Source organism: Solea senegalensis, linkage group LG10 (genome assembly GCF_019176455.1).
Source record: "Solea senegalensis isolate Sse05_10M linkage group LG10, IFAPA_SoseM_1, whole genome shotgun sequence".
In the NCBI taxonomy this organism is placed as follows: Eukaryota; Metazoa; Chordata; class Actinopteri; order Pleuronectiformes; family Soleidae; genus Solea; species Solea senegalensis.
In genome coordinates this window covers 14110727-14250631 of record NC_058030.1, presented here as the reverse complement: position 1 = coordinate 14250631, position 139905 = coordinate 14110727, and the positions used below count along the sequence as shown (strand labels likewise).

Sequence of the window (139905 nt, the reverse complement as noted above, 5' to 3'; positions counted from 1 at the left end):
ACTGTATGAGATCTCTTGTCCAGTTTGGGCTAAAATAGAACGCACGGGGGATGAGGTGAACTCTGACCTCTTGAGGGAAACCTATGTGCTGTTTTGACCTAGACATTGATTTGTTCTTTATAACAGAGGTGACCAAATTAGCAGCCCAGTCTGTGCAGTCCACACCCACCATCTACATATCTTACCCCAGCAACAGTGAAAAAGGCCTGTTATCTCTCAGATGAGAGCAAACAACATCTTGTTTGAACTTCTAACCAACACCTCTCACGATTCTCACCAGATCTGCAGGTGTTTTACCACTAGGATTCAGTTAGGCCTGAATGATATCTAATTGACATATATATATTGTGATTTGATTAATGATCAATTTCAGTTCAGTGTTTACTATTAGATTTAAAACAAGATGGAGAGGTAAAATCAAAATGAGAATATGAAGCTATGAATTGTTTCTAACATTGAAGTACCGCATTTATCAAAATGGCATAGAACAGTTTTTGCGATTCTCTGATTAAAATACTTCAAATTGTGTTTTCGATTTGAAGATAATTAATTGTTCAGCCCTACATTTGGTTGTCATGCTTTACCCCTAAACCAAAACTTACTGCAACTGTTGCCTGTGGTATAGCCTAACCACCCAACATGCTTTACATAAACAGGGTAACTGGTGGTGCACATGTGTAATATTGATGAGATTGGCTCTCAAATTAAAGGATTGCTCTTTAATTTGGAAACCCCTAAAGCCCAGGATTTAAAAGTGGAGTTTCAGTGGGAGAACAGGCTATTGATTTTCTTTAACATGATATTGACTTCCTTCCTGTGAGTGAGGGGGAGGGAGAGAGAGTTATCACCTTAATGAATGAAGGTCACTGTTCATATCTTACAGAGTGTACTCTTCACTAATGCAGATGAATGGTTTCTAATTTGTGATCATTGAAAGACTTATTTAATGCACACAAACAGAGTGTAACTTAGCTGTTTTAGTTATTGCGAAACAAGCACTTAACAAAATAGATAGATGATAGATGGATAGATGGATAGATGGATAGATAGATAGATAGATAGATAGACAGATAGATAGATACTTAGATAGATAGTGTTATTGCACTATGAGACATTACATTAGAATCAAATAATACATAAAGATAAAGGCCAGTCAGTATAGAGAACAACATCAGTGTACATTGCACTTGTCCTGGAGCGATATAATACTCGAGGGATTATGGGTTTAGCAGTATGTCTACAGTTCTAGGGAAAAATCTCATGTCTTGAAGTCTTGAATAAAAACATACAGTATATAACTTTAAAATGTGTCATCAGTGTGACATGATACTGACCAAATCCAATTTGGACAACTTTTGCAACACACAAGTTTACTTTTGTGCTACAAAGTTGTTTCTAGATATTTTCAGCTCCTAGTTGTTCCTAATAATCCCTCTTATGCAAAGGAGATTGATTAATTTTCATCTATAACAATGCATCATTCAGTGTCATTCTTGCATTGATTGGATTGATTGGCCCAGCTGGTCAGTGTGGGGCTGATAGCTCATCTGCACAAAAGCAAGATCATGGAGCTTTACACAGATCAATTCCTTTCATAGAAGCAGTTAACATCCATCACAGTCATTGTTTTGCATGCATAATGTATGATGTTTTAACAGAAGTGAAAGAAAATGCTATATTTAGTGTGTGACCATAAAGTTAAACTTTTAAAGCAACAACTTCAGTGATCCTCTACTAAAACAAGTAGCCATTAAGTCAAAGATTGCTGATCATTAATAAATGTTTCCACAGGTATCTCAGAGTTTGTCTTGCATCCTGTGCCTGTGGCGGTGACTGAGGGGTCAGTAGCACGATTCTCCTGTGCAGTCACCGCCAACCCTCCTGCCACCATCACCTGGGAGCTCAACCAAAGCACATTACCACTACAGACAGACAGGTACCTGCAGTAGCCTGATCCTATTAATGGTCTGCCTAATTCTGTTTCTGCTGTCTGGTCTAACAAGTGTTGCCTTTGTGTGTTTGTAGAATCACAGTTTTGCCCAATGGAGTTTTGCAAATTCACAATGTGCAGTTGGAAGATGCCGGACAATATCGATGTGTGGCAACTAACATTGGAAGCCGCTTGAAGAGCAGAGAAGCCACGTTGACCGTCAACCAAGGTGAAGAGAGCACATCTACGACTAAACAGTTTCATATTAAGTGTGTTCTATTCTGGCATTGAGTTTATTATAATATGTAATTGTTTAATAGGGAAAATATATAGAGTGCATGGCATATAGTATATTGGCTAATTATATACATATAAATATATAGTAATAATATAATAAGTATTATAAGTAATATAATATGTATATTTCATTTCTTGGCAGCTGGATTTGCAAATAAAGGAGAAATTAAGTTGGACTTTAGAACCGTCCTGTCGTGACTTTGGCAATGAGTTTACCTGCGTGATATTTTAATCCCATAAAACCCATAGCCTAGAGATGCTGCCCTATCCAGACCCCAGGTTACAATACTATTAAGACCACCTTTGTTTATTTTATTCTTAATATATTGTCCTTTCCTATGAAGGTACAGGCCCTAAACCACGTCAGAGGCCTCGAATCATTGCTGGACCTCAGAATGTCACAGTCTCTCGTCACCAAACTGTGGTTCTGGAGTGTGTGGCCACAGGAAACCCCTGCCCCATAATCTCCTGGAGCCGCGCCGACAGCAAACCCATTGATGTGTACAAAGCTAAAGTGCTGGGTAATGGGAACCTGGTTATTGCTGACGTCAATTCCAAGCACAGTGGAATTTACCTCTGCAGAGCCACCACTCCTGGAACCCGCAACTACACCATCTCTGCAGCCAACATCACAGTTCTAGGTACTGTAAACACTTGTATAGTTAAACTACGTAGATCTTTACACCACATCTTCTCCCAAATTCGAAGTCCTCATTCCACAGCACATCTAAATCTATTGTTGACTCTGTACTATTGTTGTAGCCGTTCACATCCAGTCTGTTGCATCAATAGTTACAAAACAACTAAAACCACAGAGCTGCAGAGATGACTAAAGTAACTGCAACTTCACTGATGAATTAATGCATTAAACTAAGAAAACAAAGTATAAACAAAGAAAATTGATTACCCCAGCAGCTTTCCTTCACCCCGGCTTTGCTTTGCTCGATACATTAGAGAAAGAAAGAAACTTTGACTGTCTGGGGTAATCCTATAATTCACCAACCAATTCTGGAGCTTCATCTGGATCTTTGAAATCAGTCACTGCATTCAAAAAGTTTACATATCAGCACAGATGCACCTAGAAAAACACAACTAATACATGTTGCAACCATTTGGGCGTTCATCTGACATGGTGACAGATTAAGTGTACAACATGCGACACAGTAAATGTTTAAGCATAAGTACACGGTAAGAAATAGTGTTCTCATTACTTTTCTCTTGCACCTCATTTTCAGAGCCACCAAACATTGTGGAGAGGCCTGAGAGCCAGACTCGTCCAAGAGCAGGTACGGCTAGGTTTATGTGCCAAGCAGAGGGAGTTCCCTCACCACACATCAGCTGGCTAAAAAATGGAGAAGAGGTTCACTTAAATGGAAGGATTAAAATGTATAACAGGTATTGTCCACAATCAAATACTTAATACTCGTAGTATATTATAGTCTATTTATTAAAATCTTATGTACTAAAGTTGCTGTTTATGTCTTGTGCTGATTTTTCTTTTATGTTTTTATTGGTTCACAGTAAACTGGTTATTACCCAGATCATTCCTGAGGATGATGCCATCTATCAGTGCATGGCAGAGAGTGAACAGGGCTCTGTGCTGTCCTTGGCTCGCCTTATTGTTGTCATGTCTGAGGACAGGCCCAGTGCACCAAGAAATGTCCACGCTGAGACCATCTCGAGCTCTGCTATCTTACTGGCCTGGGAGAGACCACTCTACAATGCAGACAAAGTCATTGCCTACTCCATACATTACATGAAAGCAGAAGGTGAGGCTGAGAGGAGTGAACGGTCAAACATGTTTCAGGTTTTGCAAATTTGTTGAGAATGGATGAGGATTAATGTGTCAGGAGGTGCAAGATGAGCACACTGAGCAACCTCACTCTGTCACATGTGATCAGCTCAGCTTTGTGGAGGACATCTGTTGATGCTGCACAGAGCACGGGGTCAAGGAGGACTGCGAATGGCAACTTCTGAAATAACAATGGGCTTAGCCAACCCATTGTCCACCCCCAACTCATTCTTCTTGCAGTTAAAGGGACATAGTCGCTTTTAAAGGTCCTGCAAACTAGTAATGTGAAGAGATATTTAACTTACAGCAGATCAATGAAATGGCAGACCTCTGCCTTTTGTATTATAGACATTATTAGATGTTTAGTTGAGTTTTAAGAGGCTCGGAAGCAGTTATGATGATATGAGTGCCATTCTGAAACGACACTGACACATCTTTCTTTGCATAATCTCGACCTACTTCTGAACGTGTTTTCTGATGTGTTGCATGTCAGGGCTAAACAACGAAGAATACCAAGTTGTTATTGGCAATGACACAACCAGTTATATCATCGATGACCTTGAATCAGCTCGAAACTACAGCTTCTACATTGTGGCTTATATGCCAATGGGAGCCAGTCGTATGTCGGACCAAGTCAGTCAACATACCCTGGAGGATGGTAAGTACGGAACACTGAGACTTGCAGCATTCCTTGCAGTAAATCACTTTGGTAGTTAAGCTAACATGCATGCAAGGGATGTGTGCACAGAAGACATTTTAAGTGGAAATAAGGGGGGTACCACATTCTTTCCTGTATAATCTTCTCTCTAACATTAGTTTTGTGTAGTTTATAGATAGAAGTATGACAGTCAAGGTCCAACACCACATTAGTGTCAAGCACGTTTGTGACGCTCTCCTCTGTCTGCAGTGCCTTTACGAACCCCAGAGCTGACTCTTACCAGCCACAGCCCAACTGATATCCAGGTGAGCTGGCAGCCACTGCCAGCCAAGGTGAGCCGTGGTCAGGTGTCTGCATACAGACTATCATATCGTTCAGCTGCAGACAACAGCGTCATCTCTGTGGAGCTACTGCAGAACAGCACCAAATATCTGCTGGAGAGCCTGCAGCCTGACACCATCTACCTACTGCGTATGGCTGCAGCCACCCGTGTGGGCTGGTGTGAGCCTTCAGCCTGGACCTCACATCGCACACCCAAGGCCTCCAGCAACAAAGGTAAACCTGCAGAGGACTTATTTAACTTGTTTGCATGTCTTTATGTGGTGATAGAGATTTCCTCTTATTTTTCTCATTTTGTAGATTTGAATTCATTTCTCAAATGCAGAATGTGCTATAGAGTAACAGAATTGTATGGTGGCTGATTTGCTTTTGCTTTTGTCACATCAGTGCTTTCCTGCTCTTAGAATACCAAGTAGATGACTAGAGCTCACGCAGAGTGGCCAGCTTATGACTCCAGTTTGCTCTTGTTGCATTGTCCCACAGTCTTTGTGTTGGTTACCCAGGAACCTTTGCCCTTTGCTGTCAGTGATGTTAGAGCGGCCTCAGTCATGGGTCATAAAGAGAGGGCCTCAGGCATCTATGGAGGACACAGAATAGCCTTATTTCATGGCCTGGTGTGTTGGGGGAGGCTGTATGTCCTCCAAAGCTGTATTTCTTGTTTTTAGGAGTTAAGCTGTAGGTTTAGTAGAACATGTAGATCCCAGAGTATTACATTGATGATTCATGATTTGAGGATAATGTGTATAATGGCAATTGTTACTACATGCCCAGGTGCAAATGTAAAGTTTTTTTTTTTTCATTAAGGCAGCTGAAACTTTCAGTGTTCCATCTATCCATCTTGTTCTATCCCTAGTGTCCTGCAGTGTTTTGTATTGTTGGGAGGTTTGGTCTGTCTTTGTTGCTCAGCAATATTATAAATGCGTGTGTTTATTGATCCCATGCATGCTGTCTCCCCTCCTCCATCATAGTGCCTTCAGCCCCTGTTCTTCAACTTGAGCCGCTTAACTGCAACTCCATTGTGGCTCGCTGGCAAACCTCTGCAGACTCTGTGGTTGTCCAGGGTTACCGGCTGTGTTACCATGAAGAGGGTCAACCAGAGCAGCCCAACATTCAACTGCAGGCTCAAATCAACACCTACACCATCAGTGGCCTTGGTGAGTGATCCTCTCCTGTCTTATCTAGTCCTCTAACCCTCTGACCAAATTGGTTGGATTTGCATCGTCCAGTGGGCAGTTGGATGCTGCATTTGCATTTTCACTCTCTGTCCTGGCTGACCCTTCTTGCCTAACCAGAAGCCCACTCCGGTCTGGTTGCAGTATTGTGTGAGATCAGGGTTAGAGGTCAGGGTCCAGATGTCCCTCCCACCACAGTTTCCCATCATGCAGTTTGCATAATTACCCTATCGGCCATTGTGTTGTATCCAGGGCCAGGCCTGCCCTGTGAGACTCTGGTCAATGCCCCCCTTAAGCTGGACCCTGGAACACACAAAGAAGACTCTTGGGATTGGCCAAAGCTGGACCAGGCAACTGACCTTTAGCTATGTGACAGCAGTCTTGGACGTGACCCCAACCCAATCTGGTTCTCTTTGCTGTCCATGCAAATAACCTACAGCAATACTTAGTAGTAGATTTATTATAAACCACACTGTGCAAAAATGACAATATTTAGTTGTGAGCTTAAAAAGCCCTGTTTGTTTTGAGCCCAGATTGAACTAAAACAGAAATGGTGGATTGTAAGTAAGTGATTTTAACTTTTTTATTTAAGTGTTTATGTAGTAAATGCTTGCTTGTGGAATGCCAATTCAGCATCCATATTGACAGTAACAATTGGCATCACTATTACAGCCATATTCTACAATATCAAGTTTTATTCTCATCATTATAGTCTCTGATTTGGAGCCATGTTTGCTCCAAGTTGAAGGCTAAAGCACAAGGCCACTAGGAAGAATGTGAAAGGGGAAACAAAAGGGGCCCCGGCTCCTCCAACACAGTCCTGCACCCAGATTCTTTCTGTTCTATCTTGGCTTGACCTGGTGACCCCAGTCAAACCCCCCAGTCCCATGGGCGTAGAAACCCAGCAGCTGAAAGCTCCTCCTGGCCCAACCCCCACAACAGGCCTGGACACACCACCTTCACTGGTCAATACCCACACGCTGACCTTTCACACGGGACACATAAAACAAATCTTAACACTCACTAAAATGTGCTGATTTAAGGGCTGAGGCAGTTGTAGTGTTTGAAGGGAAAAACACAAAATGTGATGCACATATTTAGCAAAAGGCTTCCAACCTATTCCCCCTTATTGATCTTTCCAAAGTATTTAAGCCAGTCCTTAATGCAGTGTGTGCATAATTACTATATGTACAAAGAAACACTTTACCTCACCTATATGCTCCTTATAGTGTGTTTAAAGCCAACATTGTGCCAGCAGCAGGTTTTTATACCTGTAACAACTTCATTGGAAAAAAGCACACATCACATTTTGTGATCAACTTAATAGGGCTTATTGATCATGTTACTGTCTTTACTGAGCTGCTTTGTCTTTCTCATGCTCCTTACAAAGATACACATGATAAATGAGAGCTTATTATGATTCAGTAGACTATGTGTTGTCCATGCAGGAGAGGTTGCCAGTTACAACCTAAAAACTCACCCTCAGATTGTCTCTTTGCCTTTTTACAAATAAAAGCTCCTTTATTTGATATTTTTCACTTGGGTGTTTTAATGATGATGACGATCTTTCAGCTTTTAGTATAATTACTCATCGTATTTAGAGCCTCTGGGATTATTTATTTGGAGGAAGCTGTGCTGTTACTGGAATGGTATTTGGAGCCATCTCTGTTTGTTGTTTTAGCTGAAAACCATTTGTTTTTGTTTCAGATCCAAGGAGAAAATATCACATCAAGATTCTGGCTGTCAGTCAAGCTGGAGATGGATATCAGACAGACCAAACAGTTAGCACTCCAGGATGTGTGTGTAAGTGCATTGTATACGTGTGATAAATTCATTAAAAATTCAATAGATTTTCTAATTCTGAGAAATATAATGAAAATATACATTTTGTTGGTATCATTTCAGCGGCTAGAGATCAACTGGCAGCTGCTCTTCCACCTCCAGATCAAGTGACTGTCTTGGCGAACAATTCGTCTGCAGTATCCCTGCGATGGAGCCGTCCTGCTTTCCTCTCAGGAAAGGCTGTTAGCTATACAGTCCGCTGTACACCTGTGGGCACACACAACTCCTCCGCTATACGCTACATACAAACGTAAGCTGAGAAGCAAAACCAAAAATGTAGTGTTTTACATCTGGAATAACAAATAAAGCCTCCAAAACATAATTCTGATTTGGTTGCTACTCTGCATGGCTGTAAATAACATGTGCATATGGCTCATTGTTGGCTGTTTTTGATGGTGATATGAACATTTGAGTTTACCTCAGAGTTGACCAGTTTATACTGTCAGTAGCTGTGGGTTATTCTCTGTTCATGATCTAAGAATGTTGTTTGTTCACAGGACCAAACAGAGTGTGGTGGTTCAGAATTTGGATTCAAACACTCGCTATGAGTTTGTCGTGCGTCTCCATGTCGACCAGATGTCGAGTCCCTGGAGTTCAGTTGTTTACCATCGAACCCTGCCTGCAGGTAACAAGTTAAATCATTCAGTATCCCTCTGTTTCCTCTATGACAAAGACATTTCTCACTCAATTGTACTCTACATGTTTGTGATGAATGTGATTACTTTGTGTACAGCACCAAGCCAACCACCTGCAGGAGTGCGAGTAACGCTGATCGAGGATGACACTGCTCTGGTGTCCTGGAGGGAGCCCACAGAGCCCAATGTGATTGTTACACATTACACCATCATGTATGCTTCCCAGAAAGCCTGGATGGCAGGACACTGGCAAATACTGCAGAGGGAGGGTGAGTAGTACATTTTCGCTGTAGGAATTGTGAAGCCCAGGAAGTTAATGGAAATGTGTTAGAACTAGTACTGACACAAGGTAACATAGCTTCCGTTGTTCTTGTTGTTAACTACTTATAGAGATATAAATGTGCTGAATATTTCACAGATATGTGGTATAATACTGAATAAAGGTTTCACTCTCACCACTAGTAATTGTGCGTTGTTTATCACATAAACTCAGCTTCAGGTGATACTGTTATAGGAAGATATGGCATATCTTGTCTTCTGTTAGTTAATGTGCATCAGTGTCTAATCCTTGCTGTCTGATCCTGCTGACACTCACAGGGAGCCACACAATGGCCTTGCTGGAGAAGCTGGAGCCAGGTAACGTCTACCTGGTGAAGATCTCTGCCTCCAATCAGGTTGGTGTCGGGCCTTTCTCTAACATTGTCGAGCTGCCACTGAAGTGGGGAAACAATCACCGCAGCAAGAACCCCCGCCACTCTGACAGCTTCCCAGACACAACAGGTAAATGTCACCAAGCACTCAAACAAACCCACATTTTACTTTCTTTAGATTTTATATTAGGAATATAGATATATTCTTAAGTATTTTGTTTAAGTACTTCTACTCCTGCACACAGTGCTCCTCTAATAATGACAAAGTGAACAGCATTACTGCCCCACAAAGGCAATGAGCAGTTACTACAGATGCAGGGAGAGGAGGAAAAGAGATTTTAAGATTTCTATCAAAGTTGGTGAAATTGAAATGTCAGAATATAATGTGTTCTCTGTTATACACATTTGGCTACAAAATGTGTTAAACCTTCACAAAAACCTGAAAATAATGAAAATACCACTGACTTTTGACATTGTTCACAAAATATTTTGAGAATCTACAGTGTTAAGCAAACACTGTCTTTTTAGCCTGTGTTTCAAATAAACTTTAATTTGTTTATTTAAAGTTTTAGACAATTTGATTCTCTGTTCCACTGTGTCTGTTATTATTAATATTTATTCTTGAATCAGTATAATTAGTTTACGTCTGTATCATTTACACAGTAAGTATGATGGGAAATTACATTAACTACACAGTCGAGAGAGACAGGAACAGCCGCTCTTTGCAGTTACTGCACGTTCAATTTAACAGTAATATATTTTCTATTTTAATGCCATAATAACTTAAGAAATACTAAGTGTTGTCAAGACATTGGATTCTGGTATTTCCTCAATTTTGCCTAAATATGTCATCACTCAATTTTGGAGCAGAATACACAAATATTTTGCAGTCTCTCCTTTGTCTTGTAACGTTATCTCATAAATGCGTCTCCAATTCTGTGTTGTTTATCCTCCAGTGCTCTCTGACGGTCTCTACAACTTAGACCAGCGATCAATGACGGGAATCATTGTTGGTGTGAGCATAGCCTTGGCCTGTATTATTATGTGTGCCTTGATCCTAATCAGCAAGGGCAGACCAAGGTACTGGTTATGATCACATTAAACATTTGAAAAACATTTCATAATTGTGTTTTGAATCATGAACAATGGTATATTTCTGACTTTTGTCAACAGAAAGTCCCCTGGTCACAAAGTGATGGCTGTAGGAGCTGGTGGAGGTCCACATGCTGGTGTTTCCCTGCCCAGTGAACTCCGCACAGAGAACGTGGAGGCGCTTATACCCATGATGAGTGCTCACTTCTTTGATGCCAGGGTGAGTGAAACAAAACATGTGCATGAGTAAAGGTCTGTGTAGATTCTTATTCAAAACACATTGAGTTGGTAGCAACTGGACCTAAAGTTGAGTAATTTAACTTTTGAAGACAACTGAATTTTTACATATTCCACACGTGATATATTCCTATATCGTATATAAATAACAAGTAGTTTAAGGGATTACAATTTCCAAAACAGTAAAAATATTGCAATTACTAAGTAAACTAAAGCTGCGTTACCAGATTTTTTGCTTTGAGAAGCTGCTGTTTGCAGCTCTGCAGTTTGACTGCAAACCTCTGTTTCAATTCATTGTATTCAGTTCTAAAAGAAACTTGATGTACTTACCAAGTAGAAATAATTTTTTTTTTTTAAAGACGTAATATAGTAACTTATTGCTCTGTTCAAAGAGCACAGAACCATTAAAAACATTTGTCCCTCTCACACAAATTTGTTCTAGGGTGGATCTAATATAATCATAAATAGTGCCGGTCCAGTCAGCAACAAGAATCTAAGCAAGAGGTGGCTGCTGTTCAAGAGGGAAACACAAAACCCAGCTGAAAGTGATGTAAGAGATGTGACTTATTATCCTCAATCAATCAGCATTATTTTTCATTTAGATTTCTCTTTATCTTAATTTCTGTCTTCGTTTTATCTTCTTAGTTGGAGACGAGAGCCAGTCTGTATGAGCCAGGCAAAACCGTTCTCAGGTATGATGAGAAACTAGCCTCAGCGCCCCTGCAGCCTTCATCACGGGAGATCATCTTTGGACCACTTCATTCAGAGAGTTCCCACAGCAGTGAGAGCAGTCAGGAGACAGGAGACTCTGGAAATTACTCCAACGAAGAGATGAGCAATCCATCCACAAGCCGAAGCTCCAGACCAGAATCTTTTGGGTCAGATGATGGTGTCACTGTAACTGAGCTAAAGCAGTCTTTTGAAGTGGAAAATGAAAAGATGCCGAGTCATACCTTCCATCACTCCGCCGCTGATGCTTCTCAGTTCAGTGGCTCCTTGGATGGCTCTAATCCTTCTCTGCACGTGACCCAAGCAGCGGAATCCTGACCTTACCAGGCCTGTGTCTGCTCTGCAGCAGCTGGGACTACACCACCTCTACCTCGTTTGCTTCCTGAAGTTCAAGCCTTGATTATTTCCTGAGACACAAAGGGATCTGCAAACCTGCTGCTGAGGTGGAGGCAATGTGCTCTTGCTTCAGCTCGACCTCAGGATATTGTATGAATGATCGTTAAAGCATTTTATTTCCATTTATTTTACAACTTTCTACCTGTTTGACTGTGTTAGGTGTCGTCTGTCCTTAACCAAAGCTCACCCACGATGAATGTTAAAAAGAATGTCAGAAATGTACTGTGTTACATTTTCGTTATATTTAATTACTTTCCACTGGAGTGAAGGCTGTAGTAGAGCCCTTTTGACTGATTATCTACCTCAGTGCTCTGTTCTTGTACATACATTACTACCTCCTTTTCATGTTGTGCAGTATTATGATCTCACACTCAGGGGACAAGGTGAAAACCTGTCATTTCCACGTCTTGTATCCTCTGTTAGGACATTTCTATCATGAAGTCCTCTTTTTTTTTAATTCTCTCTCTTTTGTTTCATGGTTGAAAGAGATTTTGTTTCATATAGTATGTTTATGAATGGTGTAGGTGTGGAAAGAACAAGTGCATTAGATACTGTCATACTATTTTGAGCTTTACTTAACATATATCGTTTGACATGTTTGGTGCACTGAACTCAAAGCTTTAATATGGCCTTAATATGGAAAGGGCTTTGCAAACAAAGATAATGAGGTCCAAAGAGGAGAAATTATACCCAAAGAGTTTTTGAAAATACAGAAGATATTCTAAGGCAACCAAAAATATAGTGGATGTATATTGAAGGTGTGTTTGCCAAAAAATATAGTTCTTGCCAATGATGTAAATTTCTCTCAGAATAATGGTTCGAATGCTTTTCTCAGTGTATATTTCCACAATGCTTTATTCTGGTGAAAGCTTTAGCGCAAGTCTCCTGGACTTGTGTCCCATTTGCCTTCTAGGCCATTGCTAAATGCAGCGGTGACGCCGGTGCTATTATCCAAAGAGTTGTCTGCTTCCTCAGATGGGTATAGCTTCTAATTCAGTTGATCCTTGGTGTGATGAGGTGGAGATTATTCACAGACCAAAGATGCAGTGTTTCCTCCCAGTGTCAGATGATGATGATGTTTATTCTTGGGATGGAGAAATCATCTGTCACGGTTCAATATTACTGTATAGGGAAGAATTCATCACCCTATAATATTTGCTGTCCAGGTGTGACAGTGAAGGATTCTGACTATCATAAATGAAACCCTATGTGTGAACAGCAACATAATCATTTTTTATATCTTTGTAATACAAATAATCCTAACCAAAGAAACTTGAAGTCTCTGTTATTTAGTGATTTTCTTTGGTTATCATTTACATTATTTGAAATTAAATAGATTTCCCATGGTTTTGATTGCTAGAAAAGCATTTTTCATAGTTATTTTTTTTGAAAAGCTTGATATGTCAAAAATCATTCAGTCTTCTTTTTATCAACCTGAAAATTCACCTGAATTGAACTTAGATTACATTGGAAATTTAAAATTTAGATTCTCTTTACTACCACTGTTGAATGTGACATTGTGCTAAATTAATTAAGCAGAAGTCCGGTTCAAAGTTTGTCAGTTTGATACATAAACAACAATAATAATTTGAAAGCCACATGTAATTTTTGCTGACTCAATTCAAGTGTTAAATGTAGTTTTAGAGTGTAGACTTTCATGTTATTATTTAAGTTATGGGTTTTTGAAATGTCTGCTTTTGAATACCAAAGTACATCTTTTTAATTCAAGTGCGCAACAAAACAAAGTATTTTATGTGTTGAAATGTTGCAGAAGGTGTTTTGATACTCTCAAGATGATCACAAATACTAGATAATAAAATTGTTCTTGGAAAAATACATTATGAGTGTTTCATGAATTCTTTATTGATAAAGAAATTTTATTGTATGATTGCTGGAAGCCCAATTTTCTGTTCAGATTTTTTTTCAGATTTTTTTTAAAAGTCTAAGTCTGACTCTGTTTGCTTTTCGGAGCCCTTGTATACATTACATGTCATTTAGCACATGCTTTTATCCTAGGGAATTGAGTACAACCTGCCAGTGGTGGAGTTTAACTTGCGACCATAAAGTCTTTTGCACACAGGGTACTGGTATACAGGTCTAGTGAAGGGCTACATCTGGTGAGTAATAATGTCAGTTTTGTATAGTGGATTTGTATTTCTTTAAAAAAGACATGCAATATTATTTTGTTTAAAAAACAAACAAACAAAAAAACATACATTATACACAGCAAACAACTAAATATGACTCACAATTGTAATTGTAATTGCGCAATATACAGTACCAAACAAAGCAATACCTCCCTGAAATAAAAAGTGTTCAAGCTAAATTAAATGTGAATTAAATGTCCACAACTCTACCTCCCGTAGCTTCAGTCAACCACACTTACAGTACATACACACAGGATAAGAAAAGGGAAAAAAAACAACAGAAAACAAATAGACTTTCACATCATATGGTTTCATGTTGTTTTAATTTGTTATTTACCGTTGCCATTGTTCAACTATGAGTGCACACGTTTCAAATGTTCAGATGAACAAATTATGAATTGTATGGTTGGTAACTGGCTGGAGATGACGTGGAACAGAATGTCCAGCAGGGGGCAGTACGCGAGGATCACAGAAGAGGACGAAGAAGAAGACGGGACGGTCTTGTTTTTGACGGTGTCCACGCGCACCAGTTGTGCTGTGAAAAATGCGCATCGAAAAATGTTATTTCTGCTCGGGGCCGGTGTACCCTGGGCATGGGGTGATGTTTGTACGGAACGACTGTAAGGTATGTTTCTGTCTCCGTGTCTGAATAATCCTGTTTCTTTAGCAGAAGTTGTCTTTTTGCTGTCGGTGTTCGGTCATTAGCAGGCTAGCAGAACGTGCTGGACTTTCTCACTCACGTGGGCCAACATAGACTTTTTAACAGTTGACAGACGGCGATAATCTCGGTCGTAATCACAAATTACAAGATGGGATTGAAGTTTTCTATCGTTGTCTTTATTCTGTATTAAACGTTAGGTCCATGCAGCATTAGTAACAGAGCGAACAATAATGGAGGACATTTAACTAACAAGGCCTGAGTTTTGTTCAATGGTAATAGTTCGCCCCCTAATGGCTCGACGTGGGAACTGAAGATTGGAGCTATATTTTGTTGACAAATAATCACATCCTCAGTAACTGTTACTATTTACTAGTTAATGTTTGACACCGCACTGTTTTTTCACTTTGACACAGTGTTAAGTAATATTAACCAAACAATGTAACTGATGTTATTTCCCTGTTTGCTGCTACTCGTCTGTTTAGGTGAAAGTTGAGGAAAAATTATATACACTGCTGGTTCTCTGATGTTTGCTGCTTTTACTGCTGTTAAGAATTGTATTACATTGACTAAAGCACTGCAACTGTCTTGAATACAATTCGAAACATGTGTAAACTCAAAATCACTATTAAAACTTCTATTTCTAGACCTGTCAAATCTTGGCTTTCTTATCACAGAAGCCTCAAAATTACTTTATAAACATGGCCTTGATGTGTTAAAACGGGTTCAAATTTCAGTGAGGCCGAAAATATAATGTTGATGATCTGTTATACAGTATACAGGTGTTTACATCATGTCTTTTGTATTTTTTTGTTTTTTTAAGAAAGCATTTATGCCACTACCACTGTGTGCTAGAATATATGAAGTGTTTCATATTTATCAAATCTTAATTTCTAAATTTCTAAATTCCCTTTAAAATTCAACTCTCTTGTACTCAAAACTGTATACAAGTCCATATGATCATCTAATTGAGTTAATTGTGTATCTCTCTCTTTCTCATTAAATAAATGTAGAACTTCAGGTTCTGCAAATCAAAATGTCACAGGAATTTCAAGAGGAAGCGTAATCCAAGAAAAACTAGGTGGACCAAAGCATTCAGAAAGGCATCAGGAAAGGAGCTGACAGTGGTGAGCTGGTTATTTGTAAAACACTACCTCAGTGCCATTTATATGTACATGTATTACTGAGACTCAGCTACCAAACACGCTGTCTTCTAGGATAATTCTCTGGAGTTCGAGAAACGCAGAAACATACCTGTTAAATATAACAGACAACTCTGGGACAAAACAGGTAAATGATGTGGCTTCACAGAAACACACATTTTAAAATTTGATGGATGTTTTATTTTTGATCAGAGCATTTATGTTTCATTGTTTATATTCACAGTGGAAGCCATGAAGAGGGTGGAGGAAATAAAGCTGAAGCGACAGGCCAAATTTATCATGAACAGGTGAGTTATATTGTTGTATGATACATCTTCTGTAGTTTATTTTTCAGTTCTTACAGTTTTATGTCATGGAGGTGATTTAAATAGTAGTAGTAGTAGTAGTAGTGACATACTATGAATGTGGTTTTTACATGTTTTACAAGATAACATTTTTTGCCTTGCATTCACTATTTCTTTGTCTCTGTTTTACAGATTAAAGAAGGGCAAACAGTTGGAGAAGGAAGAGGCCATCCGCGAAGTGAAGAAAAATATTCACCTTATCAAAGCACCACATGCAGGTAAAATCAGAGTCAGTTTATGAGCTTGATAATTCGAAAGAATCATTAGCATAAATTAGCATTAATTAAAACCAATTAGCATATACAAGTAGTTTAATTTGATAACATTGATTTTAAATGTGTAGCAATGTATATTCTTATATATTACTTCTTAAATGATACAAAGAAAAAAATATGTCTAGCTGTTTTTAAGATGAGTCTGTGTTTCAGTGTTGTTGAAATGCTATCCTTTTTCTTTTTTACAGGAAAGGCCAAAAAGTTGGAAGAGAAAATGGTGCAGAAGTTACAAGAGGATGTCGACATGGCAGATGGCGATATTTAATCTTGAGCCCATGGTGTTTGTTCTTTTTGGGCACAGGTTGATCTTGTATAATATTATACTGTTATTTTCAAATGGTAGATGATGTTTCTTTCAGAAGTTTTTTTTTTAAGTCACCAAAAAGGACACAAAATATTGGCTGAACAGAGACCTGCCTCCAAAATTGCAGCAACTAACCACATCGCTCCCATATTTTTCGTGTGGTAGTTTGGACTGTTTTAAGAATTAACTCAATACTGTTGCTTAGTATGAAGTTTTGATAAATGCAGCTGTTAAAAGGTAACAACAATGATAGACTATCTTATGTGAAATGCTCTTATTTTCTGTGACATGGATTAATGTACAACATAAAATAAAGCCCCAGTTTGTGCTAACATTAGTGGTGGATTGAATATTTTTGAAGCAAGCCATATTTTTAATTACATGGGAATGTTTGATTATAAATAATGGATCACATTTTATAATTCAAGCATTGGAGAATACATCTAATGAAATGCATGTTATCAGGAAAAAAGGCTATATTTGTAACTGTGACTCATTCAACCACAAAATGATGGACACAATTTGCATTGTTTAAAAGTTCATGTTTTAATCATACCATGAAGTACCATCAAATTGTCCAAATGGCTATTTCTTATGTTGCTGTGCATGATTGGTCTTGGTACAACAAATTTGAGAAACACGGTGGAAAACAAAAGTAAAAATGGATGAATGGAAGGAAGGAAGAAAAGAGAAAAATAAGCAGCTGCAGAAATGTGAATTAAAGCTGCAAGCAGCATTGTGTAGACTTGCAGCTGCCGTGCTGCCAGCAGGTGGTGCTATGCACTTGACTTGGTTTTCACATACTGATGTTTTCTGGCCTGGTCTATTGTCTCAAATACAAAGTTTCAAACGGATTGCTCAATGTATGACAAAGTTACTGTTAACTTCCAGCGGTTGCCATGGCCAGACCCTTTTAAATCTGGGAGACCTGGATGCCAGATTCAAAATGGTTGACTTTCTGTTGAGTCGAGGCCATGGTCTCGATAGATTTGTTTGTTTTGTGCTGTGACATCACCAATTTTCGTGAAATTTGGTGCAACTTAGTTTTGGCTTTGTCCTAGCAGGTTCCACCATTGGCGGTGCTACTGAACAATTTTGTACCACTTTAACATGCATTTTTATTCTTGTTTTATAACATTTTTCGGCAGTACTGATTTGCGTGCCAATTTCCGTCCGTTTTCACCAACCAAAATGAGATAATTTCCCTAAATAAATAATGATATAAGAGAAAATCACACAACATGAACACTATGTCTGAATCTGGCTCTCTGGCATCGATTCACTGGCCTGTTGCTGTACAGGCTGCTGCCCTCGCCCGCCTCGTCGCTACATCGGCTGCTGCTGTTGCTATTCATCCTCCTTCATAGCAGCTGGCAACAAGACGAATCATCCACATCTCATTGAGCGGAGCGGCGATTCGGCTCAGATATGTCCGAGGAGGTTGAAGAAACGAGGACGTCAGACGACCAACAGGTAAACTGTGACAACGAAATGTTCATTTTGACGAGTGTCCAGCGACCGTTTCATGTCCTATCTGGTAAAGTAGCATACGGCTAGCAGAAAGCTAGTTAGCTAGTAGCTGCTCTTGGCTAATGTCATCGGCGATGCCACCGCCAAGTAATTAGCTTCCAACGTTTGTTGTCAAAGCAAAGTGAACACCCCGCTGCCTCTGGGCCAACGTGTTGGTTTACATACGTTTATTTGTAAACTGATTGTAACTAAAGTTGTGTATGATGTTTCTAAACGTGCTGCAGTACATAGCTAGTTAGTGTTGGTGCAAACACTAGTTGGGAGTTTCCCTCGTGATGGCGCATGCACAGTGTGATAGATAATAATACCTGTAACTGCTACTGCTGTCAAATATGCTTGGGAGATTTACTCTTTATCAGTTTTGATTGCTCGTGAAGAATTTTAACAATTCATGAGCTAGGTGTAGCCTGTTCCATCTATAGACTCTGTGCTCTTCCAACAGGAAATGGAGGACAAAGTAGTCAGTCCAGAGAAAGCAGAGGAGGCCAAACTGAAGGCCAGGTATCCCACCCTTGGAGCCAAGCCTGGAGGCTCAGACTTTCTCAGGAAAAGACTTCAGAAAGGGGTGTGTTTCTGACATGACCATGGTCATATCCACATAGCAATGAAACTACATGTCTAAATGAATGATGTATAGTAAAGAAAATGGATGATCGCACTTGCAATATCCTTACTTCCTCTATTGTTTTCCCAGCAAAAGTACTTTGACTCTGGGGACTACAACATGGCTAAGGCAAAAATGAAGAATAAACAGTTGCCTTCAGCCCCAACGGAGAAGACGGAGATCACGGGAGACCACATCCCTACACCTCAGGACCTGCCTCAAAGAAAGACTTCAATTGTGGCCAGCAAACTGGCTGGTTGATGCTTTTATATTCACTGAATTATTTACCATTCCAACTCCCATTTCATATCTACCTGCCATTTATGTTTGTTTGTTTTTCACCTTAGTATGTATTCTCTAAGAACAAGTTGTGTATTAAGCCAAATATTTGAGAAAAATTGGAAGGATTTGGAGTTGAGTCCAACAAATCAATAGCAGGAAAATACTTATCAAACTCTTAAAACTGATTTCAGATCAATTTATGAGCTCACGGTATAAATATAAATGGATGTAATCTTATTTTCACTGAACATTTTTAGGATCTATATCTTTGTCCAAATGCCTGTCTAACTAAAGCTGATTAACCTGCGAGGAGCATCTGTCTTCATAACCACAAACAAATCTTTTTGGTCATTATTGAAACAAAAATACTTATGACTTACTACCATAGAAAAGATGTTATCAGCGTTTGCATTGATGTATGTGTGAAATCAAAGTTAAATTTACAGGTAATGCTTTCAGTTTGAAACTTGAACTTTTCACCTGCTCATCTGCAGGCATGGCTAGTTAGTGCAAAGTGAAGTACTTGGGCTGTTTTGTTTTTTCAAATTTGTCTCTTCCTCTTTCCCTTGTGAAGCAGTTTCATTATGTGCCCGCTAAGCACTGAAGATTAGATCACACACGTTTTGTAACCGATGTGTTTTAATTCATTTTAGTAACTTTGGTTTGCCAAGACTTGCTGCTGGTTCCCATCTCATCAGACCTCAAAAAATGGCCTTAAAAGTAACGAACCGTTCCTCTTGAGCAATATTTGCTCCCTCAGTGAGAATCTTAGTTGTGAATCTTGCCTGAAATGTCTGTCACTGTTTGACTGGAATCACTTAGGATTTTATGAAAAGAAACTTCATTGACATGTCTGGAGTGTGCATGTGCATTTACTGTGCATTCACACTGTGCCATTTGTTTTGTAAATAAAATAGTTTTGCATAATAATCTCAGTTGAATGTGGCCTTGTATTTGTCATGCTTGATAGTCACTAAAGAACAGATACATATAATAGAGCATTGGCTACTTAATACTAAGGTAACTTGTGTTTTACGATGCCTTTATTCATGTGTAATGTATAAAATGTAATCTCAAAGTACATGGTGTCTTGCAGCTGACAAGTTTATGTATTAGTGTGTTTTTCTGGCATTTCTGAACCAGAAGTACATTGGGAGTCTTCACCAGAGTTTCTATTCTAAAATGCGTCTCTGGACAACAGAGTAAAATGGTTTGAGACCAATTTTCTTTTTTAACTCCAGTTAAGCTTTTCTAGATGTGTAGATGTTCAAAAGAATTGAGCTAACATGGCTGATGCATTGATCAGTGGTAATATTCTATTCTTCTCCCACTCACTCCTATGGTCAATTTAGAGTGTTCAATTCACCTAATCCCCACATTGCATGTTTTTGGACTGTGGGAGGAAGCCGGAGAACCCGGAGAGAACCCACGCACACAACATGCAAACTCCATGCAGAAAGGCCCTTGCTCCAACCGGGGCTCGAACCCGGGTCTTCTCGCTGCAAGGCGAGAGTGCTAACCACTACACCACCGTGTGGACCTAAGAACAATGTATAATAATGAAAATGACATTATTGTTTCCCCTTTTGTTTGAGGTCAGCATGACACACACACACACACGCACACTGAAACATTTATAAAACCTCTGAGGCCCATGCCCAGATTTGTTGAACCACATTGAACTAAACAAACATGTATGCAAATAATCATAATCATTAATCAGAAATAAGTGTGATTACTCTTCTTGCCGTACATAAGAAGCCTTACCAATGATAAATTAATTAATTTAATTTGATCCCTCGCTGCCTTTGATCGTAGTCGCGTATGCAAAACAGCTCGACTCAACACCCAGGGAAAACAAAAATCGACATGTGACAACACTTGAAAGGTTCAGGCAATCCAGGGAATGACTTGACATACCGCACTGGCCGCTAGATGGCGCAAATGACGCACGAGAGCTAAACGTGTCGGGGCACGCGCAGACCTGACTGATGTTTGAGCAGTTGGAATTTTCTCCGGAGTGAGTTCAGGGGAGAAATTGAAGAAAAGTTTATGTGTTCGTTCCTCTCTGTGACTCGAATGTGGTTCACGTCTCACCACCGCGGCCACAGGAAGTTCACTAGTGTCCACCGAGAGTCTCCACAGACATGGCAGCCGCTGAACTTTACTCTCAGGTTGGTAAATTCACCTTTTCTCTCTCTTGTGTCGCTTGTTGAGCTCATTTAACAGTTTCCTCCGGCCGACATCGCCTGACTCACCGTTTCATATATCCATCAAAAATAATGCTTGACTTGTGACCAGACAGCGTTTAATTTATTGCTTTATAAAAAAAAAGTATGGCTTATTTTTTAGCAATTGACATTTAACTACTCCATTTTGATTGATTTCTGAACAAAATAAAGTCAATTCAGCTTTTAAAATGTTACTCTGACATACTTTTTTTTGATACTCTTCTTAGTTTTGTTTAAAAAAAACAAAAACCACTCATTTGATAAATCAAAAAAATAATTTGCTGATTAATTTATTAAGAAGATAATCTCTAGTTGCACCTCTAATAAATATTGTATGCCTTCTTAAATATCCAGTCTCCATCCACATTATCCTCATGGTCATGGTCACTTTACTGCTGAAGTTTTGAGCACAAAAATGTAGTTCAAAAAATTAAGATCTAATAAAAGATGAATAGAGATCCAAGTGGAGATCCAAGACAGCTGTGCAATAGGCACATGAAGAAGATGAAGTTTTCTTTAAAAAAAAAAAAGAAATAATGAAAAAAGGATGTGTTAATAAAAGTGTAGTGGTTGAATGACTCTGACTCTGGTTTTCCCTCTGCCCATCAGTTTGCCCGTGTTTGGCTTCCAGATGCAGCTGAAGTGTGGAAGCCAGCAGACCTTATCAAGGATTTCACTCCTGGGGACCTGACACTGTCTCTGCAGCTGGAGGATGGCACGGTGAGGGAGGGAACATGCACACACATAGGGATGGGACAATACACAATTATTGTACACTGTATAATATACATGCATTCAATACACAATTATTGCACAACGTGATAGAAAGTACTCACCAAGTTGATTGTGGTGAATTTCTATTATCAAGACAATCTTGATCAATTTTCAATCATTTATATTTCATGTGAGTAACTTGAAGATGCAGCGTAGCTCACCAAATACAGTCCTAGTGATTTACAATGACCCGATTTAGGATTGATGTTTTTCAGTCAAAATCTGTTTTTCTACATTATATTACTACATATTGCAACATTTTTTGGTAACATGATTCTTGGTATGTTAGGTTGTCTTGCATATCTATAAACTTCATCATCTAAAATTGCCGCTATTCTTCTTAGGACACTGTGGTGACTTCCATTTGTTTGGACAGCTTTAACAAAGTGTTATCCCTAAACTTAACCTTACTACAATTCAAATCCTGTCTTTTTAAGAAAACCTGGTCCTAAAGAGGTAACAATTATGTGTACACATATATTGTAGATTCTCAAGCAACACACACACCTTGTGTGCTGCTTTTTGGTATGTGGAACAAAGTGGCTTTAAAAGATGTGGATTGTTGGATAAAAATGTTGAAATATTGCAGTGACATTGCATTTGCCCAGCTCTGTTGCTACCTGCGGCTACAAGGTCGAGTTTGGGCATGCACGTCAGGTAAGTATTATCAGGAGTTTGCAAAAATGAGGGAAGTGCTACTAGTTAGTTTTGACATAATGCTACTATTATGTATTTAATCAACAATTTTTTGTTTGTAAATACAGACCTAAAAACAATGCTTGTTTTTAGGTCTGTATTTACTGCTTGTACAATGTAAGATGACAGGACTAATGCTTTATATACTCAAAACTAACGTGTTGTGTATTTCTAGGAGGTGGAGTTCAAAATAGATGCCAGAACCAACAACCTGCCACCACTAAGAAACCCAAACATCCTGGTGGGAAAGAATGATCTCACTTCTCTTAGCTACCTCCACGAGCCAGCTGTGCTGCACAACCTTAAAGTGCGCTTTATCGTCTCCAAGTTGATTTACACGTACTGTGGTAATAATGAGCTTCATCTCCTTTGACTCTCACTATCACTGTAGACTTTGGAGCCCTGTACACTCTACACTCTGACATCATCTGCAGTACATTAGATGACAAATACTGTGATAATGCCTGCTCTTAAAGCTGTAGTGTGTCACCTTTACATATAAGCAAATGTCATTTTTATTCAAACTCTTGTCAAATGAGTTCATATAATGCTGATTAAGCCTATCAACTCCACGTGACTCTCTCTCTCGCTGTTTCCCAATATATAGGTGTTTTGTTTTCATGTCTGTGGCGACACATAGTGATGCATTTTATGTCATGACTGATGTAGGGAAGGCTGAAGCGCAACAGCTACACTAGTTAAGTGTGACAGCAGTGAACTTAAGTGAATGAACCATGGTTCTCTAAGTCATGGGTGGGGTAGTGAACTAACAAAATGAATGTTGAAAGAGAACAGTTAGAATATGGACCTGGATTTGTCCTTTCAGAAAGCTCTGCAGGGTCACCTGAGGCGTGGGATAAGTCTAGACGTGGTAGTCAACAGAAGTTACACACTGGACTTTTAAAGCAGCTCACGCCAAAATGTATACTTTTACCGAGTTTTTTTTTTTCCTTGTGTTTTTAGGAATTGTCCTGGTTGCCATAAATCCCTATGAGAGCCTGCCTATCTATGAAACTGACATCATCAATGCCTATAGTGGGCAGAACGTGAGGGACATGGACCCCCATATATTTGCAGTGGCAGAGAAAGCCTATAGACAGATGACCAGGTTGTGAAACATTTTAAACCTTTCAAAGCAAGTGAAATGTCCACCCTTGTTCTTCAATGATGCTTCTGCTTTATTTGACCTTTTCATTATTATCATGTTTTAATGCAGGGATGAAAGAAACCAGTCCATCATTGTGAGTGGTGAGTCTGGAGCTGGAAAAACCGTCTCTGCCAAATATGCAATGCGTTACTTTGCCACAGTCAGCTGCTCCTCCGGTGAGACGAGTGTGGAGGAGCGAGTCCTCGCCTCCAACCCCATCATGGAGGTGACATTTCCCATTGCACTGAAATAGGACGAGAAACACGTATTACTTTTACTGATTTGTTTTTTTTACTGTGTTTTTTAGGCCCTTGGGAACGCTAAGACAATAAGGAATGACAACAGCAGTCGCTTTGGGAAGTACATTGAGATCGGGTTTGACAAGCGGTATCGCATAATTGGAGCTAACATGAGGACCTACTTGCTGGAAAAGTCTAGAGTGGTGTTTCAGGTAATTTCATTGGTATGGGTTTAATTTGCATGTCTATATGTGACTAGCTTGTTAAAGACTCTTGTTGGCATGTACCATCTTATATAATGACATGATATAATATATCAGTATAATAATATAATGATAGTGTTCAATGTTACTAAATGCATTTTCAGACCATGTATTATTATTTACCTGGTTCCCATACTTTTAGGCCCATGGAGAAAGAAACTACCACATATTCTACCAGCTGTGTGCCTCTTCACATTTATCAGAGTTCAAAGCTTTCAAGTTGGGTATGTGAATCTCTGAAATATAGTGTTCTGTTTATTATGATATAGACATTATTTGAAAGAATATTTTTTATGTTTTATGCTTATAGGTTGTGCAGATGACTTTCACTGCACTAACCAGGGCCAGAGCCCAGTCTTGGATGGAGTTGATGATGCCAAAGAGATGTGCAGTACCAGGAGGGCTTTCTCTCTGTTAGGTAAGTCTCAGTTACTTCGTTTTCAGTAAAAATGTGCATTTACAGCACATATGTTAAATATTTAAGGTGCTCCACATACTTTATATAACAAATGCCCGCTATATTCAAGCACTTGTCATATGAGTCCACACAATGCTGATTACATCTATCAGCTCCAACCGACTCTTACTGGGACTGATCAGGCGAGGTGGTAGAAGCACACAGCAAAGAGTAACACAGAGTAAAGGGAGACTATAGCTGAAAACATCAAGAAGAGCCCATGAAAAGTTTGAGAAATGGATTGTACTGTTAGAAATGAACCTAGATGTTCAAAAGGACTTTACAGTCGTGTTATAATGTTGGCTTCTCACAAGTAGGATTGGTCAATATTGTTTTGGTAATTCCCTGTAGTTCACAGGGTGCGATATACGCTCCATGCTGGGTCCTTGATTATTATTGATTCTGCCAAGGTTATGTATGTTTATGAGTAGCATAACTCAAAAAGAAAAGGATAGAATAAGATGACATTTTCTGAGGAAGTAAGTTGTGGCCCATGAAAGAATCATTGGACATGGGTCCAGATTCAGGAATTTTCTTTAAAACAACATTTAATCCCGTGAGAAAGGGGAGTGTATTAACACAGAGCCAAACTATGTGGCATTGGTGGAGGTTTGCAGGTCTCTATGTCTCTGAGTGCTTTCTCTATTTGTTTTATTTGGTTTGTTTTCACTGCAGGAATCAGTGAAAGTGTTCAAATGGAAATTTACCAAATTCTGGCAGCACTTCTTCACCTCAGCAACATGGAAGTAAAAGATCAGTCAGGAGACCGAAGCAGCATCTTGGTAAATACCAATTAACCCTGAAGACAACATGAGAGCTCACTATTATCCAATTCATTGTCTATTATATGTGCAAATGCAATAATGAGGTTATGTAGATGAGTATAATTTATGTATTCCCAGCCAGATGACTGCCACCTGATGGTGTTTTGTGAGCTGATGGACGTGCCACGTGATGAAATGGCCCATTGGTTTTGCCACAGGAAACTCAAGACAACCACAGAAACCTACGTGAAATCTGTCGCCAAAATAAATGCTGTCAATGGCCGAGATGCTCTGGCGAAACACATCTATGCCAAACTCTTCAACTGGGTTGTGGACAGTATTAACAGTGCCTTAAAATCTGCAGCAAAACAACACTCATTCATTGGTGTGCTGGACATTTACGGGTACTGTATATTGTGCACCTGATTTTTGGCTTTTTCATTTATCTCTTCTTCCCCCAGCTGATCAAATACTGTATGTCGTTATTTTAACTTTTTCTTCAGGTTTGAAACATTCGACATCAACAGCTTTGAACAGTTTTGCATCAATTATGCCAATGAGAAGCTTCAACAGCATTTCAACCTGGTATGTGCCTTTTGCTGTGCAACGCGTACATTTTCTCGTCAAATTTAAACTAATCCTTTTTTTGCTGTCCCTCCCTACAGCATGTCTTCAAACTGGAGCAAGAGGAGTACATGAAAGAGGAGATCCCTTGGACACTGATTGATTTCTATGACAACCAGCCATGCATTAATCTCATTGAGGCCAAGCTGGGTGTCCTGGACCTTCTTGATGAGGAATGTAAGGTAAAATACCATGCTTTACTTAAGTCATCAAAAGTATGTACGGTTTCCTTCCCCTGCAGCGATCTCCACCACACTGTGTTTGGAGATCATGAGTAATGTCATGACTAAGTGATGTGTCACTTCTTCCTCTTTCCACAGATGCCCAAAGGCTCTGATGACACATGGGCCCAGAAACTGTACAATACCCTCCTGAAGCAAAATGCGCACTTTGATAAACCTAGGTTATCAAATAGAGCGTTCATCATTCACCACTTTGCCGATAAGGTACGTGACTGCCCAGTAAAAGTCATGTTTACAGTGTGAGAGAGATACAGACATGACTTCATTTCAAATTTTGACCGCTGGTTTAACAGGATTAATTTTCAGCCCCCCACAAGGTCACAAAATTGTAGAAAATTATATGCTCTGAGGCTGAATGTAGCTTTCTTTTAAAAGCAAGGAGGAAATTTGCAAGAGAGAGAGATACAGACATGACTAAATTTCAAATTCTGACTGCTGGTTTAATAGGATTCATTTTCAGCCCCCCACAAGGTCACAAAATTGTAGAAAATGATATGCTCTGTGGCTGAATGTAGCATTCATTTAAAAGCAAGGAGGACATTTGCACACCTTTTGGACAAGTCTCAAATACTGAGGTACATTTCAGGTTAAGACATTTCTTTACGCTCTTTAAGTCAGGTAAAACAGAAAGTTGTTTTACTCATCCTATTGCATAGTATGTGCTCCTCTTTAGTAAAAGTGTAGTCTTTGCAAATCGCAGAGTTACCTTCTCATTGGTCTGCATCATAAGTGATATAGATTCTCTGACCGTTAACTACAGATGGACTTCGTTCCTAAGAAGGTTTGAAACATTTGAATGTATTTTAGTGGTTTTTAAACAGTGGGTTTGAACATTTTGGGGGTGTTGTTCTTGTAGAGAGGGATTTTTGTCACAACCCCTCATACTATGGCCTGTCTATCAGTGAGTCTATCTATTTTATCACGATTAAAGTTTGAGGCTTGCTCTTGAAGGAGTGTTGAAAAAACCAGATAATTGTGCTTTAGAAAACAACACATACTTGATAAACACAGAATAATTTCACCAATCTGAGGCAAAACATTCAGAGCAATTATGTGTGACATCTCATGATGTTGATATTTACAGAACCTTTGTTATTATCATATTGAAGTAAATTAAATTGCAATACACTGTATATTGTTATTGACTTATTATTTTCTACTTCTACTTAAAATTGAGATCTAAATCTAAACTGGTATTTCGTCCAGGGTATAACCTGCTCTTTCACAGGCTTGCACTCCTCCCAGCACAGACCAGGATGACTCATGTTTCCTAGTAAAGAGCACAAACAATTTGTCTGCAAAGTCTTAATTCTGTGCTTTCAGCACAAATCTGTGGGACGAATTGGTCTTTTTCAGACGCTGGAGTTGACCTTTTGCTCTTAGCTAAAGAACGCAGTGTGACCTGGTGTTTTGTGCCTAGGTGGAGTACCAGTGTGCAGGCTTCCTGGAGAAAAACAAGGACACAGTCAATGAGGAGCAGATAAATGTGCTCAAAAAGAGCAAGGTGAAAGTCAAAAATGTGTTTACAATATTTAAATGTATTAACTGTCAGTCTTTTTTGTGGTACAAGTTAGAAATGTATTCAGCTTTTGTGTATGCGTCGTAAATCATTCAGCACACGCCCTGGAATTGTTCAGCTAGAACTAATAGAGGAAATACATCCACTGCTGAATGTCAGATTTAAAAACAGTGCCATCTGCTGTACAATGACAACTTTGTTTTAAACCCTGAAAAATGATATTTGCAGTTTGATTTGCTGTTGAAACTGTGTGAGGACGAGGAGAAGGCAGCAAGCTCTACTAACAAACTTACCAGCACCATTGGACGAGCTGGTCAGAGTCAGAGAGACAAGAAGAAGACTGTTGGACTGCAGGTGAGGTCAAGAAACATTACATGTTGTCATTTGAGAGTATTTGGTCATACAGTTCCAGTATTACATTTCATACCTGCACAAAACCAGAGGAAGATGAATTATTAAACACGTTTGCAGAGAAGGATTAAATTATAGATATTTGGATACTGTCCACGTGGTCATAAGACAAATTATTATAGTGGACATTAAAAAAGAAAGATTGCACATTGCTGTAAACATACCAACATTTTGTTGCCGTCTTGTCTTAGTTTCGACAGTCTCTCCATTTGCTGATGGACACTCTGACTGCTACGACTCCTCATTACGTACGCTGCATTAAGCCAAATGACCATAAAACTCCCTTCACGTGAGGATGATTTCCTTTTCTGTTTTTGATCATTTGCACTTTAACAAGCACTGATAAAGAACGAGTGCTGAATAATGTATGTTTATATGTTATTTTTTTATAAAGCTTGGACCCTCAGAGGGCAGTGCAGCAGCTGCGAGCATGTGGAGTCCTTGAGACGATCCGCATCTCAGCAGCAGGCTTTCCATCAAGGTAACATTGAAATAAAAATAAATAATGAACAGTGAGATGAATGAGATAAGTGCACTGCAGGGCTATTGTGCAGATAACAGAGTTGACACCCAGGAAAATGGCAGCTAGTAAGTGACAAAATGCAGGCTTCAGAGGAGATGTGAGCAGGAAATATGAGAATGTCCAACAGAGTAGTCTTGAACTCGAGCTTCATGTTATTAAAATGAATTTTGTAATTTGTGCCATTTGTTTGAATATTACAGGTGGACCTATCAAGAATTCTTTAATCGTTATCGCGTCCTCATGAAGCAAAAAGATATTCTCAGTGATCTAAAACAGACATGCAAAAGTGTCCTTGAAAAACTTGTAAAGGTATGTCTTGATTGTGTGAAAGCAATAACTGCCATAGTGTTGACAACAACATAAATGTAACTTTTGCACTAAAATATGGCATATCACTTGTTCCTAGGACCAGGATAAATATCAGTTTGGCAAAACCAAGATCTTCTTCAGGGCTGGTCAGGTGGCTTACCTGGAGAAGCTGCGTTCTGATAAGCTGCGAATGGCTTGTGTCCGCATCCAGAAGACCATTCGCTGCTGGTTGGCTCGCAAAAAGTACCTGAGGATGAGGGAATCTGCCATCACCATTCAGAGACACGTACGGGGTCACCAGGCACGTTGGTGAGTTGAGACTTTAACAGCAGAATTATTTCAAATACTCTTATATTTCTCATGTGTGATGTTTTTTTCCTGTCAGTTATGTTCAGCATCTGCGAAGAACCAGGGCTGCTGTTGTCATTCAAAAGAACGTGCGTATGTGGATCATGAGGAGACGCTACCAGCAGCAGCGCTCTGCAGCTATCACCATCCAGTGCTTCGTGAGGGCCTCCATTGCTAGAAAGCAGTATTATAAGGTCATTTGCTACTTCCTAAAACTTGTCGAGACCAGTTAAAACTACCACATGAATACTATAAATAGTCTTATGTTCTTGTCTTTGGTTTCACAGTTGATGTTTGAGCAGAAGGCTTTAATCATCCAGAAGTGGGTTAAAGGCTGGCTGGCCAGGCGGCACTACAGACGCACTGTAGCAGCTATCGTTCTGCTGCAGAGCTGTGTACGTCGCATACAGGCCAAGAAGGAATTAAAGAAGCTGAAAGTGGAAGCACGCTCAGTGGAGCACTTTAAGAAGCTCAACACTGGCATGGAGAACAAAATTATGCAGTTGCAGCACAAGATAAATGATCAGGTAAATGTTGTGAGAGGATGGATGTGTAGTTTTTTTCTGCGTTACATAGTTTGTGAATGAACCATTAGAAATAACAGTGTGGAAGAGAGACACAAGGTCACTGGGAGTTGTCGAATCACATGCACGGCATGTGTGTGCATCTTCCCCTGCAGCAAAAAGAAAACAAAGAGCTCCGTGAGAAGCTGAGTGTTGTGGAGAGGACTCTGAGTATGGAGAGAGGGAGACAGAGCAAAGAGATGGAAAACCTACGTAGATCAGAGCACGAGGCCAGAGCGAAGGCAGAAACACTCCCTTCTATACTGGAGCAGCTTTCCTTCCTGCAGCACGAGTTGGAAAACACACGTAAGGCGAAAGAAAACCTGGAGGAGCAGAAAAGGGTCTACATGGAGCAGACACAACAGGTATGTCTGCTATACACTCATTTAGGGTAATCCAAATTGACTGCCTTCATTAGAAATTATTTGAATTATATTTAAAAAAAATTGGGTTATTATTGTTGGAAATATACAAGCAATATCAGTGTCATTTAGTCAGACATACTTTCCAACAGTAAGCTCTCGTTCATAGTTCCCTTTCATGTATTTTTAATCCTTTATTAGTTATTTAATAATTTATTTTACTTTTTCTTGTAAAGGCTGGTTTGCGTTCTCAAATATTTTTGTTGGGTTTTAGACCTGCTTTAATCCGTTGACAAAAGGAGCAGAGTAGCATGTGGCTGCTTATGTTATTTACAGTTTTTGCCTTTAAAAAGCTAAGTTTTTGCCTTCACCTCCCTTTCTGTATGAAGTAAGCAACACAACTCAAAAAGTTACAGAAGGATTTATTAAAGGCGACATAGACCGGACGCTCCAATTAACACTCCTCTCACCACCGTAGCACCTCCTGGTGCGGGCACTAGTCCGGGCACATCCGGTTGCGTACATTCAACCGCAGAAGAAGAAGAACTACTCTCGTTGTAGCTGCTGAGATGCAGAGCATCCACCGTGCCAGAGGGGGAGCTGTGTATCTGAGAGCTGGCCTACCAATTACGTCACTTCCAGGTACCTGGCCAATCACAGGACAGTGGGAAAGCTCTCGTTGGCTGGCCAATCACAACACAGTCCACGTTCTGGGGGTGTGATTTTGGTCTGAAACAGCGCGGCTGACAAGAGTGTCAGTGAGAAGATATTTTGATCGGCTTGTTTGCAGCAACTAGGAGGTTTTTAACCATGAAAACAAGTTAATATATGTAGACCTCCATAACTAAAATATATGTGCGATACAAGCATTCGATGTCACCTTTAAATTTTGATGGTGATCCGGATCACCTGTATTGACAATGTAGGAAACAAGGAGTGGCCTTGGTGGAGGTTTGTTCTATGAGAGGCTTTGTTTCTTTTCACAGAAATAATATGTTTATAATAATTTTTGCATTCAGGTGATCGGGGATCTTAATATGAAGAACAGCTTGTTGAGCAGGGAGAAAGATGAGCTGAACACTCAAATCCTTGAACAAGCCCAGAAGTTAACAGGTACTAAGCAGTTCACCTTGAATCTTTACAGTTGATTGGGAGGAAAAGTTAATTTTCCAATAAATAAAGCACAATTGTTTTGTTTCAGAGGTTACAACCAACACTGAGGACACAAAACAACTGGAGAAAGACTTGAGTGAAGAACGCTCTCGCTACCAAAGTCTGCTGAGTGAGCACCTGCAGCTGGAGGAGCTGCACAGAGATCTGAAAGAAGAGATGAATCCGAGCATTGTGAGGACCTTTAGTTTGGCTTTACTTGGTTTTCACGCTGAACCATTACTTGTCATTTGAAACCTATTTATTCATAGATTTATATAACAAACGTTGTGTGTGCAGAGCTTTTTTACTAAGCCCAAAGAAACTGTTGAAAAAATATATTTTGCATAATAAGTAGACTGAATTTTTCTAAAGGTGGTATACATTTAGGTCAGGCTGTTTATTCTTTCACTCACATTTTTTTCCTATGTGTTTGTTGCACCAGAGTTACCAGAGTTCAAGCAAATGTGATCACAAGAGGAGTGACTCCAACTACAGCAGTAACTCGTCTGATTTTAGCCTGAGCTTAGGTTCCACAGAGGGAGAAGACAGTCCCATACAAACAGAGGTAATGGACTAGACCACATTATATCATAACCATCATAATCATAAACCTTTGCATTGGCAATTTAAAAAAACTACATTAACACATTACTAGAAAATTTGCATGGTGGAATGTTCATGTTTTTATGATCTAAAAAGTGTTACTTATCAACAGACTTGTGCCATAAAGGTTTAACATGCTGTAATTCCCATAGTTGGATAAAAATGTTTATTATTGATAGATTTTTCCTACTAAAGATCATGTGATTCCAATAACATGAGGGTTGTTGTTCAGATGAATACATGCTGCTTTACAAGAAACTTATTTAATTTATTTAAGGTATGGAAAGTAGAGGGATTTCTTGATGTCAGATGGTTTTGTGATGGTAAATTTACAATCTACACCCTGGGAACCGGACAAACATTCCTTGGAACAACTGTGGCCCTGTCTGTTATAATCCAATTAGTGCAGCATTGTGGCAACATTATGGACACATTCATCAGTTTATTCTTGCTGTGTTATGTCAGGATGAGAGCCAGTCGACAGTGGACTTGCCTGTCCTTTTGAAGCTCCAGAGGAAATTGAAGGACTTGGAGCAGGACAAACTGTCACTGTGGCAGCAGCTGGATAAGAAGGAAGAAGTCCAGCAAGAGAAGGCAAAAGTAGGCACTGAAACATCAGTCATGTTTAGACTTCATAGGCTTTTAATTGTTTTTCACCAGTGCTTGTAGTTAAACGGTTGATATGGTTCATATTATGTGTATGTTCTCCAAAAAGGAAGTGGAGGAGCAGACAGCTGTTGCCAGAGCAGAACTGGATTTGGAAATACTGAAGGTACGACTTTGTCAGCTGTACAGTAAAGATTAGAGTGCGGTTTGGGCCATAGTTTTTCTGTCCAAACCTAACCAAGCCCAAGAGAACACTGATCAAACCCAACACATGCCCTGCATGTTTGGTTCAAGCCTGACCTGAACCCAATATAGTCGAAGTAAACTAAATACACACAAATCACATACCAAAGTTATCAAGAAGCACTTCTGAGTATGATAGACTTTGATATGATAGAATTTCAGACTCGCCATTAACCGAACATTAGTTCTTCCTCACTAAATCTTGTTGAACTGTTGTATAAGCCAACCATTGTGGTTTGAGTTGTTGAAGAGGAAATGGATAGCATACTTTATGCACGGCTTCAGTAGCTGTGTAAATGTTGTAAATAGTAAGGGCTGGTTCTAAACAAAAACACTAGATCAATCACTTATTGGTTTCTACTTATTATCACTTATTCTTAATAGTTATACATCTATTTGTTAAATGTCCACACCATCATTTCAATAAAGACAGCATTTTCACCCTTTCAAATTCACCCAAATAACTTGAAATTACCATGTGAGTTGGTGTGACTGAGCCCAGACTGAGCCACACTGTGATTTCAGGGTTTTTGTCCGTTCTTGAATAGAACCAGACATACATTTCTAAATGTCTTCATGCAGCGGCAAGAGTTGGAGTCTGAGAACAAGAAGTTGAAGCAGGATCTAAATGAGCTGCGCAAGTCTCTGACCAATGAAAATAGTGAATTAGCACCTCCCGCTCCTGGATCTTCGCCCTACAACATACTGCTAGAACAACTCAACTCTTCCAATGAGGAGCTGGACGTGCGGAAAGAGGAAGTGTTGCTTCTTCGATCGCACATGGTCCGCCAAGAAGCTCTTAAACATAAGGTGAGGGAGAGTTACTTTTTTATATTTTTAGTTCATAGTAGGAATACTGTGAATTTAATTTGACAAAGTGTACATTTGACATTAATTAGCAATCATGCCATTTTTCTGACCTCTAGGACTCTCCACTGGGAGGAAGTGTAAATTTAGAGCTCAGTGAAATTCCCACATTTCAAGATATTGACAGGTGAGAACACTTCACTGATCTAAATTGTACACGCTTACTACAGGTTGACAGATAATTACTACACTGTCAAATAAAACAGGTATTACATTGCATTCTGTGTGGTGTTAAGAAGTCTAAATTAAAGTTGGACCTGGGGAAACTTAGTAATCCAGGATTAATGTGTCATCATTTTCTGTTGCTCCTCCTAAGATCACTTGACATCAAAAACCTGAATGAAGATGGAGAGCTATGGCTGGCTTATGAAGGCTTGAAAGAGACCAATAGGTAATGAAGTAATAATCTGTTATTGGTTAGTTTTATGTGATATTACTGCCATATGAAAACAAATATTATGTGTCTTCTGTTCCTCCTCCAGGCTTATGGAGAGCCAGATGCAGAAGCAGGAACGTGTTCATGGTGAGAAGTGTAGAGAGTTAACTGAGGAGATGAAGAGGCTGAAGGAAGAAGTTGAGCTGCAGAAGAAGCTGTTGAATCAGAGCCTCTTCTTGCCTGAAGATGCCCGAATCGATGCAAGCTTGAAGCATGAGATCACACGGCTTACCAAAGAGAACCTGGTGCGTCCACCTGTCTCTCATCACATCATTAGATACTCACTGATAAGATTTACATTGCAGTTCCTTGAAAATAAACTGTAACATGACTCTGGCCAGTACACGATTAAACTATTTAATCTGCTTATGTTCTGTTCTGTTTATATTTAAAGCTGTATTTACACTATTGTGCTTGAATAATTTCAGGAACTCATGGATCACCGAGAAAAACAAGAAAAAAACATACGCAAGTTGAAGAAACATCTTAAGTTTTACATAAGAAAAGTAGATGATTTTGAAGGTAATCACACAGTTCTGACTTCATATGCCATTTGTATTTTCTTGATGATAGTTGCACAACATTGTCTCTGTCTTTATTCATGTTGTGGTCTTGCTGTATTTAGAAAACATTCAGCAAATGAACAGTGGTTCCGCAATGAATGCTCCTGTCAAAGCAGTTCATATCACTCGCAAGGAGAAAGAAAAGCAAGGCATCTTGGAGTACAAGGAGGGCGACGAGAGCCGCATACTAAAACATCTGGTTGTAGGTATGTTTCCACTTGACTTGTTCAAGAAAACCAGGAGTCTTTCATCAACAAAGGACACGTTGTTTGTGCCTCACGTTTAATTGTTGTAATTGTCAGATATGAAGCCTCGCGGTGTAGCAGTCAGCTTCATTCCTGGGCTTCCAGCCTACATCATCTTCATGTGCCTACGATATGCAGACATTGTGAACAATGAACAGCGAGTCAGCACTCTGCTCCACTGCACCATCAGCAGCATCAAAGGGGTCATGAAGGTGCAGTGTATCACTTTAGTCTTTAATAAGTAAAGCATATTGATATCTGCAGTTCCTTTTTCAAACATTTTTTTTCTTCCCCCTTTTAAAGAGAAGAGGAGATGATTTTGAAGTGATGTCCTTCTGGTTGGCCAACACATGCCGGCTGATCAACTGTCTGAAGCAGTACAGTGGAGACGAGGTCAGCTGGAGGCTTTAGATGCTAATGTTTTTTTTCCCACAGCTCGATATGTGCCATTATTGACTCTGGATGTCGTCTGCACCACCTGTTTCTACTCTAGGTTTTCACAAAGCACAACACTGCAAAGCAGAATGAGCACTGCTTGTCCAACTTTGATCTGGCAGAGTACCATCAGGTTATTGGTGACCTGGCCATTCAAATCTACTATAAACTCATCAAGTGCATGGAGGACATCATGCAGCCTCTTATAGGTGAGCAGTCACAATTTTGCTTGCACAATGTAAAAACTAACATTGTTGTTGAATAGAATAGAATAAAATTAGTAGTGGATCTTGTTAAAACTAGTGCAATAAAAAGATTCCAACAGAAGACATACACACAATAATAAGTAAAGTACTTATTGGCACCCACAGGACATGTTGCTAAGGAATAGATTAGATTATTTGTGAATTTCTGTTTGAGTTCTGATGTCCCTGGGGAAGAAGCTGTTTAATCTGTACAGTCTAAGTGCTCCTGTGTCGCCTCCCTGATGGCAGCAAACTGAAAGGATCACAGCTCGGAGGATGGGAAGGATTTTTTATTATTTCCTCTGCTCTACTGAGGCACCGAGATGTTATTGTCAATAATAGAATGACATGGATTTTTATCTCCCTTCAATTCATGTGTAGTGGCAAGCATGCTGGAGCACGAGACAATCCAGGGAGTTCTGGGGTCCAAAACAACAGGCCAGAGGAAGAGAACCACAAGTTTTGCCGATGAGGGCGCTATTACATTGGAAGACCTCCTGCAGCGTCTCGGAATCTTCCTCACCACCATGACTCAACATGGCATGGACGAAGACCTCATTAAGCAGGTGGTAAAGCAGCAGTTTTACTCCATCTGTGCAGTCACCCTCAACAACCTTATGCTGCGGAAGGACATGTGCTCCTGGAGTAAAGGCCTACAGATCAGGTACAGCGAGGAAGAGACTCTGCTCATGATATTGTTCTTTGTGTAATTCAATTTGTGGGGGAGGAGAAAAGTGAAGAATTAGATTGTGTTGTTTTCTGACAATATTGGGCAAACTCACTCAGGTGGTATCTTGAGATGTCTACAAAGCCTACCAGTTAAGTCAGTTCAGCATTAATGGATATGGTGAAAGTGCTGTAATCAAATGTCAAAGTGTCACAATTTAAACAAAATGTGTAGTTTTTATTGTTTACTCAGTTTCAACACTTTCATGTCACATTCACAGTGACCGGAAAACATATAAGATACTTCTATATTCATGGCTACATCATCATCACCAAAACAACTTCTAGATACCTTATACACATCATTATATAATAATTATTCACATAAACTAGGAATACTTGCTAGATATATACAGTAGTTTGACTTACCAAACATGTATCTCTTTTAAATATCTTGTTTAGCTATTTAAATAATATTTGGTGCTACAGAATTGACAGTAACAGTAACAACAGGAAATCCATTTAATGCATTTGTCATTTTTTAAAAGTGGGTCCCCATGTAAAAAGTCAAGAAAACACTGATATTGGAAAATTTTAATATCCTCAAAGCAGTGTTCCGTTCTGTGGTACATAACAAGGCTCCCTTTTTAAAATGTGAGTTGTGAAACAGTCCAGTTTTGAATCACCCACACATACTGTAATCCTCTGTTTTGAACTTTTCTTAACCTGTGTTCACTGGCCCAATTGTTTGAGTAAAAAAAGAAAAAAAAAATTAAGTTCCTTAATTCAATCTACATTGTTTCTCACTTCCTCTGGCTTCAGGTACAATGTCTGGCAGTTGGAGGAGTGGCTGGCGGAGCAGAAGATGACTGACTGTGGTGCCAAGGAAACTCTGGAGCCACTTGTACAGGCTGCACAGCTTCTGCAGATCAAGAAGAAGACGGAGGCAGACGCACAAGCTATCTGCAGCATGTGCACTGCCCTCTCCACAGCGCAGGTCCATCATTTAATAAAGCTGTAGCCATTTTAAATGTCAGTATTGTATTTCTCCAGTGTTTGATTGTTGTTTCTTGTCTCTGTAGATTGTGAAAGTGTTGACCTTGTACACCCCAGTGATTGAATTTGAAGAGCAGGTGTCAACCTCTTTCATCACAACTATAAATGTGAGTCAGTGAAGAGATTTGTCAGTGTTTTCAGGAATACACTGGTCTTACCATTCAATGTTGATCCCAGATCTCTTTTTAAACAATATCTCTCTTTTCTTTATTTTAGAACATTTTGAAAGACAGAGCTGAGACATCTACTTTGATGATGGATAGCAAGAAGATCTTCTCTGTCACACTCCCCTTCACACCCTCATCTGTGGCACTGGAGACCATTCAGATTCCTGCGAGCCTGAACCTGAGCTTCATCACCCGTGTCTAGACCAAAGACTGCTGACCCGAACACTGTTCTCTCTGTTCTGTTTACCAAGTAAAAACCAAAATCTTTCTCACCATCACTGATTTTTGCATTAGAGCAGCAGAGAAAAACATTATCATGCATTAATGTTTCAACTTTTCAGCACTGCACAGTCAAACTGTAATAATTGTATGTGATGTTGATCTGCAAAACATCTTTTAAAGGTAATTTCTTGCCGTCAGATGCAGGTGAAGATACTATTTTGTGAAATGAGTTTCATAGTTAAACATTTTCCTACTGGTAACTATCAATTTGAGTGCAGTAAATGAACTAACCTTTTTATAAAAAATTATAACTGCAAGCAATTTTAATAATGTTTAGTACATTTAACAGCTAAATGCACAGATGTATATGTTAAAAAACGTCTCTTATATTATATGGTTGGTATTTTTGTCCTGACTATGCACACAGTAGTTATGTCTCCTATCATTTTGAATGGTCTTGTTATTAAGGAATGATGTATTTGAAAGAACTGGACAAGCCCCCCATTAAGTGTTATTGATCTTATAGATCAGGCTCAGTGTTTGAATGTGGGGTTTATGAACCACCAAGGAGTAGAAAATGTAGACAATTTGTATTTGTGACACACTCACTGTTGTTTGGCACAAACTTGTATTTAACTGGAGATAAACTTGCATGAACAAATATAAGCCAACTCTGGTCTGCACTCTAATCCTCATTTATTAGGTTGTAGACTCTCAGACTTGTCTAGGGCTTGACTCACTAGACCAATAACAGCTTTTTGTGGGTTGTCTCTGATATGAGTTAATATAACTAATATAAGTAAGGTGAATCTTTAATACTTAACACTGCTTCTTCATTGAAAAGTCCACAGACACTGAGAGTCAAGCTGGTGAAACACCTTATTTTATTTATTTGAATCATTTTAACTTGTGGTTTGTGTTAACTGGTCACTCACTGTTAGCTGGCTGACGAGTGACAACTGTGTCCGGTTTCTGTGGTCGTTAAAATCCTTGATCAAACGAGCACACCCACTTTGTCAAGGCAGTCACGAGACAGGTGGGCGGAGTCACAGCAGGTGAGCGATAATCGAACAAGGAAAAGACCCGGAAAATGAGTGGTGAGGATTTCAGAATAAAAGCTTCAGGTAGTCATATCCATGCATGGTAAGATTATGTTTTATAAGATTTAACTTTGTCGATCTCACATGTGGAGATTTATACTACATAGGAATAGAATGAGCAGCAGAAGAAGATTAAAATAGCGATTGGGCACCAAAAATATGATAAGAATCAAATAAGCCACATAAATATATAATGACATGTCATGAAAAAGGCATTAAATATATCTTTTTCCAACTTGTTTGCATATATTTTCAGAATATTTATAACAAAAACAACAACTGACAAAATAGAACGCAACAACATGATAACCATGTGTGTCTTTGTGGCCTTATAAAATACATATAATTTAATACACAAAAACAGATTATTCTATATGTAATGTTGATCTAGTGGAAACATTTACTGGAGCCTAAACGTGTATTTACAAGTTAAAATGACACATTGTTATTTTTTTATATAGTAAAATTCAAACGTTTTCCTCAATTAAAATACATTCACTGAATATTATTTTGAAAATACGCCCGGAAGCAGAACGTCATCTTGTGTTAGTTGATCTAGCTCGAGAAGGAGGATCGTTGGTTACCGAAAAGTATAGTGACACAGAACAGGTGATAAACAATTATAGAGAAAATAGAATTTAAAACAACAACAGCAACACTCATAATATGCAAAAACATGACTCTGTTGGAACTGTACACCAAGGTAAGAGGAAGCTTCCTGTCGCCATTACAGTACACTGTATATTTTCAATCTCACTCAGACATATGGAAACTTTGTTAAAGCTGTATGTAAAGTTGTATGGATGAAGAGGAAGTGGTCCTAAGAGAGTTTAAAAGTTATGCTCAACTGTTTTAGTCAAACCTATTCATGATTCTGTATTATTGAGTATGAAAATATACATGTCCTATCATAATATAATCGTTATTTAAACGTGTAAAATGATAACCTATGTAAAATAAAGATGTGTTGTAGTTTGTCAAACTGTGAAATGAACCAACTGATTCATTACAAATTATACAATGAATGTCTCCAGAACATTTAATATGTGGACACACTAAAGATTATCTAAAAATTAAGTTAATCTTAATGCATTTTCACAGTATAAATAATACAAATTTGTGCAAACATTTTTTTTAACTGCCATTTCTGTAATGCCTAGTGTTATATGAATGCTTAATAAAACACAGCTTTATTTTATTCATATGTGTGAAAGGCTGGGAATTTGTTTGGCAACCCAAAAAATATCTTCTGTAAGTTACTCGTGTGGGTCCTGACTCTGGTTCATCTAGTTCATGTTTGTGGAAACGATGTCTTGTATGTGTAATGTTAAATATTCATATTTCAAAACATACTGTGTATTTACTTTTCCCTCTTAGTACAACAGAGTGTGGATTCCAGATGAAGAACATGTGTGGAAATCAGCTGAGATCGTGAGAGATTTTCACGTCGGAGATAATGTTCTTGAACTGCTCCTTGAAGATTGCACAGTAAGTACAATACATCACATGCAGTTGTAGGTTTATGATGTGAAGGATAAACAACAGCTGACCAGATTCTTTTATACAACCTGTCACTGTCACAGGAGCAACGTTATCCCGTTGACCCTTTGAAACCACAACTCCCTCCTCTGCGCAACCCAGACATCTTGGTTGGGGAGAATGACCTCACTGCTCTCAGTTACCTCCACGAACCTGCCGTGCTGCATAATCTCAAAGTGCGATTTGTCGAGTCCAGAATCATCTATACCTACTGTGGTACAGTTGGCGCTTCTGTTTGCTTAAGTATATCCAAGCACTGAGGTGTTGGCAGTTTGTACTTTGGGCTGAACTTGCATTGTTTGCTCATTTTCAGGTATTATACTGGTGGCAGTAAATCCCTACAAACAGCTCCCTATCTATGGAGATGCAATCATTCATGCCTACTCAGGCCAGAACATGGGAGACATGGACCCTCATATATTTGCAGTGGCAGAAGAGGCTTACAAACAGATGGCTAGGTAAACAAATAAAACTCATAAATGCACATAAAGTAGAATATATAGACTGTGCTCATGACAGTATATTACACTCTCTTTCACAGAAACCACAAGAACCAATCTATAATTGTCAGCGGTGAATCAGGAGCTGGTAAAACGGTGTCTGCTCGATATGCCATGAGGTACTTTGCTGTTGTAAGCAAATCTGGCAGCAAGACCCGAGTCGAAGACAAAGTCCTAGCATCCAATCCAGTAACAGAGGTATGATTCTACTGTGCCAGGACTCCTGTTCACAAGGCCTTCTCCCTTAATTTAAGTTTCCACTTTCATGAACCTCATACTATAAATAAGTAATATCTTCATGGATATTGCAGAGCAGAACTCAAGGGCTTGGTTTTGTCTCAGGCAATAGGAAATGCAAAGACCACCAGGAATGACAACAGCAGCCGATTTGGGAAATTCACAGAGATCAGCTTTGACAGAAAGTACCAGATCATTGGAGCGAACATGAGGACCTACCTCTTAGAGAAATCCAGAGTAGTTTTTCAGGTAGAGTACGAGAACATGATGTTGGTGCGTATTATGTTGCTTATATCAAAATACATGTTAATGAGTTTCCTCTTTTATTTCAGGCTGAAAATGAGAGGAATTATCACATTTTTTACCAGCTGTGTTCTTGTGCTCACCTGCCAGAGTTCAAGAACCTCAGATTGTGTGAGTGTCAGTTCATGGTTTATTGCTGTGGTATTAAACTGTGTGTGGATTATTTTATTGTTAATCCCCTAAATAACGTATTCCTTTCACAAACAGTGAGTGCAGATAACTTCAGGTATACGTCCATGGGTGGTGATGTCACTATTGAAGGTGTAGATGACAAGAAAGACATGGAAGAGACTCGACAGACCTTCTCACTGCTGGGTAAAAAAAAAAGAAAAGATTTTGTTGTACTGTAACTCACTTTTAATGAGACTTTTATTTCAGTTTCCCGTATTCTCTCTGCTCCTCTAGGGCTGAAGGAGGACTTTCAGTCAGATGTCTTCAAAGTTTTGGCCGCAGTTCTTCATTTGGGAAACGTGGAGATTGGAGACTCTGGAAAGGACAAATCATCATCATCAGTTAGTGTGAGTCATTTAATAACTTCTGGTTAGAAGTTTTTCTTTAGAGCGTTAAACATTAACCAGGTTAGATATAAACCTTTTTAAAACGTTTTTATATCTTGCAGCTCAGTGATCCACACCTGGCAGTTGTCTGTGAGTTGCTGGGTGTGAGTGCAGAGGAGTTGGTGCACTGGTTGTGCCACCGGAGGATTGTTCTGTTAGCCGAGACAGTGGTGAAGCCTATGCCCAAGGAGCGGGCAGTAAATGCCAGAGATGCCCTTGCCAAACATATCTATGCACATCTTTTTGACTGTATTATTATCAGAATAAACAAAGCGCTGCAGGTCCCTGGAAAGCAACACGCTTTTTCAGGCGTTCTGGACATTTATGGGTAATACCTCAGCGCAATAATGTCTTCAAGTCTCTTTTGCTGCTCTGTCTGACGTGAACTTGCTTTCTTTTGTCCTCAGCTTTGAAACATTTGACATCAATAGCTTTGAACAGTTTTGTATCAACTATGCAAATGAAAAGCTTCAACAGCAGTTTAACTTGGTATGTGACACAGTCAGTCAAAACCATTGCAGTACACACCTCTTTGTCACCTCAGAGACTCATTCCGCCGTGTCTCCTACTGTCAGCATGTGTTCAAGCTGGAGCAAGAGGAGTACATGAAGGAGGACATCCCATGGACTCTGATAGATTTCTATGACAACCAGCCAGTCATTGACCTGATTGAAGCAAAGATGGGGATTCTTGACTTGCTGAATGAAGAATGTTTGGTGAGATTGACATGACTCGGCCTTGTACAGTTACATTTTTCATTTCATTCCCCTTTCCTTTTCTAACCACCTGTGTCCTTCAATATCTTTGTATGTCTTTACAGTTTCCTCAGGGCACTGATCAAACCTGGCTGCAAAAGTTGGACACCTACCTCATCTCCAGTACTCTGTTTGAGAGGCCACGGTTATACGGCGAGGCTTTCGTAATACAACACTTTGCAGACAAGGTAAACATCTGATGACCCTTTACGATCCAATCCTTGGATATTTGACTGTGTCAAATGTACACTATATTTAAACCTAGTGATGGCTCAATACCACTCTTTTTTGCCGATACTGATACCGATATCTCAACCTTGAGTATTTACTGATATCAGTCCAATACAGTCAGTTTTACATCTTTCTCCACCTACCCGTTTCCAGACATTTCAAATACATAATGTTCAAAACTGCATGACAAATATTCTGTTCCTATAAAGAAGAAATAAATATGCAATGTAATGCGAGTTATGTGAAATTTAGGTCTTTTGGATTGTATCAGATTCTGAGTGGTTCTTTTTCTGATATCTGGTCCAGTGATATGGCCAATATTGGAAAGATACTTTCTATATCATTATCAATATCATTCCTATTTAAAACTCTTTTAAAGTATGCTTAAACCTGTGTCCTGAACAGGTGGAGTATCAGTGCAAAGGGTTTCTTGAAAAGAACAGAGACACTCTGTATGAAGAACTGGTAGACACTATGAGAGTCAGTAAGGTAATCATTTATTTTAATCACTTAAATATGCCACTTTAGTCACAAAAGCAAATGAAAGTTTCCACATTTTTTTAAAATGATCTTAACTTTTTTATATTTTTAACATGTTTTCCTGATTGCATCTGTTATCAGTTTCCATTTCTGGCCAACTTTTTCCAAGAGGAGGAGCCAAGCGCTGTGAGCAGTAAAGGTGTCAAAGTGAGGCCGGCCAGACCTGCAGTTAAACCGACCAATAAACAGCTGAGAACCTCTGTGGGAGATAAGGTGAAAATATTTACTCTGCTCACTTGAGATTATGGTGTTTGCAAGTGTGTATGGAATACAACCAAGTCTGTGTTTTTCCTCATCAACCTAATGGTCAAATGCAGTTTTCCAGCTCCCTCTCCTTACTGATGGAAACACTGAATTCTACCATCCCACACTATGTGCGCTGCATCAAGCCAAACGATGAAAAGATTCCATTTGAGTGAGTATTCATAAAACTATTTCAAAATGAACCACTCACCAAATGATTCTCTAAATTATTTGTTTACATCTTTTGTATCTGTTCATATTTTTAGATATGACTCCAGGAGGGTCGTGCAGCAGCTACGAGCCTGTGGAGTCCTTGAAACAATTCGAATTAGTGCACAAAGCTATCCATCCAGGTGACTTTCTATTACATTACATTATTCAATATTAGCCATATGACAATATTAGCATTGTAGTGTCTTTTTTTGCCAATCCAGAAAGGCCACATCGGTTGCTGCTGACAGGTTCTGACATGTGTAAAAAATGATTCTCCGAAGTTCCAAAGTTAAATCAACCTCAAAACAGTTATTGAGTCAAAATATGACATAATAAACTATTATAACCGCAAAAAAAAACTATGCGTCGCCTCCTGATTGAGCAACAACCAGCGCTCCCATTAACCTGAGGTATATCACCTTTGCCGTCCCCCTGCTAAGTGGTGGGAGGTTCCAAAAACAAAAACAACACAAATGGCGCTTACAAACATATATGCATGGCTGTGTTGTACTAATAATTCCCTTGTTTTTGTGTTTTTGCAGATGGACATACATTGAGTTTTACAGCCGTTACAGTATTCTAATGACACATCAGGAGCCAGATCTCAATGACAAGAAGCAGACCTGCAAAAATGTGCTGCAGAGGTTGATCCAGGTCAACTCTCTCTTTAAATTCTGCCTTTAAATACACACTTTATTGTGCACTACATATTTATGTATCATTTTGTCATCATGATCTCCAGGACTCCAACCAGTACAAGTTTGGACGGACAAAGATCTTCTTTCGAGCCGGACAGGTAGCTTATCTAGAGAAGCTCCGTCTGGACCGACTTCGAGGGGCTTGCATAACCGTCCAGAAACACGTCCGCGGGTGGAGCCAGCGCAGGAAGTACCTGCGCATGAGAGAGGCAGCCATCATCCTCCAACAGTACATCCGTGGAAAGAGGACAATCCGGTCAGAAGCATTCAGTGACAATGTGGTAGTTCTCCCTCTTGTGTCAACCAGGATATGGATGTTTAGATGTGCTTGTTTTTCTTCTTTAAATGTCCAGTAAAATGGTGAGTGCTGCAACACTGAAGCAGGGTTGGGCAGCACTGGTGATCCAAAGACACTGGAAAGGTTACCGCACGAGACAGATCTACCAGTTAGTCCGTCTGGCTTCTGTCACCATCCAGGCTTTCACACGGGGTTGGATGGCCCGAAAACGGTACAAGAAGGTCAGCAAATGTTCATTAATCAGTTCTTTATGTCGTGTTGTACAATGGAAATACAGACTGTCATCACATCCCCTCATTACCTCATCAGATGATGGAAGAGCAAAAAGCCCTGGTTCTCCAGAAGTATGCCAGAGCATGGCTGGCTCGAAGGAGATTTCAAACCATGCGTCGCCTGGTGCTTAATGTTCAGCTTTCATTCCGAGTGCAGCAGCTCAGAAAGAAGATTGAAGATCAGGTAAAGATGTTTCCAAAGTTCTTTTAACTGTGCTTTTTATGGAGAAGACAGACCCTTTAAGAAATCCTGTCACCCTACAGAATAAAGAGAACCGGGGGATGGTAGACAAACTGACCAGCTTGGCCAACACCCACTCTCAAACTGTGGACAGACTTCAGGTCATGGAGGCACAACTGGAAAAATCAAACAGCCAGAGGGCAACTTTAGAGACAAGAGAGAAGAAAGTGAAAGAGGATGCGACTCTGGTCAGTCTTGAAGTGAATTCTAAGTGTTTAATACAGCTTTTTGTTTGCTGATGAGTCATAGTTTGTAATATTGTTGTTCTTTCTCCAGACAGTTGCACAGTATCAAAAGGAGTTAGATTCACTAAAACTTGAAAAGAGGAACTTGGAGAAAAAGTTTGAAGCAGCCATCAAAGAGGCAGAAGGTAACAGGACCAAGAATCCCTATTGTACAACACTTGCCTTTATTTGTACCATAATTATGAAATGCATATTATGATATGCACATAATTATGATATGCACTCTTGCAGAGAGTTTTGAAGTCCTAAGGAGAAATATTCTTGACGAGAAAGAAAATGAAGCAAGGCTAAGAAAGTGAGTGACAAAAAAGTATAGTCTCGAGAAAAAAGTAGTTTGGTTGCTCAGGATTATTAACACGAGGGCTTTGTGGATTAGGATTGCTGAGAACAACAATGAAATCCAGAGACACGACAGTGAGAAGGAGGTGGAAGCTCTGAAAGAGGAAATAAAAAAGTTGAAAGAGGAGAGAGTCATTCTACACAGAAAAGTAGAGGAGGAAGGTCGAGTGAACGCTGACCTCCAGGAGCAAGTCATCCAGCTCACCAAGCACGTCAAGACTATACCGGAGCTACGCAGAGAGATGAATAACCTTCAAAATCAGAGGAATAACATGGACAGAAAGATGAAGCAACAGTCAGAACAAGCAAGAGGTGCAGACTTTTACATATTGAGTGAAAAAGTATACAGCGACGTATTATTATGCTAATGATATTTTATCTCAATGCAGCAAAGATGAACGAGATTACAATACAACTTCTTGGTGGTGTTGTTGAAGAGGAGGTTCTTTTGGGGTAAAACTTTTTTTTTTGTTTTGTTTGTCATGTGTCCACATCTGTGTGTGAATGTGACCTCACAAATTGTCTCTTTGAAGGCTTTCTTCAAATGACTCTGAGAAGATTTATGACATGGAAGATTTGCTGGCAGCCTTTGACGGGTTGCAGAAAGCAACCAGGTATTTATTGTATTACACAAACTATCAACTGTATTATGTGTCGCATCTGTGCAACAGACCTGCTCACGCTTGACCCTGATAACATGGTTCTTCTTTTGATGGCAGAATACTGGAAAAGCACCAGAAGGAGCAGAAGGAAAGTTACGAGACCCAGCTGGAGGGCTTGCTTTTGAAAGTGGACCACCTTCAACATGAGAACGGCAGGCTGCAGAGCCTGTTCCAGGAGAAAAGTAACGTCAATGACAGTATTCGCCAAGAAGTGTCCAGACTCAACAGTGAGAACTTGGTGTGTCATTTGATGGTTCACTCATTCCTTGCTTACTTTCTAAAGAGAAAATGGAAACTGATTTCAATGAATTAAATGTTTCAGCTGATACCAGAGCTGAAAGTGCAGGTTTCAGAGCTGCAGAGACAGAAACAAGAATTGCAGGTCAATGTGGAGGAACGGAACAAAGAGCTAGCAGGTAGATCTATTGAAATCTATTGTTCAATAATTTTGAAAGACCTTAAGTCAGTTTATTCTCCAACTTGTTTTTGTTCTTTCTCTTTCCCATGTCATCTGAAAGAAAAAACTGAGGCGATCACCAGTGTCCATCAAATAAAGATTAAAGAAGAAAGCTCATTGCGCAGGTAACATATTCAGGTTGGAGTTTGTTCCTTGATTGAAGGTGAGATTTCTGAGCCTGTCTGATTTTTGCTGCTTTTTAGACACTTTGAGGACAAAGCTGAGGAGTTGGAGGAGGTGAAGAGGGAACTTCAAGGCCGCGTAGAGGATCTGGAAGAGGAGAACGACCACTTGAAGCAACAGCAGCTGTTGGAGAGTGAAGCCAAGATCAAACTGAGATTTGAAATTTCACAGTTAACTGCAGAGACCATGGTATACACCGATATAAAATGTTGGTTGTTACACTGCTAAGGTGTGAATGCATGTCTTGTCTTTTTTTTTTTTTTATCAGTAACAAGTTCTGTCTTTCCTCCAGGAATTTGAAGAGCAGCTTGACCATAAAGACAGATTCATTAAGAAGCTCCAGAATCAAATTAAGAGCCTTGAGACGTCACAGAAAGGTAGAATTGTGGTTTATATCTGTGGATTGTCAAATTAATTAAGTTAATCTTTTAATTCTTTCACACACAGCCAAGCAAAAGCCTGCACCCATTATTCCTAAAGATTACCTCGGCATGTTGGAGTACAAAAAAGAGGACGAACCCAGGCTCATCCAAAACATCATTTTGGGTATTCTTCTCTTCCTCTTTACTCTATCTAAAGGGTGGTCACATTGATGCTGTGGGTTTCTCTGCATTTCCCACAGTGTTTCCCTACAGTGAAAACAAAACCATTTAAACGGAATAAATTATTGATTACCTATCCTCCCCCTTTAACATGTCACCAACTTCCTTTAGACCTGAAGCCCAAGGGTGTGGTGGTGAATATGATTCCGAGTCTTCCAGCCTACCTCCTCTTCATGTGTGTCCGCTATGCTGACTACCTGAATGATGAGGCCAAACTTAAGGCTTTAATGAATGCAATCATCAGTGCTGTCAAAAAGGTCATCATGGTGAGGTTCATAATACAATCACAAGGCTTCATCTGCACAGTAAACGTCTTATTTATGATCATATCTGATGTTATGATAGTGTAATTTAGTTTGCGTATGTCATTTGATTTTGAGATGGTGTTGTTCTAAGGAATAATACATATATAGAATCTCAAAATAATTAGAGAAACATACAATTGGGTTGCTGAAAATAACTTGAATCAAAACACAACTGTCATTTTTGTGTTTCAGAATCACTACAAAGACTTTGAGTTGCTGTCCTTCTGGCTCTCAAACACGTGTCTCCTGCTCAACTGTCTGAAGCAGTACAGCGGGGAGGAGGTTTGGATCTGTACTCCCTTATGGTCCTATTATTGACATATAATATTGCAGGCATAGTTAAACCTTTTGTTGTTGTTGTTTTTTGTCTGTTTTCTAAAGGAGTTCATGAAGCTAAATACTCCCCGCCAAAAGAAGAACTGCTTGCAGAATTTTGACTTGTCAGAACACAGACAGATTCTCAGTGACCTGGCCATCCACATCTACCATCAGTTTATCACAGTCATGGAAAAGGCCCTCACTCCTGCGATCGGTAACTCTCACTTACTGTCAGTTATTGTCACATGCATTGACCTGGATTGTTGCCCTAAAATGTGCCTCCTTGTTGTCTTGACCCTCAGTGCCAGGCATGTTGGAACATGAGAGTTTACAGGGGATTTCCAGCATGAAGCCGACAGGCTTCAGGAAACGTTCCAACAGCATCTATGAGGACTCAGAGACCTACACCATCTCTTCCATCATTCAGCAGCTCACTCATTTCCACTCCACCATGAACCAACATGGCATGGATCAGGGCCTCATCAAACAGGCTGTCAAGCAACTGTTCTTCCTCGTGGGTGCAACGACCCTCAACAACATCATGCTGCGCAAAGATATGTGTTCCTGCAGGAAGGGAATGCAAATCAGGTCTGCGTTTGCTTTGTTTTTGGATTTGAATGAAATATAATAAAAAATAAAAAAGTTCAGTTTCATTGACTCGTTGTACCCTTAGGTGTAACATCAGTTACCTGGAGGAGTGGCTGAAGGAGAAGGAACTGCAGAACTCTAACGCGATGGATACTCTGAGGCCACTGTCTCAGGCTGCCTGGTTACTGCAAGTCAACAAGTCCACAGATGACGATGCCAAGGAGATCACTGAAAAATGCACTGAGCTCAACTCTGTTCAGGTATTTATTAGGGGTGGGAATCACCGGGCACATGGTCCATGATGCCAATAAATTCACGCTACAACGATGATAATCATATTGATTCATATTGATAATCAATATATTGCAAGACAATCATATAGTGATACATCACGATATCTGTCGAACTGAAGAAAACAAAACATCCGTGAAAAGTGAAAGGATTTCTTTATTTATTCACAACATAGAGAACAAGGTGCATAAAGTCTTTGTGTTGAACGTGGAGGGAGCATCTCTTAGCGTAGCTTTCTCCGCTATTATCCCGCTGTATACTCCCTCTTCTTTGGCCAGGTAACTACCACTGATGTTTCCCTCATTCGTTTGAGCAGCAGTGCCATGAGGAGACATCAAGTAGTGACGCCCGGAATGTGTAGCTGGCAGGGACTGTTTACTTTAGCGCGCCTTAATTTGTTCATTAAAATATCAATATTTGCCCTGCATCAATCATCATATCATATCATGTGATCATATCACACGTGGACGGACAACGATATAACACCGAATCAATATTTTGACCCATCCCTTGCATATATCCAGCAACACGTCATAAGAACTGTGTTATTTACTATATTCCATCATCTTGGCAGAATGAAACCTACACTCAGTTTGTTTCTGCAGGTTGTCAAGATTTTGAACTCATACACACCAATAGATGATTTTGAGAAAAGGGTGACGTCATCGTTTGTCCGGAAAGTTCAGGTGTGTTCTTGTTCATTTTCAAACATGAATGCGGCAAAGTGTGAACTGTTCTTCTCTAAAAATGTCTCCCCCTTTTGTTTGCAGTCATTACTCCAGGATCGTGAAGGGTCCACGCAGCTGATGCTAGACACAGATTATCGTTTCCAGGTCATGTTTCCCTTCTGCCCGTCCTCGCAGGCTCTGGAGCTTCTGCAGGTCCCAAACAGTCTGAATCTGGGCTTTCTGACCAGGATCTGACACAGCCAGCCTCTGACCTTTACCTCCACACCACATCACTGACACATAAAGCGGCCTATGACTACATCTTAATGTGTTTACAAATACGTCAACACTTTAATTAAACAATGTATATGTTTTTTAAAATTACATTCAAAATGTAGAGCTGCAGCTGGGATTTCATAGAAAAGTTTTTCTTTGAAATATTTTTTATCTTCTATTAAAATGGCAATGATCTGTCATTAAGTCATGAAGTGATAACTTACTGATTACTTGGTAGACAAAATTAGACATTTTGGACTTTGGAAAACTGGAATGTTAAAAAAATATATCAATAATGGACAATTTTCCACAATGAGAATCATTATAGGCTATATAGGCCTTATTTACTGTACTGTGAGTTAAATTCAACCCTAAATGAAAGAAAGAAACAACATCATTGCGACTATGGTCCTGAGCTTCAGAGGGTTTAGAGCTCAAGACACTTTTCAAACCCCTCAGAACCAAGACTGAAGTAAACAGAAGCTGTGACCTCAGCTGAGAAGCCTCTGTTGTATTAGCATTTGTGCATTACTTATATTAATAAAATGTTAATAGTAAAGTAAGACATCGGATTTTGTTAAACATTTTTATTATCTTTTTTTTTTTTTTTTTATTTGATTAAGAATTATTATACAAGTTAAAAAATGTTTTTTTTTTTTTTTTTTGCACAAAATAACAAACAACAAATGTGCCCCCCCCACCCACCCACCCTACAACATCTAGTCCATCCCGGTTTAGGAGATCAAATAAATGTGATAAAGAAATAAAGGTATGATGGAATGTTTGGGGGATTTCCAGAGCAGCAAAATCCTTCGGCGGGCCAATAGAGTTGTAAATGCAATAATGTTCTTATGCTTATTGCTAATCTGTTGGTCAGCTGACACTATACCAAAGATGGCAGAGTAGGCGCTAGGTTGCAAATTTAAGGATAGAGCCTTTGAAAGGATTCTGAAGACATCTGACCAATAATCTGAGAGGGAAGAACATGACCAGAACATATGTGTTAGTGTAGCCGAGGCAACATGACATCTACTACAGTTTTCATCCACCTCAGGATAAATTCTGGCCAACCTAGACTTGGAGAGGTGGGAACGGTGCAAGACTTTAAACTGAATTACACCCAGCCTAGCACATGAAGTAGTTCCATTAACTCTCTTCAAAGCTTCGGTCCAGGATTCCTCAGGAATTACATCCCCAAGCTCCTCCTCCCATTCCCCTTTAATTTTATTGAGAGAGGTGTCTCCGAGAGATGATATGTGTGAATAGATTCTCGCAATAAAGCCTTTTAAATTGGACGGAATTTGGAGGATGCCATCCATAGCGGTAGATTGAGGTACATTGGGAAAGTTTAAATCTAGGTTTTGCATAAAGTGTCGGATCTGGAAATATCGGAAACGACTTGAGCCGGGGAGGTTGAATTTTTGAGAGAGATTAGTAAAGGAAGAGAATACGCCTTCGCTGTAGAGATCTTTAAATTTGGAGAGGCCAAGTCTCTTCCACAGGGCAAAGGCGTTGTCTAATCTAGGCGGGACAAATAGATGATTATCACAGATAGGAGCCAGAAGAGAAAAATCTGTTAGACCAAAGTGTCTTCGAAACTGAGACCAAATTCGTAAAGTATTGATAACAACAGGGTTAGAGGTATGAGATGGAGTAGGCAAAGGGAGACTCGAGGTAACCAAGGCAGGGAGGGATGTCAAAATGCATGACTCATTTTCTATTTCACACCACGACAGCTTTGGGGCATGAAGCCAGTATATGATTTTCTGAATATTAGCCGCCCAATGATAGTGAAGCAAATTTGGTAAACCTAATCCGCCCTGGGATCGATGTCGCTGCAAAAACCTTTTCTGTATTTTAGGAACTTTACCCCCCCAAATGAATGATGATATAATTTTATCAACGGACTGAAAAAAGGATTTTGGAAGAAATATAGGGAGACATTGAAAAAGATAGAGGAAACGGGGCAACACATTCATTTTAATACAATTGATCTTTCCAGCCAATGAGAGATTAATGGACCTCCAGTTCTGTAAATCGTTTCTTATTTTATCAACGAGGGGTGTGAAGTTATCTTTGAATAATTTAGGAAAAGTCCGTGTAATATTGATTCCTAAATATCTAAAACCAGATTTAGACAGATGGAATGGCAGGTCCTCTTGTAGAATTTCAAGTGCTAAATTGTTCACTGGGAAGCACTCGCTTTTCATGAGGTTAGTCTTATATCCTGAAAAAACACCAAATCTATGCAACACCTGGACTATGTGGGGAACACACCGCACCGGGTCAGACACGTACAACAGAAGGTCGTCGGCATATAGAGCCACCTTGTGTTCCCTCCCCCATCTAGAGATTCCACTTATTTCCGGGGATGATTTTAGCATGATAGACAGGGGCTCAATGGCAAATGCAAACAGGAGTGGACTTAGTGGGCACCCTTGACGTGTCCCTCTTGATAAAGAAAAAAATTCAGATCGTTTCCCGTTCGTGACCACTGATGCCTTTGGTGAGGCATAAAGGAGTTCAATCCAGGCTATAAAAGTTGGTCCAAAACCAAAGGCCCGCAGACATTCAAATAAATACGCCCACTCCACTCTGTCAAAAGCCTTCTCTGCATCCAGGGAGATAACCACTTCTGGTATCCCCCCGGATGCAGGAGAATATATGATATTAAGAAGGCTCCGGATGTTAGAGAAGGAGTGACGACCAGACATAAAACCGGTCTGATCAGGGGAGATCACCTCACCTGTAACCGATTCCAGACGTCGAGCAAGTATCTTAGCTAAAATTTTAATGTCGCTGTTTAACAATGAGATGGGCCGATATGATCCACATTGTGTTTTGTCCTTCCCGGGCTTTGGTATAAGTGTTATGGATGCTTCAGTTAGCGTCCGTGGCAAGGCCCCAGTACCCACCGAATCATTAAGCATTTCAAGAATAAGTGGCGCTAATTTGGTTGAAAATTTTTTGTAGAATTCAATAGGATATCCATCGGGACCCGGGGCCTTGCCACTCTGCATCGCCGAAATCGCATTTGAGATTTCTGTTAAACGAAAGGGTAGTTCTAGATCTGCTTTATAGGTGGGACTGATAACAGGGGTGTTTAAATTCTTAAAAAAGTTAAGCATATCGGTATTGTCATTAGGTGCTTCCGAGGTATAGAGTTTTGAATAAAATGCCTTGAAGGTATTGTTGATTTCAAGGGGGTCTGTGGTAAGCTCCCCGTTTTCTTTTTGAATTTGTGTGATCAGTTGATCGGAGGACTTGCATTTTAATTGACGCGCTAACAGTCTACCAGCCTTCTCGCCATGTTCATAGACAAAACCTCGCGATTTCAGCAACATACGTTCCGTCTTTTCGGAGGATAATAAATCATATTTGGTTTGAAGATCCAGCTTATTTTTATAGAGTTCCGGAGTAGGAGAGGCAGAGTATTGACGGTCTATGTCAAATATTGAACTGAGAAGTCGCTCTTGTTCTTGCTTCCTAGTTTTATTCACCCTAGAAGTGTAAGAGATAATATCCCCCCTTATTACCACTTTAAGAGTCTGCCACAGCAAGGAGGGGGAGATATTATCTATGTTGTTGGTTTCTAGGAAGTTATCAATGGCTGTTGAAATCATTTGGCAGAATCCTTCGTCTGTCAGTAGTGCAGTATCAAATCTCCATGGAGGCCGGTCAGAGGAGTTAAGTGGAAAGGAGAAATCTAATATTACTGGGGCATGGTCGGATTCAATTATGGTGGAATATTCTATGTTTTTAACAAAGGGGAGTAATACGCTGTCTATGAAAAAATAATCAATTCTGCTATACGAATGGTGAACATGTGAAAAAAAAGAGAATACCTTACTATGAGGAAAGCGAAACCGCCAGGGGTCGAAACATCCAGTTTGGTTCATAAATGATGATAGTGTCTTAGCCATCTTGGAGGGAATTTTAGACTTTGGGCTGGAACGGTCCAGGGAAGGATTAATTGTACAGTTTAAGTCCCCTCCAAAAATTAGGGAGCGTGAGTTTAAGTCAGGTATGGATGAGATTAATTTTTCTATGAATTTGTCATCGTCCCAGTTGGGCGCGTACACGTTTACCAGTAGGACAGGTTTGTGATAGAGGGACCCTGAAACGATAACAAAACGGCCATGTGGGTCAGAAATAATGTTTGTGGCATTAAAGATTGTTTTTTTATGAATTATAATTGCTGCGCCACTTGACCTGGAATTGAAACTTGAATGAAAAATTTGGCCAACCCACGGTTTTTTTAATCTGAAGTGGTCTTTGACCATTAAATGCGTTTCTTGCAGAAAGGCAACTTCACACTTTAAAAGTTTAAGGTGTGCAAATATTCTAGCTCGCTTTACAGGTCCATTCAAACCCTTGACGTTCCATGAAATAAATCTTATATTTGTCCCACCTGTAACCTGGTTACTTTCCTGTGTCCCGTTCATGGTCTACTAGATCGATCAGTAATATTTGTATTTGTATACACGATTCGCCGCACCACAGCCCAGCATCCACTCTGAAGAATAGAGAGAGTGCCTCCACATAAAAGTATATAGTAAAATGATGGAAACAAGCTAATAAAACTGTTGAAATGGATTTGAAATCCAGGGATGCACACACCCAACACCCTTACAACTCTAACAGAACCCCAAATTACCCATGATGACAACAAAACATAATAAAACCAAAAATCAATGCCTATGTTTGCCTCCCCAACTGAGGAAAACTGCAGGCTCGCCAAATCTCCCCTGTTCTTCCGGGAGTGCATCCTAATTAACTCTATTTTCGCTGTAGGTACTCCCGATCATTTTGTGCAAAAGTAATAACATCACTATATGAACTTATGGCTGATGAAGTTGTCAGGGTAAAGAGAAGAAAGGTGAAAAATAATAATAATCATAATGATTATATTAAGCGCACATGACACTTCGAGCAAAAACAAATATAAAAGGGCATTAACCCAGCATCAGGTATTAAATTGCTTACTTTAGGGGGAATTCCTAAGTAATAATATTTACATGCCACATTGAATGTCTCAACACATATGCCTAAAACAACCATAAACAGGCAATAAAAGAGACAGAAAATAAGGAAATTGGAGGGAAAAGGATACCTGAGTCCACCAATGAGAGTGAGTGAAAGTATTGTTTGTGTGAAGTCCAGTTAAGTCCAGTGCCTGTATAGAGGCCATTCTTCTCAATAGTAAGCGCCAACAGTCACGGACGTTTTTATCACTCCTTAATTACTCGGTGGTTGTAGAATTCCTGGGCGTCTTCAGGTGACTCGAAGGTGAACGTCTGCGCCTCAAAGGTTACCACCAGGCGAGCCGGGTACATCATACGGAACCGGACTCCCTTCTGGAAGAGTGCGTGTTTCACACCGTTATAGGCTGCTCGTTTTCTCGCCAGTGCGGGGCTCAGGTCGGGGTAAAACCTCAAAGTTGTCCCTTGATAGTTCACCGCATGGTTCCTGGACCACCGTAGGGCTGTCTCCCTCTGCTGAAAGCGAAGAAAGCACACGACGAATGGTCTTGCTGGTTTCCCCTCTTTCGGTTTTGAACCCAGTGACCGGTGAGCCCTCTCCAGTTCAGGCGGACTGGTAAACACGTCAGGACCCATACACTCCTCCAGGAGCTCAGAAATAAACTTGACCGGGTCCTTACCATTCTCGCTGCCCTCCGGGATGTTCACTATTCTCAGGTTGGATCTGCGTGATCTATTTTCCATGTCGTCAACACGGTCCAACAGAGTTTGATTCTGGGTTTGGAGAGATTGAATTGTGGCTTCGGCTGTTGTCAGTCGCTCAAAGTTTTCTCCGGCGATGGTTTCCGTGGCTGCGAGGCGGGTCTGGAACGAGCCGACCGTATCCCTGAGGGCATCCATGGTTGTCTGAAGTGGCTTTAAGGACTCTTGAATCAGCCCAGAGACATCATTCTTCAAACCAGCTCTCTGCTTCGCCAGCTCGGCCACCAGCTGCGACATGGAGATTGTGTCAGTAGCGTCCCCTCGGACAGGTAGGCCAGCGTCAGCATTAGCGTTAGCACCTTCGCTGGTAACGTTAACAGGGGCTGCGCTAGCGGCCATGGCCGAGAGTTTGCTAGCTATGCTAGTGGTGGCTCGTGTCACAACTGGAGTTTGAGTGCCACTTTTCTTGTGTTTAGAGAAGCTCATTTTAGCGTCAAATGTATCAAAATGACTTTGTAACGCGCCGTGACAGTTTGATAGAAAAAAGTCCGATGACTAAGTAAAAAATGAAGCAAATGTGATCGGGAGATCCGAAGCCGACGTCTGCTCTCTTACATCATTTTTATTATCTTTAAAGAGGGTTTTTTCCTCCTAGAACAAAGAATATATGGTCAGTGACTTTGTTGAATAAAATGTTTTTTTATCCTGGTCTGTGGCCCATCTGCAATATTTAAACAGCCATTTTGTGGAATCACGCTGGTGTAATCAATTCATCTTTACGGTATTGTCTAAATGAATTTCTTTCTAATAAAAAAATAAAACATCCACAGTATATATTATGAATGTTGTTGTATGTTTGAAGTTGTTTGATGTGCAGTTATTTTGTGTTTTAGACATTTTTCAGTTTGATTTGAAGCATGTTTATGTGAAGGCTTATGTTTGTGCTGTGTCCTGTTTCTTGGCTCCATTTATTTTTATTTTAAACCCAACATTTAATTTTTACTTTGCCTGATTATATTGTATTATTGGCAGGGGCAGCACAATGTAGCAGTTAAAAAGAGTCTTGTCTTGCATGTCATGTACCGCTGTGTCATCAAATTTAGGTAAATGTCAGACATTCAATGTGCATTCATTTTGGAAATATGACTGTAATAAGAAGGTTATTGTCTCGAGAAATGTATCATTCATTTTTTTAAAGAAGGAAAAGAAAATCAGTAAAAGAAAATAAACCCTCAATAAATCAAATTTGCAATACAAATCCAAGTATCGTGATACAATTGAATCATGACAGAAGCAAATCACGCACACACACACACACTCCATAGTGTGCTGCTGATGTTGAGGATGCAGCCTCACCAGGATACAGGATCCTCCTCCTACCTCCTCCTGGAAGCTGGAGGAGCATCTTCTACCTGTGACGTCATGACAGCAGCATCAGCTGTTAGCTGTGCTTTAAGCCTTTTCACTGCCGATCGCTGTCTGCTCAAAGGAAATATATGAGATCCCCTCCGATCCCTGAAATGGCGACACAGGAGGTACAACTGAACGAGACTCTGGCGCATCTCAAGACCGAGTCGGATAACCTTAAGTCGAAGCTGGAGGAGGAAAGAGCGAAGCTGCACGATGTCGAGCGTGAGTGCTGCTGAAAATGGAGAGGCCTCCTTCATTCACCCTAATGACACCGAAATAGCGCTGAAATAGCGTCTGTATTTCTCCCGCAAAAGGTCAAATGTAGAGTAGATGTGGTTGAGGGTGTGAATGTGTGCAGTCTGATTGCTGATCTTTGTGGCCTGACTTAACACGGGATTTGACAGGATGTTTGTTTGTCTCCCGATTTTCCAGTCCAGCGCTTCCACCCGAATTTCCTCCGTGCAGTGGTTTTGTCCACTCAAGTCGTAGCGACATCACAATAGTCAGAAAACGAGAGGGGGGAAAATAAGACAGCGGTTTTAGTTGTAATGTTATTGTTGTACAGATGTGGATTAAAAAGGTCCCTGAGGACAAGATAACAATCCTCACATTTAGCAGAGGCCTGCTGTAGTTTAAGTCTCACTGCTGCCAGCAGTGTTAATGGAGGCTGTACACACTGGAAGGTTTAATTCATTTAATGCCATTTAATGTCATTTAATGTAATGTGTGTGTGTGTGCAGGGGTGGAAAGTAATTAATTACATTTACTCGTGTTGCTGTCACTGAGTAGGTTTTTTGTGTACTTGCACTCTACTTTTAAGTCATTTTTTAAAATATGTCGTTTTACTTTTACTGATGTATGTTTTTTGGAAGTACTGTACTTCACTACATTTTAAATCTCATCTGTTACTGAGTAAAAAAAATAAAAATAAAATAAAATTCAGGCCCCGGACACACTGGGTGAATGATGAGGATAGGTGAATGAATGACAGATGAATGAATGACAGGTGAATGATGAGGACAGGTGAATAATGAGGACAGGTGAATGATGAAGACAGGTGAATGAATGACAGATGAATAAATGACAGGTGAATTATGAGGACAGGTGAATGAATGACAGGTGAATGATGAGGACAGGTCATCATCATTCACCTTTAATTAAAAACAACTACATTTTAAACAAACTGAGTAAATTTTTAGACCAGTACTTTTAGTAAAATTGTATCAAAAATAGTGGTACTTTTACTTGAGTACAATATTTCAGTACTTTTTCCACCCTCTCTCTCTCTCTCTCTCTCTCTCTCTCTCTCTCTCTCTCTGTGTGTGTGCAGTACACCAGGTGGCAGAGAAGGTGGAGGGACTGGGTCAGTTTGTCATGAAGACTCGGCGAACTCTGAAGGGACACGGTAACAAAGTGCTGTGTATGGACTGGTGTAAGGACAAAAGGAGGATAGTCAGCTCCTCACAGGTTCTATGCTCTCCGCTCACTCTATATTCATGTTGTTGTTGCATATACTATGTAGCACCGTACATGTTTGACACTGTCTAATTCTTTTGACAGGATGGAAAAGTGATTGTATGGGACGCTTTCACCACCAACAAGGTAAGACTGGATTTTTACAAGCCAGGGTTTTAGCTACACCAAAACCAACTTCATGCAAATGCATGTAGTATGGTGTAATACGTGGTTTTCTATATTGTTAAACCGCTATGTCAGCTGGACACAGCTGTTAGTGAGGTTAGGGCTAAAATAAGACAGGGTTAGGCAGTAAGTTACAGACAATCATATAAAAAAATAGCGTGTCGCATGGTATCATATGTAAAAATCTAACGTGGGAGTCTAACCTGTGTCGATCACCAAAGCAAACTGCCAGTGGAAACCTCAGCGAAGCTACATGATGACGACACTCCCAAGGTACCAGGACAGTCTCCCACATAGAGACAAACAAACATCCACTCTCACACTCACACCTGTGGTCAATTTAGAGTGTCCAATTTGCCTATTCCCCAAAATCTGAAAATCTGCTTGTTTTTGCAATGTGGGAGGAAATAATACATTATTATAATACATCGCCAAATCACAAATAAGACACCAGGAGTCACAATAAATTCTTCTTCTAAGCTTACAAATCAAATGCATGAGCTGTCATGACTATGAATACAGATATTTTACACATGTATGCTGTAGGAGGTAGAACAGCTGCCCCAAGGATCCCAATTTTTTCACCAAAATGGTGGTGGACGGAGAGGCTATGAAAAAAAAGACTGACCATTCCATTAGTTAATTAAAATTCTGTATCACCTCTAATGTTGAACAGCCGTCCGCTCTGCTCTGATTATACAGTCTTATCTGTTTGTGTTTATTAGGAACATGCTGTGACAATGCCTTGCACCTGGGTGATGGCCTGCGCCTATGCTCCCTCTGGATGTGCTGTCGCCTGTGGGTGAGTGTCTGAATTTCCAGTGATGATCTCAGTGTGGTTGATCACATATGTGGTCATCTGTTTGTTTGTTGTTTTTTGTAAACTGTTGTTGTTGTTTATGTCACAGTGGCCTGGACAACAAATGCTCTGTGTATCCTCTGTCCCTGGACAAGAATGAGAACTTGGCTGCGAAGAAGAAGTCTGTGGCCATGCACACAAACTACCTATCTGCCTGTAGCTTCACCAACTCAGATATGCAGGTGAGACCATGTTCAACACTCAATAAATGAATACATAATTACACACAAAAAGAATATATTACATAAAGAAAAAATGTCGTTGTATATTTAACATTGTGCTCGTGTTTTATCACCAATCAAAAAAATCAATTCAATATTAATCAGAAATCACTGTCCTCCATTTTGTAGTTTTCTTATTTTATGAATAATTCTCAGCAGCCATTTTGTTGTGGTCACAATGTCCTGGTCACATGATCTTTCACACTTTAAAGACGATCCACTCCACCTGTTGTGTCAGCTCACATCCACTTTGACTGAGCTCAGCTCAACTACTTCTGCTTCATCATCTACTTTTGTTAAAGATCCTGACGTCCAGTGGGGATGGTACATGTGCATTATGGGATGTTGAGAGTGGGCAGCTGTTGCAGAGTTTCCATGGACACGCAGCAGACGTGCTCTGTCTGGACCTGGCCCCCTCTGAGACGGGAAACACGTTTGTGTCAGGGGTGAGGATGCTTGTTTCTTTAGATTTCACTGCTTCCTGACATTTTTCACCTTTTTTTTTTTAGAAGAAGAATTTAACGAAGTATTTGTCTCGTTCATTTTATGTTACCACAGGGTTGTGATAAGAAGGCAAATGTGTGGGACATGCGTTCAGGACAGTGTATTCAATCCTTTGAAACTCATGAATCAGACATAAATAGTGTGCGGTAAGTGAATCTTTTTGTTGTTGTTACAGTGATGAACAATGTTTTTGTTTTTCATTACAATTCAGATGTATTCAAATCCTACTCATAATAGACTTTAAGAAACTAATTTGTTCACTGCTTCCTTTTTAATAGATATTATCCAAGTGGAGATGCATTTGCATCCGGCTCAGATGACGCTACAGTACGTATTCTGATTGTTTTGATTTCTCTTAAAAGAATAATTCAACATTGTGGGAAATGCTGGTTCATTTCTTATGGAGCTAGAAAGTGTCTTTATTGTAATTATGTAACTACTGTCAGCATAAAGCAGATTCTATGTCACACTTTTAATTTGCAAGGAAATAAAACTGTGAATAATATTCAAACTTTAACATTAAGGTCTTTGTTTCAGTGCCGCTTGTATGACTTAAGGGCAGACAGAGAAGTGGCTATTTATTCCAAAGAGAGCATCATATTTGGAGTCTCTAGTGTTGATTTCTCTCTCAGTGGTAAGATACGTCCACATTTCCCTTCCTTTAAATGTACTCATATTGATAAAAAAAACAAAATGAAGAACAAATATGTTGCTTCTGCAGGTCGGTTGTTGTTTGGTGGCTATAACGACTACACCATAAATGTCTGGGATGTTCTCAAAGGAACAAGGGTGTCAATTCTGTTTGGACACGAGAACCGCGTCAGTACTCTGCGAGTTTCTCCAGATGGCACTGCCTTCTGCACGGGATCCTGGGACCACACTCTGCGGGTATGAGATGTCTCTCAATATCTTCTGGTGGTCTGACAACCTGTCGGTCTCACCTTCACTTTTGTTGTGATAACGTCTAACAGCTTGTGTTTCTCTGTTTCAAGATCTGGGCTTGAGGATGAAGACACAGGCGATTAAATGAACTACCGAAGACTCACCAACCTTTCTGATTGCTAGAGTACAATCACAGAGATAGAGACTCAGTCATGGTTGTACATAGAGCATATCAATAGCATTGTATATAATCCAGTCTCATGGCCATGGTAGATTTGCATATTTCAGAGAATAATTGCTATACCAAATGCCACGCTTGTATTACCGAAGATTGCACAAAAGTACTTATGGTTACAACCTACGGTGTAAAATGTATATTGCAGAAAATATAATTGGTAGAGAATAGCATCAATCTAGGATAGAAGTGACACAGTAAAGTGATGTATTCGATGTTCCCACAATTACTTTCTTATTTTGTATTTGCACAAAAAAATAATTGAGGAAAGCAGTCTGTGAAAGAAAACTGGACATAAGGAAATTGTTGTAGTAGCTGAGGAAAGACAGCACAAGAGGAATATGTGGCTTCTTTGAAAATGAAAAACATTAGCAAGTTAAGGATGACTGGAATGGTTTGCAGAAATTAATTTACAGCAGCTATGAATGACCACTGGCATAAAATATTATAACTAACAATTTAAAATTGGATATATTGATAATTCAGTTTTTTTTTAACTCCACAATTTGTATTTTACAGTAATTCGTGTGCCAGATCTATTTAAAGATAAAGACAACTTTAAGGTAAACCTACAGCCAGTGTTTTAATTTTATATCCCCATGATATTAAAATAGGACTGATCTTTCCCTGCTGTGGAAGCCACTCACTGCTTGCTGTGCACATTCAGTCCTGACCCTGTTGGTCCTCCAATAAAATATCTAAACTTAAATCCTAGAATGTATCCTTTATCATGCGGTTGTCCAGTGACTGTAATTTCATATTTACTGTAATTATTTTATTGTAGTTTAGTGTACAGTTACACAAGGGCCTGTTTATCAAAATATTACAGACATAATAAACTGAGTTTGGAATATCACAGCAGCGTGTCATTATTGTTCTTCACTTTATCTCATACTTTTCTACTTGGATCAATTTGAAGCCAGTAGTCACTGTTTCAAATTTAATTTAAAGTGATGTTAAGACTCCTCAGCTGAAAACAGTGGCAATTTATATTAATGACTTCTTTGATACTAATGGTTAATGCTAAGTTATGAGTCAAGAACTTAATTTTGTTGCTAAATATATTCCTGACAGTCTTTTAAAGGTAATACACTTTATTACAGTCACCCCATGGCCAAGAGGAAAATAATTGGGCTTGTAACCAGAGTGTTGCTGGTTTACATAAATAAATAAATAAATAATTTACACAATACACACCCAACAAGTTAACATACGCAGTGAATTCATTGTATAATTGTAACAATGTTATAATGTAATTTAAGCATGAGAAACGTGGATTTTATTGTCAAAGTACATGGTAAATGTCATATTCAAGTGTATTTGTTTTTAGTTGGAAATGCTCATTCACTGTTTTAACAATGTTTTACCTCTCTGCTCCACTAGATGGAGTACTTTTCTGCTCTGTGTTTTGTGCATTTAAATAAAGTTTATTTAAAAAAAACAATGGCCGACTGAATGACAGTAGCGTTGCGCCGCTTGTCAACAATCTCAACTGTTTTACAGCCGGTGTCCACAGTGTTTGCGTGAGACAGTGTCCCCGGAATGGACAGGTGATTTCATTTGAGTTTTTTCTGAAATAAGGAAGCAGCTGCCAAACCCAAAATGAGCGATGTTGTGGAAAAGACGCTGACAGCTCTGCCTAGCCTCTTGTCTTTGGATTCTCAGCCTGGAGCTGCAAAACTCTCCTCCACCTCCAAACTAGGGAACCTCATCAGAGGAATCACTGAGCTCACCTCCAAACATGTGAGTCTTTAAAACTGGAGCTCAGATGAAATAACAACAGTCACTTTGTCGAGGTGTTTTAGTGTTAGCTTGCCTGTGCTAATTCAAAATGTGTTTTCATCTACATCGTTGTAATGCACACCTAGTGTCCCATAAAATAGTGTAATGCGTTTTACACTGATTTACAGACGGCCATGAGTTTGTGATGTGTTACTGGCGCAGATATTTTAGTGAAATAGAGACTATTTTAAAAGCTAATGAGAAGCAGTGTTACAGGTTCAAGCAGCCAGAAAGATCTATGACTATGAATAAATGTTTTAAACGATATACAACGATGTCCAAAATGCATGTGGTTAAGCCTGGAGGAAAAGTAAACCATCAGACAATTTCCACAAATACATGAAAACAGCACAAGTAGGGTTTCAAACTAACTAACGCTGAATTTTAAAGCCCTCCTTACAAAAGCGTTTACGGTAAAAAAAAAGAAAAAAGAAAAAAGAAAAAGAGCCTGCTATCCAATGACTCAGGCTGATTTGTAAAGATATTAACATCCGGTTTTCAAAATAAAAACACTGAGCGCGCCTTCTCTCTGAGTGCACGTTTGAATGCACATCCTCATAGCAATGTTTTAGAGACCCAAATGACTGGACTTTAAAGAGAAATCTGAATGAAAAAGTTGTGTTTAGCACATTGATATCTACTAGTGTACAGTACAGTTTTAGAGAAATTTAGAGTTAAATGTCCCATATTTCGGCTTTTAATAGAAAAATGATCAAGAAAGACTGTTGTTTACTAACCTTGTGTAAAAGCAGACATGTGGTTTGATGCTTAACTCCTTTACAGAAAAAAACATTGACATCAAGTGTCTTAACCTTCCTGTTCATGCATGTGAGCTACAATGATGTTCACTGTTAATCACCTGATGGAATTGTTTAGAATTCCAGAATCTTCAAAGTCATCCCTGCTGGCTTAGAAACAAAACAGTGCAATATGCTGGTAGTCATAAATGTCCTAAACACAAACCTAGTCAGTCCTGGTCAGAACCTATAGATTTTTTTTTGTTTTTATTACATCTTAAAGTAGAGAATTTTAAGATTTACAAGTATGAATTTGGGACTTCCGTAAAAAAGTAAAAAAAAAAAAAAAAGTGTGTTGAACACAGTTTGTGTATAAAAAGAATAATAAAAAGAAATTAACAAGAGTAAACGGAAAGCTAAGTAAACATAAACATAAACATATGCTCTCTAATGTAAAATGTCAATATGTACAATATATACAGTAGAGATGTACACTATATACAGTATTGAATGGATGAGATGGTTGTAATTTGAACATAAGTTGGTTATTGCACAGATCATTTAGGAAATCGGATCCCAACACATATATCACACATTAAGGGAGGGAGGAGTTGTGAAGTCCGATGGCCACAGGTAGGAATGACTTCCTATGGTGCACTGAGGTACATTTTGGTGGAATCGTTCTTTGAGAACTCTTTGCGAGAACTCTCCTTTTACAGTTGCTCAAAGTCCAGTTATTGATCTCTGAAACCTAGGCTGTTAGGATTTTCATTATTTTTTCCATTCAAAAATGTGATTTCAAATGTGCACTCAGAGACGCTGCGCTCAGCGGTTTATTTTGAAAACCGGATATTAATGTCCTTAAAAATCAGCTTGACGCATTGGATCGCAGGCCTTTTACCGTAAAAGCTTTTGTAATCAGCGCGTTAAAATTCAGCGTCAGCTAGTTTGACCGCTGTGTCATATAACATGGAAGCTAACACTCACAACGTAAAGGCACAAATTAAATTAAAACATGGTTAATCATTTTATTTTATATTTAAAAAAGCATTGGTTTATACTATCCTGTGCGTCTCAGAAAATAGATACTAGTTAAATATGTTTGTATATAAATAGAGTGCACCCTAAAATCCTATACAATGGGACGTGTTCTTTTTGTTTGTCTAAGGTGGGTCACATGACATGGTTGTGCTTGGAAAAACAGTTTGTAGGACAAATATTTGTATCATATGACAGAAGCAACACATCTCCCGTATTCATACTTTTTATATACTTTAGTATTTTATATTCATATATTTTTTTATATCCTTTCATATTTCATAATAAAAGTATAGTGTAGTGGTGTTCCCTGTTTGTGTATGGTTAATCATATATTTTGATTTGGCGTCAGTGGAAGTTATTGAAGAGAATCCACGTCAACCCCATTGTTTACACTCAAACAGTGACTTGTTGATGGTCCCTCAGTAAAAGCCTTGTCATCTGTGAATGTCTGTGGAACATCCAGCCTACTTACTTAACTAACGTTAGTATCAGCTGGTTAGCTCTTACATGCTTCTTAAATGGATAACTTAGACCAACCCATAAAAACTTATTTTTCCCTGAAATATTTCATGCTCACCAGACTGCAGTTGGAAATATGTTCACTAGGTGGCAGTGTGTACCCTCTGACTTCAAAGAATATTCTACAATAGACTATGATTTGTTTACAGATGAGTTATAAATCTGACCAATGCCTCTTAGTTTGGTATATTCCAAACACAATTGTTTGATTTATAACAGCCTATTTAATTTAAATAACTATTTCAATTTTCAAATAACTGCCATCACATAATCTGTTGAAATGTATAAATCAAAACGTTGCATAAAGTTCCCTGTCACCTAAATAAATCGCATAACAAATGATAATACTTAAGTGTAAAAAAAAGTGCATCTACATTAAATTAAATCTAGATGGAGCACCGTGAAGGAAAACGTTTGACGTGGCTGAATTTTGTTTCTTCACCCAAACATAATCAAGTGCAGTAAAATCGCAGTGCAGTTATACCTGAGACTTTGTTTGTCGCAGTCTTAACTTGTGTTTTTCTCTTGTTCAGGAGGAAGAGAAGCTTATTCATCGTGAACTAGCGTCTATCAAAGAGCAGGTGTCGTCACCCAACACCTCCATGGTACAGTGCGCTTCTTCTCACTTGACAACAGTTTGATTGTTTAAATAAATCCACTGATGACTATTTATGTGTCTATGTGTTCTTCTCATGTCATATTCTGATTCAGAGGCAGATGAAGGAGCTAATGGTGCGAGCGATCTACTGTGAAAGTCTGGGCTATGAAGCTTCTTTCAGCTACATTCATGCCATCAAACTGGCTCAGCAAGGCACCGGTCTGGAGAAAAGAGTTGGTATGTTAATTTAAAGTAAAATGTAAATAAAAAAAGTTTACTATTTCCCATTGGTTCTGATTTACTCACAGTTAACGTGATCATACTTTACTTGTCATCATATCCAAATCAATAAAACTGCATCTTCATACACTGACAGTGACAACTAGTGTTCTGTTATTTTGCAGGTTACCTCGCTGTGTCACTATTTCTAAATGAAAATCATGAGTTGCTGCTTCTTCTTGTCAACACTGTATTGAAGGTGCATTTATTAGTTTTTTTTGTTGTCTTTTCCAGCATTTGTCATATTGAGTATAAATAAAATTAAAATACAATTTGTGTTCGCAGGATCTTCAGAGCACAAATCTTATTGAAGTGTGCATGGCTCTGACTGTTGTCAGCCAAATGTTCCCCAAAGATATGATTCCTGCCATCCTTCCTCTGGTGGAGGAAAAGCTTAATCACCCAAAGTATGAAGCGCTTGTTCATTTATTTACCTGTTTCCACAATTTGCATGAATGTTATTGTCTTCAATTGTCTCTCACACTGTGTTTTTAGAGAAATCATTCGGAGAAAAGCAGTCCTGGCACTGTACAAATTCTACCTAATAGCACCAAATCAAGTTCAGCACATCCACAATAAGTTTCGAAAAGCTCTGTGTGACAAGGATCCTGGTGTGATGACAGCTTCGCTACACATCTACTTACAAATGATCCAGGTGCATTGCTTTTCTTGAATCAGCTGATTCAGATATCTTGTATTTTACTTAATCTACTCTTGTTAAAACATTTTTTCTTTTGTTGTAGGAGAATGCAGAAGGTTATAAGGACTTAACAGCAAGTTTTGTCAGCATATTAAAGCAGGTGGTGGGTGGGAAGCTGCCCATAGATTTTAACTATCACAGTGTTCCGGCTCCATGGCTACAAATCCAGCTTATCAGAATACTGTCCTTACTTGGGAAAAATGACCAGAGGTTATTATTACTTCATGTGTTTGGGTAAACAGAATATCTGTGTTGTTGTGTCGGTAATTTGTTTTTCATGTGTCGGTTCTCTGTACACAGAACAAGTGAGATCATGTATGAAGTCCTCGACGAGTCTTTACGAAGAGCTGAGATGAATCATAACATCACCTATGGTATGTCACGTTCCTGATAAATGTGTTTGAAGGTTGAAATCACTCACACTGATCTCTGTTTTATTTCTAGCAATATTGTACGAATGTGTGAAATGTATTTACACAATTCATCCCAAATCGGATCTTTTGGAAAAAGCTGCAAAGTGCATTGGCAACTTTGTCCTGTCACCGAAGATAAATCTCAAATATCTAGGTATGTTTTTAAAAAAAGCAAACATTTAGTATTCATATTTTACCAATATTATAATTTAACTAACATTTCAATCGTATTCATTTGGCGTTGATTTAGGCTTGAAGGCGCTTACTTACGTGATCCAGCAGGATCCTAAACTGGCCCTGCAGCATCAGATGACCATCATCGAGTGTCTGGATCATCCTGACCTCATCATCAAGCGTGAGGTGAGGCAGATTCTGGTGTGGTGTAGACTTGGGCGTCCTAGGCTTTGTAGGTTCACATGAGTGTTTTTCTGTGTTCTCTGTTCTCTTGTAGACGCTGGAGTTGCTGTTTCGGATCACGAACACCCAGAATGTTGTGGTCATTGTCGAGAAGATGCTGGAGTTTCTGCGCATGAGTACAGATGACTACACGACCATTGACCTGGTGGGGAAGGTGGCAGAACTGGCAGAGAAATATCCTTCTGAGTGAGATGCTCATTGTCAAATTGATGGCCAATCAGCACCAGGGGAAACTGGAAACATCTTACGAACATAACCCATTGTCGTAGAGTTATTATGATCTAAATGTTGAGAGCTGATCACAAACATTATTACATTGTAATGCCATCCACTACGTCTTATACATAGTGTGTGTCGGGACATTAATGTTGATAATGTGGTATAACTTCATTCTGATGTTCAAGTGGTCAGTTCTCTGCAGCCTACAATTCCAGATTTAAACACATTTCATTTAAAAGTCTGTGAATTCAAATGGACTTTCTTGTGACACAGATTTAGATGAAGAAAAAGTAAAAATAAATCTAGTAGTAAGCAAGGTTTGCAACTTAGTTTAGAGAAAAGAAGGTTCTTAAAGACAGTTATGACTGGAGTTTCGATATGCTGTACGATATGCTGTTTAATTTTTTTTGTCTTTCCATTAGTTGTGTTTGTTTTTCCTACAAAAATTATACATATGCACCTGATAACGAATGGTTCATTGAGACCATGAACACGGTGTTTTCATTGAGTGGAGACACGATGCAGCCTGACATCCCAAACAGTTTCCTTAAGCTGCTGTCAGAGGGTGAGATAACTGCTGCTGCGTCGGCGGTGCCTCTGTGTTGTGATATTTAATTTCAGCAATTTGATACCACTGTTGATTAGATTTTAATGCCCGGCTTCTCTCTTGAATGGTCCAGGATTTGAAAGTGTGGAGGAGGACAGGAAGCTGAGGCTGTTCGCTGTGGATTCATATGTTACTCTGCTGAAAGGAGAGACTGGAAAGCTGCCACAGTTCTTCCTCCAAGTCATTAGTTGGGTGAGTGCTTATTTTTATAAGGTGTCCTATAAGCACCTTGTATCATTTTTTTTACAATAAGAAGCAAAAAAGGAAATGGAATGAAGTACTTGATTTAGTATACGCTTATAATTATTTGCAATATCAGGATACCAAAAGAAAGCACAGTTACAGAAGGTCAAAACAAGCCCAATGAAGAACAATATCACTAAAGGCATTTACCTACATTCTCATATCGATCATTTAGTAGTTTAGAGACCCGCTTCAGAACATACGCGTATAAAACTTGATTTTACTGCACAATGTAAGTCTTCTTATTTGCCTGATTACTACACTGCCTTGCTCAGGTCCTCGGTGAATATTCTCATCTGAGTGAAGAACTGAAACCGGCCACAGTCCTCGAGCTGCTGCAGAAGCTGTTGGACAGAAAGCAAACCAGCAGTGAAACCAAGAGCTGGGCCCTGATGGCAATGACCAAGCTCTGTGAGGGCAGAGCCGGTGTTTCTGTCGCTCAGCAGGTTTCTGAAACGTACATCAGCTCAATGGACACAGTGCTGAGACAGAGGGCTCAGGAGCTGCAGCATCTCAGCCAAGACTCTGAACTACGAGCCAGAGTGCTACCTCGAGACGCTGACCTGGAACCTCTAGAGGTAAAATACACGAGCGAGATGAAAAACATTGAATTTAATTTTAAATGTCCACTGATGTCAAAACCTTTACAAAACCGTTGAATTGTTTAACTCTTGTAACCGCAGCAGATGATGTCACTTTGTAGTCCGCGCTCTCTGGTAGAGTAAACGCTCATTACATGGTGGTTTGAGTAGGCCTGCATGTGCTTGTCCTTCATGACTCACAGTAGATTAGATTAATGGCAATGGTGGCCAAAATAAAAGTGATTGTGAGTGAAGTTATTATCAGGGCAGCTGTTGAAGCTTGCCCAGAGTATTCTGAATGGTTGAATTTACCATAGAACTGCATTTAGTGTCAGTGAACCTTGTGAAGAGTTTGAATACATTTCAAAATACATATTCATGATGTGTTGCAATCTTCCATCTTTAGTGGCAAGACGGTGACAAGGGATAATGGAATGTTGTTTTCACAAGTACACACGTATAACATCTGTAGTCCTGCAAAACATTTCCAATTACTCTCTTTCCCACAATAAGGGAGAATTTCTCACGTGTGGTTGTTATGATGTTGGTTTCCAGGTGGATTCCTCTCTTTCATTTTTGGACGGATTTGTGTCGGAGGCGTTGGCAGCTGGCGCTGCTCCATATAAGCCTCCCCATCAACGGCAGGAGGAACTTTCTCAGGCAAAAGGTACAATCGGTTTAGACGGGTATATGAGGCACCATGTGCACTGCCTTGTTTTGAAATGTTCTGATTGAGTGGTCTGCTTCAGTGTTGAGCCTGGAGCCATACGGCCTGTCCCTGCCCATCAGCATGTCCTCCTGCAGCATTGCCGACAGACAGTCTCCTACGCTGTTGTCCATGAGCTCCGGTTTGTCAGGAGACAGTACTGACCTCTCCCACAAAGGAGGGTATGTGGACACATTGTGCAAACCTCTGGCCAAGTAGTGCACCTGTTAATTGTTTTTGAGCTCACTGGTCATTCTCCATCTTTGCTTCAGCTCTACGACGCTGAAGTTCGAGGGAGTCAAGCGGGTGTGGGGGAAGGAGGGATATCTGGCACAGAAGGAATCTGTGGAGGAAGCCGTCCAGGTGGAGGCTCCCAGTCCTCTCCGGTCAACCAGTCAGCAGGCAGAGGTTGTTGGCTCGCACAGCCAGACTCCAACTCTGACACCAACACCTGAGCCTGAACAAGAGAAACAGCAGCTGGCTTCTTCTCTATTTTTTGGCATCAGTTCACAAAGCTCTGTGTGTCTGGTGAGCTTCCAAATTATTTTGTATGGATTTACTGTATCTGTTTGCAGTAGAGCTGCACAATATAGAGAAAACACACTGTCCATTACATGAGTTTGTGACACTAACATGACATTTCAGCCCTCAGATGTTTATCAGACAAAAATACATACACACATTCAGATTTGATTTTCTCTGAGGACTGAAACATGTATAAGTTCATGTGGTGTGGAATTCTTGAATATTAAGTTAACGTATGTTATGTATCCAACCTCCTTTTCTGGCAGGTGTGATGTGACATTGATGAATTAGTGCGATTAAGAGTGTCCAAAATGTAAACGACCAGAGGACAGATTTAGGTTGCAACTAATGACTATTTTTCCTTGAACAGATGGGAAAATCTGGGCCGACACCTCAGCGATTCAGAAGAAAAGCAAAAGGTCAGAGCTCATCCTCCGGTGCCACTGAGCAAATGTCCAACTCTGTTGTCTTTACTTCGACCACTGTAGACAACCTGTTGTGTAACAATCCACCGGACTCAACCATCACCTCAGAGGTGGACGTGTCCTCATCCAAACACACGTCCGAACTCCCTCAGGGCCTCACTGCTGCTAACGGCACCTGTGACATAGAAGCTGAGTTAACCGACAGTGACTTAAAGGGAAGTAGCCCCCCCCTCAGTGGAGATAATGGTTTGGAAAATGCCGATCCTGATCCACATGAAAACCTAGACAAACCTCAAGGCGTATGTCTCAGTTCTCACCTGCCAGCTGAGCTTTCTGGACTCTGCCGTTCAGAAATCACACCCCTGTGCACCCTTCAAAATCTGGATCTCTCAGCCTGTCATGTACACAGAGAAGATACCATAGTGTTAGTCGTTTTCATTACCAACTCCTCTGACTCGGCCGTTCAACACATACGGCTAGATCTTGACTCCGAACTACTAGAGGTAATGTACTCTGCTTAAATGACCAACGTTGGCTCATGCTGTCCTTCAGTCTGGCATATTAAAGCAAGCTCTTATTTTTAGGTGTCCTGTGTGTCTGAAAGTCCAGCGAAGGATGTGAGAAGTGTCGCAGTGTACCTGTATTCTCTGACCGTGAGGAGGCCTGCTGTTCATGTTGAATTAGCAGGGACAGTATCTTACCAGGTGCCTGTTGGAACGCCTCAGACTGCGCAGTTCTCATACAAACTCCCCCTCACTGCATTCATCAGGTGACAAAGTCTGCCTTTGTTTAGATGTTGAATGTGCACAGACCTGCATGAGTGGCTGACTGTAATTTCACATTTGCTTGCAGGCCGTTGACGGTGTCCACAGAGGAGTATGGAACAATGTGGCTGGCCTTCTCTCATGATACGAAGCAGAATCTGACTCTGATAAATGATGGTCAAGAACCTCTGGTCGCCACTCTCAATGTGTTGAGGAAGAAACTTCAGCTTCATGTCGTGGAAGTTATAGGTAAACAGACATTTATTTGCTGTGCTCTGGTGCTTGCCTCAACATGTTCAGCATTAGTATACTGTGATTAATTCATTGTGATAACTATAGTAGTTAGAAGGCTTCACCTTAGTTCAGTCACCACCTTAGTAGTTTTAAACACAGGTTCATTTGAACTTGAAGTCATTCATCATTATCCTGCGACCTGAGGAGTTCATTATCATTTTTATTTCATTTCTGCACTACATAACTAGTAATGGCAGTATTAGATATTCATGTGAAGGAAGTTGCCAAAGCTATGTTTTTCATAAAAAAGGTTATTATAGTCTTACAGAACAGGAATGAGACACAAAATGAATGGTGAGCTAGTGGATGATAAACAACAGCCAAAGGAATTTTACACCACAGATTTTAATCAGTGTAATACAATTGTTGTTAACCCATTTTAAGCGTAAAGGTATGTAACAGATACAAGGGTAAGAAGACAATTACTGTTAATAACAAAACTATTTTAGTTCAGGATGTAAGCCTAAAGCTGTAGTGAATAAGTTTGCATTATTTTGCGTCGCACATAGATATTTATGTGACGTTATTCTCTTGCTGTGTCTTCTATCTGAAAACGGGGTCTGTCAAGCAATACTATCAGACCTGACTGAGGGAGCGTTTGTGTGTCTACAGCGGCAGACGAGGCCAAGAAGCATTTATCCAGTCAAACATCTGTTTTTTTTTTGTTATTTACTTTTTAAACATTTCTCACGCCCACTTGTTTGTGTTTTCAGTCTCCAACCTGTTTGCAGCTGTCTCGCATTACTAGCTCTATGTTACTGTTGCCTCCGTCTGTCTTGACATAAAACAAATCACTTCCTGTGTGCAGCCTTGGAATGTAACTGGGCGACACAAGATCGAAAACACTGCTTCACTGAGAATCACAGAGAGTTGTGTGAACTCATTTGATAATATATTTTGTTTTATAAACAAATGAACAAGTATAAATACCTAAACAACTAACCAAAAAAAAAATATAGAAGGTAAAATAGACACAAAAAGGCATCATATTACATTAAGATGTGCTCTTACTCATGGATTATTGCTGCTCTAGAAGTTACTACTATGGATTGTAACCGTTATCGTTTTGCCCTCAGGCGTGGAAGGAATTTTAGCTTGCAAGCTCCTGCAGGATCAGCCTTGTCTGATGCATTTTCGCGTGCACGAGGGTGCACTGGCTGTGTGGCTGCGCTCTCCAGTCCCCGACCTGCCCGACTGCCTCATCTACCACTGCCAGCGAGCTTTACAGGAGCACTGAGCTACGGCTGCACCACTGCAGTGACACCAGTGAGCAACCAGACCCTGAACCACTGAAGAGGAAGTCACACAGAGCTGGAGAGCAAGGACACAAAGGGAAACAGTTGATGTTCGACATTATCATCCCACATCTCTTTCCTCTTCCACTATTAGCTACGCAGCAGGATTTGATTGTCCATCAGTCAGTGGTTTTATTGATAGTCTAATGAACATATCACAGAATCACAACAGTTTTAATCATGGCAGGTCATAATCTCAGCGGGGAAAGAGTTTCATTAACCGTGATAGTAAAACAGTGTTTGTTGTTTCCCAAGAAACACTAATGTCTTTGGATGATGACAGGGCTCCAGAATAACTTGAAACCTTTCATGCCGACAATATTGTTGACTGACATACAGTAAAGACCGAGCATGTAAATGTAAGTATAAAGGATGAAATCATGACATGTCATTAGTGCCTTCGGTATAAATGCTACACAATAAGAGAAATACCATGAAATACCATTAAAAACCACTTGGTTTTTAATGAGAAAAAGGGCATATAGGGTCAATTTTACATTCGGTACTGTTACTGCTGACTAAACCTTTCTTTTTCTTTCTTGTTCTTGTCGAGCAATCCTGTTTAAAATACACTGACACTAAAACTGGATTTATTAGGTTTTAGGAGTAGGAATATCTTGTATTGTACAAATATAGGATAATTTGAAGCAATACACCACCAGTGGCCCTGTGAGGGACTGAATGAATGAACGGACACCATCAGTAATGCAGTTTTGTTTTTAAGGGGATGCTGTTTGCCTCCTTGTTTGTCTTAAAGATGGTGATGACATTAATCCCCAGCTGTAGCCGCTTCACTCATTCATATTTCTTCTTAAACACTGTTCTGAGGATGTCGCTCTATACGATGTCCATATCCTCCATTCATCACTGAGGTGTTTTGTCGATGCTGTCCTCAATTGTGATCGTCTATGCACTCGTGTTTCTAGTTTGTTTCAGTTGTCAGTGAGAGTTGTTTTTATTGTTGTTATCCTTATTATTATTGTTATATTTTTCTATCAATGCAGTATTGCAAACATATTTATCAGATTTATATTCTTACAGAAAATATTTTATATAAATTGATTTGAAAGAAATCGCTGTGCTTCACATACTGTTTTGACTGCGCTGCACCAGTTTTCAGTTTGGATAACATGTCTCATCCTGTTCTATTTCATTTATCCCAAAGGGAAAGTTTACCGTCACCTTTTTTTTTGCGTCTGAAATGCTACTTTAACTGAAGGCCTTATGTTTTAATGCTAATATGGCATGTTTGATTTGTGCCTGTGGTACAGAAAGAAATGGAATTGTTTCTTTGAGTGCCTGACGCTACATTCTAGTAAGCTTTCAATAAACTCAACACATGCAATTCAACTTGATTTTGAGTCGGTGTGTGTGTGTGTGTCCCATACAGTCTGTAAAGTAGTGGACTTTATGGCAAAGAGGTGTCTTTCCTGTCATACTGGTTTTAGTGTTTGCTACATGGAAACATTTTAAGTCAATATGCTATGAGTGCTATAAAGAGACAATTTCCCACTTAAATTGCAGTAGTAACTGCATCTGTTGTTTTGGTCTTTGAAGAGGAAAAACATGTTTATCAACGGTAAATTTGAAGAGAAAGACAGCAAATAATGGTCAACAAAAAAAGAAGTTTGCCTCACCTATAATTCACATTATTGCACATGCTACGTATATACATTTAACTGTGTACTGAAATCACAACACGATATGCTTTGTACTAACACTACTCACTGTGGTTATAGTTAAGACAAAAGTGTGTCTGTGACAAAACATTCTGTATCTACTGTTATCGATCACTGTGACACAGTAACACTAACTTCATCAACTACCGGTGATTAATATGTACATGTTGTTTGTGAAACCAAGACAAGGTGGATTCTTTACACTGAGAGCTTGTTGACTGTCTTTGCTGATTCCTGTATTCACTGTAGTCTTTAAAGCTCACTTCTCTCTTCAAATCTGCTGTAATACATAACTGCTGTTTTCTGGCACAAAGAAAGTAAGGAAAATACGATGGAACAATAACGTTTTTATCAAGCTTGACTGGTTTTCAGGGCTGACTATATTGAGGTTGTGTGTTGCGAGGGATGAAACGCATGGTCAGGCTGTGCTTGTCCTCCACAGGCTGCTGCGAGAGGTTGTTGGTCTGCCTGATGCTGTTGATGGTGCAGCCTTGACGAGGACACACCGTGTAGCGTGACAACAGAGTGACCAAGATGACCTTCATCATCACCATGGCGATGTGTTTACCCACACAGGAACGAGGCCCGCAGCCGAAGGGCTGAAAGAAACGACTGGGCACCTGCCAGGCAGAGAAGGAAGTGGTTTGTTTCTTTGTTTGTTTGTTTGCTTTTTCCAGAATCACATATTGCTGCATGACTTACAGTTTTGTCAAAGTTCAACAGGCTGAACTCTTTGGGTTTAGGGAAGAATTCAGTCTTATGCATCAGGCCAATGTTGAGGATGATGTTTGTTCCCTTCCTGATTTTTGTGCCTTTAATGACGTCATCTTCCAGAGCTTTTCTCATTGTGAAATCGACAACTGGATGAAACCTCATAGACTCATTGATGAAGTTCTCCAGCACATTCAGGCTTTGATAATTAATTTTTTCTGCGCCTTTTTCACCTGGAAACAAGAAAATGACAGCATTTTTTTAGAACAGAGTAGTATTCAGCTGGTGTAATAAAATCACTCATCAGTCATTCACTCACTCCAGACAGTGTTTATCTCCTCCACTATTCTCTGCTCCACATCTGGGTTTTGTTTCAGCAGCATCAGCATGAAGAAGAGACTGATGGAAAGTGTGTCCGGGCCTGCGATCACCATCTCCAGCACACACTGCCTTACGTTATCTGCTGTGAGCTCTCCGTGGTTCTGTTACACGGACAAATGAATGTAAGGAGAACACGACAAACACAGACGTTTTCTGCACAGTAACTCTGTGACACAGTTAGTTCAGACCTGAATACTGACTCACCTGTGCAAAGATGAGTTCCGTCGCAAAGTCGAGATCATCATCCAACTTCTCCGTGTCATGAATCATTTGTCTTTTCATTTCTAGAAGGCTCTCCATGGCGTCTTGCAGTTCTTGGCTGTTAAAGTTCAGAAAGCATCACAGTTCACAGTTGAAGAACTCCCACACCAAATGTTGCTTCACTGGTGAGTGTGAGGATCTTACGCTGCTCTCTTGTGCTTATTGTACAGCCATCCAATCTTGAAGAATATGTCAGGCTTGATAAGAACAGCTTGCCATGTCTCAAAGTAGTTGTGGATTTTCATCAGCAAGTCCTTCTCTGAGACACCATAAATAAAAATATTGTATTGTATTGAAATTCTATCAACATTTTAAAATCACAGGAGGCCCGATGTCTTGATCTATACATATCTTGTTCTACAGACTAAAGAGAACATCTTTGTGTCTCACAGACCTGCACAAATATAATTTTACATATGTGTTTTGAGATTAATGATGTGAAAATGACTATTCCCTCTGATATCGCGAATCATGTCGCAATTTCTGTTAAAAACAATTAAAACATTGTTTCACAGTCATTCCTATAAGAAACTGAATGTGAATATTAACTGGCAGGAAACAATAAGTCTGAGTGAAGATGTTCCAGACACTGCACATGCAGCTGACCGTTAAGTGGCACCCTGAGGAACAGCCTGTTGGAGATGTCCACGACGATGGCTCTCAACAGATTGAGAGCGTCCACGTGACCAGAGGGGTCGGTCATCTCCTGCAGGCTGTCCAGGTGTTTAGCAGTGGAGCTCAGACAGACTGTCACTGTCCTCTGGATGGCGGGGCCTGTCAAGGCTGAGAAACAGCAGGACAACGATTCAGGGATTCAACCGTCCACCAATATGAATGTACATGTTTGCTTTGTTTTGCCACATCTGTAATAATTACTCACCTTTATAGAAATACGTCCTCACTTTTCTCCAGAGTGGGACATCACTGTTGAAGATGACACCCCTCCCTTCCATCCCAACACACCTCAGACCTTTTGTGCTTCCAAATCTGGCAGTGTAGTGAGCACTCTTCAGCACATGATACACCTCTGTAGATCTGTAGGTGAAGCCAGACTGGGACTTTTATTTCATTATAATGAACTATCACGACATGTACAGTACTGTCAGATTCTCCATGTCTGGTATCTCAGTAGAACTTGCCTGCTAAAAATGAGGGTCTCCTCACCATTAATCCACACCCGCACCATGCTGCCATATTTGTTGTTGTAATAGTTGCTTGCTGTTCCAACTCCAGTCCAGATGAATCTGATGTATGAGAGAAAGGGACCCAGTCCTGCCAAGAAGGATGGACCTAGAAGAAAGAAGTAGGTGTATTCAACATAATAGTTCTCTATTATTAGGAAGCATCAGGTTTGTTGACATGACTTTGAATTAGAGTCTGTGCTCTGATGTTGATATGATAGGGGCATCATCACCAGTAGGTCCAATCCAGCCGTCTGGATGAATTTGTGAAAGACTTTATTTTTCAGTTCCAGGTGCCTGTAAATGTTAACTTAATGTACTTAAAGGCATAATGTTGTTGAAATTGCACTTAGTTTCTCAAGAAATTCCAGGTTTTTAATAATATGTTTTTGTAAAAAGATACTTCATTAAACGTAAAACAAAGGGAAATTCTTTTTTATTATGGTTATTATGCTATTATTTTACTGGTCCGGCCCACTTGAGATTAAATTGTGCTGTATGCGGCCCCTGAACTTGCAAAAACCTGCAAAAAATAAGGTGGCAAACACATTCTTCCTGTTTTCTTGTGACATCTGTCTGCTTGCACCTCCATGTCTATCAGTCTTCACAATTTTGTGATAAAGCCAAAGCTTTGGTCTCTCACCTGGTATGTGTGACAACTGGTTTGTGCAGCTCCAAACAGTGTAGAGCAGCAGAAGAACAAGAAGCAGCAAGACCGTGACCTCGGACACCGTGTTCACCTCCATGGGGCCGATGTTAAGCATCTCCAGCGGCAGCATCCCCTTCATAAGTCCTGCCATTGTACAGACACACCTGCACTGGCTCAGTACGTCCTCTAACAACCTGCAGGTCGAGTCTGACTCGTGTTCGTACAGCTTCAAAACGCGAAATTAAATCTCTGGACAACCTTCCTTTTAATCCTAACTGATGCTTTTGTCCTTCAGTGCTCACACGCAACAGATCCCTGGCACACATGGAAACCAAAATACACCCACATAAGGCTTAACGACAAACTGTGTCAGTAACTCGTTACGTTCAACAACGTCAGTAATTTGCTTTTAATTTAACAAAAGTCACTACAGAATTAATGAATTTTAGTGAGTCCATTTCCCCTCCTTACCATGCTAAAAAGGAAGCTATAAAATGTAAGTTAATGCCCAACTACATCAAAATCTGTCAGTTCAAAAAAAACGAGAGGAAAACACTTCCAATATCCACTTCTTCAATAAGTATTTATCAAGTGATCAGTGATACTTACTTTGCTTCACCCACTGGATTTCAGAGATGACATTCTTCCACCAAATAAATCACAGTGTGGTCCAAGTGTTTATAAAGCCTTGGTTTTAAACCTTCACCTCACTGGTTGCTTAGAAACATTGCCACTTTGTGGTCTCAAGTACCTTCACATGGCAGAACACTGCACGGAACCACACACCGATTCAAAAAGAATAAAGTGTTTTTTCTCGATTCATGAGAAATGCAGAACACTTTCATGGTTTTCTTCTTCTTCTTTTTTTTTTTTTTTTGTTAAGATCAGCTTCACATTTTAATTTGCCCAAAAGAAAGAAAAACCCATTCTCCAGCTTGTCAACCATGGAAGCTTTTTAAGAGGAAGTTAATTAGCTGGGTCAGACTGACCTGTGACAAAGGGAGTGGAGAATTACTCTGCAGCTTGAATAAGCCGCTGGTGACAGAGAAATCTTATCTTCATCATCTGAAAAGCTCAGCCTTTATGTGGAAATGGCGTTTACACTTCTTTTTTTTTTGTCAACATCTGAAATCATACATTCAAACTTAATTAGAAAAAAGCAGTTCATGCAGATGGGTATTGTGCGTCTAATGAGCTTCCCTTCAGGCTCAGCACTTCTGAATAGCTGTTATATTGCTAAACAAGATACTGGCCGCACATTTGAGGCTTTAGGGAAGCTGCTTTCATTCTAAATTGGCTGAAAAACTATATTCATTCTAACAATGAAGCTGGAATAATTAGGGAAAATATGCAACATTGATTCTTTATTGGGAAAATTCATTTATTAGTAAGATTATAAACATCAAAATGTTTCATGAAAAGAGATTTCAAAGGATTTACACACACGCACACACACACACATACACACTGAAAGCACACTGAAAGCTCCTTTGTGAATCCAAAGAATGATCTCTTTGTCCACAACTTATTTATTCCACTTCCATATAATTCTGTGTAGAACAGACTGATGACAATAATTGAGAAGAAGAGCACTAGAGAGATGTGGGGCAGTCATTCTGGAAATATGTCCATGAGCTGCTTATAAATCAAGCAAGTGTGCAGGCAGACGTTACTGTAACTGTTTCCCAGATGCTTGTTGTTGTGCAATTCATCATGTGGTTTCCCCAGTATAGTTTCAGACAGATTGTGACATGCCTCTGCAACAGATTGAGCTGAGTTTCCCACTGACGTATCATCTGTTGGCAGGTGTTCAGATATGTGCTTGTGAACTTCAGATCCCATATCACTCCTCAGTAGAGAATTAGGAACCAAGCCACAGACATGACGGAGAGACGTGGATTATTTGCCATGTGGAAAGAGCTGCTGCTGGGATTGTGTGTGCTGCTGCTGCTCCTCACCTCTGCAGGTTTAGTCTTTCTGCTTGTTCAGCAGACAGAGCTGGTGAAGGAGATGGTCAGGTTGGACACTCAGGTGCAGGAGCTGTCACAGAGCTGCAAACTGTCCACAGAACCTGGACATGTGAAGACGCTTCACCGCAGCAGGCGAAACCAGGATGGGGAACCGACCCAAAGTGAGGATCAGACGGACATGCTGATGTTGATGACATACTCCATGGTCCCTGTAAGACAACAACCATCCTCCTTGTAAATGTGCTCTTTTGTGTGTTTGTAAAGATTTGATTGCTTTTGCTGTAAAAAAAGATAAAATAAGAAGAACACAACTTCAGTAGTTCTGATTACTGTTAATATGACAAAGAGCAGGGAAGGAATTCTGTTTTTTCTCATACATACAAATAAATCTTCTCTTTTCCCTCTTGTGATAAGAAACGTTCATGTAATGCAAAGAATTCTGGAGTCTGCTGCAGTGATTAAGAAAGGATCTGTTTTCCATTGACTGTGACCTGCTCCTCCCTCAGCTCTCCTCACATCCTCTGGGAATTGGCTTCTCTTCAGAAGGGATATTAATATTAGCAATGGTGCATAAGTGTTTGACCAAAACAAAACTTTATTTACTCATTGAAAGGGATTGCAACCTATCATTATGAGTTAATATTCCAAGTATGTTATTGATTCATAAATAAATTGTTAAAATGTATAATTTACATAGCACAATGAGGACTGCTCTAAATCCCTAAAAGCAGAAGATAATATAGATCTTTTGAAAGTCTTGATGCTGAGAACAAAATCATTTTAGAGCTGTGTTTTGTTTTTCTTTCTCGGGAGAAATGTATCTGGCATTCAAGACAAGCAGGTCACTGCCAAACATTCAGTAATTAACATTTATCTTTTAATAACAGATAGATTCTGTGGTGGCACTTCACACTGCTGCAGCTGCGAGAACAAGATAGTGGAAATCTGTATTTGAGTTACGCCGTCAAGCTGCGGTGACTATTTCTGCTCAAAGCCACTGATTGAGATATTAAGGTGCTCTCACTCGACTGTAGCTTCCAACTGATTTATTCAACACTTGTATAAATGTGTATTTGCTCTGCATGAACACACAGTCAAGAACGGTGTGTTCATCACCGGCCCTCTCACCTGTACCTGCCCCACTGCTCCCCTGCTCCACCCAGTGTTCAAAATAAATAAACAAAGACTGCATACAAAATGGCTGCAACACAACTTTTCCTTTGTATTGTGTGTGTGTCCGTTTTTTCCTAACTTCAGGTCAAATCCCTCGCTGACCTGTGTAGCAACAACAAAGGAGCTTGTATCACAGGTGCACTTCAATTATATCCTCCACTCCAGCACAATTTTTTATTGGTGCCTCTGCTGTTTTCACTCTATATTTGTTTTTTCCCCCCTTAGGTCCACCTGGACCACCCGGACCGCCAGGTACTGTACATTAAATATTAATGTACATCAATTCTGCTAAATGTGTTCCAATATAACAATGCACTTGTGTCTGTGAGGTTTGCCAGGTAGAGCAGGCTCACCGGGGCCGCAGGGTGTGCCAGGGCCGAAGGGGAAACGAGGAAGAAGAGGTGAGAGACTTATAGTATAGTCTTACACGTCTAATAATCCATCCCTGTAGTTTACCGAGTGGATGTGTGGATTAGAAAGCAATGTCAAGGAATCTTAGAAACACAAACCTGGAGCACGTTTGAAACATCTGTCAAATAGCTGTTCACTGGACTGATAACACCTTTACACTGTGTTCTCACTAAGTCACTTTGTTTATCCATCACTCATTTACTGGGGTATTCCAATCTTCCCAATCTATGAATGTATCCCATATTCATAGTAGCCTGTATTAACTCTTTCCTGTTCGGTTTTGGTTCGCTCGTTGTTGAGGCCTGTTTTTGCATGTCTAAACTATTTGTTTAATATACTTGTAGGTCTCTCTGGCCCAAGGGGTCCACCAGGTCCACCTGGTTTACCTGGTCTAGTCTGTCCGGCCTATAATTGGACTGAAATGAGAAACAAAACCATCTGTGGGCGTCGTCATCAACCCAACACGAGTAAGAGCATATCTACAAAAACTACTAAACTGCTAAAAACCTCTTCACGGACATTATGCACCTTGACGACTGAAGAAATTATTGAACCATTTATGAAGTTAGACCACAAAGTGACCCTAAAGCTGAATGATTGAAGTTTGTAAGTAACATATAGATGCATCGATGGTTGTCTCAGCATTAATGTATGGTTTTAATATAAGCCATTTAGCACATACCTAATGTCCAGAGATAGATGCAGGGTTTTAAAGATACTTTAAAGTCTGGTCTTTAATATAATCATATAATCCTACCTTGTTCAGTATCTTGATATCTTGTGAGGCTTTTCTTTTATTCCACAGCATATTTTAAACTTTCCAGTCTCAGGTCTGGCAGCTTGAGGCATTGTGCAATGTCTCGTAGTCACTATGACAATAAAGATTCTGATTCTGAAGTCAACTAAGATTTCTAATTTTGATTGTATGCTTTAGTCCAGGAACATAATACCAAAGTATCTTATTTTTCAAATGAAAACATATTGGGTCTAAAATTATTAGTCCACAGTAAAGTATAACCATGTCACACTTTCCATTTCTCCTTGTATGTATATGTAGATTCTCTCCCGACCAGAGCGGCTTTCACAGAAAACACTACAAGAATAAACAAGTCTGGTAGGAAATAAGCAACTATTATTCACATTTCTAACCTTGAAGCCTTTGAAGTCCCTATTAAATGCTGTTTGCATTAATGTGTCTTATTTTGTCTTTCTGCAGAATCAACATCACACACAATCACGTCATATGTTGCTGACTTGAGGAAACTTTTCAACACGACAGTGAAACCTGGTAAACAACTGTTTAAGAAAGCCTGTGGAAAAAAAACACACCATCTTAAAAAATGGGATCACACCCAACCTATTACAACACTACGACATTATTACATGCTCACAAAATTGCCTCTGGGGTATTTCCTATCACAATATGATGTGTCATCAACCCCCCACAACGCACACACACAATGCTTATTACTCAATGTTTTTTTTATTTTCCAGCATTGGTATCATTTAATCTGAGCTACAGCAGCAACAACACCTTGAATGATACCAACACAGTGGCAACAGGTGAGATTTAATGTGTTTTGTAAATAAAACAGGCTTTGCATAGTAACTCAGTTAGTTGATAAATCTCATCTCTTTCTAAATATTCAGGTCGTCATACTAACACCTTAAATGGCAGAGGAAATGTCACCTATACTCCAGTGACTAATGGTAAGAAACTGTCATGTGACATGTGAGATTTTGGTTTTTATATATAGCTGTAGAGTTTGAGTGTACTTCATGGTTTTAATAAACATAATTTTAGTTATTCTAATTCTGTGTTTGTTTGTTTTTACGGAGTCAGTTTCTCTTCATCCAGACAACAGATATGACACCAACACAGGGAATGTTACAGAGGCACCAGGAAAACTGCTAACAGGTAGGTGATGCTGGAAATCATTCATGAAATACTTTTCCCACACACATGATCAATCTTAAAAGTACATGCCGTGCTTGTGTCTCTTCCTACAGTGTTACCGACGCCACATTCAACAGATCGAGCCAGTGGTAGCTTTAGTTTTACTCCCTCGCAGAGACAGACAAACAATGACATGGAAACTGGTGAGAGAAAGTCACACAACTCAGTGTCAGATTCCTCAGAGAAAGAGAGAGAGAGAGAGAGAGAGAGCGAGAGAGAGAGAGAGAGAGAGAGAGAGAGAGAGAGAGCTTAACTCATGAAGCAGATCAACAGGAAAAACACACTCATGCTCAGAGTGTAGTTGTGATATATAATCACACATGCATTATTACTTTTATAAGAGTGTGTACAGTCGAAACCTTCCTCACAGATGACATGTGTTATTTATGTCAAGTTTCAAACATCTGTGGTGAAAAAAGTACCCTAGTACTGGTATAAATATAGTAGTCCATCATAAGTAAATGTCCTGTCAGAAAGAGTATTATTAGTATTTTCTGCAAAATATACTAATACGCTACTAGTATCTAAAGTGTAAACCGTTTTGATTGTATAAAACGCCCTGTTAAACACAATTCACCTTTATTTTCTTGAGTCAGTGTCGTCTTATAAACACTACAACCGTGTAAACGTCTCCAACACTGAGAACACTACAGGGACACCAACACAGTCAACAACAGGTGGGAAATACTGTTTCATATATCATGCATATGTGAGTGATTATGACTTGAATACACAAGATATATACTAATAATCATATTCATATCATATACATATACATGTATATGTATATACATACATATAATGTAGTGTATTCTACAGCTTCACCCATTGTGGACCAATTCAGAGATGTCGTCACTGACAACAAAACCACAATTGATTTGGCTGTGCAACATGGTAAGAAACCTAAATTTATATACTGTACAAATGTATTTATATTTAATACTCTGTGACTCTTCTGAACACAGACAGGGAGCCTGGTAAATAGCAATTGCAGGGAAACACACTTAACTTTGACAATATGAAAAAAGAATGTTCTTCATACTGTTTTATTTTCCAGAGTCTGAGTTATTTCATCAAAACAATAGCCATGACCGTTTGACTGACACCATGAGTGAGAATGTTACAGAGGCACCAGTGAACTTACTGACAAGTAGGATAATCTCTTTTTAGTCTTATGTAAATGTTTTACAGTAAGATTATAGAGTTTAAGAATGTTCTTAATACTGTTCTATTTTCTAGAGTCGGTGTCATTTCATCAAAACAACAGCAATGTCCACTTGACCAATACCACAAGTGAGAATGTTACAGAGGCACCAGTGAACTTGACAAGTAGGATAAGCCCTTACATTCTTTTTGTAAAATTAACAATAACATAAGGCTGCAGTGTAACTACCATTAATGTGGTATATTCTGCTCATGTTTTATTTCATTTCACAGCTTCAGTTTCTGCAGAATTGACTCCAAGGAGCAACACTAGCAGTGGAAACATTATCAATACAACTATGGAAAGAGGTAAATCATTGTGTTGAATAATATACACATGAATTCCAGCTGCTCTTCTCTTCAGTCAACAATAAAATTATTACAGGAAATGCTGCTTCTATTGAACTAACTTTAACTTCAACACATTCCCCTTTGTCCCGCGACCCTCTGGTGGAGGATAAAGCAGTAGATGATGGATGGATGAACATTCCCCTTTGTCTCTTGTTTTTCAATGAAAAGTACAAAGACAATTTGAAAAAAATAAAACTGAATGTGTAATTTCACCCCGTCATAATCCAGGTCTGCTGTCTGAAAACCAAACCAGTGACGCCTTCAATGTTAGTGGAACCATGAATGAAACACTCATGCAAAGTGGTAAGAAACTCTCACGCTACTGTATCAAACTGTATCAGTGTCATTCACAGGAAATCATAACAACGTCTAATTATTGATTTGAACATCTTTTAATCCCATTTTATATGATATGTGCTTTAAGGGATGTATTATAGTTATATTTTAATGTTAAATTGTAATACTGGCTTCACTGGTAACAATGTTGCAGCCACTTTATTCCTAACAAAATGTTCATTTGCGGGCTGTAAATAACATATGTGTTTTGGTTGGTGTGCTGCACCCATACCTACCTTATAACGCAGCTAGCAGCACTTCAACACAGCGGATGTCAGCAGAGCAAACATAGAGCAACTAGTCTCTAGTCTCTAGATATCTCTATTTTAACTCTAGATGAGTTAAAATAGAGATATCTGAAAGTGGAGAGGAAGTAAAGGCAGACTCATGTGAATGATTTTTTCCTGGACAGGGAAGCAACATATGTAATTTCAGCCTCAGTTAGCAAATGTTCTTTCTCCCTCTTCCATACACTCTGTTGATGGATATTTAATGTATATAACCTATTTATGATTTGTTAGTGTCACCTGTTGTCAGACACTAACATATACACTACATATACCATATTTAAGTCTTTATCAGTCAAGGGTAAGTCCTTACCATGGAGTATGATTTAATCTAGTTATAGTACTCTATAAGTATTTTTATATGACAATTTATGACATATTTTTCACTCTAGGCTCAAGGAACAACAAGCTAAATTCAACTGAGAGATGGACAAACACTGGTGAGTAAACACAGGTTCCTTTACTATAGAGCAATATGTTATGTTATTGACATTGATATTTAATGTTTGTATAATTAAAAAATAAATAAATCTTATGTATTTTTCGACAGAATCACCAACACCATATTCACCTGACCACATGAACGTTACTAAGCCTATGAACTTTCTGAACACAACCATGGAGCCTGGTAAACAATATACCTTAACTGTTATGACCTTGATGACAATAATTCTGTAAGTAAAAATCAAGTGATATGGATTTATTTCTGTATGTCATAAATATGTTTTTTTGCAAACCATACATTGTTCCATATCAAAACAAATGCTTTTATTTAAATATCATCACCAATATTGTCATTTTAAGTTCATATCGCCTACCTGTACTGAACAAAAAGCTGAACTGTAGTTCACATGTCTGGCCCCATCCTGACCAGACTAGATACTCAGTGGCCCCCAGGTCATTTTTTGGTCTTTGAGACCCCCGATCTTAAGCATAAACAGTTTTGATTGTATAATGAAATGTGTTTGACATCATTAACTTATTAATTAACTTAACACTATTTTCTCCGGTGTCATTTTATAAAGACCACAACAACAACAGCGTGAATGTCTCCAACACTGAGAACATTACAGAGACACCTACACGGTTAACAACAGGTGGGAAATACTGTTTCAGAAAATGATGCTTAAATGTGCGTGACTATAAATTTGAAATCTCAATGTATGTATACTCTATAGCTCCACTCATAGTGGACCGTAACATGTATGCCAGCAGCGACAACAGAACCACTACCTATTTACCCGTGAAACATGGTAAGAAACTATATTTGTATACATACACTATATGCTGTTCATGTTTAGGTATGTTTGCTCGCTCCAAACCTGTTTATCCTCCTACAGCAGAATCACCAACACCACATCCACCTGACAACATGAACGTCACTGACTCTGGGACTCTTCTGAACACTGACATGGAGCCTGGTAAATAACAATTGCAGGAAAACACACCTAACTTTGACAATATGAAAAAAGAATGTTCTTAATACTGTTTTTATTTTCTAGAGTTGGTGTCATATCATCAAAACAACAGCCATGACCGTTTGACTGATACCACAAGTGAGAATGTTACAGAGGCACCAGAGAACTTACTGACAAGTAGGATAATCTCTTTTAAATGATATGTTAGAGTAATAGAGAGAGAGAAAGACTTAAACGTTTCATTTCATTTTACAGCCTCACTTGTGACTCAAAAGGAGAACATTACCAATCAGAACACTATTGAAAGTGGTAAGAAAGTGTCACATGTATTATATTTGCTTTCAATGTTGACTTGTTTTACATCAAACTCATATTCTAAACTGATTTTAAGATTTTTCTCGAGACTCTTTATATCCAATCCATAACACCAGGATCACAGGGACAGCCAATGAGGGGTGGACAAGAAATGGTGAGAATGGATGGATCGATCGATCTATCTATCTATCTATCTATCTATCTATCTATCTATCTATCTATATATCTATCTATCTATCTATATATCTATCTATCTATCTATCTATCTGTCTATCATGTCTATCATGTCTATATGTCTGTCTTTATTCATTCCTTAGAGTGCGTTATCAAAGCCATTAAATGTTCAGAGAAAACACAAAAAATGAAAAGCACCTTTGGAGCATGGATGTCAGATGCATCGCTGCAGGATGATGGTCGATATTGGCTGGCCGATCACTTTTCAGGTGATTGATACAGCAATTCATTCTTTCATCATTGCAAATGCTGCAAATCATCTTGGGTCTTAAAGAACACTGACATTTCTTCACCAGGTCGAATTTTGGCCGAATTTCAGAACATTTCAACCTTTCAGAGCACAAGCAACAAAACTATAGATGTGCGAAAATTCTATCAGGGATGTGGTCATGTTGTTTACAAAGGCGTTTTTTACTACCACAATGGTGGCACAAACAAACTTAAAAGGTAAGTGTCCGTGTCAGACACACAGGATATGATTAACAATATAGATTTTTATATTTTTTTATGTTTGTATTGTTTTTATGTGTCTTGGTTAGCATTTTAACATGTGATCAATGCCTGATTCTACAGATTAGATCTGAACACTGGGAAAAGAGACTCTTTGACCATGGGAAACAGCAGATTTAACAACCTGACTTATCTTTTCTGCAACTCAAAGACGTACTTCAAGTTTGCTGTGGATGAAAATGGACTGTGGGTCATTTTTGCATCATATACAGATGATATTGTGATGGTAGCGAAGCTCAACTCTGACTCATTCTCTGTGGAGTATGTCATTAACACAGCCTACCCTATGACCAAAGCAGGAAATGCTTTCATTATTTGTGGTGTGCTGTATTTTACAGACGACAAAGACAGGAGAGTGACACATGCCTTTGATTTAAAGAAAAAGATTCCCCTCGATGCAAGTTTTGATTTAAGGCCAGATACAGGCATCTTGGCGATGCTGTCATACTATCCCAACAAAAAGCTTTTATACATGTGGGAGAACAGCAATGTGAAAACCTGCAGGGTCAAACTCAGAGTGACCTAAAATTACCCAAAAACAATCGTGTAAAATTAGCATTAAAATTATTTTTGAAACCTCTTACAGAAGTTGCTGCATTTGATATTTTTTGGAATTACTGTGTGATGATATATTGAGTACCGAGTAATGACCACATGGGTTGATATGAAGAAATGCATGGCTTACACATTGCATCACACAAACAGGGGACATTTATTTTTTGAGGTTTATGGAGTTGCAACTGATTTTGCCAAAAAAAGAAAGATTCTGTTCTTATCATGGGTGTATAACAAAGTAATTTGCCAAATTTTGCTCTCACGTATAAGCATATTATTTGTGGTAATTAGTACATATGGTATATACAAAACCAAAACAAATGAACAAAAAAGGAGCAAAGGGTTTTAGCAGAGTGACATAAGGTAACACAGGTTCCATGTTTCAGTGTTTGCCACGGTAAATATTAAAATAAATAAAAATAATTAAAAATATTAAAGAAAAGTGTTTGTCTTATGTTAATCTGAGTTGGTTGTTTTTGCTGATCTATACTGTCACTGTGTGTGTCACACTCTGACAACAGTTAACACAGGGTCATTTGAGATGGTTCACTCTCCACTGGAACTGTTCCTACACTCTTCAAAACTGCTGCCATCACTCCAATATTGAAAAAAAAACCTGGTGCTGATCCTAATAATTACAATAATCTTCGTCCCATCTCCAATCTACCTTTCCTCTCCAAAATCCTCGAAAAAACTGTTGCTTCCCAAATTCATTCTCACCTAACCCTTAACAGCCTGTACAAACAATTCCAATCTGGTTTCCGCCCCCTCCATAGCACTGAATCTGCACTCATCAAAATCACAAACGACCTCCTCCTGGCAGCCGACTGGTTTACTCACTATCCTCATCCTCCTCGATCTGAGTGCGGCCTTCGACACCATCTCTCACACTATCCTCCTCAACAGATTAATCTCCATTGGTATTTCACACACACCCCTTGACTGGTTTAAATCCTACCTCGCAGGCCGCACTCAGTTCATCCAACTCCAACCCTTCAGTTCCCACCCGTCCCCCGTCACCACTGGTGTGCCCCAGGGCTCTGTCCTGGGGCCCCTTCTCTTCATCATCTACCCCCTTCCTCTTGGCAATATCTTACGTAAATATAACATTCATTTCCATTGCTATGCGGATGACACCCAGCTCTACCTCTCCAGCAAACCAAATTCAACTCTCCCACCTTCCTCCCTTACTGACTGCTTCATCAAGCTCAAATCTTGGTTCTCCTCCAACTTCCTTAAACTCAACAGTGATAAAACCGAATTCCTTTTAATTGGTACCAAATCAACCCTCTCAAAAACTGACAGTTTTTCCCTCACTATCGACCACTCCTCTGTCTCCCCCTCCCCCCAGGTTAAGAGTCTGGGTGTCATCCTCGACAGCACATTATCATTCCAATCCCATATCAATAACATCACCCGGTCTGCATACTTCCACCAACGCAATATTAATCGCCTCCGCCCCTCCCTTTCTCCCCACTCCACTGCCATTCTTGTACACAGCCTTGTCACCTCCCGCATCAACTACTGCAACTCCCTTCTCTTTGGTCTACCTCACAAATACCTCCATAAACTCCAACTGGTTCAGAACTCTGCAGCTCGGATCATCACCAGAACCCCCTCCATCCACCACATCACCCCTGTTCTGCAGCAACTCCACTGGCTCCCGGTCAAACTCCGCATCGATTTCAAAATCCTCCTGTTTACGTTCAAGGACATCCACAACCTTTCCCCTCCTTATCTGTCCGAACTCTTCCACATCGCCACCCCTTCCCGTTCCCTCAGATCTGCCTCCTCTGTCCACCTCTCTGTCCCTCCCGCCCGCCTCGTCAACATGGGGAGCAGGGTTTTCAGCCGCTCTGCCCCCCAACTCTGGAACGCACTCCCACCGGACCTCAGGAACTTGGACTCTCTCACACTCTTCAAAACAAGACTAAAAACTCACCTATTCCTAACTGCCCACCCCACTAAACTATCTACATTGTCTTTTCTTATCTGTTTAGTGTTAGTGTTTTTATTTATGTATTGTACGGTGTCCTCGAGGGCCCAGAGAGGCGCCTCCAAATAAAATGTATTATTATTATTATTATTATTATTATTATGGTTAACCTGGCTGCATTAAAGTACTATTATGATTATTCATACTAGATGGTTATTTATTTTATTTTAATTAATAATCCACAGACTTACAGTGGGTAAAAAAAACCTAGTTACGCAGTGTGTATTACTTTGCTTAAATAAATGTCATATTTTACTGCCAAAACGTGAGTGCTTGATGTTATCCTGGTGAAAATCATGTAAGTTTGTGTAAATCAGAAGTAACAATTATATGTTACTCAAGTAAAAGTGCCGCTATAGTGATCACATTTTAAAAGAGTACAAAAGGTTCAAGGACATACATCTCAAAGGGAACACGTTTGCTAATTACAGTACAACAATAAAATAATACATAAAATAGTGTAAAAGTACAAAACTTTTTTTAAATTATTATAATCTTGAAAAAATACAATGACCTCAATACACGGAATGATATGAATTAAAATGGAATGAAAACCTTTAACTTTCCACATCTGGTGTCAACTTGAGTCTAAAATGCTGTACAGTCTTATCATTACCATTATTTAGTAGTAGTAGGAGGAGTGTACACATTTACGAGCACCAGCAATCCCTCCCTAAATTAGTAGATCTACAAAAGCCTGGATGGTTGTGATTTGCATAGACAGCCTCCATGTTGTTCTACCAATGAGCTAGTGTTACCCGTAGTGTACCCGACCCGTAGCGGATGCTATCTGGTTAGCCGTGGAAACGACCTAGTTTCCAACCGCTAGCATTGGCGTTACATCATTGTGGGTCGTGTCTATAGACCGTATGGTCGTGTCCCACTTGTAAACTACAGCCCAAAGACGACATTGTGTACCAGTCTGTAAAAGTAAATACGGGGACTGGAGAATGTGACGGGCTGACCTGTAAAACTCCAACAACATATCGGAGCGGCAGTGACCTAGCACATTTGTTTTTCTGGAGGGGGTGTTGCAAGATCCGAACGGTTTCATCGTGCCTTGTGAGTAAAACTAGCTTGTTAATTACACGTTAATGCCGTAACATTTGCAGTTACAATGGCTAAAAATAAACTATCCACTCTGCTCAACCGCTGGACAGTAGTGGACATCTGTCCTACTGGGGTCGTTTGCCACTTCTACGAGATACTATTTAGTCAGCTCTGGTCTGGGCCTAGCTTCGGTAGCCAACAGTCATCTGTTTATTTAACCTAGCTAGCGAGCTGCGTTGTTTATCTGACACTGTCTTATCGACGTTAGTTAAACCCAGGTACCACACCGAATGACTTGATTCCCGAGAGCAATTACATTGGATATACGATGTTTGTTGCTGATTTAGCAAATTTGTATTTCATGACCTAACTTGCTAATGCTAACAGTGACGTAGAAGTTATGAAATGTTCAGCCCTCCCTGCTATCAATGCGGGGAGGGAGCCACCGGGTAACTGAGCCAACTCCTGTTTCTGTTTGTACCATGTTACAAGTTAAGTTCATTTACAGGGTTTTGAGCCAAAAGAAGAAATATGTCCTGCCCATGCACTTCGGCTGCTAGGTTGTTGCTAACAGCTCACAGAGGTAAGAAACTTAATGCACACACCCTGTTAGAGCCGAATGACATTGTTTTGTTTGATCCCATTTTAAAGTAGGTCTCCAGCTAACCCAGATCACTGTTTACAATACAAATACAACTACAACAGCAGGTGGACATTTCTCTTTCAACAGTTCAGAAGGGACTGACGCCAAATTACCCAGTATTTCTAAATCTAAAACTTTATTAATCCCCTTAGGGAAATTACTTCTCTGCATTTGACCCATCCTAGAATTAGAAACAGTGGGCTGCCACACGGAGTAGCGCCTGGGGAGCAATGGGGTTGGGTACCTTGCTCAGGGGTTCCCCAGCCCTTTTGACCTGGTGGGGACTTGAACCGGCGACCCTTCGGTTACAAGCCAAGTTTCCTTTCCACTTCCATTTGTATTTCATGGAGTTGAGAAGTTATAACAATAGTTTAGCATAATGGTAAATGATTAACCACACCATAGAGGCAATGTGTAATTGCATTAATTCCACCAGATTGTCACCTATTTACAAAGTGCACAGACAACCACATTTTAATGTAAAATTCTATCACTTCATTTGCAAACGAGTTCTAGTTGACTGAATGACTATGAAGAGAAAGAAAATGTCTTTATGTTTGTCAAAGCTCAAGTGCATGCCGTGGGAAACGGCAGGGGAAGCAAAGTTAACCAAACAAAAAAAAAAAAAAAAAAAATGTCGGAGTTGACTGTCTAGAGCTAGACCATATCTCTGAGTGCTATCGGATGCTGAAACATGTTTTCTTTGTCAAAATGTCATAAAAAAAAAAAATGTCATAAAAAAAAGGAAGGAAATGTATGATGATAATGGGGGCGGGACTAGTTAAGCTTTGCTTCTCCCGCATTCCCTTTCGGTTATGTATATTGTGTGAACTGCACTGTTATGTGATGAGTGATCTAAATGTCATGACCGAAATAAATGTAAATAAATAAATAAATGCCTTAACATGTGATGAGTGTGTTTGACCAACAATCCAAAGCTCAGAGAAATGAAATATAGTTTATTATAATGAATGACTTGCTATTGTTACAGGATTGTCCTGCTCCCGGATTCAGTTCCTTTCTCTGAGTCGGCAGGGGTCTTGGGAAACCCCTTTACCTACCCGGGTGCGGGTGAGGACGTTTTCAGACACTGCAGCCTGCTATGCCTCGAAAGATGGGACACCAAAGGACAGTGGAAGTGATGGTGGAAAGGTAACCTTCTTGGATAAATATGGTTATACAGCCTTCTTCCACTGTACAGCACCACACCAGTTTCTACATGGGGGTGTTATTTAAGTAATTCAATATATGCTGACATAATCATGTTTACACAGAAAAGCGTCAATGAGGGGAAGAGACTTTCTGGCTCGGGAGGATCAGGCAAGGGGGGAAGTCAGCTGCGCTGCCCCAAATGTGGAGATCCATGCACACACGTAGAGACCTTTGTCTGTAAGTAAGCTTTTAAATGTCAGAGAACCATTTAAGTTGTATTTGTATGTTAAAAATGTGTATATATATCCTTTAATAATAAGAGTGTTATTGTCATGTTGTTTTTTTTATGTTCTGACACAAAAGTGTCTTGAGTATTTGTGTTGTTAACCAAACAAAAACAAGTCAGGTAACATAGAGATGACAGGTTACAAGGGAGGTTTAGCATATTGAAAATTTTTTGGGTTATAAGCAAAATGTATGTGAAAAAAAATGAAGAGTGATAATATAGAAAACTGCCACCAAGCACATGGATAAATAATTGTTTGATAGAAACCCTGCTACAAGAATGTATATTAAAACAGTAAATACAACATAAAATCGTGCTATGCAAATATTCAGTCTTCAGTACTTTTCTGGCAATTTTTCATATTAAGGGCATTAACATTTTTTAATAAGTTTATTTTGCTTTGTGTTGCAAAGCATTGTTCGTTAGAAGCTGCTGCTATCTTGACACAAAGAAATCCTAGTATGATTATTAAATGGTACAACAAACCTTGGTCAGATTGTTGACTTCCGCTTTAGTTTGTGTCAGTGATTGACCAAGGGTACACTTCATGCACATGTTGGTTACTCAATCATTCACATTAAGTAACCTAAGAGAAAAGTGTACACCCTCACTGACATTATGTCATTCACCACCATTTTACACAGTTGTATTTGGAAATATTTATTATAGAAAGTGTCCTGAGAAATGACTATTTTAAATGACACTTAGTAATATTTACTGCACCTATAACCACCCAGGTATATGCTGCCATATGAACACTATTTAATCACCTGAAGTTAAGAGGTAGTTAATTGTGTGTCGTTCATGTGTGATTATAATAATTTCATTCATGCCCCCATCTAGACCAGAGTTGAGGTGAAAGTTGGTTTAATTATTTAAATTTATTGTTAACATTTATTGTTTTAAATTGTGTGAAGTAAAGAATATACAGTCAGAAAACTATTGGGATTTAATTTTCAAGTTTTTTGCATCAGATGTGAGAAGTGCTCCGTTAGCAAGACTTAAATATTAAATGGATAAAGGATTATGTAGGAGCTAATATTTGTATGCCTCCCCTCCATCTGCAGATGTAACCAGAAGGTCATATTTTTGGGTTTTTCGTCTGTACGTCCAGCAATCCCATTCTTGTAAATTAATTGTTGTAAGAGGGAATCTTTTCATATCGGCACACACATTCATCTGGGCTTGGTTAACATTTGCGGTTCAAGGTCACTGTGACCTCAGAAATCAAATGCATTTTTAAGTTTTTATGGCATAATTTATGTCGGTGTATTGTTTTATGCAATTCTTTGCAATTTGCCATGTGTCAACTTCATGCTCCCATTGGTGTTGAGTATACCTAATTAGAGCAGAATGGGAAGGAGGAAAGATGACACCCAAAAGGAAGCTAGAGTGTTATGAAAAACAGTAGACTGTGACAGGTGTGTCAAATGTGTCACAGACACCTGTCACATTGTAGTATGCCTTCATTCTTTGAGGACATATAAATAATAAAAATACGCTACTTTGTCCCTCTGGCTGGTTATAAAGAGTGCATTGCCACTACACAGCAGTGACTCGGTGTATAGTCAACCCTCACCTGTCTGCAGTATTGTTATTATTTGCTTTAATGCCTGCTGTAAAAGGCATAAATCTATCATCATTAAAGTAGCAAAATGCAAAAGAGATGGCAGTTTATTCATGTGAATGAAAGCGTTTTATTTAAACATTTAACGTTTCAACATGCTTTTTTTAAAAGGAAAAAAAAGTTGTGATAGATAAGTGATAAAATAGTGTACTTCATGAGGTGGCATTGTTGCCATATTTGAAAAAAATATTGAAAACCGTCTTGATGCTTTCAGTTTGAAGTGAATGGTTTATCGATTAGCTGAGCTGTTTTTCAATGTCTCAAATGTTTCTTATAACAAGTCTGTTCATTATTATTGCACTGAATATTGTTTGTCACTCTTTTATAGCATCAACACGATTTGTAAAATGTGAGAAATGCCATCACTTTTTCGTGGTTCTGTCTGAAACGGACTCAAAGAAGGGGTTAAACAAAGAGCCAGAGTCTGCTGCAGAGGCAGTAAAATTGGCATTTGCACAGAAACCCCCCCCTCCCCCTAAGAAGGTAAGAAATTGAAGCATTAACAAAAGTTGCTATAATGAGCTTTGAAATAACTTTCAATGAATTGTGACATGTTCTGATTTTATTAGTTTTAAGTTTGAAAATTAAAATGTCTCTTTTCCCCTCCAGATATATGCTTATCTTGACAAGTACGTTGTTGGCCAGTCCTATGCAAAAAAGGTGTTAGCTGTTGCAGTATACAATCATTACAAGCGTATCTACAACAACATTCCTGCTGGAAGTCGTCAGCAGGTTGAAGTGGAAAAACAGCCCTCTCTTACACCTCGGGGTCAGTATTATCCTAATTCGTAGATGTGATTCTGCAAATTTGTCTTTGTTTTTAAAGTTTCTTTCATGTACCTTTACAAATTGTGTACGTATTGATTTTTCTTCCATGGATCAGTTCCACTAGTAAGTCCACTGTTAATATTATAATAGCTGTACGCCAAACATTGTTGCAGTCCGATGGGGGAAAATTAGAAAGTGAACAGGCTGCTGTTGAACACACAGCTGATGTGAATTTCATGTAGAAACATTAACAACATACAAGATTATAATTTATATTAATGTTAATTTGCTGTATAAATACTAAAACAAATGCATTTGCAGTTGTCACAATAAGCAAAAGGCTAGTTAGAAAAGGTAAATGGTCTGTATTTATATAGCATATTTCTAGTCTCGATGACCACTCAATGCTGCTTTTAACTGTAGTTTTTCACACATTCATGCACACTTTCATACAGCACATCCATGTGCATCATATTTTCTATCACACCTCTTTGATATCCACTCACACTCCTGCCTGCACAGCTGTCGGGAGTGTGTCTAACCGAGCCGGGAATCTAACTCACAACCTTCCAGTAGATAGAAGACTCACTCTACCACTGCTTAACATAAAAATATGAAAGGCACCATGACACATTACAAAAGAAGCATAAAAAATGAAATAATTAAAATGTTTATTTTTTATTGTCAGACCTGTTGCAGCTATGGTCATAATCAGTCTTCAGTTCCAATCAGTTATAATCAGTCTGGAATTATAACCTGTATTCTTTGGCATTTGTTCAATCATTACCATACATGATGAATGTGTAAACATTGTTGCAGGATTGCATTGAAAATGTAATCATGGCAGTGATTAATGATAATATTTATTTGAGTACTTTCATCCTCTTCCTGTAGAGATAGAGATGAGAAGACGAGAGAATGAATACAGATTCACAAGTAAGTGACAAATCGCCCGTAGTGTCACCGATGTCTCTGCCAGTGTAGAGACTGTAGAAGTCTTTAACACTCGCTCAGCACGTTATTTTCATGAGTTGCACAAATGCCAAACTCTACAGACCTCAATGACCCCCCTCAGATGATATATGTATATAGTTGTGAGTGTTAGTCTTCTCATTTACCTTCTCATTTACCACGTGCACACAGATGAGCTACAGAATCTGTTGCAGTAATAAAGTGAAAACTATTAATGCTTGACCAAACAATAAGATTTGGTAGCCCAGTGACCTACATTCATTTCTGTTCACTTTGCTATTTTTAGCCTGTACATGGAAACTGTTGATACTAAACACAGACTGACACTTACACACCGTCAGTGAATGGTATGTTTAAATTGTAGCAGCACTGTTTCAAATTCCAATAATTATTTTTGTTTTCTTTCCTGTGGTGTTGTACGTTCCTAGTCAGGTTTTTTCACTTTCCAGTGACAACGTTAACCCTGTGGCTTGATGTGTTGTTGCAGAGCTGCTGCAGATTGCAGGAATCAGTCCTCATGGAAATGCTCTGGGTGTGTCCATGCAGCAGCAGGCCAGCCAGCAGACGCCTCAGGAGAAGAGGGGCGGTGAGGTCCTGGACTCCACAAACACTGAAATTAAGCTAGAGAAGAGCAACATCATACTTCTTGGCCCAACTGGCTCAGGTCAGTGTCAACAATGTCTTGAACTGAAAGAGTGCAAAGTGGCACTGACTACATTGTTATTATTATGTGGTTTATTTGTAAATGTCATTCTGCTTTGTCCAAAGAAAATTGATTATGATTCCTCCAATATCACTCAGGTAAAACATTGTTGGCACAGACACTGGCACGTTGTCTGGATGTTCCCTTTGCAATTTGTGATTGCACCACACTTACTCAAGCCGGATATGTGGGAGAAGACATCGAGTCAGTGATTGCTAAACTGCTGCAAGATGCCAATTACTCTGTGGAGAAAGCACAGCAAGGTGAGCAGATGCACTGAAAAGAACAGCCCTACAGTGTCTCATGTTTAAATAATACCTTATGTTTTATAGTCAGCACAAAAAAGCAAAACAAGTTGCAAAACCACAAAGAACGTCTGCTTTCTTTGTTCACCATGCCACATTGTCGGGTATCATCATGCCATCAAGGATGGACAAAATGGAGCTGACCGGCCTAAGGAAATGAGAGAAATGCATATTTGCACTCAGTACTCGCATTATATATGCATCTAGAAAGTTTTGTATACACAGCACTGAGGTTTAAATCAATGTTGCAAAGACAATGGACCGAAAACACAAGCTAGTTGTAAATGCAAGGTAGCAATACAAGTTGGGGGCTAGCAGCCAGTATATAAAGTTTGAACAACACACTGAGAGTAAAGTATTCATTCTCTATCAACCAACATGCTGTGTAAGACAGAGGTGATACTATCTCAATAGAAATCGTACTGCCTTTGTTTCTCCCTGTTGTTTTGCTGAAAGTATTGTCTTATGCTAATATAATCACACTCTTATGCTCGCTACTTTGTTGTATACCAATATAAACTTTTGCAGCAATTACACTTAATCAGCCACAACCTGTTTTTTAGCAGACAGATGATGGACACAGATAAAGGTTAAAAAAACCATGGGCTCAAATTGAGGTCAAAGAAATAAAGGTTTTCAACTTTGAATCTTGAAGGTTAACCAGTGATGAGCTGTCTATGGCCAGGGTACAAGTCAAACTTACACCATTATGACCCGGTACTTCTCATTTGTGTGCAGGTATTGTGTTTCTGGATGAGGTTGATAAGATTGGCAGTGTACCTGGGATCCATCAGCTCAGAGATGTGGGAGGAGAAGGAGTCCAGCAGGTCAGAATTCAATCCGTTACAAGAGATGCAACATTACTACAACTTGTTGATTTGTTTGTTGGGTTTTTGCTCGTTATATACATCATTATTTTTAAGATGCTAATTAAATTGTTCTTATCTCAGGGTTTGCTTAAACTCTTGGAGGGAACAGTTGTCAATGTTCCCGAGAAAAACTCCAGGAAACTGAGAGGAGAAACTGTGCAGGTCGACACAACGAACATCTTGTTTGTTGCATCAGGTGCCTTCAATGGACTTGACAGAATAATCAGCAGACGAAAAAATGAAAAGGTGAATTTAATATCTTAGACGTGATTGTAAACAGATGTTCAACCAGGATTACTGTTTGTAATTATTACCGTCCCCTTTTTTCAGTATTTGGGATTTGGGACGCCTTCGAACCTGGGTAAAGGGCGCCGTGCGGCAGCAGCAGCAGACTTGGCCAACACCAGTGGCGAGACAGACACAGTGGCAGAGATCAAGGAGAAAGACAGATTGCTGAAGCACGTCGAGGCTCGGGACCTGATCGAGTTTGGAATGATCCCAGAGTTTGTTGGCCGTCTTCCTGTGGTCGTTCCTCTGCACAGCCTGGATGAGGAGACGTTAGTTAGGATCCTGACTGAACCACGCAATGCTGTGGTGCCCCAGTACCAGGCGCTTTTCAGCATGGACAAAGTAAGGACTCTGACATAGAGGTTGAATTCAGGCACATAGACTGCTCTGTGTGTACAATCCTCTAATAGATTTACAAGTAAATAACTTGATAATTAGGAACATGTGTCTTTTTGTTTGGAGCTGAACAACTGGCTTGTTTTATTTGTTTCAGTGTGATCTCAATGTGACTCAGGGTGCTTTGACAGCCATCGCCAGGATGGCTCTGGAGAGAAAAACGGGAGCACGTGGGCTCCGGTCCATCATGGTATATGAAACTCTTTAATATCCCTCTCAGTGTTTAAGTATTGGTATCATCCAGATACAGAAATGAATGGATATATTGGTCGACAAATGTCATAGAAATAGGATATGCCAAACTGGTTTAATGGTGAGATGAGACTCTAATGGTGAGACTGTATGTCAGGGAACTATGGTGGCCTTCACATCCCAGAAATAATCAGTTAAGATGGTCATAAACAAAAGTAAATTCAAAGTTATGATCGTGAGGCTACAAAAGCCAAATGATTTTTAAACCCAATGAACCCTTCTAAATGTTACACACCGGACCTTTTATCTTTTCCTATAGGAAAAGCTGCTCCTCGAGCCCATGTTTGAGGTGCCACACTCTGACATCATAGCTGTCGAGCTGAACAAAGAAGTTGTCCACGGAAAATCCTTACCCATATATTTGAGGTCAGTATCTCTCAGCTCTCAGATCAGAGTTACATGCACGTCATGTTGTAGATCGGATTCCTGAAGCTAAGCATGGAGCCCATTTGACTGTGTTTTTTAAAAACCTGAACCTCTTTATTGTAATTTTCAGAGCTCCAGCCAAGGAGTCGGCAGAAGAGGAATATGACTCGGGCATTGACGAGGAGAACTGGCCTCGACAGGCGGATGCTGCTAACAACTGAACCACATGTTAAACATTTTCAGCTAAAGACGACGCTGCCTGAAATCTTAAGATTAATATGAATCATTGGATACCAACTGTTGGTTTTCTTGTAGCCCCCTGACAAATGTGTGGTGTGTAGTGGTAAAGAAGGTTGCTGGTTCTCTCTGAGGATCGTTATCATGATTAACAAATTATAATAGTGTAACAACCTTTGGTCCGCTGCATCAATGTTAATTAATTAGTGGTGCACTCACATGGTGGACCTTTATAAAATATTTCAATCTCTGGGGATTGTGAACTTTTTATCTATATACAGATAAGGCTATTTTATTCATGAATGGATGTGTAGCTAGTTATGTTTTCTCTTTTTGTGGTGATGGGCTGCAATGGGAAAGGAAGCAAATGGAAAGCAAACTATGGGATCACACTGTACACTTAAACGTGGGCTGCTTAGAAAGTGTAGATGTGACATTACCATGTCCAATAATGCCTTATGTCATGAAGGCATAATATTCCACAAGCACATCAATATTTTTGATGTGTTCTTCTTTACACCATTGTTATAATGGTGCTCACAGTGAAATAAGGCTGTAAATGTTGAGCTACACTGCTTAGGTAACATTTGTAAGCCGTTTGTATGACATGACCTCTAAATAGGAGAACATATTTTGAAGTGTAATACACCAGCATACTAAACACAGCAGGTGGAAAACAATGACCTTTTTTAAAAAAAAGAGCCAGAATGGTTATGCTTTAAGTATTTTTCTTCCTCCTTTAACACACCCTTAAGGGAATGTACATGTGTTTACTCACAGACCTCCGTTCTCACAGGATCAGTTCAGAAGACTGTTTGACAGGGCAGGAAACTGAAGTGTTAATGAATCATCCTGTGATTATTAATGTTATTATTTTAGTAGTTATCCCCCTATTTTCATGACTCGAGTGTGTTCCTTAAACAGATAGTCAAACTGAACTGATTGCCTCTTTCACAGTCAAAACCCACTCTGTTAAACTCACTTCATTTGCAGTGACATAATATCCTGTTATTTAATAGCACCTCAGTTCACACGTCGGCACTCATGTCTCCACCAAAATGCTCTCTGACTGAACCATGCTGCTGTACTCTTGATGCTGTTTGTGCTTTAGAATGTGATTAAAATAGATCTGTTCTCCTTTTTCTTTTTGGTTTTATGTTTTTCTTTCTTCCCTCATGCTTTCCTGTTTTCAGAGGTCTGTTACTGAACCTGTAAACAACCCAAGATTGTGTGTATGGAACTTATTGTTATTGTTTAAAATGAAAATAAAATGTGTATCTCTGTACAACATTTTGAATTGGTCTACAACTTGAACTCTTCTGAAGTTAGTGCAACACGTCAGTGCTGAGGCGTTATCTTTGTCACCGCGCTTGTTAAATCAACAAATATGAAAGTGTTGTGCTGCACTCTTGTGCTGTTGCCTTTATGTAATCAGCTAATCTCTGGAACACATCATACCGTTGGTTTCCCAATACCTCAGCATTTCCCTAATCCCAGTTTAAATCCACAGTGTAATTACAAAGTCAAACTATAGAACTCTGCACCAAAAAATTAAATATTTAAAGGTCAACAATAATATTTCTTCATGCAAAAGTAATGAATTTAAAATATTTGGATTTGACAAGTTGACTTACAAATTATTCAAATACTGTACTTTTGTATTGGTGCAGATTTTACTATACCATGCTTCTTCTGAATCTATTTCCACACACCTTTGTTTTATAAGCTTGCCTACTACGAGAACAAGAGTCTGAGGTATTATTGGTAAACAACCGCTCAGACAATGATGTCAGAGGCTTAGTGATGAAGAGGTTTATTGTGATGATGTCTGTGCCTCAGTCATTAACTCCAAACACTTGTCCATGCTTCAGAGTTCTGGGGACCACAGAGAAAACAACACACAAAAGGTAAGAAATGACAACAATGCTACAAATATTCAGGCCCAGAAAACAGTTCACTCAGAAACTCATGGTGGTTCCGTTGATGTAGGTCGTTTGAGGTTGTGAGTTGGTGACCATGAGCACACTGGAGGACGTCCCGTTTCAGACAACACAGGGTCCACTGGAGGAGGAAGTACAGGTGGTGACAGCTCCAGACCTCACCACATCAGACCTGCAGCGAGTACTACGGGAGACTGAGGTCAAACATACTGGTCAAACAATTTCATGTTGTACCCATTCATTCCCATTTACACACACTGTCCAGCAAATGTAAAACTCTTCAAAACACAAAGCATTTTGAAGAACTTGAAGGGTCTGGATTGTAAAATTTAATAACGCCGAAATTGAAGATAAAATAATAATTTTCCATACTGTTTGAGTATAATTCTGATTGAATTATTATTTTTCATTACTTAATATTTCTACACTGGACTTGGAAGGGTGAGACGAGGTGAGGAGAAACTAAGCTGCAACAGGCAACTTAACCAACAGATGCCGCTACATGTTAAACACTGTAAAACATCCATGTTGGTTCATGTGACGTAATGACACGCAAGATGTTCTGTTCACTGTTCAGGATGTTTTGACTCGATACTCATGCAAATCTTTTTTGTTTGTACATTTTTCTTTTACAGTATAATTTCAAGCTGGAGAAATGGATTTTAAGCAGACACCAGCCAGTTGGCAAGAACCCATCCTGTCCTCCTTACTGGCTGATGTTTAGGAGCCCTCAGGGGCGTCACAGGACCAGCTGCAGGTGCAGTGAACTGCGGGCCTCGACCCTTCGGCCCCGCAGTCACAGCCTGACCTCTGCAGACTGCGCTCGGCAGCACCATCGCACTGTCAAGTTCCTTCTGCCTGACTCAGAGGATGACGATGGTGATAATGAAGATAATGAGAGCTCCTCCACTGATGATGCACCTCGACCAATGAAAAGCAGAGAGAGACCCCGTAGCGCTGCACCTCAGATGTCCTCAGGCCACAGAGGCAATTTACCAACCATCCAAGACTTTAAACTGCCTCTGCGCCACCTGGAGAAACAAAGATCCCTGCAGGTCAGCCCTTTGCCCCACGGACAGAAGAATGGAAAGAAGAGGCAGCGCTCACTGATCTCTGTGAGAAAGTTCTCCCTCAACTCACCACCTGCCAGTGCTTCTCCATCCAGACTACAGCAGCAGCAGCAGCAGCAGCACAGACCCTCCTCTGCAGGGCCTGTAGTCAGAAACCAAAGACAGAAGGTTTTCTTTCTTCTCCAATGGCCCCGACATGATACATTCATCACCTTTATTCTCCTCACTTATTCATCATAACACAACCCACAGTGCTTTTCTGTTTCTTCCCTTCTCAGCAAGCCATGAGGACTGGTGGCGCTCGTGGGGTTTTCTTTGACTCAACAGCAGAGTTGCTGTCAGCACTCAGCCAGGAAGAGAGGGAGCTTCTGGAAACCATCACAGAGAAGGGCTACCCTTTACGCACAGCTATTCTGGCTCTTCAAAAAACAGGCTATCACTGCCCAGAGAAGGTGGGAGAACTGCTCAGGGTTTGTAAGATCTTGTAGGAAAATCCTGATTAGTGGTGGAAAATGATGAAAATGAAAGGCTGCTGTAACTTTTCAATTTAAGTGAATATAAGTTTGTGAGAACAAATAAGGTCACAGAATGCTGGGGTGTGGTTTAGGCTAACCCAAACCCAAACACACTGGAGCTTCAACCATGTAACTTTAAACCAATGCCTACATATTTCTTCTTTAATAATTCAATATAACAACATGATTAATTCAGTCATTTCAGAATAATAAGCAGTGTTGGGTAATGTTACTTCAAAAAGTAAAATTAGTAATTACTTTGCAATGAAACACCACCAGCTGAAACATTAAATTGATGCCTTCCTATTTAAGCATCAATAATTAGCTTATAATCTAATACACATTGTGAATTGTGATATTTAAGCACAGCAACTATAGTTGTAGAATAAGTTTAAATGCAGAACATTTGGACTTGAACAATGTAGAATTTCACATAGTCACATTAGAACTTCAACAAAATGGACCCTTTCTGCAAACTCACAATTCATTAACTTGTTTTATTATTTTGTGCTGTTAAGAACCAGCATGCGATCTTCATATAATTATTTTACCTTTTTTTTCTACAGATCCTTAAGTACCTGGTTGCCAGAGAGCGTCTGTGTGGACTGGGCTATGATGAAGCCCAGATAGATGAGGCCTTGGAGATGTTTCAGAACTGTGAGAGCAAGGTGACTGACTCATCACATGATACAAGCAGGACCACGGGAATACCTCTTCAATTGTGATGTGATGAGAACACATTAATAAATCATAACACCTGTTTTTTTAATTTTAGGCTGCCGAGTTCCTGCGGCTCCTGACTCAGTTTAACGAAATGGGTTTCCAGCAGAGTGCAATCAAAGAGGTGCTGCTTGTTCATGAAAATCACCGTGAGAGGGCTCTCGAAGAACTCATGACACGTACAGGTTAAAAAAAAAAAAAAAAGGATTCATTTTCACATGTACAGTTTGTAAAGGGTCAGGGTACCAAAGTATAATCCGTATTTCTGACAAAACCAAAATACGAAAATACGGAAACAGCGCCCCTTTTTCCTTTTTTGTATGTAACAACCTATTTTGCATGTAACAACCTCAAAATAAAAGTAGCGTGCTAACTTATTATCATGCATAATAAAGTACTTTTTTTATTATCATACACTATTGTAGGCTACCGTTCTCTTTCTACAGCCATGTATGGTTCACATTTATTTTAGTTAAGTCCTCCCATCCCCACTTCCACAAACATTTCCACAGCATCACGCACGCAACATAAAAGTAAAACTTTTTTCTCTTCATGTGAGTAAGCAGGGTCATATCAGCCTCACTGTAGTAACACACACACACACACACACGAACACAACCAAATAAAACAGCAGTTGACAGCAACATCTCTCTCTCACACACACACACACTGGGCTCTTAGCTGTGTTTTCACTCCAAATAAAGTCTCAACAAATTCACTGCGTTTTGCTGCTTTTTTCCCTCAAGAACACTGATATGTGTCATCACTCACGCGCAGGGCCGGCTCTACCTAATTTTGTGCCCTAGGCGAGATTGCTCTCCGGTGCCCACTCCCCTCTGTGTCGATCTATTTGGAATGTTCCACTTCCTTTGTCGGAGGCGGAGCTTCTTCTACGCAGGCAGAAACGGGAACAAACAGGTGGTAACTGAAGCTTAAAAATTATCCACATACTAAACTATGACATTTTTGTCTCGTCTTGGACAACTTACTAAACTATGACAATGTTGTCACTTTTATGACAATGTTGTCACTTTTTGCGACCTAAGGAAGGCGTGTACCAAGTTTCGTGCATGAACATTAAACGTGCTCCTCAGGACCACAAGTTTTAGGGGTTGGAGCAGTTTTTTGGCCCGTCCACTTTCACCAGGGGGCGCTGATTTTGACATGAAATATTTTCGCATAGGTTTGTTCAGGGCCAGACTATCAACAATCCTAGCAAGTTTGGCTCAGATTGGACCAGGATTGGCAAAGTTGTGACAGTTTTTTTTTTTTTGTATTTTCTACAACCACCAGGAGGCGCTGTTTTCAAAATTTATTGTTTTCGGCAATATAGTAGCCTTCAGCAACTACCCATTATCAATCATAGGAAGTTTGGTTGGGATTGGATCTTCCATCACAAAGTTATAAGAGTTTCGCTTTTTGTTGTGAAAAATAGGAATTTACACCCACTTTGGCGCCCCCTATCTCGTACACCATGAGACATTTTAAAAACCTTTTGATAACTTAAGTTCCTCAACTGGTTCACAGTGACCTGACCAAGTTTAAAGGTGATCGCACAAGAACTCTAGGATTAATTCATTCAAATACCAGAGGTCATATTGTCTCCGTCACCAGGGGGTGCTGTTTTTGAAAGTGAATATTTTCATATAGGTGTCTTCAGGGCCGGACTATCATCAATCATGGCAAGTTTGGTTCAGATTGGACAAGGATTAGCAAAGTGGTAGCAGTTTGTTTTTTTGTCGCAAAAATCCGACTTTGCATCATTACCATGGCAACATCATGTAACGATACGCCATCATATTGAGCACGCATAGTCTACCATGTGTTTAGAATCTTTTAACCAATTTTGAGTTTGATACAATCATTTCTGTAAAAGTTATTCCAGAAATTGTAAAAGTAACTTTTTTTTTTTGATTTTCTGCCACCACCAGGAGGCGATGTTTACAAACTTAACAGTTTTTGCATAGGCATCTTCAGCAAGGGCCCATCATCGATCGCCACAAGTTTGGTTAAGATCGGACCTTCTATCGCAAAGTTATAAGAGTTGTGTTGCCTGTGGCGAAAATCTTAAATTTTCACCAACTTTGACGCCCCCTTTCTCGTACGCCATGATACTTATTAAAAAGTTTTCAGGAACTTTAGATCCTCAACTTGTCCACAGTGACCTCACCAAGTTTGAACGTGATCCCATGTAAGCTCTGGGACAAGTTCGTTCAAATACCCATGGTGCGAAATGTTCAAAATAGGCCAAAAATGGTCGTTCAACCCAAGACTTACAGCGGCGCTAGCACGGACTTTTTGGACCGTCCTGACATGTTTAACATGTGTACCGACTTTCGTGCATGTACGTGAAACACGAGAAAAATCGGCCTGATGAAAGCTGTTTTTCATTTTCGTAAGCCCCGCCCACTTTCAATTTTGTACGCAGTGTCCCCGAAGTACTATCAGACGTAAATTTACACCAGGTTTGATGCACTCGCAAAAATTGGTGAGTTTTCGTGTATGGGAAAGGCCTCAAAAAGGCGATTCATTTAGAGGAATAATAATAATAACTAGTACCGCAAGCGGTAATCAACGGGTTCGAGCTTGACGGCTCGCGAGTCCCCGTGCGTCCACGTTGCAGCGCGAGTCCTCTTCCTCATCTTCCGTTCATTCACTGCTTGTGGTACTGGTTATTTTCAGCTGCATCCCCGCGCAATGTCAGGCGTGTCCGTTTAAAATGGCCGTCTTCCTGTTGGGTGAAAGGCGTGTCCGTAAACATGTTTAGGGAAGGTACCTTGACTTACATAATAAGTTTCGTGTGGATCGGAGAATGTCAGACATTACTTCCTGTTTAGGGAGTTGTACTTCCTGTAAGGAGGTCATCCTTTACAGACATGTTCAGGGCCGGTCTGAGGTCTGAGGTCTAACAGTGTGATTTTGTCTATAAGTTGTTATTTTTGTGAAAAACAACTGATGGTATCAGAATTGAAGCTGAATTTTAGAAATAACTAGTTATTTTTGTGATAGAACATCTGATGGTATAAGAATTTAGGGTGCATTTTCTCTTTTTTCCCTCTGTTACTTTTTCTCTCTTCCCATTTTCCCTGTTTTTTTTTTTCCTTGGCCCCTCTTGCAGTACCTTTTGCCCCATCTTTCCCTTTCAGAGCAGCATGAGAAACTGTAAATGTTAGATTTGATAGATTTGTAGGCAAATGCCTCCATCATGTGGCGAACAAAGGTTACTGCATTGACGAACCACTCAGTAGAGTAGATCCTGTGCAGTGTTCTTATGTCAACACCGTTGAACGATTTGTTATCATATTCAGCAAGCATCATCTACCATGTGTTTTACATGTTTTCATTCATTTTGAGTATGATACAATGAAATTTGTTAAAGTTATAAGGGAAATTGTGAACTTGTATTTTATGTTACCACCAGAAGGCGCTGTTTTCAAAATGTACAGTTTTTGCACAAGCATCTTCAGCAAGATCCCATCATCGATCGTCACGAGTTTGGTTAAGATCTGACCTTCTATCGCAAAGTTATAAGAGTTTGTTGTTGTAGCGAAATACTAGACGTCATATTGTCTGCCGTCAACAGAAGGCACTGTTTTTGAAAGTGAATATTTTCATACAGGCATCTTCAGGGATTGACTATCATCAATCCTAGCAAGTTTGGTTCAGATTGGAATAGCATTCGCAAAGTGGTAGCAGTTTGTTTTTTGTCGCAAATATCTGACTTTGCAGTGTTGTCATTGCAACACTGTTGAACAATTTGTTATCATATTAGGCACGCATCATCTACCATGTGTTTTGAATGTTTTCCCAAATTTTGAGTTTGATACAAAGAAATTTGTTAAAGTTATAAGGGAAATTGTGAACTTGTACTTTCTGTTACCACCAGGTGGCGCTGTTTCCAAAATTTACAGTTTTTGCTTAGGCATCTTTAGCAAAAGCCCATCATCTATCATCACAAGTTTGGTTAAGATCTGACCTTCAATCGCAAAGTTATAAGAGTTTGTTGTGTGTTGCGAAATACCAGACTTCCTATTGTTTGCCACCACCAGGAGGCGATGTTTTCAAAATTTACAGTTTTTGCATAGACATCTTTAGCAAGGGCCCATCATCGATTGTCACTAGTTTGGTCAATATCTGACCTTCCATGGCAAAGTTATAAGAAATTGATGTGTGTTGCGAGGAATCGTGATTTTCGCCAACTTTGCTGCCCTTCTTCTTGTTCGCCGTGATACTTAATGAAAAGATTTTGATACCTTTGGATCCTCAACTTGTCCACAGTGACCTCACAAAGTTTGAAGGTGATCCCATTAAAGCTCTATGACAAGTGCGTTCACATACCATTGATGCGAAATGGCCAAAATCTGCAATACATTTACTTTCAATCCAAGATGGCGGCTTTCCTGTTAGTTTTAGAGCATAGGCTGCTTTGAATTTTTTGACCGTCCCGACCTAAGGAACGTGTGAGTACCAGGTTTAGTGCATGTACATTCAACGTGCTCCTCAGGAGGACAAGTTTTTGGGGTTATAAGAGTTTAGCCTTTTGTTGAGAAAAATATGAATGAACACCAACTTTGGCGCCCCCTATCTCAAAAACCATGCGACATTTTGAAAAACTTTTAATAACTTTAGATCCTCAACTTGTCCACAGTGACCTCACCTAGTTTGAAGGTGATCCCATAAAAGCTCTATGACAAGTGCGTTCACATACCATTGGTGCGAAATGGCCAAAATCTGCCAAAAATGTACTTTCAATCCAAGATGGCGGCTTTCCTGTTCGTTTTAGAGCTTCGGCTACGCTGACTTTTTTGACCGTCTGGACCTAAGGAACGCGTGAGTACCAAGTTTCGTGCATGTACATTCAACGTGCTCCTCAGGAGGACAAGTTTTACGGGTTGTAAGAGTTTCACCTTTTGTTGTGAAAAATATGAATGAACACCAACTTTGGCGCCCCCTATCTCGTACACCGAGCGACATTTTAAAAAGCTTTCAGGAACTTATGCTCGGCAACTTGTTCACAGTGACCTCACCAACTTTCAAGATGATCGCATAAAAACTCTAGGATTAGTTCATTCAAATATCAGGTGTCATAGTGTCTGCTGTCACCAGGGGGCGCTGTTTTTGAAAGTGAATATTTTCATATAGGCGTCTTCAGGGCCAGACTATCATCAATCAAAGCAAGTTTGGTTCAGATCGGACTCGGATTCGTAAAGTTGTAGCAGTTTGTTTTTTGTCACAAATATCTGACTTTGCAGTGTTGCTGTGGCAACACCGTTGAACGATTTGTTATCATATTAAGCACGCATCATCGAACATGTGTTTTAAATGTTTTCCCAATTTTTGAGTTTGATACGAATAACTCTGTAAAAGTTATAACCGAAATTGTTTTTTTTTGTATATTTTGTTACCACAAGGAGGCACTGTGCTCAAAATTTACGTTTTTTTCACAGACTTCTTCAGCAATGGTCCATCATCAACCCTAGGTAATTTGGTTGGGATGTGACCTTCTATCGCAAAGTTATAAGAGTTTTGTTGCCTGTGGCGAAACATTAAAATTTTTACCAACTTTGCCGGCCCCTTACTCTTACGCCATAATACCTATTGAAAAGATTTTGATACCTTTGGATCCTCCACTTGTCCAAAGTGACCTCACCAAGTTTGAAGGTGATCCCATGAAAGATCTAGGACAAATCTGTTCAAATATCATTGGTGTGAAATGGCCAAAATCAGCAAAGCATTTACTTTCAATCCAAGATGGCGGCTTTCCTGTTAGTTTTAGAGCATAGGCTACGCTGACTTTTTTGACCGGCCCGACCTAAGGAACACGTGTACCAAGTTTTGTGCATGTACATTAAACGTGCTCCTCAGGACCACAAGTTTTAGGGGGTGGAGCAGGTTTTTGGCCCGTCCACTTTCACCAGGGGGCGCTGATTTTGACTTGAAATATTTTCACATAGGTTTGTTCAGGGCCAGACTATCAACAATCCCAGCAAGTTTGGTTCAGATTGGACCAGGATTGGCAAAGTTGTAACAGTTTTTTTTTTTTTGTATTTTCTACCACCACCAGGAGGCGCTGTTTTCAAAATGTATTGTTTTCAGCAATATAGTCGCCTTCAGCAACTACCCATTATCAATCATAGGAAGTTTGGTTGGGATTGGATCTTCCTTCGCAAAGTTATAAGAGTTTTGCTTTTTGTTGTGAAAAATAGGAATTTACACCCACTTTGGCGCCCCCTATCTCGTACACCATGAGACATTTTAAAAAACTTTTGATAACTTAAGCTCCTCAATTGGTTCACAGTGACCTGACCAAGTTTAAAGGTGATCGCACTAGAACTCTAGGACTAGTTCATTCAAATACCAAGGGTCATATTGTCTTTGTCACCAGGGGGCGGTGTTCCCGAAATTGAATATTTTCATATAGACGTCTTCTGGGCCGGACTATCATCAATCCTAGCAAGTTTGGTTCAGATGGGACTAGGATTCGCAAAGTTGTAGCAGTGTGTTTTTTTGACGCAAAAATCCGACTTTGCATCATTACCATGGCAACATCATGTAACGATACGCCATCATATTGAGCACGCATAGTCTACCTTGTGTTTAGAGTCTTTTAACCAATTTTGAGTTTGATACAATAATTTCTGTAAAAGTTATTCCCGAAATTGTAAAAGTAACTTTTTTTTTTTAGATTTTCTGCCACCACCAGGAGGCGATGTTTACAAACTTGACAGTTTTTGCATAGGCATCTTCAGCAAGGGCCCATCATCGATCGACACAAGTTTGGTTAAGATCGGACCTTCCATCACAAAGTTATAAGAGTTTTGTTGTGCGTTGCGAGAAATTCGTAATTTTCCCCAAATTTGGCGCCCCCTATCTTGAAAACCATGATACTTATAAGAAGCATTTTAATAACTTAAGATCCTCAACTTGTCCACAGTGACCTCACCAAGTTTAGAGGTGATTCCATGAAAGCTCGAGGACAAGTTCGTTCACATACCATTGCTGCGAAATGGCCAAAATAGGCCAAAAATGGCCGTTCAACCCAAAATGGCGGCCTTCCTGTAGGACTTACAGAGGCGCCAGCACGGACTTTTTGGACCGTCCTGACATGCTTAACATGTGTACCAACTTTCGTGCATGTACGTGAAACAAGAGAAAAATCGGCCTGATGAAAGCTGTTTTTCATTTTCGTAAGCCCCGCCCACTTCCAATTTTGTACGCAGTGTCCCCGAAGTACTTTCAGACGTAAATTTACACCAGGTTTGATGCACTTGCAAAAGTTGGTGAGTTTTCGTGTATGGGAAAGACCTCAAAAAGGCGATTCATTTAGAGGAAAAATAATAATAATAATAAGAATAAACATCACAGTTTCAATAGGGTTCTTGCAACCAAGTTGCTCGAACCCTAACTAGTACCGCAAGCGGTAATCAACGGGTTCGAGCTTGACGGCTCGCGGGTCTCCCTGCGCCCACCTCGCCGTGCGAGTCCTCTAGCTCATCTTCCGTTCATTCATTGCTTGCGGTAGTAGTTATTTTCAGCTTGGACTATTTTCAGCGTCCATGTGTTAAGTTAGAGGGCACTTCCTGTTTAAAATGGCAGACTTCCTCTTTTTCCTATTTAATTTAATTTAATTTAATTTAATTTAATTTAATTTAATTTAATTTAATTTAATTTAATTTAATTTTATGATTAAGTGCAATATAGGCTATGGTATTGGTATTGGTATTGGTTCAATATGTGCAGTAATTGCAAGTTTTAATAAAAATTTAACCCTCCACTTGTTTTTTTTATTTTGGCCCCCCGTGTATTTGACTTTGGCATTACTGCTTTACAGACATGTTCCGGGCGGGTTTGAGGTCTCACATATCAAGTTTCAAGTGAATACAGCAATCCCAATTAGAGCAGCATGAGAAACTGTAAATGTTAGATTTGATAGATTTGTAGGCAAATGCCTCCATCATGTGGCGAACAATGGTTACTGCATGAACAAACCACTCAGTTGAGGGAATCCTTTGCATTTTTGCCAGGCAACACCATTTAACGATTTGTTATCATATTCAGCAAGCATCATCTGCCATGTGTTTTACATGTTTTCATTCATTTTGAGTATGATACAATGAAATTTGTTAAAGTTATAAGGGAAATTGTGAAATTGTATTTTCTGTTACCACCAGAAGGCGCTGTTTTCAAAATGTACAGTTTTTGCATAAGCATCTTCAGCAATATCCCATCATCGATCATCACGAGTTTGGTTAAGATCTGACCTTCCATCGCAAAGTTATAAGAGTTTGTTGTTGTAGCGAAATACCAGACGTCATATTGTCTGCCGTCAACAGGGGGCACTGTTTTTGAAAGTGAATATTTTCATATAGGCATCTTCAGGGATTGAATATCATCAATCCTAGCAAGTTTGGTTAAGATTGGAATAGTATTCGCAAAGTGGTAGCAGTTTGTTTTTTGTCGCAACTATCTGACTTTGCAGTGTTGTCATAGCAACACTGTTGAACAATTTGTTATCATATTAGGCACGCATCATCTATTATGTGTTTTGAATGTTTTCCTAAATTTTGAGTTTGATACAATGAAATTTGTTAAAGTTATAAGGGAAATTGTGAACTTGTACTTTCTGTTACCACCAGGTGGCGCTGTTTCCAAAATTTACAGTTTTTGCATAGGCATCTTCAGCAAAAGCCCATCATCAATCATCACAAGTTTGGTTAAGATCTGACCTTCAATCGCAAAGTTATAAGAGTTTGTTGTGTGTTGCGAAATACCAGACTTCCTAGTGTTTGCCACCACCAGGAGGCGATGTTTTCAAAATTTACAGTTTTTGCATAGACATCTTTAGCAAGGGCCCATCATCGATCGTCACTAGTTTGGTTAATATCTGACCTTCCATGGCAAAGTTATAAGAGATTGTTGTGTGTTGCGAGGAATCGTGATTTTCGCCAACTTTCCTGACCTTCTTCTTGTTCGCCGTGATACTTAATGAAAAGATTTTGATACCTTTGGATCCTCAACTTGTTCACAGTGACCTCACAAAGTTTCAAGGTGATCCCATGAAAGCTCTATGACAAGTGCGTTCACATACCATTGGTGCGAAATGGCCAAAATCTGCTAAAAATGTACTTTCAATCCAAAATGGCGGCTTTCCTGTTCGTTTTAGAGGTTCGGCTACGCTGACTTTTTTGACCGTCTGGACCTAACGAACGCGTGAGTACCAAGTTTTGTGCATGTACATTCAACGTGCTCCTCAGGAGGACAAGTTTTACGGGTTGTAAGAGTTTTGCCTTTTGTTATGAAAAATATGAATGAACACCAACTTTGGCGCCCCCTATCTCGTACACCGAGTGACATTTTAAAAAGCTTTCAGTAACTTATGCTCTGCAACTTGTTCACAGTGACCTCACCAATTTTCAAGGTGATCGCACAAAAACTCTAGGACAAGTTCATTCAAATATCAGGTGTCATAGTGTCTGCTGTCACAAGGGGGCGCTGTTTTTGAAAGTGAATATTTTCATATAGGTGTCTTCAGGGCCGGACTATCATCAATCCTAGCAAGTTTGGTTCAGATTGGACTCAGATTAGCAAAGTTGTAGCAGTTTGTTTTTTTGTCACAAATATCTGACTTTGCAGTGTTGCTATGGCAGCACCGTTGAACCATTTGTTATCATAATAAGCCCGCATCATCTTTCATGTGTTTTAAATGTTGTCACAAATTTTGAGTTTGATACAATCAACTATGTAAAAGTTATTACCGAAATTGTGTATTTGTTGTATTTTCTGTTACCACAAGGAGGCGCTGTGCTAAAAAATTACAGTTTTTCCACAGACTTCTTCAGTAATGGTCCATCATCAACCCTAGGTAATTTGGTTGGGAAGTGACCTTCTATCGCAAAGTTATAAGAGTTTTGTTGCCTGTGGCGAAAAATAAAAATTTTCACCAACTTTGCCGGCCCCTTTCTCGTACGCCATGATACTTATTAAAAAGTTTTTAGCAACTTTAGATCCTCAACTTGTCCAAAGTGACCTCACCAAGTTTGAACGTGATCCCATGTAAGCTCTAGGACAAGTTCGTTCAAATACCGATGGTGCGATATGGCCAAAATCGGCAAAAAATGAATTTTCAATCCAAGATGGCGGCTTTCCTGTTCGTTTTAGAGCATAGGCTACGCTGACTTTTTTGACCGTCCCGACCTAAGGAACGCGTGTATCAAATTTCATGCATGTACATTAAACGTGCTCCTCAGGCCCACAAGTTTTAGGGGGTGGAGCAGTTATTTGCCCCGCCCACTTTCATTTTTTAACGCACATTCCCCGAAACACTAATAAACGTAAATTTACACCAGGTCTGATGCGCTTGCAAAAATTGGTGAGTTTTGGGGCATGTTCAGGGCCTCTAAAACGCGATTTACTTTGGTGAAGAGGAAGAAGAAGAAGAAGAAGAACTAGTACCGCAAGCGGTAATCAACGGGTTCGAGCTTGACGGCTCGCGGGTCTCCCTGCGCCCACCTCGCCGTGCGAGACGTCTAGCTCATCTTCCGTTCATTCACCGCTTGCGGCAGTAGTAATTTTCAGCTTAGACTATTTTCAGCGTCCATGTGCTAAGTTAGATGGCACTTCCTGTTTAAAATGGCCGACTTCCTGTTTGGTGAAAGGTGTGTCCGTAAACGTGTTCAGGGACGTTCCTTTGACTCACATATCAAGTTTTGTGAAGATTGGAAAATGTTAGACTTGACTTCCTGTTTCGGGAGTTCTACTTCCTGTAGGGAGGTTATCCTTTACAGCACATATGTCAGAATCAAGGCCCGTGAATGAGTTATGTCTGGCTAGCGGGATGATTTTTAATTACTATTAAAACCGGCTTGCACTATTATGTGCCCTCAGCACCATAATACTACAAATCCCAAGATGCACTGCGAGTGCGATCCAGTGTCATCATTCATGAACAGCATCACAGTCACAGTGGAGGACTAAACATTGCTGTCATTTTTCATCTCCCTCTCCCCCAAATAGACAAATAGAAAAGTAGATGGTGAAAACAGGGTTTTCAAGACAGGTGGGAGGCAGAATAATGTTCACCGAAGTAAAAGGAAAGCCTGTGTGTCTTGTGTGTGGAGACAGTGTGTCGTTATGAAAGAATATAACTTAAGAAGGCACTATGAAACATGCAACTGTTTTGCACTTTTCAAGTTTGCACTAACTTCTAATTTTATTATAAAAGACAGACATTGGTGAGGATCAGAGCAGCACACTGATTTGTTTTGTAACATGCTGTTTCATTTTTGCATTTATCTTGCCATTGAGCTTTGAAGGAAAATAACATTTTGCTGTTTACCTGTTAAAAAGAAGAAGAAGGAAAAACGTTTTCAATTTGTTACTGAAAGAGCCTTGAGAAAATATTGCAACTGATTTAATTTAATTTAATTTAATTTAATTTAATTTAATTTAATTTAATTTAATTTTATTTTATTTAATTTTATTTTATTTTATTTAATTTAATTTAATGATTGAGTGCAATATAGGCTGTGGTATTGGTATTGGTATTGGTTCAATATGTGCAGTAATTGCAAGTTTTAATAAATATTTAACCCTCCACCTGTACCATTTTTTTATTTTGGCCCCCTGTGTATTTGACTTTGGCATTACTGCTTTACAGACATGTTCCGGACGGGTCTGAGGGCTCACGTATGAAGTTTCAAGTGGATACAACAATCCCAATTAGAGCAGCATGAGAAACTGTAAATGTTAGATTTGATAGATTTGTAGGCAAATGCCTCCATCATGTGGCGAACAATGGTTACTGCATGAACAAACCACTCAGTTGAGGGAATCCTTTGCATTTTTGCCAGGCAACACCATTTAACGATTTGTTATCGTATTCAGCAAGCATCATCTACCATGTGTTTTACATGTTTTCATTCATTTTGAGTATGATACAATGAAATTTGTTAAAGTTATAAGGGAAATTGTGAAATTGTATTTTCTGTTACCACCAGAAGGCGCTGTTTTCAAAATGTACAGTTTTTGCATGAGCATCTTCAGCAATATCCCATCATCGATCGTCCCGAGTTTGGTTAAGATCTGACCTTCCATCGCAAAGTTATAAGAGTTTGTTGTTGTAGCGAAATACCAGACGTCATATTGTCTGCCGTCAACAGGGGGCACTGTTTTTGAAAGTGAATATTTTCACATAGGCATCTTCAGGGATTGAATATCATCAATCCTAGCAAGTTTGGTTCAGATTGGAATAGTATTAGCAAAGTGGTAGCAGTTTGTTTTTTGTCGCAAATATCTGACTTTGCAGTGTTGTCATTGCAACACTGTTGAACAATTTGTTATCATATTAGGCACGCAGCATCTACCATGTGTTTTGAATGTTTTCCCAAATTTTGAGGTTGATACAAGGAAATTTGTTAAAGTTATAAGGGAAATTGTGAACTTGTACTTTCTGTTACCACCAGGTGGCGCTGTTTCCAAAATTTACAGTTTTTGCTTAGGCATCTTTAGCAAAAGCCCATCATCTATCATCACAAGTTTGGTTAAGATCTGACCTTCAATCGCAAAGTTATAAGAGTTTGTTGTGTGTTGAGAAATACCAGACTTCCTATTGTTTGCCACCACCAGGAGGCGATGTTTTCAAAATTTACAGTTTTTGCATAGACATCTTTAGCAAGGGCCCATCATCGATTGTCACTTGTTTGGTTAATATCTGACCTTCCATGGCAAAGTTATGAGAGATTGTTGTGTGTTGCGAGGAATCGTGATTTTCGCCAACTTTCCTGACCTTCTTCTTGTTCGCCGTGATACTTAATGAAAAGATTTTGATACCTTTGGATCCTCAACTTGTTCACAGTGACCTCACAAAGTTTCAAAGTGATCCCATGAAAGCTCTATGACAAGTGCGTTCACATACCATTGGTGCGAAATGGCCAAAATCTGCAAAAATGTACTTTCAATCCAAGATGGCGGCTGTCCCGTTCGTTTTAGAGCATAGGCTGCTTTGAATTTTTTGACCGTCCTGACCTAAGGAACGCGTGAGTACCAAGTTTAGTGCATGTACATTAAACGTGCTCCTCAGGAGGACAAGTTTTACGGGTTGTAAGAGTTTAGCCTTTTGTTGTGAAAAATATGAATGAACGCCAACTTTGGCGCCCCCTATCTCAAAAACCATGTAACATTTTAAAAAACTTTTAATAACTTTAGATCCTCAACTTATTCACAGTGACCTCACCCAGTTTGAAGGTGATCCCTTTAAAGCTCTATGACAAGTGCGTTCACATACCATTGGTGCGAAATGGCCAAAATCTGCAAAAAATGTACTTTCAATCCAAAATGGCGTCTTTCCTGTTCATTTTAGAGCTTCGGCTACGCTGACTTTTTTGACCGTCTGGACCTAACGAACGCGTGAGTACCAAGTTTTGTGCATGTACATTCAACGTGCTCCTCAGGAGGACAAGTTTTACGTGTTGTAAGAGTTTTGCCTTTTGTTGTGAAAAATATGAATGAACACCAACTTTGGCGCCCCCTATCTCGTACACCGAGCGACATTTTAAAAAGCTTTCAGGAACTTATGCTCGGCAACTTGTTCACAGTGACCTCACCAATTTTCAAGGTGATCGCACAAAAACTCTAGGACAAGTTCATTCAAATATCAGGTGTCATAGTGTCTGCTGTCACCAGGGGGCGCTGTTTTTGAAAGAGAATATTTTCATATAGGCGTCTTCAGGGCCAGATTATCATCAATCAGAGCAAGTTTGGTTCAGATCGGACTCGGATTCGTAAAGTTGTAGCAGTTTGTTTTTGTCACAAATATCTGACTTTGCAGTGTTGCTGTGGCAACACCGTTGAACGATTTGTTATCATATAAAGCACGCATAATCGACCATGTGTTTTGAATGTTTTCCCAATTTTTGAGTTTGATACGATTAACTCTGTAAAAGTTATAACCGAAATTGTTTTTTTTTGTATATTTTGTTACCACAAGGAGGCACTGTGCTCAAAATTTACGTTTTTTTCACAGACTTCTTCAGCAATGGTCCATCATCAACCCTAGGTAATTTGGTTGGGAAGTGACCTTCTATCGCAAAGTTATAAGAGTTTTGTTGCCTGTGGCGAAAAATAAAAATTTTCACCAACTTTGCCGGCCCCTTTCTCGTACGCCATGATACTTATTAAAAAGTTTTTAGCAACTTTAGATCATCAACTTGTCCAAAGTGACCTCACCAAGTTTGAACGTGATCCCATGTAAGCTCTAGGACAAGTTCGTTCAAATACCGATGGTGCGAAATGGCCAAAATCGGCAAAAAATGAACTTTCAATCCAAGATGGCGGCTTTCCTGTTCGGTTTAGAGCTTAGGCTTGCCTAGGTTTTTTGACCGTCCCGACCCAAGGAACGCGTGTACCAAGTTTCGTGCATGTACATTAAACATGCTCCTCAGGACGACAAGTTTTAGGGGCTGGAGCAGTTATTTGCCCCGCCCACTTTCATTTTTTAACGCACATTCCCGGAAACACTAATAAACGTAAATTTTCACCAGGTCTGATGTGCTTGCAAAAATTGGTGAGTTTTGGGGCATGTTCAGGGCCTCAAAAAGGCGATTCATTTAGAGGAAAAATAATAACTAGTACCGCAAGCGGTAATCAACGGGTTCGAGCTTGACGGCTCGCGAGTCCCCGTGCGTCCACGTTGCAGCGCGAGTCCTCTTCCTCATCTTCCGTTCATTCACTGCTTGTGGTACTGGTTATTTTCAGCTGCATCCCCGCGCAATGTCAGGCGTGTCCGTTTAAAATGGCCGTCTTCCTGTTGGGTGAAAGGCGTGTCCGTAAACATGTTTAGGGAAGGTACCTTGACTTACATAATAAGTTTCGTGTGGATCGGAGAATGTCAGACATTACTTCCTGTTTCGGGAGTTGTACTTCCTGTAAGGAGGTCATCCTTTACAGACATGTTCAGGGCCGGTCTGAGGTCTGAGGTCTAACAGTGTGATTTTGTCTATAAGTTGTTATTTTTTTGAAAAACAACTGATGGTATCAGAATTGAAGCTGAATTTTAGAAATAACTAGTTATTTTTGTGATAGAACATCTGATGGTATAAGAATTTAGGGTGCATTTTCTCTTTTTTCCCTCTGTTACTTTTTCGCTCTTCCCATTTTCCCTGTTTTTTTTTCCTTGGCCCCACTTGCAGTACCTTTTGCCCCATCTTTCCCTTTCAGAGCAGCATGAGAAACTGTAAATGTTAGATTTGATAGATTTGTAGGCAAATGCCTCCATCATGTGGCGAACAAAGGTTACTGCACTGACGAACCACTCAGTAGAGGGGATCCTGTGCAGTGTTCTTATGTCAACACCGTTGAACGATTTGTTATCATATTCAGCAAGCATCATCTACCATGTGTTTTACATGTTTTCATTCATTTTGAGTATGATACAATGAAATTTGTTAAAGTTATAAGGGAAATTGTGAACTTGTATTTTCTGTTACCACCAGAAGGCGCTGTTTTCAAAATGTACAGTTTTTGGATAAGCATCTTCAGCAAGATTCCATCATCGGTCGTCACGAGTTTGGTTAAGATCTGACCTTCCATCGCAAAGTTATAAGAGTTTGTTGTTGTAGCGAAATACCAGACGTCATATTGTCTGCCGGCAACAGGGGGCACTGTTTTTGAAAATGAATATTTTCATATAGGCATCTTCAGGGATTGACTATCATCAATCCTAGCAAGTTTGGTTCAGATTGGAATAGCATTAGCAAAGTGGTAGCAGTTTGTTTTTTGTCGCAAATATCTGACTTTGTAGTGTTGTCATGGCAACACTGTTGAACAATTTGTTATCATATTAGGCACGCATCATCTACCATGTGTTTGGAATGTTTTCCCAAATTTTGAGTTTGATACAAGGAAATTTGTTAAAGTTATAAGGGAAATTGTGAACTTGTACTTTCTGTTACCACCAGGTGGCGCTGTTTCCAAAATTTACAATTTTTGCATAGGCATCTTCAGCAAAAGCCCATCATCGATCATCACAAGTTTGGTTAAGATCTGACCTTCAATCGCAAAGTTATAAGAGTTTGTTGTGTGTTGCGAAATACCAGACTTCCTAGTGTTTGCCACCACCAGGAGGCGCTGTTTCCAAAATTTACATTTTTTGCATAGACATCTTTAGCAACCGCCCATCATCGATTCTCACATGTTTGGTTACTATCTGACCTTCCATGGCAAAGTTATAAGAGATTGTTGTGTGTTGCGAGGAATCGTGATTTTCGCCAACTTTCCTGACCTTCTTCTTGTTCGCCGTGATACTTAATGAAAAGATTTTGATACCTTTGGATCCTCAACTTGTTCACAGTGACCTCACAAAGTTTCAAGGTGATCCCATGAAAGCTCTATGACAAGTGCGTTCACATACCATTGGTGCGAACTGGCCAAAATCTGCAAAAAATGTACTTTCAATCCAAGATGGCGGCTTTCCCGTTCGTTTTAGAGCATAGGCTGCTTTGAATTTTTTGACCGTCCTGACCTAAGGAACGCGTGAGTACCAGGTTTAGTGCATGTACATTAAACGTGCTCCTCAGGAGGACAAGTTTTACGGGTTGTAAGAGTTTCGCCTTTTGTTGTGAAAAATATGAATGAACGCCAACTTTGGCGCCCCCTATCTCCAAAACCATGAGACATTTTAAAAAACTTTTAATAACTTTAGATCCTCAACTTATTCACAGTGACCTCAACCAGTTTGAAGGTGATCGAATTAAAGCTCTATGACAAGTGCGTTCACATACCATTTGTGCGAAATGGCCAAAATCTGCGAAAAATGTACTTTCAATCCAAAATGGCGGCTTTCCTGTTCGTTTTAGAGGTTCGGCTACGCTGACTTTTTTGACCGTCTGGACCTAACGAACGCGTGAGTACCAAGTTTAGTGCATGTACATTCAACGTGCTCCTCAGGAGGACAAGTTTTACGGGTTGTAAGAGTTTCGCCTTTTGTTGTGAAAAATATGAATGAACACCAACTTTGGCGCCCCCTATCTCGTACACCGAGCGACATTTTAAAAAGCTTTCAGTAACTTATGCTCGGCAACTTGTTCACAGTGACCTCACTAATTTTCAAGGTGATCGCACAAAAACTCTAGGACAAGTTCATTCAAATATCAGGTGTCATAGTGGCTGCTGTCACAAGGGGGCGCTGTTTTTGAAAGTGAATATTTTCAAATAGGTGTCTTCAGGGCCAGACTATCATCAATCCTAGCAAGTTTGGTTCAGATTGGACTCAGTTTCACAAAGTTGTAGCAGTTTGTTTTTTTGTCACAAATATCTGACTTTGCAGTGTTGCTATGGCAACACCGTTGCGCCATTTGTTATCATAATAAGCACGCATCATCTTTCATGTGTTTTAAATGTTGTCACAAATTTTGAGTTTGATACGATTAAATATGTAAAAGTTATTACCGAAATTGTGTATTTGTTGTATTTTCTGTTACCACAAGGAGGCGCTGTGCTAAAAATGTACAGTTTTTCCACAGACTTCTTCAGCAATGGTCCATCATCAACCCTAGGTAATTTGGTTGGGAAGTGACCTTCTATCGCAAAGTTATAAGAGTTTTGTTGCCTGTGGCGAAAAATAAAAATTTTCACCAACTTTGCCGGCCCCTTTCTCGTACACCATGATACTTATTAAAAAGTTTTTAGCAACTTTAGATCCTCAACTTGTCCAAAGTGACCTCACCAAGTTTGAACGTGATCCCATGTAAGCTCTAGGACAAGTTCGTTCAAATACCGATGGTGCGATATGGCCAAAATCGGCAAAAAATGAATTTTCAATCCAAGATGGCGGCTTTCCTGTTCGTTTTAGAGCTTCGGCTACGCTGACTTTTTGACCAGCCCGACCTAAGGAACGCGTGTACCAAGTTTCGTGCATGTACATTAAACATGCTCTTCAGGCCCACAATATTTAGGGGGTGGAGCAGTTATTTGTCCCGCCCACTTTCATTTTTTAACGCACATTCCCCGAAACACTAACAAACGTAAATTTACACCAGGTCTGATGCGCTTGCAAAAATTGGTGAGTTTTGGGGCATGTTCAGGGCCTCAAAAATGCGATTCATTTGGTAGGCGGAAGAAGAAGAAGAAGAATAACTCTTACGATTACAATAGGGTTCTTGCGCAACATTGTTGCTCGAACCCTAATAAATGAAAGACTTTAAATACACAGAACAACATATTTTCACCAGCACTGCACACATTGATGTGTGGGTACATTCTCCCACTCTGGCCCTCACCCATGTCAGTGATCCAAACAGCCACTCTCTCATACATGAGGTTGAGGATCATGATGATGACAAAGTTGATACAGGAGGCGGTGACAGAGGTGGCCAGCTGTGGCGTGATATAGGCGCCGACCACCTGCACCTTGGTGGTGGGGCTGTCCTTCATGATGCTGGCAAAGGCCGCGTACACTGCCAGGCGGTACGCTATCACCCCAATAATGCAGGCAATGATCAATGAGATCTTCAGGACAGAGACAACAGTGGCAACATGAAAGACAACTGCACGGCAGAGCGAGTCACAAGGCAAAGAGTAAGAAGTGAGAACATCACACACAACCATATGAAGACATATTCATCAACAAGGTGAAGCCTGAGCTGTACACGCATGCCCCAAAAAAACAGTACATATAATCATCCATCATCAACAACAGATTCTGAGCTGGTGGGTGTAAAACTGCAGGTCTTAATGGAACATAGTTCAAAAAGTTGGAATTTAAACATTGTTATTCGAATTCAGTGTAAAAACCAAGCACAAATATTTGACACGTGACTTGGTCCCCACTTTTAAAGTTGCTGTCAGTGAAATCCTTTTTTCAAAATTTCAAATTTTAAATAACTCTTTATATTATATATATTATATTTCTATCACTGTGGTCTCTCATCTTAGGACTGTAACGGTAAATCTAGTTTTCACAATTTCACAATCGAGTCAGATCATCTGTGCCCTTCTGGTTAGTCTACATCGTCATTACTCCATTTTTTTAATAAAAAATACATTAATTATGATCACTAAAGCAGACATTTGGATGAGGACACAATTATCCATGTTCACCTTCTGCCAGGATCTTAACAACTGGACTATCAGTTGGGAATGCCAAGCTCTGCTCTCTCTCCTGATTTTGAGCTAAAACACTCATCTTGATTCAGATCTTATTTTAAAATGATAATATAGTAGTATCGATGTAGCCTTAGGAAGTTTGTTGATTGACGTGCATTCGTGGGGTGACATAGATACAGTAGGAGAGAGGAGAATCCTGACCACAGCAACAGACATGAGGTTAGAGAAAGGATCACTGATAGCAGCTTTAGTGAAGTGACCTGTGTTTCTTAGGTTTACACATATTGGCTCTGATCACATGATACAGTTCACTGTAATTATGATGATGATGATGATGATGATGATGATGATGATAATGAACAGTATGATGGGAAACACAAACAACATTGGGTGGAAGATAGAAAATTAAAAAAAATTATAATAGAAGTGTACCAAAGACACAATGCTCACCCAGAAAATGACAGTGGCTCCAGACAGACATAAGCGTGCACACTTGCTTGTTATAGGTAAGTATGGCTCCATTTCCTACATCATAAGCAAGCAAAGCATGGACACAGTTGTCAGTAACCAATTGTTATATCCTGAAAAGACAGGTTTAGGCCAGGTTCCTTTAATAACCACTACCCTCAGATAAGAGAAGAAACAAAACCAAAGTAGCCCAATCAGACTTTGTGTTTGCATGTAGACATTTTAGCCCGAGTCAATTTCTTTCATCTACAGTAGCATTCTCCCAGTGAAGTCATGCTTTATTTAAAAGACACCGATCAACCAGACAAACTGTAATGCAGTGGAGAGGGAAATTTGTGCCCTAAAGTCTTTCCAGATATGTTTGTTATCAACGCAAATGCACCACACCAAAACCTCTCCCTCACCAACAGCGGCATTCCACATAAGTTCCTCCCTTACCCAGAGCATCACGGTGGCCCAGCACAGACACAATTTCCCCATTATGTCTGTAGCAGTCCTGTTAAGAACCCACTCTGATTCCTAAAGATGAGGTGAATGCAGTCACAGCAAATTACAGCACCCGGTTTGTATTTGTTTCACGTCTGTGTCTGCCACAAACCAACATTTTACACAGGGACTGCACTAATGACTGGATGCAACCAATCCGGAAGAACCTACATTGAATGAACAGATCCTTTAACTGCATTAAATTCTATACAGTAGATTTATGAAGGTATACTGTCTGGTAAAGCCTTGTGGACACGTATAACACAGTATATTGGTATATTTCATGAGAACACAAACACCTGCGTGATGCGGTTCATCTTGCGGTTGGTGCACTTGGTCTCATACTCGGGCCGAAGCTGCAGCTGCTGTTGCTCCTCCTCAAAGTCCACCAGATCCCACTCGTATTCGAGTCGGGCCTGCCGTCTCTTCCAGAACTCCAGAAACAGAGTCACTGAAAATAAATTCAACAAGAACAGATACGTCGTAACAAAACAAACAAACAAAAACTTGCTTTATTAGTTACTCTACATTGACCCCACTTAACACTATTATATTGACATATATGAGTGTCAGATTGTAAAAACCTCTGCAAATAAAACAAGATGCTATTTAGTCATTTGTCAATGAATGAACTGGTTCCTTGAAAACAAAATGATGACTGCTAATTCTTCAACAGCTCCCACTAGGTGGTGCACTGGTTTAAAAATAATGCAAAGAGGGGACATTTTAACTCACCCCAAATCCCCATGAATATGGCAAAGAACACCGTTCCCACATTGTCAAACAGGTGTGATTGCTGAAAGGAGAGCATGATTAACAAACGGCCAGGTAATGAAAACCTGGCTTGTTTACTTTTTTTTTTTAAATGTCACAAACGCAGGCAGAAAATGAATGCATGAATATAAACAAGTCTCACCCATGAGGAGTGGCACGTTGTGTTGAGTTTCCAGTAGCCACATTTCTTGTCACACAGTGGACACATGACAATATGGCCTCCAATCTCCTCACTACATATTTCTTTACTGATGGGACATGAGGGTTGTGTTTATTTACAAAGGAGCAGTAGATCCACCCCTAATGACACAGTTACATAACAGGCTAGTGTTACTTGTGAAACTCACCTCCACTCATTGTCGTCGTAAGTGAGGAGTCCGTAGATGAAACAAATTGTCCCCACAACTGCAGCAAACAACAGCATCTCCGTGTAGAAACCGAGCCACGCAAAATAAATGCCAATCTTTTCCCCATAATACTTCCTGTTGAAAGGAAAAAGGACAAAAAACAACGTCAAATGGTGAGTGAGTACACATGAGATCAGACATGACATCTTCGTTTTCAGATCTTGCCTGATGAGATTGAGGGGCTGCTCCTTGAAGAAAGAGATAAATCCTGCCCAGTGTTTGTAGAGATTGTTTCTCTCACTTTCACAGTTGGGATCCCTCGATTTTGTCCAGTATCGACACTGCAGGCACAGAACAACACCGGTCACTACCACATTTGGTGCAATATTCATCCATGCATTGTGACACGTAACACTGCCTCCAACAGGATGTTACTGTCAGATGTCGAAGAGCACACATCCCAGTGAAAACTTCTCTTTCTCCAGTGACAACGAATCAAAGGTTCACCATAAAAGAGGCTCACATCATGCAGGGGAAAGGCAGCAGTGTAGGTGCCGTTGTTGAGTAACCTCTTGATTCCCTTCTTGTCTTTATCTGCACATTCATCCCTCAAGTATGAACAGCGGGAAAGGATATAGTAGACCTGAGTGGGGAGAGAGAAACAGAGCATAAGAAACTGCTTTTATGTTCACAAACGTTTGAAGAATATTGACCGTACACTCTTACTTCCAAAATTCCTGCAAACAAATTCAACTTCAAGGTCTTAAACAAGATAAGCGCCATGAGTGAAAAGCATTCTTACTATCCTGTTGCGAGTGGACGGTGGAAAGAATGTGTCTTTGTCATCGATGAGGAAGAAGTCAGACTTGCTCTTGTTGAAAGGAGCTGTGAAAAAGTCTGGCTCAGGATGCATGATCTGCTCCGGCAGACGAAAGGGCGTGGACAGCCAGTTCATGGGCATCTCGCTGTTGTCGGGGATGTCGTTCACCTTGAACGGAACCTTGATCTTCAGTACGTCTGCGTAGGTGGCCAACACTTCCCATGGCGCGTGGACCTTCACAAAATAAGTCTTTCCATCCTCTGACTCCTGATGATCAGCGATGAGAAAATGTACACAATTTATGTCGCAAATTGATGTGAGAAAATAGCCCAAGCAAGTGCAAAACATAAATATGTGATATGTAAATATAGTACGTCTTACCGATTTATCTTCTGTCTCAAGCTCCAGACCAACCTTTACCAAATTGGCCTCATAATACTTCCTCCTCTCCTTCAAAATAAAATAAAATAAAATAAAATAGATAATATAACAGTATTTACATTATGAGACATACAGACACAATATGTACAAAATAAAGTCACATTTAAAATAACAACACTTAATTAAAACTAAAAAGGTTAATATAATAATATAAGATATACTTCTCAGAAAAATAAAAGGAACAACTACAGTAAATCACACTTATTTGCAAGATTCACACTGCTTTAACTCCTTATTCATATAATTTAAAAATTAAAATGAGTAAGGTTACTTGTCCATGTTGTCATAGTATAAACTGTCATGAAATCTAATCTAAAATATGCAACCCCAGTTACACAACACAGGGATAAATCACAGGAAGTGGCCTCCTGCTTGGCCTTCCTCAGTCAGTGGAAAAACCTGACCAGGCTCGAGGTCTATGTGTTGACTGGCTGATGAAGCAGAAGCCAACATCTGAGTCAGCTGTGACAAACTCCCACATATCTGAAGAGTGGTAACATCCCCATGAGAAGAGTAACAGCTAAGCTTTAAACACTTAAAGTCTTTATTTCCTGTGACAGAGCCACACAACCATGTGACTACAGATGCCATGGAAATAGCTTGAAATTGATTATCAAAGAAAATGTGCCTGCGAATCTATGTCAGTGTAGCAGTAAGACTCCTAAAATAATTCACTGAGAAAACAACTGATACAATCTGAGGAAAGTGCTTATCACGTTTTATCGGTGTTGTGGTATTTAGGGTATGCTTTGACACACACTGTGGGCTCTGAGAACATTCTGTAAGAAGCAGCTCTAGAATGACCTGAAAATGCAAAAACATTAAAAACATTAATATGACCATGCTGTGCAGGATTATGGAAATGTATGTGTATTCATATGCTGTATAAATTCTGCATTTATTTGATGAACTTTAGCTTTAATTGTATGTTGTATTATGACCTTGCACAGTAACTGCATTTCTTTTCTTTTGTTAATCAGCTTTGAGTCTTTTCAAATCTTCATTTGTATTTGCTTATTACTGTGTTTGTTCTCCAACAAAACACCACATCAAATTCCTTGAATGTTAATTAGCTACTTCTAATAGCTAGTGATTCTGATTGTGAAGCATTATGTTTTTTTTCAGTCATTGAATTGGGAAAAAGTAGTTAGTTAGTTATTATTATTAAGTTATTTCTTACCAGTTTTCTCTCGCCGTCTTTGTCATCGACGTAGGACAGGACAAAATCTATCCTACGTAACCCATCACGGAAGAATACAGAGTCTTTACTTTGCTGATGTTTGTCAATCTGTTCAAAAACAGACAGGGGAGACGTCACCACATTTAAAACATGAACTGGTGCAGCATCAGCTCAACAGATGGATGCATTCACCGCAATCGACCAATGGGCCAAACAATTATGTCAGTGGCAAAACCCCAAAACAAGGCGTCCACACCACAAAAACACAATCATCATAAATTCACTCCAAATGCAGCATGAGATAAATGAAGGGAATTGGACATGGCTCAGGTGTGTCATGTTGCTCTTTATACAGAATTACATAACATATTTTAAAACTGTATTTTGTATCATAGCATATCCAGAATGCTTTGATTTTAGATCTGTCAACTAGTTTAACAGAAGATTATATGTGAAAGGATCTGTAAAGGGCGACACGCCCACACTATGCAAGTAGATAATGGCTTGATTTGCCAGTGCTTCTCTATAAAACCCTCAGTGAAAGCACTTGTAATGGTGACTAAAGAGATTCCAAGCATGAGCTAATGCTAACGGCTGCAGGCTTGAGGAGAAATGAACTGCAGGGAAATGCTTTACGGCAGGACGGGAAGCCCTGACTCTCTGCTTCAGCTGTCCACAAAGCTAAAAATAACCCATGCACAACTGTCATCATAACACATCACAACAGAAACAACCTACACAGGAGCGCCTGATGACTCACACATTTAACAAAAACTACAACGACCCTCCTATACAGCACTGCAGTTCTGACTGAACAGATCTGTCAGTCTAATGCTTATGGGGGAGGAAAGGAAGATCACTTTACCTCCATATTCCATTCCCTTTATGGTTATGATGCATCAATAGAACAAACAACAGGAAAGTGCCTTTCTTCAGGGATCAGAGCTCTGAAACCGGCTCTGAAAGCACTGCTCCTCTCACTCTCCCTGCTCTGATCCCACAGTCAGAGGAGCTGCAGCCAATCCACTCACCTCCCACCACAAGCCCTCACTTGCTCAGACATCCAGACAAAAAAAAAAAAAGATGGAGACGAGGAGGGAGCACAGGGCGGAGGAGCAGAGGAGACTCCTATAGATGACATCAGCATGGTGGAGGAATGGCAGCGACCAGCTGCTCCTGAGATCTTCTCTAAAATGACTGCTAATCATCACAATTTCATTATGAAGTCAAGCTTTAGTTCCACATTTACTGCAATATCACAAATTATGTACTACTATACTCTAAAGCAAGAATGAGAACTTTTAAGGAACTTTTTAGAAATTAAAGTATATACGGGTGGAGAAACATCAATTGTTTCTTACTCTTATGTTATGTATTTAAACTGACAGAACATAGAACAATCTAAAATAGAATAATTCAATTGTGGCCTTTGCAATTTGCAATTTTTTCAAAGTTTTGATTTAAAATTTGATTTGATTGGCCTCTTTCTATTTGTGTATTTGTTTGTTTGTTGCATTTTGGTTGTCCTTTCTGTTTTACCTGCCAATACATACTATGAATGCAAACGATCATTCATGAAACTCTCAACAAACATGGTTCCTACTGTATTAACTCTCCTAAGCTTCTTTGTCTATGTGTTCCTTTCTTTCCTTTTTCTTAGCCCAAGTTATAAATATGCTCTAACCACTGGTCTGCATTACCTCCCTAGATTGAACCATGTTGACCATGGCAGGTTGGGTGCTGTCTTTAAATGGGACGTTGCTGCAGAGACTCTCTCATTTGCTGTAATTACAGATCAGCCATATGGAATCAGTGCATATGCACGGAGCAGCCTCTGCTAAGTAAAGCTGGTAGAGGCCACAGACCTCTATACATTCGCTAACTAGCCCATAACTACTGGGCGTTTGACATTTCCATTTTATCTCATGTAGGAAGGGCAGATGTAGAACATGGTGTAACATATGGAGGCTTTCAGTCGCAGGCATGGTGGTTTTCAAATTAAAATGGTAATGTAGCATCTCTATATATGCTTTTCTCCAAGTATGTGGTAGATAGAGTATTACATTGCTAGCTCTTTACTATGTTACAATCATTACAATCTTCAAAATGAAGACTGGACACTCCTATGTTCAGATTTTGAGGAAAACTGTATCTGGTTCGTCAAGAGTGTCTAAAAATACACATGAAAAATCAACACACACAGTTGCGAGTTGTGATTTTGTAAAGAAACAAGACGTGTACACTCCCATGTCTTTTGGGAGGAGGATTATACAGTCCGCTTGATGACAGAGACAATTTATGGACGCGAAGCTGCCTCTCCTTGAAAACCCCTTGATGTGATCTTCTACTGAGCATAGATGTAGCCTTTAGTTGAGGGAGCCAGATTACTGGAAATGCTGATTGCAGGGCTTTTATATTCTTTTAAGATTAGCCACTGTTAGAAAGGGTAATGATTAGACTTTTCATTAAAATGGGGGGTACACACTGTTTAAGCAAATAAAAATAAGCCCTTCGGTACAGTATGTGGTTAACCACAGCAAAAGTCTGTCCTGTCCTGAGCTCAAGGCAGAGTCATGATAACAGTATAGACTGTATACTGTGTAAGCACACACACACACACACACACACACAAAAGCATATACAAATACAGTCAGGCAAACGACAACTACAGTGTACAAAGCATGTGCACGCCTGTGTGTGTTCTAATTACACCGTAATACAACAAGGCCATTGCTCTGTCTTCACTGAAGCAGAAGATTATCACAGGTGAGAGCAAAGCAAGTGAAAAGGCCTTTTCCATATTTAATGAACTCTCATGACACACCAACACTGAGTAAAGCTCATGCCAGCATGTTTTCCATTACTCTCTGCAGAAAACAACATGCTCCCCCCTGAAACCACTATCTGCTCTCTACCTAGATGTGCGTATTGATTTCAGCTTCAATATCCAAGCTGTGATTTCTGAGGATTCATTGCACTGGACAAACTTTTGTTTTTTCAAGAGGGCAGTAAAGCCTGGCAGGCATACATTTGCATAAAGAAGCATCACATCACAAGCCTCTTTTACCATGCCATACCCTGGAACGAAACTTCAGAAAGAGAGCCCGCTTCCTCCACAGCTGTGGAAGAATTGAGTGGAGAGTGAGGAAAAGTCGAAAAAAACGTGACAAATTCAACAACATATACCTAAAACTGAAGCAGTGTCAGACACTCCACACTTATGTTGTGTTTAGACATGGGTTATTCTCATACACTTCACTCAGGAAACCATTGAATAGTTTCAGTCAGACTTGGCCTCACACAGACACTGACACAGCAACATGCAACTGTGCCCCTGACCGGCGTCTTACCCCGGTCAAAGTACTGATTCGCTCTAACGTCTCAGCCTCAGTCTGGAGACTGTCGCTGTGGTCAGACTGGGCCAGGGAGGCCAGGCTGCTGCAGAGAGACTCACAGGTCTCTACACACACATCAGGCATTAAAGAGGACTGGACAGAAGCATAAGAGTTATCTCTGACAGGTTTAAAACTATTATGTGGATTTATAAAAACACACTTTTCTCTCAAAACTGAGACTATTCATTGTGGGCTGTGGGCAAACTAAGCTCTTGTTTATCAGATTCCAGTGAAATGCTATTGCAATTATGACTAATTTGTGATTTTGTCTGCTTCAGGTTATTGTTACATTACGTTACATGACATGTCATTTAGCAGGCGCTTTTATCCAAAGCAAATTAGAATAAGTGCATTTCAACATTTGGGTACAAACAAGAGCTAGAAGTAAGTAAGTGCTTCCATTACGCCAAACTAAAAAGTGCTATTGTACTTTCATGTAATGGATTTATTATACACAAAACCATCAAAACATTAACAAGACCAGGATGTGGGATTTAGTGAAATCTAGGGGTGAAATTATATATTGCAACTAGCTATTGAAGTGTGACTGTTTTTAATTTTCTGTTGTTACAGTAGATTCCCATAAATTCTACACACTGGACATGATGTGATAAAATAATATTCTAATGCAAGGTTGAGGACTTACAGATATAAATTGTTTCAAACAAGTATTCCACAGTTAATTGGAATATTAATTGTTTAAATTGTTTCAAATTATACGACTAAACTCTAAAGTAGAGGAAGGCTAGGGAGGGAGAAAGTCTAAGTTCAACTCCTGGCACATGCACAATGACCTTCCTGCTAAGATGTGAACAGGAGGTGAGGTGGAAATGAAGATATGATAAGTGCCGAACAGAGACCTATTGTTTATTATTCATGGGAAGCTGTTTAGGAAGGTCATGTCTTCACATATTTAGGTTGCTGATACACAGTATGTTCACAACATCAAAAAATATGCAGAATAATCAGAATGAGGAGCAAGTGGTGAGTTTGCTGTTTACCGCCGATTGTCCCTGCTGCAGCGATCCTGAGCTGGATGAGGCGTGTTGGTGGTAGCCATTTATATCATCTGCAAGACAATAACATAAAGGCCACATGAAACAGAAATACACGTTATTTATGACCACTGTAAAAATCTGTAGACACTTGCAGGTGAGTTTGAGGTGAGTTGCATGTATGTGAACAGCTGCCTGTGTTAAGAGAACGTCGTGGTCTATATTTGTACTGCAGCTTTTTGTGGCCCTGCACCCACAGGCCAGACACCATGACTTAACAAGATCACTGGGAGAGAACACAAACACAGCCATGTTGCTGTGGTGCAGCTCTACCACAGCAGGACTGACATTGTGAAGTCGAATGTTCCTCCCAGATAAGTTTGGGAATGAAAGTGTGAGATGAAACATGTCATTAACTGTGATAAAGTTCTTGTTTTGCCTGTTCAAATAACTTTTAACTGTCCAGTGTACATTCAAGCATTTGCATAAACAAATGGCAGAGTAGAGGACAAAGGCATTATCAATAAAAAGTAAAATAAAAAAATAGGAGGCAAAAGCCTGTTTCAGCTTGCGTGTCAGTGTTTTTAAATAGAAATGCAAGCACTTTAATGAAAGTCTCTCTGAGGTTATATTTAGTCTGGGCTCAACACAGAGAATGCACTTAACCAGACTTGAAATGAACATTCAAACCTACAACGTTTTCCATCTATATGTTACAACAGACCAAGTCAACAACAATGGAGGAATATCTTCTATAGAAGCAGCAAAACTGACTTTTTATATCAATATATACAACATATATATTTTTTTATATTTTTATACAATATATTTTATATACTGTGGCTTGATGGTTTCTCCAGTTGTTATTTAGTTGGACGTCTGATAATAAAATGTAACAGCTGGAGGAAACGCAAATGTGACTGTAGAACAGAGGCCAGTCTTTACTGGAATAATGAGGCCAATACTAAGTTTTAGGTTTTAAGTGATATATGTGTATGGTTGATGGTTGGGTGTGTCATAGGTGAACAGATCAGAATGTTGATCCATTTGTAGCTGACATGAAGACATTGGAAGAATTAAACATAAATTGTCTAGGTTTATTTAATATCGGACATATTTACGGATTTATTTGTATTCATAGACTTTATCGATATTCATTCCAGCTGACATAAGGTGAAAAGCGAGGTACACCATGGACAGGTCGCCTGTCCATTTCAGGACAAACACACTGAGAAGAACAGACGTTCACATCTGTGGTCAATTTAGAGTTTCTAGTTAACCTGAATGTTTTTAGACTGTGGTAGGAAACCAGAGAATCCCACTAGCGCTGCAACTAATGATTATTTTCACAATATAATACTGTAGATTAATCTGCTGATTCTTCTCTAGATGAATGGAGTACTTGTTTGGTTCAGAAAATGTATAAATAAATATTGATCAGTGTTTCTCAATCCTGGAAATGATGTCCTGCAAAAAATATCCTGTTTTGTCCACAAACCAAAATGATTAAGTTTAAATGATGATGATTTGTGTGATATGGAGCAAAGAATCCTAAAAAATATTCACATTAAAGGAACTGAAAAATCAAAAAACACTCAAAACGATAATCAAGATAGTTGACGCTACGGTCACAGGGTCACAGGGTCACACGGTGCTCCTAACATTGTATTCTAACATTGTTTGAGATGTGACAGAATGGAAATGCAGTGGAGACGGCTGATTATCCACTTCCTCCTTTGATACAATGCAGTACAGCGAAAGCTGAAACATGTATATTCTCTTTATGCGAGACAGTGCAAATGTTTTCACAGGAACTGTTATGAGACAAACTCTGTTATGGCTTTCTTTCATAACATATGAGAATGCCTCTCCAACAGTTAGGCATATTTTTGCACAGTTGGTCACAGCATTACACTCATCTCTCAGTATTTGCCACTCAGCTGTTGCCAGGAGTCTTTTCTTACTGAGTGGACTCCACAGTTGAGGCTTTGTTTCTAAAGGAGCAGCTGATCACAGTGGAAGTGGCACAAGGCCGCCGCTGCTGCTGCTGCTCCTGCTTTTACTAACCACAGTATCTCTCAAGTGCATTATTTATTATTCACAGAGAAAAAGCTACATCAGTTATACTGATAATAAAATGCAAATATCACTGATTATCCCTTATTTTTAACGTAACCACTGCCACATCCCGAGGCCGGGCAGAGAAAATTCAGTAGTCTCACTTTAATTACTTTGTAAATTAACACAGTGGGTGGGTTTTGTCTGATTTCCTGTGGCAGGAAGTCATCTGTCCTCCCTCATGTTTTCAAGAGGCCAGTTTGAGGAGCAGATGTACAATATACACCTGCTTTAACAGACCGGGTCACATGTCAAGACAGTACAGCGAGCAAACAATCCAATTATGCCTTGTTCTGTTTGGATGAACCACAGATAATTAGCAGCATATTCAGTGTCGACGGCATCTCTATGTAAATACAGTACAGAGAGATTGTGAGCAGACTGAGACCTTCAGTCGTGCCCTAGTTATGGCTTTCGGCTCAGATTAAACTCTATGTTGTTTGTCTATTTCAAGTCTGAATCGGTTATCTACACTAGACAATACATATTTAATATGACTTTTTGAGTATTTACATTCTTAAAATGTATGTTTGGTAGCACCGGACTAAACAAATGTTTCACATACAGTGGTAATACAGGAACAAGCTGTTTTCCATCCGCAGTCACCACTGTATGATCTCTACCTCCAAATAATGGCGATTTGCTGTTAATGTAGTCGTGAGTGTGATGTGTGAAAATGCTTCGACTGATAACTATTTTAAGACACCATAAACACATCATCGTACGGGAAGAATAATACAGTCTATGATCCTGTACAGATTATTTACCTCCACTCTCACACTCCATGCCCCAGATGAAATACTACACCTTTTAATCCAACTCATACTGATACTCATTTTTCACTGGAGATCATCCAGGATGATGCATTCAGCAAACACCATAGATGGTCAAAACTCAAGCCTCTGTCCAAACACATGTTTAAAACTTGAAACGTAACCACGCAGGAGCAGAGAAGGATTTGGGGCTTTGAGCTGGTGTAGTGGCAGCCTACAGTGACTGAGTGTTTCCAGTGAGAAGGCCAGCAGCCAGCCAGTCTCACTTCAACCAAAAAGAAATACAGACTGTGACGTGGTCACAGGGGGGAATGGACACAGTGGAAAGTTTTTTTTAAAACTTGAAATAGTGGAGTAAACGGCACCAAAATAAAGTTTTAAACGTCCTACCTACTGTTTGTCTAAGAAACAGTTCACATGTTGTTAATGTTGTGGTATTTATTTCTGTTTCAGTTCTTGAAGCTCGTTAATGCTGACATTTAAAGAGTTTACATGTTATTTTAATATTTGTCTTAAGGTCGTATGCCAACCTTACATTTATGTCGGAATTCATTTTATATATTCGCCCATTTCTGAATACAAATTAACTTGTTTACTTCACTGGCGCAGCATTATGTTGTTTGTTTGTTTTACTCACCGTTGAAAGACTCTGTGGGGCTCATTTCAATCAGACTGTCTCCTCCCGCTTTGCCCGTTATTCGATGCATGTTGAGTGTAAAGTTGTAGTCAAGCCGTGCCGACCTGTCGTCATCGACAGCGTGGAAAAACTCCCGAGCTATTAGGACTATTTCTGTCCCGCCTGAGCTCAGACCGGCTCACAGTGGCTCTCCTTCACCCACGGACAGTCACAGCGTGGACTGCGGCTGCATCAGTTCTGCAGCTCAGGGAGTTCAGTGATGGGAGTGGCTGCTCCACTCTGCAGACCAACGGTTTCACGCACACACACACACACGTCTACATGCACTCCTAAAAAAACATGTTACAGTAGCTCGTAATTAGGGCTGCAGTGATTATTCGATTAATCGTCACTTTTTTGACCATCGATTAATCGGTTCAAAACAAACTTTCTGATCATATTTTCTGGTTTCTTTGCTCCATGTACCAAAGAAATCATTAAAACGGAATAATTTTTAATTCATTTTAAAACAAGACATTTGAGAACATCATCATTTCCAAGTTTGAGAAACACGATCAACATTTTTTCAAGATTTAATGACATTTTATGGACCAAACAAACACTCGATTGGTCAAAGAAAAGAAGCGTTAGTTGCAGCCCTACTCGTAATATGATTTAAATAACTGTCAGCTGTACAACTAAGTTCCCTCAAGAGTTCTTGAAGTTGTATTTTACTTTTTTATTTGTAAAATTGTTTTTTTTGTTTTATTACAAAGTTAAAGCAGGGTTTTTACTTTTTAACTTTAGACTTTTCCTTTTCATTCCACCCTGTGTTGTGTTTTATTTTTTTGAGCTGCAATCCTTGTATGAAAGGTGCTATATAAATATTTGTTTGTATTTATGCACTGTGCAAACACACATGACCCACTGACCCTAAGAGTGTGTTGATTGAATAACAGCATGACATTTATTTTGTGTTTAATTTGTATGAACATTAATTAAAAATGTTGAACTGTTGCCCCAAAACATATAATTCATGGGTAAAGAGGCAGGTCTGCCAATTTTCTGTGTCACTACAAATAAAAGATACTCATTTGAATTAGATTAGATGCTCTGTGTCCCTTAGATAAGTCATTTGCTTACGTATAAATTCAATTTGTTTAGCAAAATGTCCAGAGTGAGTGCCTCCAGGAGCTGCAACCATGTGAGCCTGTTAACTCGTGCCTTTCTCAAACAGTCTTATCAAGGATTCTACAATAAATGCATTTTTAAAAGGTTCATGAAAATATTCCTTTGGGATTTTTAGAGAGAAATCACTTGAAGACCCAAGATCATGGACTGTAACGGATCATTTGGCAGCGTTTGGTTGTTTCGTTCAGGGTGTTGTTTCAACCTCTTTCTTCACCATCTTCCTCTCATTCATTAACACAGTTTTATGTCTGTTCCTCCATGGGACAGGGAGTCCAGTAAAGGGTCTGTCAGCAGCTTTTCTTTGCTCCTCCCAGTCACCTCCTCACTCTGTACTTCAAGCTCTAGTCAAATTTAGCAGCAGCAGCCGCCTCTGTCACCCTTCATGTGGTTTACACAATCCTGCACTGGTGTAATTACTGTATGTTGTCCTCCACTGTGGGGTGTGGCCAAGTACAGAAATACAGGCGCTTATTTTCCTGACCACTTTTTCTTCAGTCTCATATCACCTCTGCTCCTGCTCCTGACATGTGGGTCCTCTCCTCCTGGGTGTGCACGCCTTTCCAAGGGCTCCAAGACTAATGGTAAAAAGTCAGGTTTAATAACAGGGCACGCTGGGCCACCCGTCTGACATGTTAGTTTTTCTTTCTTTTCACCGTCAAAGAGAAAGGATGAATAACAGAAATAGGTCAGTGCAGTAGAATTCATATGCTGGGTATTCTATGATGGGAAATCAAATAATTAGCTCACAATAATTAGTATGAGGTCGGCCTAATGCCACTGCTTGTTTTTAATGTAATGGAGTGGAGTTTAAGTATGAAATGGTTGATCAGACACAGATTCACAAAAATCGAAGTATGGCTTCCACCGCTGAAAATTACACAGATTACAGTGAAGAAGCTTTTTTATGACTCTGTTTGATGTCTCCTATAAATGTGGAAGTAGGACTGAAGTGAAGCTCATGTAACACAGTGTTAGAGGGGAATAAGATTTATATTTTCGATGTAATGCCTCAAGATATCATCTAATAAGGCGAGTTTAACATATAAATATTACTTTTAATTCATTTTGTGGCAGGGTTGTTTTGTCTCTGTGTGTCCCTGTGATGGACTGGTGACCTGTTGAAGGTGTACCCCTACCTTTCACCCTATGTCAGCTGGGATTGGCACCAGC

At 39.6% G+C, this 139905-nt stretch overlaps 12 protein-coding genes across 17 annotated transcripts in view; 10 read left to right on the top strand and 2 right to left on the bottom strand.

The window, feature by feature from the left end:
* The window catches only part of LOC122775357 (protogenin B-like), a 16347-nt gene extending 2742 nt beyond the window's left edge, over positions 1-13605 (top strand). Inside the window, exons 3-19 of the mRNA XM_044035179.1 lie at positions 1792-1936; positions 2026-2159; positions 2572-2868; positions 3463-3622; positions 3749-3996; positions 4513-4677; positions 4927-5232; positions 5985-6170; positions 7896-7991; positions 8094-8280; positions 8528-8655; positions 8764-8934; positions 9263-9445; positions 10272-10395; positions 10489-10627; positions 11087-11194; positions 11290-13605. Of these exons, the coding sequence (XP_043891114.1) occupies positions 1792-1936; positions 2026-2159; positions 2572-2868; positions 3463-3622; positions 3749-3996; positions 4513-4677; positions 4927-5232; positions 5985-6170; positions 7896-7991; positions 8094-8280; positions 8528-8655; positions 8764-8934; positions 9263-9445; positions 10272-10395; positions 10489-10627; positions 11087-11194; positions 11290-11691 (3179 nt within the window). The 3' untranslated portion in view covers positions 11692-13605. The remainder of the gene's footprint in view (positions 1-1791; positions 1937-2025; positions 2160-2571; positions 2869-3462; positions 3623-3748; positions 3997-4512; positions 4678-4926; positions 5233-5984; positions 6171-7895; positions 7992-8093; positions 8281-8527; positions 8656-8763; positions 8935-9262; positions 9446-10271; positions 10396-10488; positions 10628-11086; positions 11195-11289) is intronic.
* Positions 13606-14402: 797 nt separating this feature from the next.
* rsl24d1 (ribosomal L24 domain containing 1) lies at positions 14403-16992 on the top strand. Its single transcript, XM_044036864.1, has 6 exons — positions 14403-14541; positions 15588-15701; positions 15792-15864; positions 15961-16024; positions 16214-16299; positions 16545-16992. Exons 1-6 carry the CDS (start codon positions 14461-14463, stop codon positions 16619-16621), a joined length of 495 nt encoding a protein of 164 aa, XP_043892799.1. The 5' UTR covers positions 14403-14460; the 3' UTR covers positions 16622-16992.
* Positions 16993-17961: 969 nt separating this feature from the next.
* On the top strand, positions 17962-20011 carry arpp19b (cAMP-regulated phosphoprotein 19b). Its single transcript, XM_044036865.1, has 3 exons — positions 17962-18133; positions 18633-18755; positions 18885-20011. The coding sequence occupies exons 1-3, from the start codon at positions 18089-18091 to the stop codon at positions 19053-19055; spliced, it is 339 nt and encodes a 112-aa protein (XP_043892800.1). The 5' UTR covers positions 17962-18088; the 3' UTR covers positions 19056-20011.
* Positions 20012-21092: 1081 nt separating this feature from the next.
* On the top strand, positions 21093-38877 carry LOC122775548 (unconventional myosin-Va-like). The gene is made up of 40 exons (XM_044035508.1): positions 21093-21250; positions 21917-22027; positions 22953-23124; positions 23741-23885; positions 23994-24150; positions 24232-24375; positions 24569-24650; positions 24737-24844; positions 25559-25665; positions 25786-26051; positions 26151-26232; positions 26313-26453; positions 26592-26717; positions 27934-28017; positions 28261-28386; positions 28635-28732; positions 28838-28924; positions 29167-29275; positions 29373-29584; positions 29661-29817; positions 29911-30150; positions 30303-30551; positions 31568-31661; positions 31750-31892; positions 32143-32265; positions 32769-32903; positions 33019-33075; positions 33735-33962; positions 34079-34146; positions 34336-34410; positions 34502-34700; positions 34884-34977; positions 35081-35224; positions 35321-35475; positions 35567-35656; positions 35757-35907; positions 36325-36607; positions 37432-37606; positions 37692-37772; positions 37882-38877. The coding sequence occupies exons 1-40, from the start codon at positions 21224-21226 to the stop codon at positions 38032-38034; spliced, it is 5478 nt and encodes a 1825-aa protein (XP_043891443.1). The 5' UTR covers positions 21093-21223; the 3' UTR covers positions 38035-38877.
* A 720-nt stretch (positions 38878-39597) lies between these two features.
* Positions 39598-51307, top strand: myo5c (myosin VC). The gene is made up of 40 exons (XM_044035509.1): positions 39598-39857; positions 40532-40642; positions 40738-40909; positions 41007-41151; positions 41235-41391; positions 41536-41679; positions 41763-41844; positions 41941-42048; positions 42139-42251; positions 42353-42618; positions 42698-42779; positions 42866-43006; positions 43111-43233; positions 43682-43765; positions 43898-44029; positions 44134-44231; positions 44326-44412; positions 44815-44926; positions 45015-45226; positions 45324-45489; positions 45578-45724; positions 45805-45969; positions 46058-46151; positions 46258-46321; positions 46403-46677; positions 46755-46818; positions 46899-46979; positions 47085-47265; positions 47350-47443; positions 47546-47609; positions 47688-47856; positions 47960-48044; positions 48115-48213; positions 48381-48535; positions 48767-48856; positions 48956-49106; positions 49195-49480; positions 49566-49740; positions 50377-50457; positions 50542-51307. The coding sequence occupies exons 1-40, from the start codon at positions 39831-39833 to the stop codon at positions 50692-50694; spliced, it is 5235 nt and encodes a 1744-aa protein (XP_043891444.1). The 5' UTR covers positions 39598-39830; the 3' UTR covers positions 50695-51307.
* A 6488-nt stretch (positions 51308-57795) lies between these two features.
* Positions 57796-63007, top strand: gnb5a (guanine nucleotide binding protein (G protein), beta 5a). The gene is made up of 11 exons (XM_044037101.1): positions 57796-58031; positions 59140-59276; positions 59370-59411; positions 60176-60252; positions 60359-60491; positions 60833-60976; positions 61089-61180; positions 61313-61361; positions 61572-61668; positions 61756-61922; positions 62027-63007. The coding sequence occupies exons 1-11, from the start codon at positions 57896-57898 to the stop codon at positions 62036-62038; spliced, it is 1086 nt and encodes a 361-aa protein (XP_043893036.1). The 5' UTR covers positions 57796-57895; the 3' UTR covers positions 62039-63007.
* Positions 63008-63602: 595 nt separating this feature from the next.
* ap4e1 (adaptor related protein complex 4 subunit epsilon 1) lies at positions 63603-75646 on the top strand. Its single transcript, XM_044037092.1, has 21 exons — positions 63603-63894; positions 66764-66835; positions 66942-67065; positions 67233-67306; positions 67393-67514; positions 67603-67762; positions 67851-68017; positions 68108-68181; positions 68252-68374; positions 68471-68580; positions 68672-68811; positions 69309-69421; positions 69537-69655; positions 69982-70284; positions 70843-70954; positions 71037-71175; positions 71266-71521; positions 71889-72446; positions 72528-72712; positions 72796-72956; positions 74078-75646. The coding sequence occupies exons 1-21, from the start codon at positions 63754-63756 to the stop codon at positions 74236-74238; spliced, it is 3414 nt and encodes a 1137-aa protein (XP_043893027.1). The 5' UTR covers positions 63603-63753; the 3' UTR covers positions 74239-75646.
* A 273-nt stretch (positions 75647-75919) lies between these two features.
* On the bottom strand, positions 75920-79322 carry LOC122776510 (aromatase). Its single transcript, XM_044037100.1, has 9 exons — positions 79153-79322; positions 78468-78618; positions 78209-78363; positions 77935-78111; positions 77473-77587; positions 77272-77386; positions 77006-77168; positions 76678-76919; positions 75920-76595 (listed from the first exon to the last, which is right to left on the bottom strand). The coding sequence occupies exons 1-9, from the start codon at positions 79307-79309 to the stop codon at positions 76344-76346; spliced, it is 1527 nt and encodes a 508-aa protein (XP_043893035.1). The 5' UTR covers positions 79310-79322; the 3' UTR covers positions 75920-76343.
* Positions 79323-80631: 1309 nt separating this feature from the next.
* On the top strand, positions 80632-90310 carry LOC122776509 (olfactomedin-like protein 2A). 5 transcript variants are annotated; one of them, XM_044037093.1, is made up of 28 exons: positions 80632-81339; positions 82386-82437; positions 82527-82553; positions 82631-82702; positions 83057-83179; positions 83770-83826; positions 83929-84000; positions 84207-84275; positions 84363-84422; positions 84556-84630; positions 84723-84812; positions 85266-85346; positions 85477-85563; positions 85727-85819; positions 85909-85998; positions 86107-86181; positions 86452-86526; positions 87239-87286; positions 87397-87474; positions 87872-87943; positions 88025-88099; positions 88187-88267; positions 88349-88441; positions 88520-88573; positions 88656-88733; positions 88897-89022; positions 89110-89260; positions 89387-90310. In XM_044037093.1, the coding sequence occupies exons 1-28, from the start codon at positions 81040-81042 to the stop codon at positions 89847-89849; spliced, it is 2817 nt and encodes a 938-aa protein (XP_043893028.1). In that variant the 5' UTR covers positions 80632-81039; the 3' UTR covers positions 89850-90310. The 5 variants fall into 5 exon arrangements, with proteins under 5 accessions (XP_043893028.1, XP_043893034.1, XP_043893029.1 ...); XM_044037099.1 differs by having other exon boundaries at positions 80974-81339; positions 84571-84630; XM_044037094.1 differs by having other exon boundaries at positions 80974-81339; positions 88190-88267.
* A 2297-nt stretch (positions 90311-92607) lies between these two features.
* LOC122776109 (ATP-dependent Clp protease ATP-binding subunit clpX-like, mitochondrial) lies at positions 92608-103078 on the top strand. 2 transcript variants are annotated; one of them, XM_044036486.1, is made up of 15 exons: positions 92608-92936; positions 93433-93507; positions 94559-94719; positions 94842-94956; positions 96961-97115; positions 97242-97401; positions 98295-98336; positions 98860-99036; positions 99174-99338; positions 100119-100207; positions 100331-100495; positions 100580-100879; positions 101031-101123; positions 101445-101551; positions 101682-103078. In XM_044036486.1, the coding sequence occupies exons 2-15, from the start codon at positions 93456-93458 to the stop codon at positions 101770-101772; spliced, it is 1872 nt and encodes a 623-aa protein (XP_043892421.1). In that variant the 5' UTR covers positions 92608-92936; positions 93433-93455; the 3' UTR covers positions 101773-103078. The 2 variants fall into 2 exon arrangements, with proteins under 2 accessions (XP_043892421.1, XP_043892422.1); XM_044036487.1 differs by lacking the exon at positions 98295-98336.
* Positions 103079-103637: 559 nt separating this feature from the next.
* Positions 103638-106398, top strand: LOC122776215 (ubiquitin-associated protein 1-like). The gene is made up of 6 exons (XM_044036637.1): positions 103638-103695; positions 103778-103927; positions 104364-104966; positions 105077-105250; positions 105880-105981; positions 106089-106398. The coding sequence occupies exons 2-6, from the start codon at positions 103805-103807 to the stop codon at positions 106221-106223; spliced, it is 1137 nt and encodes a 378-aa protein (XP_043892572.1). The 5' UTR covers positions 103638-103695; positions 103778-103804; the 3' UTR covers positions 106224-106398.
* Positions 106399-122230: 15832 nt separating this feature from the next.
* On the bottom strand, positions 122231-137800 carry LOC122775867 (anoctamin-5-like). The gene is made up of 14 exons (XM_044036070.1): positions 137566-137800; positions 134044-134111; positions 129648-129755; positions 128408-128476; positions 128009-128293; positions 127730-127849; positions 127432-127547; positions 127207-127341; positions 127002-127107; positions 126821-126881; positions 126385-126536; positions 126038-126118; positions 124226-124534; positions 122231-122239 (listed from the first exon to the last, which is right to left on the bottom strand). Exons 1-14 carry the CDS (start codon positions 137633-137635, stop codon positions 122231-122233), a joined length of 1689 nt encoding a protein of 562 aa, XP_043892005.1. The 5' UTR covers positions 137636-137800.
* Between the last annotated feature and the right edge of the window lie 2105 nt (positions 137801-139905).

What these genes read in the sequence shown, in the direction of transcription:
- rsl24d1 (XM_044036864.1), top strand. Translation starts at nt 14,461, where the DNA reads ATGCGCATCGAAAAATGTTATTTCTGCTCGGGGCCGGTGTACCCTGGG. An exon ending in TTGTACGGAACGACTGTAAG is followed by an intron (nt 14,542 to 15,587) that starts GTATGTTTCTGT and finishes AAATAAATGTAG; the next exon opens with AACTTCAGGTTCTGCAAATC. An exon ending in GCCAAATTTATCATGAACAG is followed by an intron (nt 16,025 to 16,213) that starts GTGAGTTATATT and finishes TCTGTTTTACAG; the next exon opens with ATTAAAGAAGGGCAAACAGT.
- arpp19b (XM_044036865.1), top strand. Translation starts at nt 18,089, where the DNA reads ATGTCCGAGGAGGTTGAAGAAACGAGGACGTCAGACGACCAACAG. An exon ending in GGACGTCAGACGACCAACAG is followed by an intron (nt 18,134 to 18,632) that starts GTAAACTGTGAC and finishes CTCTTCCAACAG; the next exon opens with GAAATGGAGGACAAAGTAGT. An exon ending in GGAAAAGACTTCAGAAAGGG is followed by an intron (nt 18,756 to 18,884) that starts GTGTGTTTCTGA and finishes TTGTTTTCCCAG; the next exon opens with CAAAAGTACTTTGACTCTGG.
- LOC122775548 (XM_044035508.1), top strand. Translation starts at nt 21,224, where the DNA reads ATGGCAGCCGCTGAACTTTACTCTCAG. An exon ending in GACCATAAAACTCCCTTCAC is followed by an intron (nt 28,733 to 28,837) that starts GTGAGGATGATT and finishes TTTTTTATAAAG; the next exon opens with CTTGGACCCTCAGAGGGCAG. An exon ending in CTTTCATCACAACTATAAAT is followed by an intron (nt 37,773 to 37,881) that starts GTGAGTCAGTGA and finishes TCTTTATTTTAG; the next exon opens with AACATTTTGAAAGACAGAGC.
- myo5c (XM_044035509.1), top strand. Translation starts at nt 39,831, where the DNA reads ATGACTCTGTTGGAACTGTACACCAAG. An exon ending in TGCTGCAGAGGTTGATCCAG is followed by an intron (nt 44,927 to 45,014) that starts GTCAACTCTCTC and finishes CATGATCTCCAG; the next exon opens with GACTCCAACCAGTACAAGTT. An exon ending in GACTCAACAGTGAGAACTTG is followed by an intron (nt 47,266 to 47,349) that starts GTGTGTCATTTG and finishes TAAATGTTTCAG; the next exon opens with CTGATACCAGAGCTGAAAGT.
- gnb5a (XM_044037101.1), top strand. Translation starts at nt 57,896, where the DNA reads ATGAGATCCCCTCCGATCCCTGAAATGGCGACACAGGAGGTACAACTG. An exon ending in GAAACACGTTTGTGTCAGGG is followed by an intron (nt 60,977 to 61,088) that starts GTGAGGATGCTT and finishes ATGTTACCACAG; the next exon opens with GGTTGTGATAAGAAGGCAAA. An exon ending in TCAGACATAAATAGTGTGCG is followed by an intron (nt 61,181 to 61,312) that starts GTAAGTGAATCT and finishes CCTTTTTAATAG; the next exon opens with ATATTATCCAAGTGGAGATG.
- ap4e1 (XM_044037092.1), top strand. Translation starts at nt 63,754, where the DNA reads ATGAGCGATGTTGTGGAAAAGACGCTGACAGCTCTGCCTAGCCTCTTG. An exon ending in CTGAGCTCACCTCCAAACAT is followed by an intron (nt 63,895 to 66,763) that starts GTGAGTCTTTAA and finishes TCTCTTGTTCAG; the next exon opens with GAGGAAGAGAAGCTTATTCA. An exon ending in GACCTCTCCCACAAAGGAGG is followed by an intron (nt 71,176 to 71,265) that starts GTATGTGGACAC and finishes TCTTTGCTTCAG; the next exon opens with CTCTACGACGCTGAAGTTCG.
- LOC122776510 (XM_044037100.1), bottom strand. Translation starts at nt 79,309, where the DNA reads ATGGCAGGACTTATGAAGGGGATGCTGCCGCTGGAGATGCTTAACATC. An exon ending in CCTCAGGGTGCCACTTAACG is followed by an intron (nt 77,588 to 77,934) that starts GTCAGCTGCATG and finishes ATGGTGTCTCAG; the next exon opens with AGAAGGACTTGCTGATGAAA. An exon ending in TGTTGAACTTTGACAAAACT is followed by an intron (nt 76,596 to 76,677) that starts GTAAGTCATGCA and finishes TCTGCCTGGCAG; the next exon opens with GTGCCCAGTCGTTTCTTTCA.
- LOC122776509 (XM_044037093.1), top strand. Translation starts at nt 81,040, where the DNA reads ATGACGGAGAGACGTGGATTATTTGCCATGTGGAAAGAGCTGCTGCTG. An exon ending in CTATACTCCAGTGACTAATG is followed by an intron (nt 84,423 to 84,555) that starts GTAAGAAACTGT and finishes TTACGGAGTCAG; the next exon opens with TTTCTCTTCATCCAGACAAC. An exon ending in CTATTTACCCGTGAAACATG is followed by an intron (nt 88,100 to 88,186) that starts GTAAGAAACTAT and finishes ATCCTCCTACAG; the next exon opens with CAGAATCACCAACACCACAT.
- LOC122776109 (XM_044036486.1), top strand. Translation starts at nt 93,456, where the DNA reads ATGTCCTGCCCATGCACTTCGGCTGCTAGGTTGTTGCTAACAGCTCAC. An exon ending in ACACGTAGAGACCTTTGTCT is followed by an intron (nt 94,957 to 96,960) that starts GTAAGTAAGCTT and finishes ACTCTTTTATAG; the next exon opens with CATCAACACGATTTGTAAAA. An exon ending in GCCCTCTCTTACACCTCGGG is followed by an intron (nt 97,402 to 98,294) that starts GTCAGTATTATC and finishes CTCTTCCTGTAG; the next exon opens with AGATAGAGATGAGAAGACGA.
- LOC122776215 (XM_044036637.1), top strand. Translation starts at nt 103,805, where the DNA reads ATGAGCACACTGGAGGACGTCCCGTTTCAGACAACACAGGGTCCACTG. An exon ending in GAGTACTACGGGAGACTGAG is followed by an intron (nt 103,928 to 104,363) that starts GTCAAACATACT and finishes TTTCTTTTACAG; the next exon opens with TATAATTTCAAGCTGGAGAA. An exon ending in TCAGAAACCAAAGACAGAAG is followed by an intron (nt 104,967 to 105,076) that starts GTTTTCTTTCTT and finishes TTCCCTTCTCAG; the next exon opens with CAAGCCATGAGGACTGGTGG.
- LOC122775867 (XM_044036070.1), bottom strand. Translation starts at nt 137,635, where the DNA reads ATGCATCGAATAACGGGCAAAGCGGGAGGAGACAGTCTGATTGAAATG. An exon ending in AAGACGGCGAGAGAAAACTG is followed by an intron (nt 128,477 to 129,647) that starts GTAAGAAATAAC and finishes TTTATTTTGAAG; the next exon opens with GAGAGGAGGAAGTATTATGA. An exon ending in GGGCCACCGTGATGCTCTGG is followed by an intron (nt 124,535 to 126,037) that starts GTAAGGGAGGAA and finishes TCTGTCCTGAAG; the next exon opens with ATCTCATTGATCATTGCCTG.